The 124328-nt window shown below is 36.9% G+C and overlaps 1 protein-coding gene across 1 annotated transcript; it reads right to left on the reverse strand.

Annotated features, from left to right (window-relative positions):
* Positions 1-22159: 22159 nt before the first annotated feature.
* Positions 22160-121637, reverse strand: LOC119798557 (importin-11-like). Its single transcript, XM_038308075.1, has 15 exons — positions 121629-121637; positions 120094-120127; positions 119895-119935; positions 119686-119802; positions 113994-114107; positions 110688-110803; positions 102871-102947; positions 73796-73875; positions 73626-73706; positions 68316-68411; positions 67892-68005; positions 64341-64462; positions 57417-57512; positions 53764-53848; positions 22160-24230 (listed from the first exon to the last, which is right to left on the reverse strand). The coding sequence occupies exons 1-15, from the start codon at positions 121635-121637 to the stop codon at positions 24066-24068; spliced, it is 1347 nt and encodes a 448-aa protein (XP_038164003.1). The 3' UTR covers positions 22160-24065.
* Between the last annotated feature and the right edge of the window lie 2691 nt (positions 121638-124328).

The following is a 124328-nucleotide window of genomic DNA, read 5'->3' on the forward strand; positions in this document are numbered from 1 at the left end:
ATAATGCATAACGTAAAATGAAAATAACTGAGCTGGCATATTATCTGTACGTCATCGTCGTGACAGTTGCTGCTGCTTCAGTTGCCTCACTTGACCCACAGACTCAAACATGCAAATGGAAAACAATTTAAAAACAAAGAGCAACGGAGACACAGGCACAGAAAGACAGGAAGTACAAATGAAAACTTCTATTCAGTGTGGATTTACTAATAAGGAAAAGCCAAAATGTCTGCTCTGTGGAGATCTAGTGACTGCTAAGAGCTTGAAATCTAACAAGTTTAAAAGACAGTTAGAGACAACACATACAGAACATTTTGACAAACCAAGTTCTTTATCAAAAAGAGATTTACTGAGCTGAATAAACAGTGAGTTTACACATAATAACTGTGGCAGTTAGTGTGCAGGCATTGAAACATCCCTGGAAATTAATACTTTTTTTGCTAAAGATGTGAAGCCACATACAGTTGCTATAGATACGTTTCAGAAGTGACCTTATGACAATTCTGCATTAAGGTGGCCGACGTGCCTTTTGCTGAAAGCCGACTCCCTTTTTGTATCTCATTGTTTCACAATGTCTAAATTTTCTTATCTCATTGAAAACTTGTTATTCTTATAATGAAAATAAAATATTAAATGGGGTGTACATGTCCATGTACATGTTATAAACTAGACTCTGTAGAAATATTATTTTATCCTATGTCATATTTAGTGCTTAAATCTATATTTGTGTTATATATTGACTTACAATTTCTGTATGTTGTACTACCCTTATAGAATTGAGGTGGAGTGAACTCGATCAGCTCTTCCTGCTCTGTGTGTGCTCCCGGCGAGGGGGATACAAATTTGGCGAGGATAACTACCTTGGCAAGACACTGCCATATTGAGTACTGAATGCATAGCTTAGCTCTGTAGTGCTTCCAATCTGACTAGAATGGATCATTCTCATTTAACTTAAACGCTACAGAGAAAATCTGCATTATTGGATGCAATCCATATGCAGTGTCTCCAGACTTTTTGTTCAACACCTGTCTTCAACTGACAGGATTCCAGATTTGTATGTGTCAAGCTTGACAGGGTGAGGGACCCATTTCACTGTGATGCTTTCCGCAGCAGTGGATCTGCCTCCCAACCCTGTAAACAGCTGATTAAACTTTCATTTGACTGAACTTATCAAGGAGTTTATTCTCAAATGGCAGTGGAAGAGTTCTGGTTTGGAGCAAGATATAAGTACCCAGAAATCTCACGGTGTGCTCTGAAATATTTGGTTCCTTTCTGATGCACCTACCTGTAGGAAGCTGGATTTAGTGCTCTTGTGTGCATGAAGTCTTGTTCCCGACTGGAAGAGATGTGATCTGTCTGCTTTATCTCTCTAGAAGAGTGGACTGTTTAACCCAGAGTTAAACTAGCATTTTAGAAGAAAAAAAATCTTATATCAGTGTTACAATATGATGGTGGTGGTTGAGTGATAATGTAGGTGCCTCATTGCATGAGGAAATTGATGAATCGCCATCATCAATAGAGCCATACATTCTGTTCTCTACCAGAATATGCAGAGACAATTATGTGAAGAAAACCAAGAAACACATCTGAAAATGGCTCAAAAAAGGAAATACCTTTCTCCAAAAGTCCCAAATAAATAATGTTAAAATTGCTGTAGTTGTAGTTGTTGCAGTTTTAAAAAAGGGTACATAAAATGTTTTTGTGTACTTTACAACTTGCTGCAGAGGATCAAATCAATAATAATACTCCAATCAGCATGTAGTTTGCCGCCACAAACGTTGGAGAATGAATACAAGTTTTTATCAGTCAAACAGAACAGGGCAAAATCAAACTATTAACTTATACCTCTTTTGTTTGTAAGCCTGTAACCACAGAATAAAGAGCTGCAGCTGCCAGACAGTCCGTCGTTATGCATTTCATATCTTGTGACAACTTTCATCAGTGTTCAAGCACTTAATCTATTCACTTTTGAGAATGACTCCCTTGTTATGTCAGTCCTGCTCTTCTTCCTCTGCTTGAAGCTTACCCTACAATCACACAACTGCCAAACTCACCACTTATAACATTTCTGTCCTCATAATTCACTTTTGCAGCATATTACAGAATCCTTTGGGGGGTTTATTTCTACAGTTCCAGCAACAGAAATGGACAAGAGGAGAGTTTAAAATGTGATGATAATTTTTTTCAGCCATTTTATCATAAAAATAAATTTTAGATGCTAATTTTGTACAAGCTCCAATCCCACAGGGCTTTAGTTCCTAAAACTTATCTCTGTTAAAAAGCAAACAAACATCAACATAATCCTCATCCAGTCATATACAATTTGCAGCAGGTGGGTGGCCAGGGTGTGTGATGAATTAAAAAATGCTGCCATTGAAAGACCTGACAAAAGAGTTGCAGGGAGGGATGGGAAGAAAGAAAAAAGGTGGGCGAGGATGAGGGAAAGTATGAAGAAGAAAGGAAAAACCTTATTAGTATGTAACACAGAAAGCATGTGTTTGCACATATGCAAAGATAAAATATATTCATAAGAACGTTTTTTTTTTTAAATCTTCGACATCTGTAGCAGCAAACTGCATGCTATTCAAGCAATTATAACTGCAAGTTTTATCTACTGTATCTTCTTCAATAAATATGCATCTAGCACTCTTAGAAGTGAAGAATTGTTAGGGTTTATAACAAAGGTTGGTCTGCACATATGAAAGCACAGACAATCAAATAGTTCAGTATCACTTCAAAAGCTAATCTTTATTTTGCGTTTTTGTTGTGTACTAACTACTGCATTTCCTCTCTTACATTGGTTATTACTCTTAAATTCCCAGAGTGCATTACTGCAAAACACATTTGATTTTGTTTTGTTTTTGCATTGGATAGAGGAAAAAAGCAACAAAATCAACATGATGCAATATGGTTCAGGGTCCTCAAACAGGAGCTCAGGTACTGCAAAAATCTATTTTGACAAAAGTACTATTAATAGGTATTGCACAGATATAAAATAATGTCCACAATTTTAAATCTAGTTTTTTAAAACTTCATATTTGACGGTCCAAAATAATAGTTAGAGAAAATAAAATTTGCTGAAAAGTTAAAGAAATTGCCCTGCATTTGATGCTAAGTTGCTCAGTTCAAGTAGAGGGAAAAAATAGTTCTTAAATTTAATAATAAGGTTATATTACAAATCAACCCAACAGAGAGCGAAGTAGAAGCTCTTCCTTTTTTTTACCATTTTAAATCTGCAGTTTTTCTAAGTGTACTCAAGTTTTCACTTTAATAAAAGCGTCCAAGGATGTGGTTGATTAAAAAGACATTCAGTTCAATTCTAGGTCAATATAACCCATATTTTTGTGATTTATGTCTTTGGTAAGTTTCTCAGCCTTTCTATGAAAAAGAAACTCTTGAAATATTAACGTAAAATTTTCTTTCAATTATACTTTTTTTAGCATCATATGATCTACAATAGTAATAAACTTGTGCTCTATTGAAAAAACTCTTATTCATCATGTTGAAGATGCTTGGTGTGTTCAGGGACTGACATTAAGTGTCTGTGGTGACTCTAGATAACCTTCTCTGCTCTGATACAGGGTTAGCTAAGTTTGATAAACCTGATGTTATGCTCTAACAGCATGTAATCTGAAACACCTTGCTTTATTGTTTACTGTATGTCTAAAGGTCTGTCTCATTGAGCACATAAAGCTCCACAAAGCCTTTAATAAACATACATCTCTTTATTGTTGAACATCTATTGCTGTGTTGATGTGACTTATTGATAATTTTGCTAATTATCAATGCTTGGATTCTATGAAGCTATAATCAATCCACTGTAGTGAAAACTTGTAGAAAGAGTCATTCTCTTGGTTGATAACTGTGTTACAGTGAGGATGTTGGTACTTAAGATTTGTATCAATAATAAGTGTTTAAGAACCATGCTGTGTTCTCATAATTCCTCTCACACAGCTGTCAGAATGTCCTCAGCTGAATGTGTGCTGAAAGCAATGTATGGACTTCTATAATAAACTACCTTCTCTGCAGAAATTCTCTCTTTCCCATAAAAAAGACAACAGAGAGAGTCCCAAACATTATGCCTAAAATTGTAGTTAAAACCTTAGAAAATCTCATATTAGTTAAATAAAGGTACTGTAGATCACTCTGCTGGACATTGTCATGTCATATCACTGATTTTGAAATGTTATATAAATCCCTTTATTGTCCAAAAATGGGGATATTCTCTCTCTGCATTTAACCCATCTCCTTGGTGAGCAGTGGGCACCATTGTGTGGCGCCCAGCAAGCAATCAGGGGTTAAGGGTTTTGGGCAGGAACCCAGACTGGAGAATGTGGGGATTGAACCAGATACTTGCAACCTTCTCAGAGCACAAGCGCACAGCTCTAACCACTAGGCCAACACCCCCTATTTTCATAATGGATTTGACACAAACTATATCCCAAATAATCACTAATCAAAGGAACTATATGAGTGTCAGAGACTCAGAACATGGGACCCAGAATTCAAGCAGACAGCAAATGCTAATGAGTGTGTGAGTCACTAACCTGCTATAGTTCAGTCTGTGCCCAAAAGTGATGTCAGGAGGGATTGCTTCTCCGCAGCTTGTGGTGGAGGCCACTTCCAGAGTTCCAGGGGAGAAGCGGTGCAGCGACGAGCCGAAGCCAGAGCACGCAGAGGAGTCCGGAGGGATGATCCGAAGGCAGGGTCGAAGCACGAACAGGTTTCCAGGCCAGAACATCAGAAGTCCAAAGAGGCACCAGTGGGATATCCAACCTGGGGAGAGAAGATGGGTCCAAGGTCGTTAGCAGGCAGAACCCAAGTATCAGTCCGAAAACAGATCCGGCAAGAGAGCAGAACAGAGACAACCAAAACTCAGAAGTCCAGGGACGGAAACTAGTCAGGATCAGGGAATCAGAAACACACAGATAGCTAGAAATCTCTCACACTTGGCTCAAATAATCAGGCACCATCTGTCTGGAAACAGGCAGCTTACTGTAAATAGAAAACAGGAACAGGTGAATCTGATGAGTGATAATGAGCACAGAGTGGAGCTAAGTAGAAAGGAGAAAAGAGCCAAATCGAGACATCAGTGCCAAGATCATCACACTGATGACCTAAACAGAAAGAAAAAAATTATTTCCTGAAAATTGGTGTAGAACCAAAGTTTAGATAAATAACCTGCTGTTGGTCAACTTAAACACACCAGCTTGTACTTAAATGATCTAATTCAACTCTAAATACTGGTTTAAAAACCTCAGGGCTGTAAAAACTGAAACATAGCTTCATCCTTAGAAGATCAAGGCAGGTGTTGCTGCATATGTGCAATAGGTGACTGCAAGAATGTTAAAGAGGAATAAAAATATATCCAACCATTGGGGAAATTGGCTTTGGACTCAGAAAAACCTACAGCTGAAATGCAGAAGCAAATGTATACACCATAAACATGATAAGGTAAACATGAGCATCACCACCTAATGCTTAAAAATGAACTGCACTTACAAGATAGAGAAATAATAAACCTGGGGCTTACAGTACTCTGCACATGAGTAAACAAGGGCAAACAATGATGCTCAGGTATATTTGATCTCAACAGCAAAGGAATCATTACACCTAGGATCAGTATTAATTTAAGTATGTGAAATGGGGGGGGGGGGGGGGGGCAACTGGATATCTGTAATGAGTGTATTATTTTTCATTATTTTTATCAGCATTTCTAAATTCAGTTTAACCTTATCCCCATTCTTTAATATATATATATATATATATATATATATATATATATATATATATATATATAGCTCTCTAGTTAAAAATCAATATATGTTTTGCTTTATAAGAAAATAAACATTGAAGCTGTTTTTAGCGAGAATGTTGACTTTTTACATTGAAATATCTGCCCACTTGGTGACAATTTCACTCAACTTTAAGAAAGAGCACCAACTTTTCCTACCGGTAATACCTAAGAACTGACATCTGTTTTTCCTGAACTGTTCTAAAATATACATCGTACGAAGGGTTCTTCTAATCCTTAGCATTACATTACAGTGTATACTTTGTATATGACAAACTTGCATATGACAAACCATGTATTCTTCATCTTGGTCAAACATTTTAGTTTGTTAGTGTAAAGTGACTAACTTTTAACAAGTTAAACAGCTGTAAATACTAATGTTTGGTACGGCTGCTGCATGATGAGGTGAGCTAAGGAGAGTAGAAACTGTCACAAAAACAACCAGAGAGCTGAGCAAGATAAAGACCTACACCTTCATAAAATCTTTTCAGGTCTCTTATGGATGAGCTCCTACAGTGGAGCCCGGATTAAGACATTGAACAGATCTATTATAGTTATAAATGCTCCAACAAGGGTGTTTTCATTTTCCATATCGTCAAAGACTGAAATGTTTCAACCCCATACAGACGGATGGAATAATCCAATGTTCATGCCAATGTGCCAGTTTTCAACAATTTATCATCAAGCTTTTAAATGTGATTACATTTTTGCTGCATGACATTTTTTTCAAAGAAGCTATACCATCATGGGGAAATGCTATTACAGATTAAATTTCATGTAATTAGAAAAATAAACTGGAGGCAACCAGGTAATTCAAAAAGGCCCACAGCCTCCAAGGAACGCACCAAACTCTTGTTTTAGGACACATGCGAGTTAGATGGAACCAAGAAGTCTTTTTTTTTTTGGTTTGTCTATAGAGGAGATTATAGAGGTAACTCTAATCAGTGAGAAACAGGAATTGTGACCCACTCTACCATGCTAAATATGAACCTTTACAGGGAAATGCATGCATAAAATTCAGATATGCAGCCTAATGATACCCTTTGCAGGAAGGAAGAATATTGTCACCAATATTAATCAGCCACCAGCAGGGAGAGACAGAGAATGAGGTAGAATAGGGGAGTCAAAGGACTGAGCTGGGAAACAGAAGAACAACATAAGCACATATGTGCAAGCGAGACAATAATTTCACACTCTAATTTCTATTCTCTCTGATCAAACACCGCAGACTCAGGTACTCTGTCAAACATCTGCTAGGCAGCTGACAGCCTGATTATCACCATGAATCTGCATCAAACAGAAACCCTGTCATTATGTGCGCAACGCCGCACTTAAACCTGCAGCTTATTAGGTGTTTTGAAATTAACCAGTGAGAACAATTACCAGAAGCATCCAGGGATGGTGATTGCTGCTAAAAACAGTCATTCAGCTGAGAGAGTGTTTGTCAGCTACATTCATCCACTACCACATCTAGCACATATTAAATTATTGAAAGGATTATTCAGAATCCAATGAGGGAGTCTGCTGTAGCCCAACTCATATAAGGTTTAATGATGGCTGGGCTTCGGATTTTCAAAACGTTGCTCATTTTCCAGAATGCGATGAGCTCAAACCCATGTTGAAACAAAGGAGCTGAAAAGCAAACAAATGATAGTGTCTGCAGTTTATCTGGAACCCTAAGGGTTATTGAAGTCCCTAAATGTCTTATGTTTTGGAACCTTTGAAAAAAAATGAAAATCGAATTCAATATGAGTTTTACAAAGCTAGCATATTAAGACAAATGAGCCTATATCAAACTAGCACTGCAAAGTTAGCACTCTGTTAAATTGATTTCAGATTTTAGATTAATAATTTCTTGCCCATATATTCTATCTTTCCTCTCCTTAACTTTATGAATCACTGTATATCTCACAATATATACTCAACAGGGAAAGACAGAAAAAGAGGGAAGGTGAGGCAAGTTTATTTATATAGCACATTTCAATGGAATAGAGAATCAATAATGAAAGTGATAATATAATAATCCAATGACTGATAATATCTTTAATCTGGATTTAAAGTCACTTAGGGGCTCAGCCTGTCTACAATAGTATTGAATGTGTTCTTATGCTCAATGCAAATTGAGCATAAGAACTAAAAGCTGCTTCTTCATGTTTGGTTCTGGTTCAGGAGATGCAGAGTGGAATTAAGCCAGAAGACCTTTCAGGTCTGAGTTGTGGATACACCCACAAGGAGTGAAGGGCAATTGAAGCTCCTGTTAATCACTAAACCACTTGAGTTGGTTTGAAAATGGGTTAATTACTCAAAACTTCAATTGTAATGACCTGTCCTGGTAAAATGCAAACCTGCACAGCAATTAGGCAGTTAGTTGACAAGAAGGTTTTACATGCATATTATGACCTCCTTTTTGGTTGGATTGAAAGTGTATGATGTGAAATTTCGATACACAATAGGCAGAATATCATATTCCATCTACTAATAATGATTGACAGCTATGTTTATCATGTTGTTGAGGAGCAAATCCTGTCAAAACCTGGTATTGGATGGGTGCGTTTGTTCAACTATGGAAGGGCTGATTATTCAGGATAAGGGCAGATTTTCATTAAGAAACATTATTTATTCAAGAGTATTTGGATTTACTGTAGATGTTTTTTTTCTGATAACAATTTCTCTGCATTTCTCTGAGAATAGTCATTCACAAGGAACAGATGTGTCCATAAAATCGTTTTACCAGTTTAAAAAGGTTGGGATAAACATTCTGTTGTTTCAGCCAGTAATTCAGTGGTTCTTGTGACGTGGTCAGTGGGGGTTCGGTCATGAAGCACTCCACTGATGCATCCGTCGTGGCATTCCTAGCTCTCCTCGCATCCGACACATCTCTGTCCAGACCAAGAAGAATCATCAGTATTTTAAATAATTGAAAAAATAATGCACCTATTTATAACATTACTGGATGTTGGAGTTTCAGCAGGCGCTTTGTGAGCCGATGTGGAGGGCTGCTCTTCCATGACTGCGGGAGGAGGGGCTTGTTGTTTGTTTAATTAATTCGAAGCATTTTCCTGTCAGTTGTCTCACGGCTGCCAGCACCTATCCTTGATTGTAAGATCCAATTGATTTGGATCTTGGATCCAGCAGTGTAGACATTGTCAGTGCCATTTGTTTCTCCTTGTTGTCAAATTTGTTGTGCATCATAGAGAGCAAGTTCTATCCCAGTTGTTTTGCTCTTTCATTGCTGTCCTTTAGCCTTCTGGTTAACAGCTGAGTCCTGTCCTGAGGAGATGGCCCTCAGGTGTTGAGCCAAACGCCTGTGTAGTGGTTGCTTGGTCTCTCCAATGTCGCTCCAACATTGGAGAGACCAAGCAACAGGACACTTGTTTGAGGACAACAATGTCCATATTCTTGCAAAAGAAAGAAAGGTGGTTTGAGAAAGGGGTTAAGGAAGCCATCTTTGTTAACCTGGAAAAAATCTCTCAACAGAGGAGGTAGTCCCTCTGGCGAAGGAGTTAACAACCCATCAGAACCCCCTAACGACCATTAAGACCCCCCATTGTGACCTCTCTGGCCATTCCATTAGGAAGGATCAAAGCCACCTTTTGTTCACCCTAACTCATTGTTAGACTAGCAGTATATTAATCTCAGTTCTCCCCACCACTAGTTAGAAATGAAGAAGCCTCTTGGAGGAGAGGTGGAAAGATTTCTAGAAAACTTCATGTCCAGTTTCCTGGACTGAATGTTTTCAAGCACAATGGAAAAGGGCTGTGAATCTTTCACCATCAGATTCTCTACAGCCTCATCCAGCTCTTGCTTCCATTCCACTGTGACAAATGAAGACAAAGAACACAGGCAGCAGCATTCTAGATCTACTACAGCTGTCTGATCGATATTTTAGGCAGAACTGTAAAGATGCTGTTGCACTATTCGAATATATATTCTGCTGTCACATTAGTCATTTAATCATGGAGATGTTCTTTAGGTGATAGAGTGCTGACCTTGTTTCTGTCTTTATGTGCCTCTGGAGGTTTAGGTCTGAGTCCATCACTACACCCAGATTTTGAGCCTCATTGGTGGTTTCTAGCTGTAATAACTGAAGCTATCTGCTCACTTTAAAATATTCTTCGTTTGGTCCAAACATTATTAGGTTTAGTATTGATTCAGCTGAAAAAAGTGAAATTAAAAATAAAAATAAAATTGTCCTAAAAAATAAAATTTAGATTTTTAATAAAATCTTGATTGATCAATATTTGAATAAGGTCTTAATTTTTTCTAAGTAACCTTTTTCTGGAAGCAAGAGAAACAGATACTTAAATAAGTTAAAATTATTTATTTCTCAAGGATAAAAAAAAAAAAACATTTTTGTTTATTTAATGCAAGCATCTCGGGTAACATTTAAATATTTATATTTACAAATAGAGATCTTTCAAGGCTTTATTTTATGAAATATGCTGCATATTTGGCTTTCCATACCAGTCGCATTTGATCCCATTTATATATTTTTACTTTTGTGATTTCTACTTGTGTTACATTTTTTTAATTTTTCCAGAAAATGTTCTGGTCAAAATCTTTCTAAAGCAGTCAAGGCTGTACAGATGGATTGCCTACTTATTCACGCCCACCCCAGCATTGTTGCAGCAATGGACACGCCATGTAGTCACACCAGTCAAATTCAAAACTTCTCAATCTCTTAACAATACCCACAATACCCGGAGTTAATCATAACTTCATCTAGCAAAGATAGGGAATAAAACCTTGACAGAAACTGCTGAGCTTTTTGCTCCATCAGAGCGCTTGAAGCTATGACCGCCTTCTTAGGTTTTTGTAGGTGAGGTCGATCTAAAGTTCTGTTCGATCTAAAGTTGTTCCTGCAGCTTGAGGAGGACTCTTCAGGTGAGAACTGCTGTACCATCCATGTTAAGGTGATGGAGCTGCTACCTGACCGTGTACAGAGGGGAAGATTCAGGCCCCGTCCACACGAAGTCAAAACGAACACAAAACGCTAATATTTTCCAGAACGCTTGTCGTAAAGACGGAGACGTAAAATAAGTGTGATTGTCCACACCAATGCATGAAAACGCTGCAAAATGTATGCCAGGCCTGTAAGTGGAGCTGTGGTGCCAAAGCAAAAATAGCTGACGAAATGTTGGGCATGCGCACTAATATTTATACATGGTTGCCCTGCGGGTCCATTTTCGTGGTTCAGTCAAATGCAGGTGCTGAACTATGTCGTCGATATTGCTCTGTTCTTCCTGGAGATATTCCAGAAGAAGAAGATTCTGTTGTAAGCCCGACAGCAGGGTGAGTAGCATGAGCAGCAACCATTCAACACAGTACGGCGCCATTGTTGTTGTGATACTGTGTCGCGCATGCGTGTTTAGAGGCGACGCTATGACGCATGCGTGTAAGAAAAAAAATGCAGTTAGAGCTTAAAGATGGAAACGCGAAAACGGCGTTTCAAAATCTTCCCACTCTGAAGGCTGAATAAAAAAAAGATCGTTTACAGACCCCCGAAACGCCGGCTTCGTATGGATGAGAGGCTGGTTTGGTGAAAAATTTGTGCGTTTAGGCCAGGGTTTGGCTTCGTGTGGACGGGGCCTCAGGTTCTGTATTTTCCTGTCTCAACCTGCAGCACAAAATGTCTTATGTATAGCAGCTTGATAAACTTCAGAGAACCTGCGTCAGCAGCATAACCAGCTGGAAGGAATGGCTGGTGAGGGTACTTTACTGCAGTAGATAATCGAAAGAAAATATTTATATGGAAATATTTCATGAAAGGTCCAATTTCGTTGCAAATATCTTTAAAAAAAATTATATTTGCAGCAAAAGACATAGGGGGTTTATTCAGGGCCCCTGAAACTTGTGAAAGTTTTTAACAGCTCTGAGATAATTATTGTTTTTAGGACCTGGAAGAAAACAACTGTCGAAAGTAAGAGATCATTAAAAGCCTGTGGAAACACAATGGACATGGCAAACCAAGCTCCACACTCTGACAACATTGGTACTTGAGAAGAGAAGGTTCTAATGCTCAGATATTGGACTCCTGCCTTGATACAGAACCTCTCACTTACAGCAGCACAGCAGCTCATAATGCACGTAATCCCCATGCTGGCCTACTTGCTGCTGTACACAAAAACAGTGAGAACACCCTGGAGGATTTGTTCAATGCAGCATTTAAAAAAAGCTCTGGAAAAAAGCATATGAAGATAAGCACTTTACAGCTCTTGTCTGAGATATTAACTCCCATCTCTAACAGTTTGAGGATTTTACAGACTTCATTACAGAACATAAGATCTTCCATTGACTCTGTTTCATATCGTAGCTTTGTTTAATATTATAGGGCCGACTGTAAAAAACATTGATTACATTATTTTTTATATATATATATATATATATATATATATATATATATATATATATATATATATATATATATATATATATATATATATATATATATAAAAAATCTAAATTGATTCAGGTTAAAGAAGTAAACTTAGCAAATTGGTTTAAGAACTTTTTTGGAGAAATTCTCACAACAGCTATTCTCTTTGCTCTCTTTTTTTATTATTTCTTAGTGAGAAAAAAAAGATGCATTTGATGTGAAATATTGCAAAAGTGTTCAGTTGAAGTTAAAAGTGAGTAGTTTGGAGAGGCCTTGGAGAATTTTAGGGCAGGTTCCAGAAAGGGCTGTGTGGCCAACCAATAAATAGCACACCAGAATCCAGTCATCTCATCAAGTTAGTCCAATCTGAACATGATGACATGATGAGATGACTGGAGTCAGGTGTGCTATTTCTTGGTTGGAAAGAAAACCTGCAGCCACACGGCCCTTTCTGGAACCACTTTGACACCCCTAGTTTAGGGTGTGCCCAATCAGCTGCAAAAATAAATACTTTCAAGAGAATTTAAAAGATAAATACTGAGTAGTAATTGTGCTGAGATTAAGTGACCCATGCACAATGCCTCAAGACAAGCTCTCTTGCATGAAATTATATCCGGGTTACATATTGCTGCTGAGGTTTTGCATCAATATCTCCATTCAAACACAGACTCTTATCTGCTGTGCATTTAGAAGCTGTAAATGTATGGAATATTTAGCTTGCAGACACTATGATGCCCAACTTGTGTTTCTACCTGTTGCCAATCTAAGGCATGTGAAAATTATTGTTGCATTAAATGTTTTTGTTTCTGGTTGTCACTCTGCAGCTCATCAAATATTAAAGTGCCTACTGTATACCATTTTAACTGTTATGTTATATTATGACAATGAATGAATAACAGAATGTTTGTATTTCAAGCAATTCAGTATGACACAAAGACATTTTATAATTAAATATTTCTTAAATATTTAATATTTTCTACAATTACATAAAAGATATAGTGCGTATGTCTTAAAAGGGGTACGAAGAAGTAAAATCTAGTTGATTAAACTCATTAACAATAACAATTTCCCCAATTCCTACTTTACTTCTCAGTCCACACTACTCCAAAAGTCCATTAGTTGAGCAAACACATTAATCAATGTTCTTATAGACATAAATATACACATTAACACATGCCTTCAAACATTTTCACTCATATAATTATTAAACATAGCCCAGACAACCATTGCAAAGATATATATAAACCCACCTATGGTGACTAAGAGTTCCTATGGATTTTCACTGCCCCTCTTCCATTTTATATATTTTTAAGAAAACAAATAAGCCCACTCCTAAACAGTCCCATGCTTGTATCTAGCTTTCATTTCCATACTTTCAAGCTATTTATTGGAACAAACACACTTTTAATTTTTGTTCAAGCAGGTAAGATTTTACATATAAATTATCTGTGTAATTCTACCCTTCTCTCTTTCTCTCAAAAGAAAAAAAAAAAACTTTAATAAATGTTGTATACAGTTAGAAAGGACCGTGACATTGATAGATGTAGCTACCACTAAAACGTTGATGCAGCCCCGTTCTACATTCCTACCCTCACCTATAGTCTTAAAATCTGGGCCATGGCCAAAAGAATCTTGAATTCAAGCAATTGAAACAAGCTTTCTCCACAGGGTGGCCACAGACAGCCTTGACTCCTTAAAAAGCATTAGCTGAAGTGACTCAGACATCTTTTTTGGATGCCTCCGTTTTGGGCATGTCTCACAGGTTTGGAGACCCGGGGGAGAGCCAAAGATGCTGGAGGGACTTTGTCTCTCGGCTGGCCTGGGAACTCAGCAGGCATCCCCAAGCAGAGCTGGAAAATGTGTCTGAGGATCACTGCCCCTGCAACCCTATCCTGGATAAACAGAAGAATATGAGTATGAGTGGAGTGCTTTTATATTAATTCCTCCTCCATTAATACTTCTTAAAGCAACCGTTTATTCCAATTACAGCTGCAAGACTTTGAGGGTATAACTTTATCAGCTTTGACCATCTTGAGATTTAAATTTTGTCTTTGCAAAAAAGTTAAAATTCCTTCATCTTTGATGGAGAGCATCTGTAAAAAATATATATTACATTATTTTAAGCCTTGCCAGAGATTCTCCATGGATGTAAATATAAATTAGTCCATAATTATCCATTAATATCCTTTAATCTAAGCCATTCCTATGTAGCTATGGGTTAGATTTTTTTTTGTTTCACTGAAAGTTGAACTCTCTTTAGTCCAAGATCTTTTTCATCTTATAGCTGGTTTCCTTGCAAGATTTCTCAGCTTTAGCTCCATCAACTCTAACAATCCATATCTCTACTAAATAATTAGTAGCGTGTTTTCACAAAGCTGAATTCAGACATTTCAGGATAAGAGACAAATCCATGTTTGACCTAGTATGAGGAGTGCATCCTGCATTCATAAAGGCCAAGCATGGCTCCACAGGTGCAGCTAGATCAAGCCATGAGTAAATAATCAAGCTAAATGCAGGTCTGCAGTTTCTTCCTGTTCATCTGTGCTCGACCTCATGGTTGATCCAAAAATTGACTTTTTGCATCCCACGTTACAGTTTTGCACTACTTTGTCATAGGCTATGATATAAAGGTTCAGTAAAATAACCAGAGGTGTGGGGTAATAAACTGATGTGAAAAATTTTAAATAAGAAGACCTCTGTTTGAAGCATACAGCTGGAGTCAGAACATAAACTTTTCTGAAATGGGTCATTAAAAACTGGTGACAACATCCCTTGTTTAACATTTGCAGCAGTATTTTTTTTGTTTCTGTTTTTTTATGGTCTCTTAAATAAAATGCCTTTTTTTTCCTTTATGTAGCCTTTTCACTTTCAGCCCAGCAGTCCTAAAATATGAGGTCACTTTCTTTTTAAAAGAGATTTAACACACTCAATATCTCTATATTACCGGGGTCAGGCCAGCACAATTTTCTGTGCCTTTTCATTCTTTATTGGAAATGCTCTGAGTGCTATTAAACATTGTAAAAAACGATAAGAGGGTATTTTGCTTTTTATAACACTGGTGATAAGGGGCTTTTTATTTCTTTTTAGAGCCTTATCTACTCTTCTATATGGCTACCTCTTATCAGGGATTATTTTCGAGACATTTGAGAGATTAGCTCAGATTCAGTTAACATTTTTTTCTCTCTCTCCTGGAATTCGATCTGTTTATACTATTATGTCCAGTACAATATTACAACATTGACAGGCCTTCAACAACAAGAATAGATTTCAGGCACTCAGCCAAACACTCTCTGGTTTCAAATCACAGGTTTAACTAAAAGTAGGTGATGGTCATGTTCTCTTCCAGCTGCTGCATCAATAGGCACAGTTAATCTTTACACCGGAGAGCCTTTACCCTGATTCTGGAAACTATTTTTAACCTCCAATTATGTCTATTTTTCTCAGGTATGACTGCAGAAGACCTTCAAAAAAGTTTTATGCAAATCTGCAGACTAAAAGCTTCATTCTTGCTTAACTTCAATGCTGCAGTACAGATTCGCAAAACTTAGTAATGGGTAGATAAAGACGCGCATAAGCTAGAGCAAACAATACATTTATCAAGCATGTCTATAGGGTATGTTTGTAGGAATGGCAACAACTCATAGCTGTTCTGCACTGAGACACATTTCCCCGCTGGCAGGCAAGTCACTGAAGTCTGAAATGACAAAAGGGCAACTAATCATGCTTGAACAAGCTGGAATCAAAGTCATGACTTCATGTTTATCAGAGAACTAATCTCTGATTTACAGCCGCTTACAAAATAAGATTTTAAAAACAAAAAAAAGTGACATTTTATAAATTTGATGTAAGCCTTTCATGGAACAAAGTAAATAATACACCTGGAAACAGAATTATCCTTCTCATTTTTTTTATTTGACACATACTCAATTTGCTCCTCTTTCCCAAGCAGTGTAGAAAAGTTGCAAAACTGGTCCTGTGACCGAATTTGTTTAAGCAAGAAAAGCATTTCTTTATTGACAATTTGGATTCCATAGCAACAACCTCCCTTGCAGAAAAAGAAAACAAAGTTTGCAAACATTTCTTGAAGCATTTAAGAATTTGTTCAGTCTGGAGAGTACATCAAGGATCATTACCTTCTCGGATAAATAACAGAGTAAAACTTTTTATAGTTGGCTTCTTCTTGCAGTTTTGCTACCAGCACTCAATTTAAATAAATCCTTCATTTTGTGTAGTTGGAAAATCTATTTGAGTTCTTTGAAAGATGCTCCCTGCATCAAATAAGTTAGATTTTATTATTTCTCTTCGGAGCTCATCTCAAACCTGAATCAGACTTCATATGTTCATTTGCAGGTTTGCAATGGCAAATTTACAGCTGAGGAAGTTGAAGAAAACTACATAAAAAAAAAACACCCAAAAAGTCGATAGATTATTACATTGTGAAGGTAGCACTAACACTCCACACTACAGCTGCTGTCTGTTGGATGATTCTGCAGGTCTTTTACAGTTCATGTAACAGTATGTTGAAAGATCTAATGGAAAAGCTTTTTCCATTAGATCTTAACTAGCTTTGAACTTTTACTTATAAAAGCTAAAACTGGCTAAACAAATAAAATCCTTACAAATGTTGCATTTTGTTTAATAGTTATAGAAACAAATGTTTAAATGCAAGATATCAAAACATTTCTTACAGTATTCAAAGAAGATTCCATTTCATCACTCCTTTTCTTCAATCCTTTTAAAATCATATTTTCTTAAGTAATCCAATGGAAACTTCCAGTTATCTGTTGCTCATCTCTTTTGGCACTTTGAACCCTTTGATTTCCTCAGTCTGCTTTTGGTGTCAAGATCAATTTAACAGAGCTTAGATTGGTGTTGAATGCAACTTAATGATAATTTCAAATTAAAAGCTTGAAGTTTATACAAAGGAATCCTCATTGTTCAGAATTCGTCACTTGAACATTACTTTAAAAGCTTTACTCTTAAGCTAATTTTTTTTTGATAAATTGGATTTCTAACTTCAAGTGAAATAAAAACACCAGTGTTTCTTGCATTTTTTTTTTTTTGCATTAATTGGTTTATGATCATCTGCTTTTTATCATTTCATGAGGTCAGTGTCTAAGGTTTGATATTATGACAGTGCTTTATACCTCTATCTCCAAATAGATTAATAATTCATCCTCCTCTGCACTGTATATCTGTTGGGTTTAAAAAAAAAAAAAAAAGTATTTATATAGCGTGCTTCAATCACACTCTTAAATTCAATTTGTCCCTAATTTTTTAACAAAATGTATTTTACCAGAGTCATACAGAATTAACAGAAACAACGGACGAGTCCACTGGGGCTGTAGGACTGCTTATGGTGTTGACATTGCTGCAGTTTTTTGTATGTTGTAGAATTTTACTGTCTCTGAAAATACCATGCATGTAAAATAAAGGTTGCAATAACATAAATAATGTAACAGTGAAACATTTCTTGCAACACATTGCCCAGGTAATCATTTAATAGCTATTGTGTCATCTGCATTATTTGTGTAATGACCTAATACCTTATGTTTTAGGATTATATATGAGTCATCAAACAATCACTTCAAGGTAAAGGTATTTTATCTTGCATGTCCAGGGTACTTTTAGAGGTTTTCATAGGATTGTTGCAAGCTATACTTGAAAACAGACTTTTTGTAAGGAGCTGTGTAGAATGGCAATTTGTGTCCTGAGAAGAGTATTTTAAGAGTGAGTGAGTTAATTAAGATAAAAGCCTTATATAACTCACAGCAGTATATAAAACTTCTCAATTAGCAGACCAGTTACAATACAATCAGGGACACTTCATCTACTCTCAAGTTACAAACATGAAGTCTTTGCTCATAAACAGAAAGATATATTAGCCTATGAGGAATAATCAGTATCAACGGTGTCCAAGACAGTATGGGGACAGACCAACTGCTGCTGTCTAGGACCTCAGGCTTTAATTACAGGCTTCCAAAAGCAGACAGGATCCGCCACTTCTAATCTGAATCAATGCGCAGACAACAAGCCACTCTCCCACACACTGTCATAGATACCTCCTCGTCTTCAGAGGCCGCAAACAATCAAAATGACACAATCAGGTAACTGCTTTAGCACAGCCCAGAAGAGTTCCTAATAAAGAATAAATTTCACATAAAGGGTGAATAACATATTAAAGCCCTGGGATTTGGAAAGTAATTAACTTATACATATCTTTACATCTACAATAGTAAATAACACGTGAAATTATGACATATTTCAAGTAAAAATAACTCCTTTTCCTCCACGTTTGCAGCTATTAATCTAAAACATTTGGAAGGTCTTCATTTCTCACCGCTCTGCAATGGTGGTCAAATTTGTGCCTCCCACAAATATCCAATAATCAACCTGTCAATGGATTCCCTCACTGAACTTGGTTCTTTTTTACTTTGCAGTAAGAAGTTCAAAGGTTTGAATAACAGGCTGAGGTCCTTCTGGGATGAGTTTGAGTTTTGTCCCTCTGCATATATATTGATTCTCACCAACTGGCCCAGCTTTTTCTAACGTTCCATAAACATTACAGCTAGCTCAACTGGTCTCTCTAAATCACTTTTAAGTTGCATGAATAGGCAATCAGACAATGGATAGATGATGAAAACCATGTGTAACTCTCCTTTGTGTTCATAATTATTAGCTCCTTTGTTTGGTTCTATTACATAAAACACAATTTCACATGTGGCAAAATTCAGGGAAATTTTAAACTTTTGGAAAGCACCATAAACTTAAATAAACAAACTATATATATATATATATATATATATGTATATATATATATATATATATATATATATATATATATATATATAGTAAAGATAATGCACAATTCAATTACTGAATAAGGACTTGATTGTTTCTTACAAACAAATAATCAAATATAAGTAAAAGTGAGGGAAAAAAACTCCTTATCTGGGATTGGAGAGAAAAATGTATTAAGTGAAAGGAGCATAGAGTGGATCTAAATGTTATTAAACCCGGGGTGTACTTATTCTTTCAGTCCCAACGTCAAGGCTTTTTTTTTTCTTCTTTTGTCCTCCACTTGTCCTACATAACATGCTGTCACGAGATGTGAGGAGTGAGCCAAAAATGAGTGAAAAAGCAAATAAGTTTTCAAAGAAATCCTTAAAAGACTGTCAGCACGCCCGAGGATCTATTGATGGAGAGCAATTTAAAAGATTGTAAGAAAGCCTGGTTCCTTTAAAAGCTAAGTATGAAGAAATAGGGAGTGGAAGAAACTTTTCAGCACTAAAAAATTAAAGTTTTTTTCTTTCTGAATAACCTTGAGAGGTATATATAAACAAACAGTAATTAAGAAGGATAAATGAATTAACATATCTCCAAGTTTGGGACAGAGCAACATGACGCTACTTAATTATGTAATCTTAGCAGAAGGTAATGAAATAAAGAATGCAAATCATTGATTAGAACTCATTTTATTGCTCGTCTTTGTTATGCACTACAGGGAACAATTAGTGCTAAGCTGTGCTGATAGTGCACCTGTGGAAAGATGAATGAGAATCCAGTGGATTAATAGCACTGGTGAGGAAGAAACAGCAGGTTGAGAAGCGGAGAGGAGAATCCTTACTAGTCTCTTCACGCTCTATAAGCTGCTAAAGTGACCGCTAGTCTGAAGTACATTGATTCTAAACCAATTAAGAAAAATGGGTCGATGGTGGCCACTGGTACCTTTGAGTTCTGGTTCCTTGGAAAGAAAAAAACTGTTTGTAGGTAATCTTATAAGGGCAGATGTGTGGGAAGTAAAGTGTTTTTTTATTAACTTTGCAGACCTAAAGTTACAGAACTGAGCGGCAGAACCACACAGGAAACCATTTAAAGGAAAGTCAAATAGCTGCAACCTCAGCAAATATTACGGTGTGGTACAGCATTTAGAGATTTTCCACAGAGAAAGAGTTTCAAGAGAGCAATATGGCTTTTCTATTTTGCCTTAGAAGAACATTGAAGGGAATGGGAGAGAAACATGAAAGGGAAAGTTAGAAATATTCTGTTTTTTTAACATTTTAAATATCAAATACATGCTTCAATAAAGATACATCAATGTATAAAACATTGTTTAATCCATACATGTTGTTGCCCTTCCAGTCTTAACTCTATACCTCTAAACCAAGGATGTCCACATGTTTTAGATGTTCCCCTGCTTGAAATAATTGCAGCTTATCAAAAGTCTGTTAATGAGCCATCAAACAGAAGCAAGGACAAATCTTAAACATGCAGAATACTGGCATTCTTGGACTGGAATTATATACCGCTGTTCTAAACGATAACTTTTAGAGCAGTTGATGCGTGACTGATTTATAGCTCCTTTCTAAGTACTAGTTAGACTTTGATGCAAATTACAATCAAACTCTCTTTAGATAAATGACAGCATGGCCATGAAAACTCTAGGATATTTGCTGTAGAAGCAGGAAGCACGGGAGGAAGAGATTAGCATTAATTTCAGACAAACCTTTTGGGCACCTTTGAATAAAAAAAACTATATTAGAGTCTTGGGGGAAAATTAGAGTGTAGCTCTGACTAGTCTTAAGAACTTTAGATTATAAGGTAGAGGAAAAAGAAGCCAGGCCTGATCATTTGAAAACTGAAATAACATATTGTCAGGCGTCATTTGCATGCAAACTATGAGTTGTCACTAGTGTAAAGAATTGATGCCAGACTCATTGGAGTAACCCTGTCTGAACGCGCTGTAAAGTCAATGCCAATGCATCAATCCATTCACCACCAGTGAGGAAAAAGCAAGAAGAGAAAGATCATTATTTTCAACAAGGAGAAGTTATTTAAGGTGATTTATTTGTGCCACTACATAGTATAACTTCTACCAGTGACAAGCATGGCTAGAAATAAATGAGAGGGAAAAAAATCAAGGCAACAAAATACATTAGATTAGACAACTATGTTTGAAAGAACATAATTCTCAACATCTTCTAAAGCTTTGCCACCATCCACAGTAGCATCAAACATGACTAAAGGATCATCATAGATCATTGACATAAGGTGGCACCTCTACACTGCAAGATGACAAAGTTTGTCTAAATCCAAGTCTAACTTTGCAAATAGACAAAGACATTTTACATTTAAAATAAGAAACACTTGCATTGTTTTATTTCAAATGTATATTATCTAATTATCTCATTCTAAGAGTGAAATATTGATTCCATTGGCATATCATCTTATTTACCTACTCAAATCAAGGGTAAAACACTTAACTAGAAATTCTTACTTATCTCTAGATCGTTTTTGCACAGCTCTCACTCTCTGATCTTATCCATCCTTATATTAGTTGGAGAGGCGACCTGTCCAGGGTGTGTCCACTTCTCACCCAGTCCCCCCCACCCATTAACAACAAGCAAGCAAAGACAATGGTTGGAAGGATGATTGGATGTTAGAGGCAATTCTTAGAAGGGATTTTATCAGACTTTAACAAAATGCTTCACAATCTTCAGTGGAACCTGTCAAGTTACTCAGCCATCAAAGAGATCCTAAAGCCAAATGATTCTCTTTAACCTCCCCTACTACACATTGATCCAGGCAGTTATGTCTTACCGCCTAAAGAGATAACCAATCCAAATGCATATGATGCAGAAATAGGAAATGAGGGCTTTCCTTTAAAACTGCGTTTTGGTGAAAGTATGCATACTCCTATTATCTAGCCGTTTTTCACTACATTTGCTGAACAGCTGTTATTAAAAAATATACCACTTGCTATCTCATATAAAGTTACTTTAAGAACCCCACTCTGCTACTTCTGTTTTTGTGGCAGAGCATTTCTTACTACAGTAGTTGTAATACCTACCTTTTCATAAACAGATTCAATAATGCTCCCTGGGAGATGCAGTTTGAGATTACTTCTGAGAACTGCACTATAATCAGTACTTTTTGTCTAGCTTTCCAACCCTTAAGAATTCAACATCCAGACAGTAAACAACACAATATTCCATAATGTTGTTTCCTTGTTTTTCGAGTTCTTTCAGCCGAGAGCACCGTGATAATAATGAGCCAGCAGCACGGATGTAGTTGAGCTTTGCTCCGTTTTCCTAGAATTTCTGATGCTATTTTCCTAATTATTCCAGTTTGTTGTTTTGGTATGCTACAACTATCCTTTTCTAGCAAAGTCTCACCCAAATAAATTTTAATATATAAAAAAATATATATATTCAGATGAACTTTCACAAACATATTTATCTTCGCCTAGATATCATTAAATGGTTTGCCGGAACTCACCAATTCAACGCTGCTCGTCATCAACATCAAATATAAGTTACCAGTTCTTCCTTAAATTGTTTGATTGACAAGTGAATAGACTTATCTTTCAATGTTTACCAAATGCATAAAAAAGCCCAAAGTCATACAGCATTGCTATGTTATGCATACAACTATTGTTTGACAATTCCAGTCCTGACCCAAAGTACTTTAAATAATTTGTATAATTTGTTGTAACTCTTTTAGGACCTGGGATTACTCTGCTATTTGAAACTTAAAATCAAACAGATTGTAAAACAATAGCAGTTTGAATGACCACCAGCAGGGTTGGTGTTTTCCAGCTACACAGATGGGTACAAGAAGGCGACAGCTGCTCTGGCTGATTACTTACATTTTATTAAAGGCTAGAGAAGAAAAACAGGTATTATTTCCCACAAAAAAAACAAAACAAAAAACAGTATCATAGTCTACTTTGTGTGTGGTGTTCAAAGCTAAACCCACTAAAAAATGTAAAAAGTAACAACATTCTCTACTACTAAACTGGCTGAAACTACAGATAACTAAAAAATGGGCTTCCAGGTTTCAATGGAAGGCAGGTCTGAAAGCACAAGGCTGCAAATCTGACACAGTATCAAAGGAGCTACTGTCTCACATCTTACTGTACCTATGAGGCCTATCAAACTAAAGTAATGAAGGAACTTTTTTGCACAATAAATTTTAAATCAAATTTATAACATGAACAGAGGTTCTTTCTTTATCAGATCTGAGTTTCCCTTCCATAACTTCTAATTTACAATAAAACAACATTTCAAGCTGTAATTTATAATTAAGCTCTCTCAATTGAAACTGAGTAAATCTTTGATCTGCCAAAATGAAATAAAATGCTCCATAATTGATGAAATCAAGAATCGAAATGGTGAACATGAAAAAAAGAACTGTAAAGAAGTTTTTGGTGACCGAAGTGTTCTGAAACACCATCTATTAGCAGCAGTTAGTATATACATAAAATATGGTTCAGCGCACTTATGAACAAAAAAAAAAAGAAAATAAAAACAATCACTCAGTAGTAACTTCAAGCTGACCTCTTATGACAAAATTAGAAATCATCATTCATACACATAGAAAATTACATTTCTTTTTTGTCCTTTAAGAATAAATTCTGTAAACACTGTTTAAGATCCTTCGGGTTATTATTCCTTTTTTTCAATACACATTTGTTTTACAATCTGAATATTTTTTATCCTCCTTTGGAAAACAGTCCAAGGCTTCTAGTTTGGCTCCTGTAGCTGATTTTTATATATTTCTCCATTATCAATCAATCATACCTTTTAACCTGTCTCAAGTCAAACCTTTCTGAAGTTAAGAAACTAGAAGAATTGAATGGAAGCTCTGGTATGATATCTACATGTGGGTGTTTTGAAAGTCTTGAAACATTTGTAGGCACCCACACATCACATCGAAGGGGACAAAGAGTGCTGGACAAGGCTAGGATTGAATATAGATAAGGCATAGTCTGGGTAGACGTTGGGAAGGTCTGAGTTGGAAGTTCAAACACAACAGATAGATCGTTAGCCATTTTTGTTTCTTTCAAATGGTGGTAGAGAATAATTTGTATAAGGAAGTGCAGGACTGCTATGTTCAGAGGGCTTGCAGGAATTCTTGGAGCTGCCTGACCAGCTCTGTGTCCACAGTCTCCATTAGGACCCCGAAGTTCTGGTCCCCCATCATAGCTTGTTGTGCCTTCAGTTTTTCATAGACAAACTGCTGAAGAGACACGCTGTGGACAGGGTCCTCCAGGGCCAACTGCAGGACAGAAAAACAAACAGAAATTAGTTTAAAAGTGGTATTATGTGAGGTCGCAGGTCTCTCTGGGAACTAATAATGTGTGATAAATTCAGAGGCTCAAAGTTTCTGAATTCATTATTGAAATAAAACAGCGTTATAGTTAAGTTACTACCTTTACCAGTTTAAGAGATATTCTTTTGTTGTTTGAATTGTGGCTTAAAAGTCGATAGAAAAGACCACATTTAAAAACAAATTCAATATTAAAAAATATATTATCTATGTAAAATTTTCAAATTAATTTGCCAAAATTAACCATGTAGAATTGGACTCACTATTTCCTATCTGTCCATCTTAATCAACACATGGGACTTTTGGCCTAATGTTGAGAAGGCTGCAAGTACCCGGTTCGATCCCCGCAGGCTCCACTCTGGGTTCCTGAGCAAAACGTAACCCAACACTGCTCCCTGGGCGCCACACAATGGCAACCCACTGCTCCCCGAGGGGATGGGTTAAATGCAGAGTGAATTTCCCCATTGTGGGACAATAAAGGGGTTACATTTAAATTACAGAACCTTAAACGAGACATATTATACAAGCTCTTTGTAGAATGCAAAACAAAGAGATTGAAAGTGGACCTGACTCTTTTACTTAACAAACTGATTTGTCTAAATGGAGTTGTAATTAACATTAGTAACAATAAGCAAGTTTTAGGAAGACAAACATGTAGTGTCTGGATCAATATCACTAAGTTCAAGTGGATTTAGAAAAAAAAAGAGAAAAGCAGTTCAGACAAGATGGCCTTTCTCAAGACGGATGTAAACATTAAACAAAGAATCAGAAAGAAAATGACTCAGTATATGTGGTCACAGCCATTCATCTTATACAGAGGAAGCCCTGGAAAAACAGTCCTTGACAATAGAGTGAAAAAGAGGCCGGGAAAGTTAGATGGCTGACTGGAGATGATACATTTCTGTGGCTAAGCATACAGTCATTTATTCTCTGTGAAGTGGAACCAGGGAAGAGGCAAACAACAGCACATTTAAGGTTGAAAGGCTCCACTCTGCAAAGAAACTGTAGTGACAATATCACTACTTTCAACATCGTTTGACAAAAAGGCAAAGTCTATTTGCACTAGCCTGTAAATGAAAGGAATCAAACGCACTATTCTTATTTTGTTTTCAACGATCATATGAGGTGCATTTTCAATCACTATTTACTTCCTGGGTATATTTTGTCTTTCTCACTAGACTTACATATGGTTTCAGACCAAACATTGACATGATAGCAGCACAGGGATGAAAGAACATTGCCAACTCCAATAAGGAGAAAAGGAAAAAACGTCCAGAAGCAGAGTATTGTAATGAAAATATTTATCCACTAATGGGTCGTGGGGGAAAAAACCACTTGCCATGGTAATTACCACTTTGACATGGCAGTGCAATCAATTTATTGAAGTGTCCTAATGGAAAAACTACCACTTAACTTGCATAATTACCTTCAGCATAAACGTCCTGGGTGAAGGATCGCTCTGTCTTTGAACAGAACCTAAACCCCGTTTTTGAGATTGAAACTATAAATTATGCTGGAGTTGTAAATAAAAGCATTAAAGGAAAAATTTAAAGTAAATTTAAAGTATAATTTAAGTAATCTTTAGAGCTGAAATTGTGATTTTAATAGAGATTAATTGTTTTGTGATAAAAATAAATGATTAATTAAGGGAGACCGGTGATTGTTCGATACTTAGATGTGAAACCTTTTATCTTAGACTCGATTGGCTTTATTCAGAATCTGAATAGTCCACACGTTCTCATTTTAATACGTTGGACCTCGTGGTGACATAAGGTGTACGAAGAAGTAATAGTATTTCCTCACAATCCTGTCCTATCTGATCACTTTTTATTTACCTTCAAAATTGCATTAACAAAGTACTCCTCCCCCAAAAGATGGTTTCACTTGAGCAGATCATTATCACATCATGCAGTAAGAAATTTAAGAGAAAGTCTAAATGAGACAATGCTTACAGATGGTTTGAAAGAGGAATGAGGGAACTAATAATGTGTGATAAATTCAGAGGCTCAAAGTTTCTGAATTCATTACTGAAATAAAACAGCGTTATAGTTAAGTTACTACCTTTACCAGTTTAAGAGATATTCTTTTGTTGTTTGAATTGTGGCTTATAAGTTGATAGAAAAGACCAAATTTAAAAACAAATTCAATATTAAAAAATATATGATCTATGTAAAATTTTCAAATTACTTTGCCAAAATCACTTACAGATGGTTTGAAAGAGGGATGAGGGGAGTCATCTTTGTTAAGAGAGAAAAAAACATTACTGAACAGAGGGAGAGGATTGCAGTTACAGCTTCCAAGCATTAACAATTCGGAACTCATTCCAAAGAAATTACAAAAGTACATTCATCCTTGTTCAAAAGGCCAAATGCATAGTACATGCACAACAAAAGACTCCAACAATCCAGAAGATTGCATCTTTTTAGCAAAGCAGTGTAAATCGATAAAAACACTTCAGGGAAATGAAGAAAGAGATAAGGAGACTGTCTTACAGATGAATCGGCAGAATGCTAGCAGGTGAGTGTGAGCTAGAAAGTACAATGCTTCTGCAAGCAGCAGGTGTGTCTGGATGAAGAGCAATGCACTTGAGACATGACGTCCAGGGACTTTGCTTGAAACTGCACTGATACAAAAACAGAAAGAAAAACTGTAGAGTAGCTCCTATTGCAAAAAAACAAAAACAAAAAACACAAGTCTGACCCAGTGTCTCCTCTTGGGAAAAAAACAGAGTCAACAATAAGGACACAAGAGAGTTACTAGGCAAGGAGAGGTAGAGGATATGCTAGGCTGAGAAAAAATATATAAGAGAGTTGGTTTAAAAAAAACATTGAAAAGACACAAGGCATGAAAGAAGATTGTTGTGATATAGAATACGAAAGACAAAGGTGGAACAGATCCGGTACATAATGACAGACCTGCCAACTTTCATTATACGGCTTTGTTAAGGCTGGGATTAGTGGTTTGATAATTACCTTTCAAGTAGTCATCAAACTCCTGGGGACATTTTCTAAAGAAAAGTACTTCAAGGATATCTAATCTAAGAATTTAAACACACGCTATAAAGAGACCAACTTCGTTCTTACCGCCTGACGATAATAAAAAAAAAAGTATGCTTTTATTTATCTTTTTTATTATTATTTCTTCAAAGCCAGAACTTTAAAAACAATCCTTAGTATTTGGTAGTATGAGCATTGACACATCTTCAGTCATAGACAGGTTGTGCTTACAAATCTAAATTTTTTTGTTTTTGATAACCTTTTTCAAACAGTAAACCAAAATATCTGAGAATTTAATTTTCATGCACCTATAAATAAGAAATAACATGTATGTAAAAGGATTGTACTTTGAAAAACAATTACACAAATGAAGCTAATCACATTAAATGCATTTATGTTAAGGTCTGTTTGAGGACACACAATAGATATCAACACGTAAGACTCTGCTTTTAAGTTCTCTTGCATGCAAGTTTTTCCCCTCCAAGTACAAATCTTGACCATTTAATTCCCTCTAAGCGGATTAGTTAATGTCACATCAATCACTAATTTAACAATTGAGTCAGAAAAAAGGTGGATTTAGCTGTCAGGGTTGTGCAATCAGGAATAAGTCAAAACTTGTCAAGGTATAGTTTAACACCTTAAAGGGATAGTTCGGTATTTTTGACATGAATCTGTATAGCATCCCCATCACCAGTGTCATGCAATCACACTGACTTACCCCTGGCAGCATCCTGTGACCCAGCGAAATAAAACGTTTCTCTTCCCAAAACATTATGTGTTCAAAAGAGTGATATTTTTGCATCCCAAAAACGTTGTAGTGGAAAAAGTCACACGTCGTTATCACTTGGTCCTGTTTTCTCTCTGTTCGTATCAGTGCGCGCTGTCATTCAGGCAGCGAGCTCAACAACAGCCAGATGCATGCATGCATCTGGCTGTTGTCAGGTTAGTAGGCCCTAGCTGTCTGAATGACGGCGCGCACTGATACGAACAGAGAGAAAATAGGACCAAGTGATAACGACGTGTGACTTTTTCCACTACAACGTTTTTGGGATGCAAAAATATCACTCTTTTGAACACATAATGTTTTGGGAAGAGAAACGTTTTATTTCGCTGGGTCTAGCAAACCTGCCGGACTACTTTTGGCTTGACCAAAACTGGACGAGAACTCTGCTCACAGGACGCTGCCAGGGGTAAGTCAGTGTGATTGCATGACACTGGTGATGGGGATGCCATACAGATTCATGTCAAAAATACCAAACTATCCCTTTAAGACTGAGCATACCAGTACCAGTCTGAGCCACTAAGGGCAGAGCTTTGTCTTTTTATTTTTACAGCTTAAATTTATTTTAACAGAGAAGATACCATTTCACCGTCTATCAGAAACTTCTGCCTCTCATAAAAATGCTTCACTTCACTGGCAGAACTGCTGCGCACACAGAGAGACACAAGAGGGTTGTTGATTTTTTCGTTGCTTTTTGTGCATTGTTTTTTTTTAAACTGTTGAGGGCACAGAATTGAAAATGTTCCATCCAGAAGCCTTTGGAGGAAATCCTTAGGGAGATTTTTTGTGCTCGTGATCAGATTATGAGAATGATAAAGATGAACAGCAGCTCATACTAAAACCCATTAATGACTAAGTCATTCAAAATTTTTATTTCCATTATTAAACTTACATTTCAATTGCAGTTATTCACGAATAATGCGGCTATTTTATGGTATGTTTCTTTTCTTCAAGAATCAGAGTTAGTAATCAATACAGGTCGATTTGTAATTGTTTGTCTGCATTTCACATAATTGAATGATTTCTTAGTGATGAATATATGGAGACATCAATCAATAGTAAGTTTTAGAAACTGGTAAAAATAAAGTTGCAGTAATTTAAGTTCTGATGACATTCATTAAACTTGTCACACAGCTCCCTTCGCAGCGTCGAAGTTAGCATTCACCATGAGTTGTGGGTCATCAGAGTAATGTTATGACTTCAAAATAAAAGGTTGAATGCCTTGTAGCTGCATAGCTCTACCTCTCTGATCTTCGTTTTTTCCTCAGGGTTATAGTCTGTCAGCCTGGATAAAATGTCTTCAGAATCCAATTTGGAATCAGTTAAAAGGTTTCCATTTTAGAACGGCTTTTACTAAGACCAACAATCAGCTTAAAACTTATTTTGTTGAGATTGGGGCCATTGTATTTTTGTTGTTTTGTGTCAGTCCTTCCAACCACTTGTGACATTATAGATCTTAATAATCACACTGCCCAAATAAATTATTTTAGCCATGCTTTTAAGAGATGTATACTTTGTAAAATAGTAATTTATAATATAATATGATGATGTTTATAATTTTACTGTTGTTAAAAATAGGATAAGCTTCTGGCAGTAAGGTTTGATTAAGTTCAAATACAAAAACAATTAATTTCCACCAATATGAAAATCTACAAAATGATTGTTTTTCTGTTAAAGGCTTAATGAGTTTTTGTGTATAGGTCTAAGAACTGAGATTTTATAGTGTCAAAGTATTATAGGAACATTGTATAAATACATAGTCATGCAAAAGCAAAATGGAAAAGTTGACAAGTTTGACTTTCTGGATGCTCCTATGCTAGAATTTGAATGAGAAAACGGCAAACCAGTTCACGAGATAAAAGGTATTTTGTGGTATAAAGGACAGCTTGAATATTGAAAAGAAATATTGGTCACACTTAAAACATATTAAATGAGATTTTAAAACAAAACCTCCGTGCTGTTCAGGACTTACATAATATCAGCAGGTATGTTAACAGTGGAATTAAAAAAAGAAAGCATTTTGTGACTCACAATTGACATTGGTCATGTTAAAGTTTATGTATATGTAAGAAATTGAATCAATGTCACCATTTTATTTGAGATGTTTAAAAACAGACAAGGAGGGCTAAATATTTCCTTTCTGGCAGAGAGAGAGAATTTATTCTGTTTATAACCACTGTACATCATAACCGCTATAAGTATCTATTTCCTGAAAGACGGTAAACTGTGCCATTAGAGTACGGACACAGTGAGGACCAGCACAGTTGCAATGTCATTCAAAACGTGATTACTTGAGGACAAAATATGCAAACAGACCATTTTCCACACCATTACACTGCCATTAATGGCGTGGACTACTCAGGCCAGGGAAGGCTGGGTCCACACTTAAAAGATGCTTAGGCTAAATTCCTGCTTTACCAACTGTGTGACTCAGAAATACACAGTTCAAAGGGGGGCTCAAATATTTTATTTCTTTACCTGGCTAATTTTAAAGATAGGTTTGCTCCATTATTAAAGCAGTCTTTAGATCCCTCTAAACTCCTTAATTCAGAGTCAATTACATATCAAACTGCTGTAATGGAAACGACCAAGATCTATAATCTGATTTTTCTCTTTGCTTTTTGAGAAAACAAGAAAAGAATAATCTGTAGTGTCATCTTGCAAAGATAGATAGAAAAAATCATTTATTCATACAGAATAAAATAAGTTGTGAAACAAAGATTAAAAGAAATGTGTGCTGATGAAGGTTCTCAGTCATCCAGGTCATAGTCATTCCGTAAAAATTCAAAAATATCCACTGGACTTGGTTTCCAAATCTTGGAAACCAAGTCCAGTGGATATCTTTTGAATTTTTACGGAAAAGGAAATGTGTACATCACATGGGCTATTTAAAAAAGTGATTTATTAGAGCTATAGCACATAATAATATCTGTCCTGTACGTGACCACAGCACTCTGTATCAACCCAAGATAAGCAGATCAAACACTGGCTGTCCTGGTTGAATACGGTCCCTCAGAATGCTGTGTGCCCTTCTGAGACTGCAAGTTTAAAAAAGAGAAAGAGGTTCTCTAGTGAAGGAAAATGGTGATGAACTTCAGGGCAGTGTTGGTGATCATCTGTAGTGCCGTCATGTAAGTCATTGTCCAGCTTGTAAACCATACAGATACACAGTAAGATGGCACACTCATCGGAGCAGCTGTAGAAGATAGTCAGCAAACTGTACAGTTTGATGCATTGTCATGTTTTTGTTCCATTCGATAAGCACAGACTTGCTTAAAACATGTCTAAGAACTATGAGTAGGACAGAACTCTTACTATCAAATTAAGAGTTTTTGTCATTGAACAGGCTTTTCAATAGCAAAGATTATCTGCCAAAAGCTAAAGTGTATGGTTCTCAAATTCTCTGCATATTTCTAAGCATCAAGACACCCATTTTAGCTGGAATTAATCACCACAGAGTTTTTACTTAGTTTCTAATCAGAAGCTCAAAACATAAGACACTCCTCAAATTAATAACATCTGGTTGCTTTTGTGGCCACAGCTCTTTAAAAGGCACCAATGTATGTATAATTCTACAAACATAAGGGAAAGATTAAATGAATCTCAGAAGCTTAGATAATTCATCTGTAGTGTCGAGATAAAGCAGGTGTCCTTTCCTGAACTTTTCCTCAGTACCAAACATTCAAATGTCAACCGTTCATGGTATTATAATAAAGTGAAAGCAGTTGGAAAGAGCAGCAACTCAGTCACGAAGTGGTAACTCGCATAAAATCACAGAAAAGGGAGACTGCAGACCTTCAAATATCAAGGGCCTTCAGGTCACTTCAAGAGCATTAGAGAGAGTTTTGTGGAATGGATTTCCTTACATTATGAAGCACTTTGAAAAGCTCTCAATTCAGTGGTATAAACTTACAAAAGACGAGATGTGTTTATTTAACAAAGAATCACACTTCTTGGTCTGAACATCTGAGGAAAAAAAAAAAAGTCTTACATTCTTAACTGTATAGTGACAAAGGCAAAGCTTGCTGGAGGACGGATTATGGTGTGGGGCTGTTTTTCAAGAATTGCCTTTGACTGCTCATCTCCAGTGAAAGCAAAGGGCAACATACAAAACCACTCTGAAAAAAACCCTCCCTCCGAGTGCCAGACCAGTTTTCACATGGTGTCTTAATGTTCAACCATATAAGAGGATCAGTGCATAAAACTTATTTCATAGATATGGATGAGAAAGTTTGTTAGGGAAAAAGATCACTGGCTGCATAAAGTCCTGACCACAATCTAAAAAAAATAATGCTTTTTTAGTGTATCAGAGATGAGACTGTAAGCCAGGTCCTACCAATTAACGTCAATGCCCATTCTCATAAATACACCAACACACAGAAATGTTATTTATTTACATATATATATATTTATAAGCTTTCCCAGAGGAGCTGCAATTGTTGCAGTTAAAACTAGATGTGCCCCCTGTAAAGTAAATCCAGGGCAAATTCTCTCAAAAATGATTGCTTTTTCTTTTCAAAACCTTAATGAATATGTTAAGTATACAATTCAGAACTCAACATTTACACAAAACATTGTCTGAAGATAAGTAAAGTCAGTAAATAGTGTTGCATCTTGGTAGGAAAGAATTAATAAAGAATTTCGACTTAAGTATACTCACTAGAACTCCAAAGGTCCTTATTTTGACTGTTCTAAGATTTTAAAGGGAAAGAATTTTTTTTTTTTTACATTAATCATATGCTGCTCATGTTAACAGACTTTTCCTGTTTCTTTATTACCTTAATTTTCACGTAGTTCTTTTTAAATCAATGTAAAAACAAAAAAAATAAATATGGTTAATTTACCTCAGTCTCCCACAGCCGTCATTTTGACGGGTCTATTATTTGCATTTAACAGTGGGGCCTAAAAGTATTTAGTCAGCCACTGATTGTGTAAGTTCTCCTACTTAGAATGATGAGATGGGTCTGTAATTTTCTTCATAGGTAGACTTCAACTATGAGAGACAAAATAAGAAGAAAAAAATGCATGAAATCACACTGTAGGATTTTAAAATAATTTATTTGTAAATTATGGTGGAAAATAAGTATTTGGTCACCAACAAATCAACAAGATTTCCAGCTCTCACAGATCTGTAACAATTTCTTTAAGAAGCTCTTCTGTCCTCCACTCGTTAACTGTATTATTGGCACATGTTTGAACTCGTTATCTTTATAAAAAACACCTGTCCACAGCCTCAAACAGTCACACTATAAACTCAACCATGGCCAATACCAAAGAGCTGTCGAAGGACACCAGGAACAACATTGTAGACCTGCACCAGGCTGGGAAGACTGACTCTACAATAGGCAAGCAGCTTGGTGTGAAAAAAATCAACTGTGGGAGCAATTGTAAGAAAATGGAACACATATAAGAACACTGATAATCTTCCTCAGTCTGGGGCTCCATGCAAGATCTCACCCTGTGGGGTCAAAATTATTATGAGAATCAGCCAGATTCCTTCCGAGAACTTCATGTTGACGGCACTTAGCCAACTTTTTCCGTGTTTAGTCCTGCTTGTCTCCAAGAAGTTATATTTTTGTGACAGAGCAGTTTTCTCTCTCTCCACCATCTTCACCAGAAAGAGGAATGGGGGGTGAGAGAGGGGGGATGAGGCCAGCAAACCTGAGCTATACTGGTTCCAGCTGCTGTCTCAGAGATTCTGTATGGCTGTTCCTGCCTCTTATATAGGTTGTTATGGAGACTATCAAGAAATCTTCGAACAAAACACTCTTGATAACCAAAAACGAATACCTCTTATGTCTATTCTTGAAATAATTTTATTCTTCAGATTTTTTTTTAAGTGGCTTTTAGGCCATATTAATGACTGGCAGACAACTAATGTCAATTCATTATTGCAGACTGGACAGATGAGGCAGACTGCTCTTAATCCTTATTTTAAAATATTTAACATTTTATTGATTTTTTTAATGGAGAAAATCCTGATTCATTTGTAAATTAATCGTTACTTAAACACAAAAATGCAGACTCCTCAGTAACTAGGAGGCTCTAATAATAATAAATCCTCTAGAGGACGCCATGCCTATAATGGCCTATTCTGTCCACTCCACAGGAACCTTAGTGTTGGATGAGTAACAGTAAACAGCAGCATACCGTGGAATAGAAATAAGTAAGGAATACTGGCTTACCCCTTAAAAAGGAACAGAAACCTATGGATCGCATGAAAAAATAGGTGAGAAACAAGCAATCTGGAAAGCACAAGCCAACCTGATGGTGCACACACTAAATATTCAGACCACAGCAAAGATGCATAGAAGAAAAGATGAAACCTGTGAACTTGTGAGGAAGAAAATAAATTGAGTAATGATGAGAGAAACGGAGTGATGAGAGTGAAGGGTGGAGCGAGAGTGACACGCTCCTGCTGTGGCTCGACTGATAAAAAGGATATGGTCTTTATGCCTCAGAGAGAGTGGAAGATAAATGAGGCAGGATGAAAAGAGGAGAGACAAATGCGATGTGAAGAAAGTGGAGAGGTTTAAAATTGTCCAAGTGAGCAGATGTAGAAAAGGTTAGGAAAAAAGTTTGTAAATTAGTAAAGGAAATACTTCCAATAAACATATTGTCAAAATGAAATGTTTTGCTCCCAAAGCTGTAAAAGTCTGCCCGAATTTATCTTCTGCGGTATACAATAATGTTAACTGAGTGGTTTCACTCCATCTGTTTTTAACTTAGAAAAGTAGCAAAAAATGTTTTATTTGTATTGAGACCAGCTCAGTAATGTTCACAGTAGAAGAGGTAGCACAGTTTCATTTTTCAATTTACTCCTGATGCAAAGGAATCAAATGATTCTTTTTCTTCTTTCACAATTTCATTCCAGCCACATTCAATCCGCTCAATAGTATGCAATCATAAAGTGACTGAAAAAATATTTAACAAATGAATAACCACAAGATTCAAAATGTAATGAATTTCTTTTCCACAGGCTGCTAACATGCACACCCCCTTGCTTGCAGGGCTTTATCAGGATTTTATCAAAAGTTGACAAAGCTTTTTCCTTTTTTCTAAACAATGTCTTTTTTTTCACGTAAATTGCAACAATCTACAATAAACTTGCACTTTGCTAATGTTGAAGTAGTTTAATGCTAAAGAGTTTGCAGGCATTCCTTCTCCTCGTTTATGATGCGACTCCTTGATTGCAACTGTTCATTTATTCCAATATACACAGTTGATTGTGTGCTGACAAAACTTGGGGAAAGGTTACTCTTCAGATGGATAAAATATATATATATATATATATATATATATATATATATATATATATATATATATATATATATATATATATATATATATATATATATATATATATATATATATATATATTTATTTATTTATTTATTTATTTTTTATTTTGAGTCTGCATTGCCTCTTCACAATGGCTGAGCTATTTCTTGTCAATAGAGAGAAGAGCCCAATCCGGGTTAGATACAGATACAGGGATTATGGACCAAATATCCAACCGACTGCTAAGTCTCACCCAAATGACTGAAGTCTACCAGATTCCACATATTGTTCTAGATTCCATTTGATTTGCTAAATTTCTTGATTGAATCCAAGGTTATTGCAACACGGAAATCACAGGACCCGACATTATATAGTTGGTGTCAACACATATTGACACTGGAAGTGACAGCATAAACGTAGCCTTTAATGCTATCTACGGAATGTGCTAACTTTGCTCAAAACATGCATAGACCTACCCATGTTTGTATCAATGCTCTGGGCATATAGTACTGTTAACATACTCTGAACAAGACTTGCTCCCTTGTTTGATTGAGAGCAATGTTCTTAAAAACACAACAATGATATGGTGCTCTACACATAAATAAGAGTCCTAAAAATTATGTAAAAGAAGTGCATTTCTGTATAAAGAACCTTGAAAAAATAGAAGAGTGTAACTTTCTTAATTTGTTGAGAAGTAGTATAATCTTTGATTTGTGTTTTTCATCCAATCAAATGAAAACTGGTTTAGGGCTTATCCACTTCTTGATTTCTTAGATGAAACAATGAAAAGGTGTTATTATTGCCACCAACTTTTACTTAATTAAATATAGAAAGTTTTGCAGCAACATTTCAGTTTCATTGTTTGTGCATGCTCTGTCTTAAAATAAACACACTGAGACATGTTATGATGTATGTTTCTTCCTGTTAAATCGTAGTTTTTCTTTCCACCATCACTAAAGGCTCAATACTATGTTGCTGCAAAGTCAAAACAAAATGCAAGTGACAGTCAGCTGCCACTAAATGCTCATCAAGGAGGACTGAATGTTGTAATGCAATCCGTTGGGTTTCCTTTAACAGAAAATTATCTGCACTTGACTACACTGTGTTTTTTTTTAAATTAGGTTAAAATGTAATGTTCTTAATTCTTTACTGTTAACTGTCTTGAGGCAATCTTTCAATAATATATAATAAATAATTAAATTATTGATTAATAACATTCCACAAATTTTTCTGATAAAATTTTCATTTCAAAATATGTATTGCTCTTGGAGACATTCAAACATACATAAATGAAATAAAAAATATGTGAGGAATACAAAGGTGCATGTTTATAACTGCAGCTTGGTACATTGGATTTAAGCAGGAAAGCTGCATAATGTCAAAGGAGTAGATCAAATATTTAAAATGATTTATTGCAAAAGGAATACTCAGTCTTTGCCTTCAAAATATAAAATATCTAAATGTGAGATTAAATCAGTAAATATGTGGTGCCTTGTTTTTTCACATTTGTGACATTATCTAATGGTATGCTAAAAAAAAAAGCTCAGGTAATGAAATATGTCCCGTTTACTAAGGTAAAATGTTCTGTGTTTTTTCCATTATGCTAATTACATTTTTTTACTTTCAGAAAATATATTGCAGTCTGCAGGTGCAAGTCGAAATCAACTTTGTCAGGTAGTGACATATAGCCAAATTGAAATTATAGACCTAAGGTGTAAAACACAGCACCGTCTTAATTGTGTTTTATATGATCTATGCATTTGGAGATCTAAAAAGCAGCTTCTATCTGCCGGCAGCATAAACCTCCATCTGCTGTAGCTGCTCAGAGAAGAAAGCTGGGAAATCAAATATAAATATGGCTTTAAATGACAGGCCAGGTCAAACGGTAATATTCAGCACCACAGATAAAATGGGGTGTGTGATCAGCAGGCATAAAAGCCCCTCATTTGAAAGTTGGCATTCAAAAGTGCAAAGGTGGTGAGTAAAGCCTTGCAAGTCTAAGCCTAATGAAGAAAAAAAAAACAAAAAAACGTAAAATATCAAACCTAAATGTATATTGAAATAAAGATACATACATACATACACACACACACACACACACACACACGCATATATGGCAGGTCTCAAACAAATGTAATCATTACCAAAGGATACATCTAGAATTTCAAAATAAGTCAAAATAGAAATCAGGAGGAAAAAATATGCATCCCTAACAAATCTGCATTTTTTGTGTGAAAAAAAACAGATATACTAATCGGCTAGTAATATGTCTGTTTAATTTTTTTTAGTGTTCCACTGAGGTCTTACCAATTTAACATGGATAAACTGTATTCTTTAAAGTATACCTTGTACATACTGGTAATTAAGCATGATTTACGACCAATGTAGTTGCATTTTCAGAAGACGCAGGTTAACTACAGTACCCAAAGAATTAGAACTGTTTCTGAAATAGTGCTTTTACATCACTTTTCATTCATTATGCAATTCTGGGGGGATATTCTCCCATCTCATTTCCCAGAGAAACTTATTGCATTTGGTGAGTCATATTTGGTTGAAATAACATTGCTAAACTTTACTCAGCGTTAGTGAATATTTGCACTAATGAGCCCCTATCGCAGCTGAACAAAATTAAATGTTTGATGGAGCATGAGAGCCTGTCTTCTACACGTTTAAACACTGCTAAAATCACAAACCCGAAAAAGACTTGGAAAAACGAATCTAATAAATTTTACTTTTTTTATTAGTTAATGATAAATAATCTAGAAAAAGGAGAATCTAGTTTGCAGTTTATATCATATATTTTACAGCAGTGGTGTAAACTAACAAGTATATACATTTTTGCAACCACTTTATGCCAAATGGACATTGATAATAAAGCAGCAATTAAATGCAGATCACATCACTTGTGTAATGCGAAAGAGGTATTTCCATTGCAATTCTGCAAATTATAGCAATTCAACGTGACAAAAAAAAAGTCACCTTACTTATAATTACTATTCGCGAAATTTGATAGTGAATGAAAATGCAGCTACTGCTGCCACAACTGCAGCAAAAATTTCCCACGTCTAAAATCTGTCAGAATTTTAGAGTTTTAAATTATATAATATTTTTTGTTTTTATAACCAGTCAAAATAGAAGATTTAATTGAAGGCTGACTAGGCTTCCATCAGCGCTCATAATTCCTTCACAGGATACCAATTTGTCCTAATGCTACTTTTCTCAGCCTGAAAAATCTAACTTTGGAGAATTAAATACGCCAATTTAAATAAATTGTTGCCTTTGAAAAAAAAATTCAGCAGGGAATCTTTCAAAAGAGATAATCTGTCAGACATTTAACCTAGAATAAAACAAGAGAAGGTAATTTTAGCATCATAGTTCTTTAACCAACATATCTGAAGATTAACAAACTTTCAAACCACATTAAATTATATGTCCTAATGTTCTAAAAACATTTTGAGTTTGTCAACATTTATCATGCACAGATTTCCTCAGTTCATTTGTCTATTAATAGGAAACTACAGGGCTTTCCAATCATAACAATGCAGCTGACTTATGCCATTGGATCAGTCTGTTTTGAAGAACAGACAAGTCATAATTGCAATAGAAGGAAGGTTTATTTTTATTCACTGGGCTTTCCAATTAAGATTAAGATTCTTTGATCATTTCACTGATTTTCTGTCCCAATTCTTCATCCGAGTAAATTCGGCCAACACAAGACATTTAAGCTGAGAGATTAATCAGTCCTCATATAAACATTTTTTTCCCCCCTCAGTTTCAAAATGCTTTCTTTTCAAACTTTACTCTCTCCCATTTTTGTAACATAGACAACAGAATTGTTGTGTCAAGAAGTTTTTGGTACGGTAGTTGAATGATTCATTGAGCATAGATAGGTCACTTATCTCAGAAAACTACAAAAGAAAATCCCTCCTCTAAAAGAGCCAATTAAGAGATGAAGATTTAAAGCAAGTTTCAAAACCAAAAGATATACAGTGAAATAAAATATGTTTTCGGAGGTAACAGAAAAAAAAAATTAAGATTAAACTTAAAATATCTCCATAACCATTTCAATATCAAATCTTGGATGCAAATACAAATAAGACAAAATGTATAATATAAATAATTTGGGAAATTAAGCCCAAGTCATATATGATGACAAGTTTTCCAACAAACACAAAAAAATGCTTGATCACATACTATTTGTTATATATATATACCGTATATAAAAAAAAAAAGATAAAAAATAAAAGAAATAATAATAATAATAAAAAAAAACACAATAAAACATAATTTTTTGCTCATTAATATCCAGAAGCAGTCTGTTAGGGTAAAGGCTTCCTTATGTTAAGTAAACCCCCTTTTCCTGAAAAAAGACCTATTGGTCACTCTTGTTAGGAAGTCTCAATTTAAATTAACATGGACAAAAGCATAAAGAGCAGATAGCAGAGCAAAATCAGAAATGCTTGTCAGTTCTTATAAACCATCAGGCTCGTGGTTTCCCTGTAATGAGTCACATGCCTAATGAATAAGCTCCTCACTGTTAATTTAGAACTACGCCGATCAATTTAACGACTAATTGTCCAAGCAGGGACCAATTATTGACATTATATTTAGTTAAATCGCACTTGACTCCATATAGACCTAGTGGAAAAGCACACAATGAAGGATACTTCTCTTCCCGAACAGGTTTCGTTCTGAATTAACCTTGTAAAAAACAAAATTTGAACAAAAACTTGAGCTTTTCCGCTCCCAACCTGATTACAAGGAGTCTTTTTCAATCATAACCGTTAAAAAATGTGACAGCTCCCCTCCAGAAGTGCCCGGAGGAGCTGTCAAACAAAGTAATATCCTCACTCATAAAATCAATATCAAAGCACAAGTTAGAGGCATTTGATTTATATGTATAAAAGTTAACATTTTCATTCCATTTAAATTTTTTTCTCTAGGTCGGATATATGAAGAGCAGTCCTACAGAAACTTCTTAAATACATCAAGATTTCTTGCAATTTGTTAGTTGTTAGATTATCATTATGTTCTTAAGGTAAAACCAATAACATCACATGCTTTACAAATGCAAGACAGATAAATTATGAGTCATGACCTTCTTTAACAATGTTGCCCATGAATTATTTTGCATGTATTAAAACTGGGAACAGGACATAATGCCTGTTAAAAAACATTGTTTCCTGCCCCACCTTGTCATGACATTAAATTCAATGACAGGCAAAATGAATGATTCCACCTAGTGCCACTCGTTTTGCCAGTAACATATTTCTCGTGGCATTTCCACTGATACTATAGTTGACACTTTACATTTTTTTTCTAGCAAGTAGCTAGAAGACTGCACAATTTGATTAACTGACGTCATGTGGAGAGGGATATTGTCATGTCTTGACTTGTAGTTTTAAAATCAATGTTGAATGCATATTTTTTGAAAAATAAAACCCAAACAATTAGATAATGTAGCGACAATGTTTTAAAAATACTGAGCAACTCCATTATACAGGTATAAGTAATATTTGCAGCCTTGAGAGGATCATGAAGCAAAACACTTCACAAGGTTTGAATCTGCAGTTAGAATCAAAACCTCAATAACATGGGGTGGCAACCACAAGGTGCTTTTCAATCAAAGTGTAGAGACAGGAAATGGGGTGGAGGGTGAAGAGATTCAGCAAATGTCCACGGGTCAGGACTAAGACCCACTGAGGCCAAGTAGGGGACTGAACCCCAAATTGCTCAGCTACGCAACAGTGCAAACTCTGAAATAACTACCCACTCATTTTAATCAATAAGAGCATTTATACCAAGTGCATAGCCCTTCACCCTAATTTGGCCCATGTCCATTTTTGTCAGACCTTGGAGCCAGTCGAAAGGCAAGCACACATCTGCAACTTCAAATATGTCATAGGATAGAAATCAAATTTTATTGTGTCGTTGGAAAATTTAGATTTCTCTGTTATTATATATTAATTTATCCTATTTACTCACTATAAAAGTTTTCACTCAGTCTGTTTCCCTTTCAAGGCCACACAATTCTCTGCAGGATGGTGTTTGTAGACCAGGCATAGCTTCTTCCCATAACAAACCAGATTCTTCTGAAGGTTTATTCATAACATGCTACTGTTTAACCAAAATGTCTGTAATTTGTTTTGACTCTGACTACTTTCCATTGTTGTAAGTAAGGGGGGAATGAATACTGCCGATGCATAACAGGGCAGAATGTTATGCCGTAAGGACTGTATGATGAACTGTTCTCTCTTTGCAAAGATATGAATAAATGTCTCGACTGAGTGAAAACCATCGATCTCTGTTTATTTAACTAGGGTGAATAGTTGAATACTTTTTTCCCACGACAATTGTCATTAAACTGTCACAAGAACAAAGCACCAAAATTAACTCTCTGCATTTAACCCATCCCCTTTGGGAGCAGTGGGTAGCCATTGCGTGGCGCCCGGGGAGCAGTGTGGGGTTAAGTGTTTTGCTTGTTTTGTGTGTGACGTTCAGGTCGGATTCATCATTAATACCCGACAAAGGTCACTATTATGCATCTTGCTACGCAAAAACGGCAAGAAAAACAACAATCATGGCAGATGATGATGCGGAGAGCAGTATTTGTTTAACCATATTGAAAAGATTGAGTTTTTATGGTTGGGAAAGATCGTTAGATGCTCTACGGCACTACCATCCATGTTTACTAACGGAAAAAAAGAGCACGCTGGCATGTGACGTCATTGCGTCCTCTACTGCGCATACGGGACACTTTCATTGCATGACTGCAGTTCACACAGAAAATCACATACAAGTCGCATATATTTGGAAATATGAACGGAAGAGCAAAAAAATCGGATTTCGCAAAAAAATCGGAATTGACCATCAAGGCCTGCAGTGTGAACGTAGCCTTTTAGTATGCACCATATGCTATTGCTTAAAATCTAGAGAATAAAAAGTTGTATTTGGGAAAGAAACACCCTTTTTTCTGTCTTAACTTTTATTCCAACACCCTAAAGTGAACAGAAGTTCAAGTCATAAATTTGAAAATTTTACGTTCATATTAATATCATATAACAACATTTATTTAACATTAACTGCGAGATAAAAAAAAAAAAACATGATTAAAAAGACTAAATGTGTTGGCAAACATAATGAAACTCACTAGTTGTGCCAGTTAACAGAAGTCACATGTAATGTCACTTTTAGACTGCAGCAAATTGTTACAGTGATGCTTAGTTTAAAATCACAGCAGCAATCATAAATGACACTTGAAGTGTAAGATTGACTACACATTATTTTGGTCAAATAATACAACAGCTTTCTAAAAAGTCCTGGAGCATTCTCCATTATTCCATCGGCCAAGTGACAATAATGATGAGAAGCTATGATGAAGAAATGGTAGCTTATTTTTGTAGCTCTGCCTTGTGCCAAACAAATGAGATTCTCTTTATCCTAATCTACAAAACAGAAGTGTCAAGGGGGGTCTGTTATTCAAGCAAAGTATGGTGAGACTGATGGTGTGCTGAAGAACAATCAAGTAAGAATGGAAAGTCTTCATTATCAATGCTTTGTGTGGCTAAGAGTGAAACGATAACACGCTGAAACTCATTTCCTACAAATATACCACTGCAGGATCGTTGAAGGCTTTGTGATTGCTCATTAAAACAAGATAAAATGAGATGGTCGAATAAAAGGAACAACTTAATGTTTAATCAGCTTCCAAAAATATTTCTGGAGTGACTGAGAGGAGTGAGCCTAACCTGTGCTATAAACTGATAATGACCCTCTAGAGAGATAATTGGATTGGCTGCTGGTTTGTTCCATTTGCAAATATATGAAATCCTTTTTGTCTTCAATAGAGAATAATGATGAATAAAAGTTACTTGAGGAAACGCTTGTTCAATTTCAAAGGATGGAATTCTTAATAAGGAGCTTGGATTTAGATAATATTACAGTTATTTCATTTTAAACAAGCCCATTAAATTAGATCTTCGAGGCGCAATTAACACTCAGGACTGGTATTAAAAGCAAACCTAATGTTGGATTGACTAGTAAAGGGGCATTTTAAACAAAAACTTTCCCATGTGTATATTGACTAATAAATTGAACATGTCATTTTCATATTCTGCTGGCATTTTTAGTCATCCTAACTGAAAAATAGAACTGAATACAGCTTGCAGACAATAGAAAGTTTATATTAACAAATGGTTATCTGATAAAAATAGTCAATTACCAAAGACCTGGGAATTTACTGCATTAGTTTGAAATCGGTTCTGAAGTACTTAAGCCCCAATCAAATAATGACCCGTGTATGGAGGCCTTAGGCCTCGATGCGGCCAACCCAGGTTCGAATCCTACCTGTCATCCTTTGCCGCACGTCTCTCCCCCCTTTCATACCCCTTTCCTGTAAGCCTACTGTTAAAAAAAACGAGCCACTGGTGCCTTAAAAACTCAAAAAAAAGAAGAAAAAAAAAGAAAAATGCCCTTGCTAAAGTATACAGTCAATTATGTGAGACTCTATAGCAACAAAAAAATGTGTTCAGAAACTACCCAAACCATATGCACAATCAATATGGCAGGAACAAATGAAGTGCTAAAAAACTCTCGAGATGTTCAAAACTGAATGTGTCAGCACAAAATACTTAAAGCTGTTTTTCAAGTTTTTTAATGAGTAAAAAAAAAAAAAAAAATAGACAACAGCATATAGCCTTCCCAAAGCCTGCATCGGCGTCTGTCCTTCAGGTTTTAGAGATTTCCCTGCTTCAGCACAGCTGATTTCCATTGATAGCTGATTAACAGGCTTTTGCTGAGCTTCAGTTATTAGAACCTGGTGTGATAAAACAGGGAAATATCTAAAACCTGCAGGACAGCCACCCTCAAGGACCAGCTTTTGGAATGCCTGTATAAATATTTTAGATTGATAATAAATTACAAAGTAGTGATTAAATAACACTAAAGTACAACTTCATTTTGTTTTTTGTAAAAAACTGATATTGTTCATGAATTTGAGCCTTAATGGTTAGAACCCACACACAATGAAACTGACCCACATTTAGCTTCATATAATGACACTGTAACACACCTCAAGCAAAATAGGAACAATCCCAATCAGATATAACATTTAAATTGTTCTCTCCATTCTTATGTACAAACACGCATTAATCTGAGTGCTAGAGAACATAAAGTGAATGTAACATATCAGGGCATTTCAATCTTCCCTGAGAGTAAAATAGCAAAACAAAACGTGTGAAGTTTCTTTAATTTGGACAAGGTGTAGATATAAGCTATGCCTAATTTGGGAACAAAGGTCACTTTGGCACTGCTGGAGAACACAGCCAATAAAAGAGGTGGGAGGAATGTGTTAAATATCTTACTGCATTGCTGGCACATCATGATGGATGCTTTTCAGTCAGCTTAAATTGCCTTGGGAGTATTATTCTGCAGCTGGAACTGGAGAGAGCCAATAAATGAGCTGATGACATCATCAACTTAAATTAACTTAAATTATAGATGATAATGTTGAGCCTGTTTACCAGTGCTTAGTCCTGTTTTTCTCCTCAACATATACACTATATTGCCAAAAGTATTTGCTCACCTGCCTTGACTCACATATGAGCTTAAGTGACATCCCGTTCCTAATCCATAGGGTTCAATATGACGTCGGTCCACCCTTTGCAGCTAGAACAGCTTCAACTCTTCTGGGAAGGCTGTCCACAAGGTTTAGGAGTGTGTTTATGGGAATTTTTGACCATTCTTCCAGAAGCGCATTTGTGAGGTCGCACACTGATGTTGGACGAGAAGGCCTGGCTCTCAGTCTCCGCTCTAATTCATCCCAAAGGTGTTCTATCGGGTTGAGGTCAGGACTCTGTGCAGGCCAGTCAAGTTCATCCACACCAGACTCTGTCATCCATGTCTTTATGGACCTTGCTTTGTGCACTGGTGCACAGTCATGTTGGAAGAGGAAGGGGCCAGCTCCAAACTGTTCCCACAAAGTTGGGAGCATGGAATTGTCCAAAATGTCTTGGGATGCTGAAGCATTCAGAGTTCCTTTCACTGGAACTAAGGGGCCAAGCCCAGCTCCTGAAAAACAACCTCACACCATAATCCCCCCTCCACCAAACTTTACACTTGGCACAATGCAGTCAGACAAGTACCGTTCTCCTGGCAACCGCCAAACCCAGACCCGTCCATCAGATTGCCAGATGGAGAAGCGCGATTCGTCACTCCAGAGAACGCGTCTCCACTGCTCTAGAGTCCAGTGGCGGCGTGCTTTACACCACCGCATCCGACGCTTTGCATTGCACTTGGTGATGTATGGCTTGGATGCAGCTGCTCGACCATGGAAACCCATTCCATGAAGCTCTCTGCGAACTGTTCTTGAGCTAATCTGAAGGCCACATGAAGTTTGGAGGTCTGTAGTGATTGACTCTGCAGAAAGTTGGCGACCTCTTCGCACTATGCGCGTCAGCATCCGCTGACCCCGCTCCGTCAGTTTACGTGGCCTACCTCTTCGTGGCTGAGTTGCTGTCGTTCCCAAACACTTCCATTTTCTTATAATACAGCTGACAGTTGACTGTGGAATATTTAGGAGCGAGGAAATTTCACGACTGGATTTGTTGCACAGGTGGCATCCTATCACAGTTCCACGCTGGAATTCACTGAGCTCCTGAGAGCGACCCATTCTTTCACAAATGTTTGTAAAAACAGTCTGCATGCCTAGGTGCTTGAATTTATACACCTGTGGCCATGGAAGTGATTGGAACACCTGATTCCAATAATTTGGATGGGTGAGCAAATACTTTTGGCAATATAGTGTACTTCCCTCCCCAGTTACCTTTTGATCATCCAACATTTGTCAACTTGAATAAAATTTATGTCTCCAGTCTCTTTAACACTAGAACTCCAAAGGGAGTCATTTTGACAGTTCTGAGATTTTGAAGTGAGAGAACTTTATTTACATTTATGTTATGTTGGTCATGGTAATTGACTTTTCCTGTAACTATATTTCCTTCATTTTCACGTTGCTTTTTAAATAAAATAAAGATCAAAAAATAAAAAAGGTTAATTTTACCTCAGTCTCTCACAGCTGTCATTTTCACGGCTCTATTTGTTGCATAGTAAATTTCCCCCGTGGTTCATTGACATTCGTTACCTTTGCCTATGAACCAAAATTCTACCTAGAAAACTCTGGAACTCTTTGGCTTATATGGAAAAATGTGTTTCAGAAGAAATCTAACAGTGAAACAGGCTTCAGAAATGTGGACAGAGATGGAGAGAACGACAAAGTTTCACATGGATGTGTTGGATCAGATGATTAGAAAGTATTCTTTAAAAGCTCCAGCGAGAAGGTGGCATCTGGCTGTCGTTTACAATCTCCTTGACATAGCAGCTATAAACGCGTTGGTTATGTTCAGGAGCTGTTTAAATGTCCCTGTCTCATGCAGAGATTTTATCCTTGAATTGGTAAATAGTTTGCGTGCCAAACACATGCACTTCAGAAAGCCGCAAGTTACTGATCCCTCTGCCACACAAGAGGCAGCTTTGGCAAGGCAAAGTTACCAGTGCACAAAAAAGTAGCTCATACGATGTTTATCATAAATGTGAAGTGGTGGTATGCAGGAAACGTGTGGTAGGGAATCAATCTCTGTAAATATAATTGTTATTTCAAACTTTGAACCTGAAAGCGTGTACACTCCAGAGCAGAAGGTGGCGGTACTGCGACCAAAGCCAACCACCAGTAGTACACAAGAAGAAGAAGCGAAGCAGCGTAGCCGGGTGTAGCAGAAAAAAAATCAGTTGTTGTGGAGAACTGTGTGGGTATGGTGAGTGGGAAAGAACAGGAGTTGGAAGACGCGCCAGCAGCACTTTATAGGTCTGCTGTATGGGACCGCTTTGCATTTAGAGTGACCTACGATGACGGCGGAAAGGAAGTTGTGGATAAAAACAGTGTGCAAGCATTGTGCAACACATTTTGTTTATGCTAACAGCAACACGACCAACATATCAGGCTAACAATCAACATATACCGAACCGACGAAACTGTGACCACAAAACCGTGGATTTGGGAACCGCTCCACCCCTTATATATATATATATATATATATATATATATATATATATATATATATATATATATATATATATATATATATATATATATATATATATATATATATGACCTGTTTTAAGGTCTACATATTCACAATGGGTTTATATGAAACACTAGAACCATTTCAGTCAGAAGTCTTTCATTCCACTGAGAAAATTCCCACCCATCGAATTGACTACCACTGGGAGTTCTAGTAGGATCACGATCCTGGGAGTCTTAGTATTAATGCTTACATGTCATGAGATATTATATTCCAATTATTTTCCCCCGAACCAGCTAACGATTTATATTTATTTTCTGCTGAGCTAACATTTGCCACCTTCAACCACCAATTTTTTTATTATTATTATAATTTATTAATTTTTTTTAAGATCACTTATGCCGGGGTAATGAGTCCCAATGAGTTTATGTCCTAGCTCTGATGCTAAGAACCATATCTCTCAATCACTTCATCTCCAATTATTTCCCTTACTGAACTGCATTGTTATGGTTACATGGAAAAGTGACGGCAACCATCTTGGCATTTCTACAATTTAGCATATTTATGTCGGGGACAGGGCAGTCAAAGCAGCAGAAGTAGCCGTGCCCAATTTCACATAAATAGACTGTATAAAGGAAAAAGAGTTTGTGTGTATCATGTAGGCATAGTTTTGTACTATTTTTTGTGTGCACAAGTTTCACATTTTCTCTGTACTGCCGACTATTAAAATGACAAAATCTTTTGTGCATGAGGCCTCTAGTCACAATATTTCTGCCATTCCACGAGAGAAAGCTGCTGTATTTGTGTTCCACGCTGCACAGGTTCAAGGCACAATTGTACAAGCACACTTTTGCCTCAACTGAATGATGAGCTTTAGCAACCAACCCCCTCAGCACATGTAGGCCAATTTATCTCGGCACTAATACGTGTTATAGGGCACCTTTATCCTGTTTCTGTACTGGAGTGTAATCAGTCAGCAGCAACTACTTTAACAAATTCAGCTAAATGACCTATGTGCATCACTGTGAAGGGAAAAACCAACCAAGCTCAAGTGAGTATGAGGCATCGCAGCACAACAAACCCAGAGCCCATGTCATTAGTACCCAGTAGACAATGCCTTTGATGTTGCCTATTCCTCTTCTTGTTTGATGGTACTGGCCTTGTAGATGAAGTACCAGAATCAAATGATGCATTATGTACAGAGGCCCTCACACACCATCAGTTAGCAGAGTCTAGTTGTCTGAAATACTCAGATCAAAGCGAGGGACCCTTACAAATCCAATACAGCACTGAGTGGAACAGTCAACAGCTTCCATGACACAAAAACAAACTCCCCTTGAAGCAGAGAAAAACATAGCAAGTCCAATTTAGACAGAAATCAGGAGACAGCAGCAGCCACAAGGCAGCCTCTCCACCTACAGGACTAGAAATTTGAAGAGGTGCACCCACCATGACTTTAGTCTGTGTATGGAATGCCAAGTAGCATATCTTCATACTTAAGTTTAATAGACTGCTGAGATACTCGAGATATGTACTCTATACATCATTCATAGTCATGTTATGAATATCATTACTTGTATGTGCCTATGTATATATATATTTATATACATATCTTGGATTGGATTATTAATCCAAACATTAACACACATTTAAAATGATCAGTTTTTTCCCTTCATCAGTATAACTTCTAATGCAGTGTGAAAAAAATAAATAAATTGTCAGTCTGATAAAAGCCTCCAAAACACAAATTGAGCTGAATATGTTGAACAAATGTCAATGTAACTTACTGTATTTGTAGCATTTATGTAATGTTAAAGGTTTTAGATCAAGAAAAAGAACGCACCCTGCAATAAATAAAAACAGTCTGATTCTTCTATTAAAACTTAGCAAAAGATCAAAACTTTATTTAAAACCCTCAAGGATACAAAGAGCTGAATAATTAGAGGAGAAGATGAAGGCAATGTTTTAATAGTCTGCTTGATAGGTCAGGTCATCACGCAGTAACTGGCAGGAGGTATGGAAATGAGAGAGGGTGGGTAGAGACAGCAGAAGAAGAATTGATAGTGCAGCATATCTCCTTCTCTTTCCTTCCCCCTGGAGCTGCAATGGGACACAGGCCAAAGATTCCTGCAAAACTACGTTGATTTTTACCCATTTTTCTCTCTAATCCACTTTAGCTGGAGCACCAGTGAGTGAACGTGTGAGGGGAAGCAATGAGCAGAGTAGCAGTACCTCGATGCTGCTCTGGTGTTTAAGACATTTATACAGGATGAGTAAATTAATCTCTTTCTTTGATGGGTTTCACCTTAAGCTGGTTTGAACACTGGTTAAAAAATATACTTTTCTTTTAGAATAAAATCATTTCCTTATTATGAGCAGTGCAAGTGTAATCATTGCTAACGATTATGTTTTTGGAGTATGATTTATTATTACACTAACTTAAATGCTTTGTCTTTAGCTAGAGGAAGATTTTCATTAACCCTAACCAAACTGCCAATATGTATAAAAAAATGTAATAGGTGATCTAGGTCAGAAAAGAAGCAACTATTTTTTATTTATTTTTTTTTTATGGAGGTCAACGTTGCAATTCAAACTGATATTAGTTGATCCTTTAAACTTTCACATACATTTGACAGATGTGAACACAGTTTAATTCCTGATAGCTCTAATGACTAAATCAATGACCTTTGTTCCCTAATTTTTATCTTTACAATGTTGGGATCACTCTCAAATCAGCAATGATCACTAAGATTGGCAACAGGGGAGGATATTTAGAATAGTAAAAGCCCATCTAAGTACCAGAAATTAACCTTGTACTATAATCTATTAATTGTAAACGCCAAGGCAGTCAATTGTGGTTCTACACACTGACTTGCCTCAGAGGTTGTTTTTTTTTTTTTTTTTTTTTTGTTAATCTGAGTAAAAAAGAAAAAAAAAACACTCTTATAACTTAACTTTAATTTAAGACCAACAAGACTGATATAAATCAGTCTGATAATATTTTTATAATGTTCAGGTACCTCACCTAGTCGTATTAACAAGTTAGATTTAATTTTGTTAACTTTAAATTGGTTCTGACATTTGATTCAAGTACTTTAAAGCCCTGGATAACATACTTGCATGGCTAAAGTACTGAATGGATAAAGTTATTATAAGCTGATGAGTTTTAGCAAATAATAGAATAGCTCTTAAGTAAAACGTTAACATTTATTTCTAAGCTAGTAAGCCATTGTTAGGAGAACTTTGCTTTTAAAGTTATGTATAAAGGGGTACAAGTCTTGGAAAAAAAATCTCCACTGTAGCTTCCCTTGTCATGGATTCCTCTCAAAGAGAATCCCACAATTCATTAGTTAGAAATAGAATATCATAGAAGAGACAATTGTCAATTATATATATTTAAGACCAAAAATTCAAAATTTGGTTGCATATCAGAGGTATTAAAGAAGAACACACTACACAAAATAAACTGTATCATTAAATACCCTATTTCTCTGAATATGTCTTCTATCATAAACATTTGCTAAAAAATTACAACCCTTTTATTGAACAAATAAATTTTAATCAACTCTTTATTTGCATCTGTGTAGAATAATAATAATATATATATATATATATATATATATATATATATATATATATATATATATATATGTGTGTGTGTGTGTGTGTGTGTGTGTGTGTGTGTGTGTGTGTGTGTGTGTGTGTGTGTGTGTGGGTGTGTGTGTACTTTTTTCACTACATGTACATCACATGTCTGCTATTACAGAAGGTAAGGTAAGGTGCACATAAATCAAATAAAAAAATAATACTAATCTGGTAATAAAAACATTGCAATGAGTCCAGTTTCCTGCAGCAGCCTTGTTATAATAGTTGTGATTCTCATACAGAGATAACAAAATTATCTGCAGAAACCTGCTTTATGAATACTTTCTGCTGTAATCCTATTTTTTCCCACTTATTTACATTACTTCTCTGATATTTCAAAAGAAGGACTCATGAATAGAGTAGAAAATAATGCTGATTGGGTAATAAAATCATTGCAATGACACACCCTCTCCTCACTGTAACTACCGTATGTGTAACTGATTTAGGTTCCTTTTTTTAAGCATTACATTATCAACACTTTACTAATACACAGTGTATTAGCGGAACAATATATACTTTTTTCTGGCTATTTTTGTTGTATAGTTGGCCGAAAGTGTCTTGTAAAGATAAAAAAAAAATACAAAACATTTAATTTTCTGTTAGGTTAATTGATATTATGCTATGTATGTATGTGGTAAATTTTAATAAAACACATTGAAATCTTTAAAAAAAAAACACTTATTTGAATGCAGAAGTAGCAATACCATGGATATCAGCACTTTTACTAGACCAGATTCCTTTTTATTAGGAGAATAAAATCTATGTGGAACGTTTTGGACACTTTTAGCACATCTGTGCCAAATCACAGGTCCGTCTGCCACACTGTCCACTAAAACCTTAGGGGAACAAAATGCTTCAACCCATTTAGTAAAAATTTGCTCCGGTTATTGTCAAGATATGGTTCCATACATTCTGAGGCTTATGCAGAGATTTCAAAGGGGTTTTCATGGTTTTTTGAAGTGTTTATTTTTGAAACGAATATGGCAAGGCTTGAAAATTATGATTTTTGCCATTGCTCACCTATTAATCAGAAATAATGATGCTTTCAATAGTGTTTCTGTAAAATACTATTTAATGACTTCATATCATGAATTTTTTTTACATCTCAACCTTATACCTCTGGAGCTATGCTCGATTTAATCAGATAAGTAATTTCAGGCAGAAATTGCTCCTAAAACCATCTGGGCTTAAGGGGTTAAGAAAGGTGAAACTCTCTGCCTTTCTTCAGAGGTCGAACAGTAGGAGAAGAGCTTTATTTCAAACCAGTTCTGTGTACAGGCATGATCCCAACTAAATTGATTCGGTATTGTTTCAGAACCTTTATCTTCTCAAGGGTACATGTCCTGAGAGTGGCTGCATTGCACACAGCATGTGAAAAGGACCAGGGTTTCTTCTCTTACTGGATACCTGAACAGCACTAAATCCTTACACATGATGTTGTGTTATGCAACAAAGGATTTCATGTCAGTGATTGCAAATACAACAATAACAACAAAGTAATGGATTTCAGTTTGCTGCAATAAGAAATCCTCTGCCCCTTGTAACGGTGCTTTCAGGTCAGCCTGCACGAGTCTAAAAGGACGTGCTCAGCCTCTGATGCTCACAGGAGTGGCCAAGTGAGAAGCTCGGAAAAAGCCAAACTAAAATCAATTTTAACCAAAAAGTCCTATTTAGTTTCTACTCTAACTGAAAACTGTATCATGCAGGCACAGGCACAGCTTTTATATGCATTCATCCACATCTTCAAGCAAAGAATCGCACAAGTATTAAGACGCAGCGGTGCAACTTAAAGTCCACTTTTTTTCATTCCTTGGAGCAAAAAGTCACGTCTGGGCTGAGGTGATAAGTGTGCTCTTTGATATCCAGCAAAATACACATAAGCAAACACAAAGAGACAGAGTCTCATAGAAAGTACTCCCCATTCAGACACCCAAAAATAAAATCAGTAAAAGTAATTTTGCTGAAGCTTTTATGTGGAGAACACCTCTCAGACACAGCCGCCCCCATAATATAATCAAACTTTCCAATATTAAATGAAGGGTGAATATTTCTGAGCTCTGAGAGGGGGCAGATATAGCAAACAGATGCATGCTCATTCAGGGAGGCAACGCTTCCCCTATTTAATAGATGAAATCTCCCAATAACTGGTTCCCCATCAAGATTAAAGCCTTTTTGCTTGAGTACAGAAAAACACATTTAGTGTCTGAATATATAATTATAGGCCGAATGATTCCAACCAAAGTTTTTATTTTATTTTCCTCTGCCATAAAAAAAGGATGTACATGCTTTACTCAGAGGATTCATTGTTTCCATGACCTCCATCACCACTGGATTTTAGGGACTGAGTCAGTGTCTTACTTTTGTTAAATGATGCGTTTCTTCAATTTAAAAAGTGCATATTTTTAAACCACTGTACCATCTGTTGAAAAATTTTTGAATACCGGTACAAGTATTTAATGCCTGCTTAATTCCATATATATATATAAGGCCTTTGCAATGTAATCATGGTGCTTCAGCTTTTTATTTTATTTTTAGTCACATTATAGTGATAAATTTCAACATATCGAATGGACGATTTGTTAGAGCAGTAACAAATAGTGAAGTGGAAGGGACATGGTGATGTTTAGAATAATATATAGTTAAAAAATGACTTGCATACTGTGTCAATGTGTGTTTGTGCAGGTTTCATATGTTTAACTCACAAGTTTCTTCCTCTTATCTTGCTCAGTTGGTGGCTCCTCTTCATCACTTAGCTTGGGCTCTTCAAAATGGATCATCAACATGCAGCTGCCGACACAATAATATTCAACTCAATATTAATAACCACCCATAGACCTGCACAGTGGGAAGGAGTCTCAGAGCAAGCAGCGTGTGCAAACACAGGCACGCAGAAAAAGGCTAAACCCTCTGGCATTTGTTTTACACAGCCACAAACTCTATTCAGATTGGTTCATCTGCATGCAGAGAGGAACTGCAAGTAAAAACCTTTGTGCTTAGTACAAAGTCTGTGTACGGTCTTTTATTTCCTTTGTGTGCATTTCTTAATTCAGCGCTGTGAACATAGATAAGACTGGTGGCATGGATAGGGTGGTTTGTGATTTTGAAACGTGCCAAGTAATAAACTGTGATCAGAAAGTTAATAAATTCTGTTAAATGACATTCAAAGGAGGGGACATAAAAAATCTTTCAACATATAATAGAGTGCTAACAGAACATTTCACACATTTATATAATGAAACAGGCCGAATAACAATTCTAGGATGATTACTCCCTTAAAGCAGCAACCATTGGTACTGAGACATTGGTTGTTGTATTGAAATTGAAGTTGTATCAATAACAATCTCTTATTGGAAGCTTTCTACAAAACCAACTCAAATTTATGACCCTTTACAAGCCTCCAAAACCCACTGCCAAATTTCAAAAAAGCTCCAGGCTGCTTATAACAGTGCAAAGTCACATACTATAAAATTCAGGTTAAGAAATACACATAATACCTTAATAAAATATGTACGTTTCCTCATTTAACAAATGAGAAAATAAGCTAAACAACTGAAAGCAGATCAATAAGGAACCAAAACAAGACCTCAGTATTTAAATTCATCGAATACATCTAAAGATATGTTTTTCTAGCTACTTAAAAGGAGTAGTAACCCTTTAAAAATAAAGAAAAATACTTATTTATATGTAGCTTTGAAAATGGTTCAATAAATAATCCCTTAATGTCTGCATCTAATGTAAGGTGTTCAAACAGCTCAGTCAAATGGAAAATCATGTCAGGGCTCAACCTAATTGTTACAAAATTAGAAAAACCCCGCAACTCCTAATTGAGGTTAGAGAATGTAAAATTGCCTTTGTCTACCGAAGAGAGCTTCATGTAAAGTGCATCTATTTATCCTTACTTCAAAAACAGTCAAGCAGAGGATTTTAATGTGTTAATAGCGAAAAAAATATATATTTTTTTTTGACTTCTCTGACCCTTAATCTCATTAGGGCTCTGCTACAGCAAAGAAACATGGTAAAGGACAGTATTTTGAACCCAAATTAATTCTGCATAGGGTGCTTATGAAATGCAAGGTTATCTTACAGGTCACAACAACAAACTTACACAATTAATAATCGGATAGCAGCATGTAGTGGTGACAATATTGTTAGTATGCATGAAATATTTGGGGATTAAAGCATACAGAAGGGTTGTGGCTTTTTCACTATTTGTGGTTTGGACAGCTCTCCTTTCTGTGTTTTAAAGGATAAATTCTACGGTTAACAGTATCTTTAGGTTGCCTTTTTTCACCATTACTGAAGACTTTCTTTACATTTATAACCTGGTCAGTCACTTATTCCACAATTCATAGAGAGTTGATCGGAAACTCATACAAGAATACAAAATAATTCAGTATCTTTTTTAAGTAATAACCTAATCTGCACTAGGGCTGCAACTAACGATTATTTTAAAAATCGATGAATCGGCCGATTATTTTTTCGATTAATCGATGAATCGGACAAAAAAATGTTTCTATATTTACCTCTTTATTCCAAAATAAACATTTTAGACAGAACAAACAAGCACACAAGTACAGGTTGCTCATTAACTGTACTGGTGCAATATGAAAAATAAATGTTTGTGTTAAAACTACGCAAACTTACATGAGAAATGTAGCTGTACATCCACAAAATATAGGCTACTTTGTTTCATAAAGCGCAAAAAAAGACTTTTTTTTTAAAGCCCCTAAGGGGTTCAACAAATTAGTTTTTTTTATACTAGAAGAGTTCTGCCTTTTAAGACAGGAAAGTATAGCAGTTAACGTTGCTACTTGAGAAAATACTGAACCATAGAGATAAAAATAGCCCTGTGATTCAAATTATAAATTGTATTTGGAATAAAAATGAGAGAACTAGGGGTGTTAAAAAACATATCCTCCAAAGACAGATATTTACATGGGAATGTGGCATATAATTAATTGACATATTACTGATCTTGCTTGATTTTATTCTGCTTTACTTCCATAAATTGCAGCATCTTCTTTTCTTTATCTTTGCCAGAAGATTTAAACTTTAAAAGCCTTGCCCTCATAATTTGCAAGTTAATTTATTTATAAAGAAAATATAAACGCTGCTTAAGCTAATTCAAATGAAATTAAAAGTAAAATAAGTAGCCAACCTTATCACTGTCTGTAACCTACTAACAAGGTAAGCAAAGCATCAGATGAGCTACCTGAGAAACTAACGTTATGTTTCCCCACTTTAAAACGAAACAAACATGGTGGTTCCGTGCCATGTTAATTTGTTTTGACAAAAGTTGCATGTTACGACTTTTTTCGCTTTACAAAGCGCAGGCTATTTTAATTATTGTGATCAATTTGCGCCGTCAATCCCGGCGCATGCGCGCTTCATTTGCAGTCTGGACGCTGAGGGTAAACATCCTGGCTCTGACTGCAGCGCTGAGAGGGACTCCTGCGGGAGCGGGGGGAGGCGCCCCACGGCAGAGTAGGAACGGTACATGCTTTCACGTAAGAGTCTCCAAAAGCCGCCAGTGACACCGTAAAAAGTCGCCAGTTTTGTCGCTAGTCGCTTTTTTTGAAAAATAGTCGCTGGAGGAGTCTGAAAGTCGCTGAGTTGGCAACACTGCACCTCCGGCGCTGGCTCGCTCTGCCGTATTTTTTTTTTCTTCCCCCGTTTCAGTCAAGTTAATCGCGCGACACAACTAATCGATGATAAAATTCGTTGCCAACGCTTTTAAAAATCGATTTTTATCGATTCGTTGTTGCAGCCCTAATCTGCACTACATAATTTTCTGTCTATTTTGATTTACCGTATTTTCGAAAATACGGTATAACTATTTTATTTTGATATAAAATAATTGATTTGCTGCATTTTCGATGCAGCTTTTAAGAAGGTGCAGCTTGTCTGTGGATTTTTCCTAACTGCCAGACTCTAACTGCCAGAGGGGAAATTCAACATTGTAAATGAAAGAGTAAGGGGAGAATATGCTAGCAGCAGGCAAAACGGAGAACAAATATTCCGAATTCACACATTTTGACATTTATTTGCAGCATTAAAGCTGCTGAACCAATGAAGAGACTGTGCTCAACTCTTGCAGAGCTTAAATAAAGAGCTGACAAAGCCCCATCTTCCAGTAGAAGCTCTTACTGATGCGAGACAAGGAGCTAACGGGAGCTAGCATTCATCCTCCTCCCTACATATCAGTGGCTAATAGCCTGATGCGGCTTATGTATGTATGTTTCCATTTTTCTTTGTTGTTTTTTTTTCAAAAAATTGTGAGCACCGCTTATAGTGAAGTGTGCTTTATAATCTGGTAAATAAATATATATAAGTAAAGGAAACAATTTTTACTTACTCTTTAAATGTCGCTGTTTCTGGATCCTCCGTCATCACATCATGCAATGCTTCCACAGAAATGTTAATGATGCCGCAAAATTTGTCCTGGATCACACTGAAAACACACAGTATACACAGTTTCATTAGTGGTTACATCATTAATGTAACAGCTGTCTGGCAAGTAGGTGTGCTGGTTCAACAAAGCACATAGTCAATTTAGAAAAACATCTGAACACAGTGAAACCCTCTCTCTGGGCACAATACAAGCAAAAGAAATAAAAAGCCCAGGAAATAAAATATGCATTACTTCCTCAGAAATTCCCATCACAGCAATTTCGTTGATATTTACGAAATGTATTCATTCCAGAGAGGGCATATCAAGGCAGGGGATAATTGAAAGTCTAAATCAAAATGTGAAAAACAGCTTATGCATTTGTTCTCTGACATTCATAAACAAGAAAAACATATTAAAAGCATAAAATTTCAAACTGTAAAAGTAGTCCAAGTCCAAATATAACATGGTGTTGCCATTTGGCAATATTTTTTACTACAGTGATATTTTTCTGCAATGCAGAAGCCCACGCTCTAAAATGTGTTGGCTAGAAACATCCACAACCCAAGCCTGGAGTCAAGCAACAATCATTGATAAATTATTTGAGTCATTCTTAAAAGGCAAAGAAAAAGCAGTGGGCTTCCTGTGTCAAAAAAAATAAAAGGATTGATGGAAAACAATATGAAAACAGAATAAGTGTGGGTATGGGTATTCAAACATCAAGGGCTGTCAGTTCATATATCAGGAAAGGTGAAACCCATGCAAGGCCAAATAAAGTTCGATGTTTGGCGAGCATGGAGACTCAGCATGAAAGACTATCTTACTGAGAGTAAACACCGATCTGCCCCAGATTATCTACGGGTGGGAATGTTTTCCTTGAAATATAATAAAGAACAGACAAGAAGCTAAATCTAAGTAAAAGTGTATTTTCTTTTTGGGTCCTTGTGAAATGGCTCCAATATAAAGTCTCCCAAAAAATTGTCAAAATTAGACAAAAGTTGATTCAGAATATTTTCAAAGTAGTAGTGTTTTTTTTTCTTTTTTCTAACTAAACCTCAAATCAAGTTTTGCAGTTGAACTACAGATTGGGCATTCATTAATGTTTTCATTATGCTGCTGTGCAAATCTTAAAAGTATAGAGGGCTATCTTTTATTTCCGGGTGGATTATTTAAATAATTGGTCTTCCTAACTGTCAATCATTCTGGTGATATGTTTATGTAAGGCTGTCCTACATGCTTGTCCCGCTAGCTATACATTTGTGCATGTGCCCTTTTGGCCTATATCTGTGGTGAGCTAGTTTCAGACAGTCATTGAAGCTCACCTTTCTCACCGTTGTTCTTTGAAAATGGCCGAGGGTCGTAAGAGAAAAAGTGTCTAAGAAGTGTACAAGAAGGAAAAAAAGGCCTCAAAAGAGGCAGATATATCCTGGAACGCTTTGCGCAGAGAGCTCTCCTCACAAAGCATTATGGGATTTGGGCCCGCTGTCAGGTGACTAATAAAGACAGTGCAGGAGTTACGTGACCAATGGAGGAAAAAGCAGTGATCATTGGTCCAAACAGTCAGTTAACCAAGTTCACTACTAAGTCCACTACATAGTCCCCGCTCTATATAGTGATTGAGGGCTTTAGGGGTTAGGGTGGACGTTCAGGCACTTTAAGCTTGTATGAGCTATAACAACAGCAACTTTTAAACACAGCGTGCACGAGGAGAAATTAGCTTGTGTATGTACGCGCATTTTTTTTTTTTAAGTGGAGAGGGCAGTTCTTTTAAAATAATTCACTAAAATCCTCGACAATACCCTTAACATTTTCTTCTAACCTTTTTTAATTCTACAATACTCAGCTCAAACCCATCAGAATGCTGTGCTCTACTTGAAACATGACTTTTTCATTTTTTATGGACTGAATTGTATATATCTAAGTATGTAGCTTAGTACATGTCTGCATCACAGCCTCAGTTTTGCCATGAAACTTGGAAATGGGAAGTCAGAGTACCATGATCTCAGAATTGATCGCGTTCCAGTTTCCTGCCAGTGGAGGCTCGTATTAACTATTGTGTGTATATTATAACTACAGTAACTTTTACAAACATAAAAATGGTTAAAAAAGCCACACTTTTCTTCGTGGTATTCTGATTTTCCGAGTACAAAATAAACACATCATGAACCCATTTCACCAGCAGACACCATTGTGGAGAATCGGGGGTTGGAATTTGAATTTGGTTTATGTACTTGGATCATTTAATTAATAATATCAAATTAACTATCTCTACCATCCATATTCACTTCAATCCAAACTGTTAGCCAAATTAGTGTCATCAAGACAGTAACAGAGAATTTTTAGGTGCCAATTCAAAATGTATTCACAGTTAATCTCCTGTAGACATGAAACAATAAGCTAATATGGATGTTTTTTCCCCTCACATTGCCTCGTGAAGTAAAGCCAAAACAAACAAAACTGGGATCAGGGCCAAAAACAATTGTCTGCTTGACTCCACATGGTGTGTAGTGTGTCCCTGCATTTAAAAAAAAAAAGATTTCTGTATGCTTTGCCAGTGTGAATACAAATATCCCACATTTTGCTACTGGTTGATGGTCTTTTCTCATTTTTAGGTCCCTTCTCCAGAAAAAAACACACCTGTCTAAACTCAAAATGAGCAACAAGTGGAACAATTTATTATAAATAAATCTTTAGATATAAATGTTGATTTTTCATGAGTATGATAAACTTTAATCAGTTGCTGAGGCCACAAGTGTGACTTTGAGGTTGATATAGTTTGCCTTTCAAACTTGTTATCACAGTTGTGACAGCTTTAATATTAAAATGACTAAACACAACCATATCTTGCTGGTTGATACATTTCTGAAAACTAACTGGGCTACAGGTGCTTTTATAATGAGTAGTTTGTGGACCTTTGTCTGTATCTAGTGATACAAAAAGTTATGCCATTTTAAATACTTGTATTGCCAATTTTATCATCGGGGCTCAACCGATAGCATGTCAAAAAGACATATCTGCAGTAACTTACTGCTTTGAAAGCACATTCCATCATCTTTAAGGGTGAGATCAACAAGTCATATCAATGCAGAGGAAGCCTAGTACCTTAGTAAACACCTGCCTGTGCAAAGATCCACAGCAGAGTGAGACAAAGGTTTAAAGGGGTCATTGAATGATTATATTGGGTATTTGGTGCTGGTCCTTAAGGTCTCTGAATAGGGTGTGTAACATTGGAACACTGAAAATGGCATATTTGCAGTTGTATGAGCCCTAATGCAAACCTGGTTAAAAGCCCTAGAATGAAACTACAGGTTTTCTTCCTTTTATGGTATGCTCATGAATATTTAGATGAGCTGTGTGCTGATTGGTTGACTTACAACGAGTGAAGCTGCTGAGTAAAGACGCATCATAGCAACAAGCACTCACTCACTGAAACCTCAAATTTTTGATATGGTAGGGTGACCAGACGTCCTCTTTTTCCCGGAAATGTCCTATTTTTCATACCTAAAAAAATGTCTGGGGGGCAATTTCAAAATCATCCGGGATTTTGGTCGACTACAGTGTAGCAGATCCAAGCCGTGAGCACCGGGAACTCCGGTGGATGGGTTGGCGGGGGAGGGAGTGACCGAACCCGACCAGGTGACCGTAGCCTCTGTGTCGTCCTTTTCAGAAACCCAAATCTGGTCACCATAGATACGCTAGCATTGCTTTCAACAGCTAAGGGAAAAAATAGTACTCACAGCTTGCAGTTGTAATGGCCTTATTGTCAGAACAGCCCTTCATTTCAGTAGAGAAGTCTATCAAATCCTGCTTTGAACTGTCCAAGATTTTGATAGCTGTCTTCGGTAAAATGCTTAGAGCCAATGAACAGCTGAGCATCAAACTTTGCAGAGTACTTCTGATACTCTAAAACATAATCCATACCTGTCGAGTCTTCAGATCCTTGGGAAGACTGAAAATGTTTCCCTTTCTCCATGCAGCCTGGAACACTGCATTTACACCCGTGGTTCTGCCTCATTTTCAATAGAGAAACTGCCTGCTTTGTAATTCTTGTAGAAGTAAACCTAACTGTAGGCTAAACAGCTAAACTGGTGTCTTACATCTACCTCTATTCGTGTTCTTGGGCCATGAACCACTGGGCTGGTGTGTAAGTAAATTTTGGGGCGAGACAAAAGTATACCCAAATAAGGAACCATCCCTGAATTCAGTGCTTTGTTTGAATTCACCCGTTTTATGGTGGAAGTTTAAAATTGTGAGATTTGCAGAGAAAGGAGATGGCTATGGGTTCTGAACTTCTCTGTACGTCCATTTCACCCACTGAACTATTGATTTTCATGAATGACAATGTAAACTGTTTTGCATTCTATGACCCCTTTAGTGAAGGGTAATAAAACTTTGTATATGTGAAGCGAAGTTTAAGGATTATAACAACTTTACACAGCTCAGTTATGTTGTATGAAGTTATGTCGGGGTAGATAGAACTCTCCAGAAAAAAAAAGTCTTGCCGGCAACAGTTCCTTTAAATACTCTTTCTAGCCTGCATCAGAAAACCCCACATAGAAGTCTTTGATAAAGCTGATGTTCTCTAAAAATGAAAAGATTAATTTGAGGACTGGTAGTTTTGTGAATTTTCATCTTCATTTCTTTCAAAATCATTTTGTACGTCTTGACTGCCTGTAACGCTGTGCATTATCTATGCCAATTTCTGTTTGAACATAGAACATGTTCAGTTGATATCTTTACCTCAACCAACAGGAAGTTATTTCAAAATTATTACGTTTCTAAAAAAACATAGGGAGAGCTTGAAGCGGAGCCGGAAATTGAAATACTAAGTTCAAGTAATAAGTCAGTAAGTTTTACAGAGAAACATTTAGGTTGCTCCCAATGATGGAAAGCTGCTTCAAGCAAAAATAATGTGCTTTTTACTTCAAGCTATTTTATGAGCTTGAAGGTCACATTAGGAAAGGCAATGAATGGACATTAAAATAGAGCCTTAAAATAATTGAATGAAAGGTTAGGTACTCATACTGGAGGTCAAAAGTAAACAGATAATTTACAAAAGATAAATATATTACAGAGCCAAAAGAGGCATCAAAAGGCAGAAAAGCATGATAAGGGCAACTGTGGACAAGATATGGACCTCTTTAATTTTTTGCTTGAACTATAGATTAAATAGTTGATTTGTCAAGCAGCACTTAACCCATCTGAGCTGTCATAATCTATTGCTGCTGCAGCCCAGGCACGGGGGTGTAACAAAGGATTTCATGCCTGCCTTTGCCTATAATTACCCCATATCTGGTTTGCAGAACTCTGAGCCTCCCTAAACCTCAATGAAAACAAACTGCTAGTTGGGATATCAAACAAGAAGATGAACCTCAAACACCATAAATAATCTCCAATGTTTTTTTAAAGTTATTAAAACCATGAGTGAGGTGGTATTTTGATAGAAAATAAAAATAAAAAATACATAAAAAAACTTTCCTGTTTTTAATTCTCCAGAAGCAGAAGTATGTGAATAAATTGATGCTTGACTGAAGCTCATATTGAGACACTACACCTGAAATTTCATGAGAAACAGCTCGTATTTCTTTTTCTTTGCTTGTCACTGCATTACAGCAATCAGCACAACACAAACACTTATCTGCTACTAAATATACATTTAATCTGCTGAATGCATAGGTTTGACTTTACGACAGATTTTTTTTTTTTTTTTACAGGACATGTTCTTAAACTGTAGTTTGATCCTCCGTCAAAAGATTAAGGAAACAGAAGACTAGACTTTTAAGTGTGCATGAGTATTTATATGTTTGCTTTTAACTGGTGAGTGACAGATGTTGGCCAGATGGTGTTGACTCATCACAATAATCCAGCACACTTGAGACTTCTTTTGGCTCACTACAAATTTGCATTTTTCATACTGCTTACCAGCTTGTGGCATTACATTTAAAGAGAGACTTGGTAAATCACAGCTATGGTGGTCGGGAATGGATTGAATTCTCTCCAAAAACCCACTGGCACTCCTACATTCATGAGATTCATGGAAAACGCATATAAAGTGTGTCGGTAAATTTCACATTTAAGATAGAATTCATTAAAAGAACACAGCAGACACTGTGACCTAAAGAGTTGATGCATATGAGTTATTTTAAATGATTCCTCCCGCCACTATCAGTACTGCAAGTGTGGCTCCCCTCTTGAAATACAGACTATGTAAGTTGGGAGATGACGGACCATCATTAACCTGGCCAATGTCGGCCATTAAATAATGGATTTAAAACCGATTCTCTTTTCTCAACATTATTATCAGGCTGGTGAGTTAACACTTTGCTCCTAGTATACAGTCATATATCTTTGCCTAACCATCTACCAACCAGCCTCCTCCCACTTGGCAGCCACCTTCCCGACAGCAAGCTCCAGCATTTTGCACCTAAGGACCTCTGCAGCCCCACTCACTCCCAAGCGGATTGTTCCCATTTCACACAGTAAGCCTTTTAGTACTGCATCTCTCTCATCGTGCACATACTTCGATTAACTCTCAGTGTCTGTTGCAGTGTGCCTCATGATCAGTTTGTTTCCAGACTCCCTGAAGAAACTCTCCGTGTCGTCCTTGTTTTTTTTTCTTAAATAAAACTTAAATCTGCCCTACCTGTCTCCTCAGTGTGTTCTGCATGTGGGTCATAAAATTAGGGACCATGGCAGATGTTTAGTAGAAGCAAAATATGGGCAGTTACAAGTGTAGTGCCCATGGTGGCCAAAAGTTACAGTGTGTCTTTAAGTTCCCAGTGGTTCTATTGGAATAACTTGATGTGTGCTTCGTTATTCAATAGTTGACACTAATTGGGACACTACAATTCAAATCTGCATGGACACAGGAGAGGAAACAGTGATTCTTACCTGTTGTCAGAAGGTAGAAGAGAAAGGAGAGCCAACGATGATAATTTCCTCCTCTCAGGCTGGGTTATGTTGTCCATGCGGTCCACCCACATCTCAATCATACTTCCGAACAAATGGTCTATCTATAAGTTAAATAGAAAAAAAATTATTAAGGCTTGAAAAAGTATCCACTCCACAGGTAACCCTTGAGCATGAAGAAGATCTGTCATTAACATGAACTAACTGAAATGATCAGATAGATAAAATTTAAACCAGTCTAGTGCTGCTCCTTTAATTCCTATACAATATTCAAGTCTTTCTAAAAGATTATTATGATCAACTGTATCAAATGCAGCACTGAGAACCAACAGGACATGCAGATACAAGTCCATTATCTGAGGCCATGAGAATATCATCAGTTACTTTCAGCAGAGCTGTTTCAGTTCTATGATGAGCTCTAAAGCCAGACTAAAACTCTTCAAAATGTTCATTATGGTTTAAGTGATCGCATACTTGTTTGGCAACTACTTTCTCAAGAATTTTAGATAAGAAAGAAAGATTGGATATAGGTCTATAATTGACCAAGCCATCTGGGTCAAGAGACGGTTTGTTAAGTAAAGGTTTAATTACAGCAAACTTAAAAGCCTTTGATACATATCCCTGTACAGAAATAGATTAATCACATCTAAAATGGTGAACAAGATCAAAGGGAATACTTCCTTAAATAACCTGGTTGGAACTGGATCTAACATACAAGTTGAAAGCTTAGATGAAGACAATAGTTTTGCCAACTCTGAAAGTTCAACTGGATCAAAGCAGTTTAAACCCGCCTCAGATTCTATGGCTACCTCAGATGCAGCCTCACCTTCCAGAGAAACCAATCGTAGTTAGAGGAGTGCTAATGATCTTATTTTTAATAAGATCAATCTTATTTATAAAGAATCCTGTGAAATCATTACTGCTAAGAGCAGGTGGGATGGACGGTTCAGTTATTTTGAGAGCAGGCTACACAGGAATATTCCGTCAGCCTTGAGTCTTTTCTTGCTAGCCCTATGTGGGGAATCCAATATTCCAGATTTGTTGGGTTTTTCCACCTTGAAGCAAGCATGCACATCCAAGATATTATCCCATCTCACCACAACCACCGCAGTCAGCCTGCATTCAATCGCACCCAGCATACAGCTCAGCTCCCGATTTTGCTCGTTCACAGCCTTTCTGAGCATGTCAACCGCTGCCGGTAGCCTGATCAATGTCCAAATTGCTGCAGACATCCTCTGTAATTGTAGAAAAATCAGGTATCCTCCAAATCCAAACAGGAGAAATCCAAGTATCATAAATCTGAAAATCCATACATCTTTGATATCTTTCACTGACAGCATTGTTAAACACACCATCCTCCAATCCTTCCAGGAGTCCTTGGTGTATCCCACGCAGTATGTCCCAGCAGGACAGGAGGGGTCCCCTTTTCCCTGTCTTCCAGTTGAGAAACTTTATCAATTGCATTGACAGACCAGCTTACCTAGATCCATTGTTTAAGTTCAGTTGATATGAAGAGAGGGCTTAGGAAAGACAAGACACAGCAAAGCACAAGCCACATGTGGACGGTTAGGTAAACTCCCATGAGCCCTCAAGCATCCTGCAGAGGGTTGTACAGCTAGTCCAGTATTCCAAAGCTGGAACAAAGCCGACCCTGCTGACTTAAGCCCTCTCCAGTACCCTGGCATATGCCTTCCAGTGGACACTGAGAAGTGTAATTCATGTAGTTTTAAGTCCCCAAACAACATGCATTTTGGGGATGTCTGTCAGCCACAACAACCAAACAACATCATGAGACCTAAGGTACGCAGGGGGGATCTCATTAAAACCCTAAATCCTTCAGAGTTTTTCTTTTCTTACTTCAACTTGGGTGATGAACAAGTCTGGCTCTCAACCCCCACTCTCCGCTTCCGCCAGGGGCATTTGAGGAGATCCTCAAACTATTCCTTCTACTGTCTGACAAAGTCCTCAGTTACATTCAGCATCTTCTCGTTCTAACTTAAAACAGTTTTAGCATAGCGCTGCTTATCCATCTGGAAGTGCAGAGTAGTTTGCCAGAATCGCTTTGAGGCCGACTTACAGTCTTTCTCCATGGTCTCTCAAAACTCCTCCTAGGCACAAGGTTTTGCTCCTTGAACCACCCAGCAGTGACAAGCTTGTCATCAAGGAACCTGCTTGCTGCCTCAGAAGTCCTACAAGCCAAACAGACTCAATAGGACTACCTTCAGCTTGACAACATCCCCTACTGCCAGTCCACCACCAGGTTCGGGGGTTGCTGCTAAGACAGGCACAGAGCTTACTGCCAGAGTTATAGGAAGCAACTTTGACAACAGAGACAGAGAATATGGTCCACTCTGACTCCCTGTTCCTGACCACCCAGAGAACCGGAGAGAAGCTCTCTCCGAGTTGGGGAAAATTATATATGCTATGAAAAATCAATGTAAAGCATAATAATTGACAATTATTTTACTGTGGGGATGGTTCTCTTTAGCAGAACCATAGAAGTTAGTCAGAGTTGATGGAAAGATGAAAATACAGGGTCATCCTGCAAGAATACTTGGTTAAACCAGCAACATAATTAAGGCTAATGGAGATGCCCATCTTCAACTAGGACTGTGACTTTAAACATATAAGGTAGATTTGCAGTTTCTTTAGATCAAAGCTTATTCATCTATTAGAAAGCTCAAGTCAAAGATAAGACAAAAAAAAACTGAGAATCTGCAGCAAGGCAAGTAAGCTGAGTTTACAAATGCTGGATGTGATTAATTCCGCAAGGTGATGTTATTACGGTATACTTTATGCAAATTTTTATGGTTATTCCTATGTCTATTCTGCAAAGTTCTGTTCTAATTATATATTTTTTTACGTGCTTTGTATGACTATGCTTTGGTCTCTCAGGTTTTATTTTGTTTATATTACCATTTCCGTTCACTTATCCACATTTCTACCAGCATGCCTTTATCTCTCTCTTTCATAGTGCATCATATATTCATAATTTAAATTTCCTTCTGATAAAAAGATAAAAAATAGATCACAGAGAAAATGGAGTAATTGAAGAAGAAAGCTGATAGAAAAGCATTAATAAAGAATAAAAAAGACAGAAATGGATAACAGTGTTTGTGGGGGCTCTTTGTAACCTTTAGATCTTTTTCTACTTCAAAATAATTTCCTCATATGACACGTGTCACCAAAAATATCATTTTATTTTTCATGCTACAGTCTGGCTCTCTTGTCAAGTATAAAAGGTCCGCTAGAACAGAAAACATCTTTGTTTTATTTTATGTTGCAAACTTCAAACCACACTATATATAAGGATAACTTTAATTTTAGAAGAAGAAAAAAAAACAAGAACAATGTTTTACAATTGAGGAAGCAAAGTCAAGGTATAAAAACTTTAAAAGGTCCCCATTCGTAATTCTCTGGGTCATTACTTTCAATCTGAAAGATTTATTTTTAACAGCCACTCTGTCTCGCTGATGATGATCAGATAAAATGGTGCTGAGATGACAGAAATGAAGGGCAGACATCAGCCTCACCTCCTGGTTGCATTCAGAAGCCATTTGTGAGAGCAGCGAGGAAAAGAAGCTGAAGTTCTGGAGTAGAACACGACCCATGATGCCAAGGTATGTGGACATCACCACTGGATAACGCTGTAAAAACATATGGACATGATCAGATAGAGCATTTAGTAATGCTTTAAATACACCTGCAAGATAAAGCAGGTTATTAACTCTGAAAGATGAGAGAATTACTACAACAAAATGCTGAAATGGCAGCCTTTAATTTGTCAGATTAATAAGACTCAACATTTTTCTGATATAAGAGGTAAGAAATAGCCCAGCTTTTCAGTAAACCAGAATCAAACTATAACATATTGCTGATAAATTAGATCATTATAGATCAATTAATATACACAACTTATACAAGAGATAAAAATAACAACAAAAAACAACTTCTTACCTCCCCGTCAACGATACCTCTAAAGACAGCTGGCAGCAGGGGCTGAAACATGTGGGCTCCCAGTATGGGACTAACCTTTAAAGCTATTTCAACCACCTGCAGAGACACGTGGAGAGGACAGGTAGGGGAGAAACATGAGATTAAGCAGAGAGAAATAGGAACATACAACTCAGAACAGGGAAAGACAAAGGTCATGAATAGATACAAAGACAAAACCTTATACAAGAATATCGAGAAGAAAATGATGTTGCAGCATTATCCCTAAATAACTTACAAACAACAATGGCTGTTTCTGTTTTAATAAGAGCAAACATTTGGATATGTTCTGTGCCCATAAATGGATCTTAAACAGTAATCCATGTTCTGTAACATGTTTTTGATGCATTATGTAAAAAACAAAAAAAAACAAAAAACACACACAAATAAAAAAAAAACCTTGATCTTTTATCCTATGCTCAAGGATAAGAGGTCAGGCAATAGCAGCTGTTACAGCTTGTTTATCTGTGACTGATATTTTCAGACAAGAGCCTGAAACCAGTCATTCTTAACGCTTTATATTCTCCTTTGGAAATCTAAAATGTTTCTCTTTTTTCTAAGATATTTTTCTTACTCTACATTAAGACTGCTGCAACTCTTTGGGGGCTAAATTATGGTATCATCAGGGATCTCAGGCTGAGACACTGATAGTTGTTACTGGGCACACCACCCTACTTCTCACTCACATGAAGGATGTGCTTTAGGAGAACACCATGCAGAGTCCATCCTCTGCTATATGCTAGGCCACCTTGCACCTTAGCTTAAAGGAATAGTACACCCAAAACATGATTAGCCTTCATTTTCTACTCACCCCCATGCTGAACAACACCCTGGAGTACTTTTTTGATATCTCAAATGCATCTGGAGATCTGGGAGGCTTCTTGCTGTCTGCTGACATTCAAATAATGGAGGTCTATGGTGACCGAGACAGAAAGGTCCATAAAAGTCCACAAAAAACGTGTCAATATTCCTCCATACTGCTCGTCCAATGTATTCCAAGTGTCCTGAGTGGGTAGCATCCAGAATTTACTCGAAACGAAGTCATTTAGAATGTTTTTAGAGCATAAACAGTAGTGTATAGGATTTCCTGAAAGCGCGCACATGCGCGATCACGAGGCTACGGAAGCCGGCAGACCAAACCAGATGAAAGTGCGCATTCAGCTTCTGCTCTTCCAATAATGCAAGCGTAGAAGAAGAAATGTGCCGTTTACCTGTGCAAAGAAAGAAACAACGAAAGAAAAATGTCTGAGGACTTCAGTGTTGAGGAAGAGCATGAGTTCTTTGCTGAGCTGAATGCGCTGGTTTGGTCTGCCGGCTTCCGTAGCGTCGGGATCGCGCAGGTGCGCGCTTTCAGGAAATCCTATACACTACTGTTTATGCTCTAAAAACATTCTAAATGACTTTGTTTCGAGTAAATTCTGGATGCTACCCACTCAGGACCCTAGGAATACATTGGACGAGCAGTATGGAGGAATATTGAAACGTTTTTTGTGGACTTTTATGGACCTTTTTGCCTCGGGCACCATAGACCTCCATTATTTGAATGTCAGCAGACAGCAAGAAGCCTCCCAGATCTCCAGATGCATTTGAGATATCAAAAAAGTACTCCAGGGTGTTGTTCAGCATGGGGGTGAGTAGAAAATGAAGGCTTATCATGTTTTGGGTGTACTATTCCTTTAAACCAAAATTAAGATACTACAGACTCTCTAATCAAATATGTAGGCATTCGAGCCATTTTGTGATGGAGAAATTTCTCTAACAAAGTGACTGTAAAAAGCATTTTTTTTCTAAAGCGGACACCCAAGTCAGTTTTCTTTCCTTCCTTATGTTTTTAAACTTAAACCTCGCACAAGTTACCTGTTATATATCTAGATTCACCATAATTTCGAAGTTTAAGGTTTGATTTGTAAAAGATTTGGGCAGACGCCCATCTTTTTTTAAGAGTTGGTTTCTTGCATCTCAGCGGTCGTTGTACATTCATTCAGCCTTATTCACATAAAGTTGGTCAAACAAAGAGTGTTTCTCTGCAGCTTTAGGTAATCCTAAACCCACAGCACACATTACTTGCTCTCTTGCTAAAGCCTCTTTGATTATATTGGTACTCTGGCATCTTTATCTGAGCAGCTCTGATGCTTTGACTATTTAAACTGAGCTAAAATTAAATTAGCAACTCTCCTGACATCCTTTCTATTCTATAATAAATAATTAACATGAAAACAATTAAAATTTCACAACATTTTAAAAGTTATTCTGCCAATAAACCAGTTTCATAATAAAATTGATGCACCTGCTATAAGGTTGTGGGAAAAAACACAATCTATTACATCTTTAATCTAGACAAAGATTAGATTTAGTGTTAATCATGACTAAAGAAGCAGAAACTCTGTGCCAGAAAATCTCTGCTAATTGGCTTTTTCCTATCTTTTAATACAAACAGGAAAATGTTATAATTCTGCTTTAAGGTTCAGCAACATAAATGAGGAAACAGGATCAATCGAGCTTTTAAATCTTTATAAAAAGTAAACCAAGGCTATTTCTGATTAGCCAGATCCCTCCATCGTCAGGATTTGTTTTGTAAACATGCATGTTTGCTGTCTGCTGGCTCTCTTCTCTCTAGTCAACATTAGTTGGATTCAGATGCGCAGTAAGCCAACAGGCTTAAACAAGCTAAAGCTTTGTGGATTAACATCAATTCAGCTGATTTATAGTTTGGTTATAAAATAAGCAAACAGGATTTGAGCTACAAAAAGGAAGAACTTTTAGGCTGACATATTTCTAAAGAGAATAGATATACCGTATTTTCACGACTATAAGGCGCACTTAAACGTCTTTTTTTCCCCTCAAAATGTGCGGTGCGCCCTATGGTGCGGTGCGCCCTATGTGTGTTGTAAATGCGACTTTTGAGACCACCTCATTGAGGAGATGATGAAAGAGTGGCTGAATGTAAGGAGATCAGGTGTTTTTTTTCCACTCATCACCATTAATCTGTGACTCCATGCGTGCCCATCTCACAGCTGATGTGAAAAACATGGGGAAACAAATTAACCCTGTGCTCGCTGTTCAACCGCTCAACATCGGTGTGAACCGGACCCAGCAGGTGCAGCAGAAGCAGCGAGTTTACATGCAAAGTCAATGGTTGACGCGCGTATAGGCGCAGCAAAAGGTCCTGCAGCACGTTTTGAGCCGCAGGTGCAGCACGTCGGGATCGTTTAAGCATCTGACGCACCGCCAACGCGCTGCTGCTGCTCGAGATGGAAAAATTTAAGTTTTGCTGCTGGACGCGCCACATCAACCAATCAGAGAAGCTGATCTGGGAGCTGACAGCGAGACAGACACAGCGCTCTGATGACATATGATATTAAATGAAAAAGGCTGGATAGATGAGGAGATGATGAAAGCGTGGCTGAGGGAGGTGTAGCCTATGTGAGGAGACCAGGTGTTTTTTTCCACGCATCACCATTGCTGCGTGCCCATCTCACAGCCGATGTGAAAAAAAAGGTGAATCAATGAACGCTGTGCTCGCCGTTATCCCGGGGGGTCTGACAAAGGAACTTCAACCGCCCAACATCGGTGTGAAGCGCCCGTTCAAAGTAAGGCTGCGAGCGGCGTGGGAGCGATGGATGGCCGACAGAGACCACAGTTTCAGGATAATAGGAAGGCAGCGCCGGGCAAGTTACGCCACCGTTAGCGGATGGATTGTAGATGGACTAACGTGTCTGCTGGCTCTGTTCTTCAAGCTTTTGCAAAAGCCGGCATTATTTCTGAGGAGCTGCGCTGCACGGAAAGTGACTGACAGCGAAGAAGAAGGGGAAATTGGCATGTCTGATTTAGCGCAGCTGTTTAATTCAGAAACAGAGGATGATGACTTTGATGGGTTTGATTAATACTCTGTAATAAATACATGAATAAAGCACAATCATACTCAGTTTTGCTCCCGCTCTATTTTTCTACCTGAAAACTTAATTCAACAGCAGCCTCTGGCCGGGTCTCCTCCTCTTCACCGCGGTGGCTGGCAGGTGTTTTTTCATCTAAATAATCTAAATCTTGCAGCTATATTTGCTGTGATCAGTGGGAATAAAGTAGTTTTAATATGTTTTTAAGTGAGAAAGTCCACCTGAAAACTTCATAATTGCAGTCAGTTCATCCAGATTATCTATTTCTGTCGGAGGCGCTCAGACCCCCACATACCAGCGGTGCGCCGACAGGAGAAATCCTTTCGTTCACCGCTGCTGCTGGCAGGTGTTTTTCATCTAAATAATTTAAACTGCAGGCACCAGGATGCCGGTAATAAAAGCGAACATATTCTGTCGGCAGGTTTCAGGATTTTAAGTTAATTTAGGAGTGATCACAGCGCTGTGTCATCTGCGATGTGTCTGTCTCACGGCCAGCTGCCAGGTTTGATTAATACTTTGTTATAAATACATGAATAAAGCACAGTCATACTCAGTTTTGCCCCCGCTGTATTTTTAAATACGCAGTAGAGGTATTTAAAGGTAGTAGAGGACATGTACCTGTATATAAAAAACGCGCCCTATAGTCCGGTGCGCCTTATGTGTGTGTTAAATACAGAAATGGGACACATAACTGAGAGTGCGCCTTTTAGTCCGGTGCGCCTTATGGTCGTGAAAATACGGTATCCTTTATTGTGCTTGAATAGGAGTATTTAGCTCAATTTAATAAAAAAAAAAAAAAAAAAGTGAGAAACGAAACCCATTTGCCTTCACAAGAATGTACCTCTTAAATGGTACGCATGTTTAAATTGATTTATTTTTTACCCATTTGACCTTTATCAGTGCAAGAAGAAAACAAAGGAAACTTTTCAATTATATTTCAAAGAGCAAAACAAAATGCCCATCACTGTTACTGGTATTGGTTTTGTGTGCTTTCTGTAAGTTGACTCCTTACTTATATAATCTACTCAAAGCTCTGCAGGAAAGGCCTCATGATGAATACTTCTTAATTCTAATAAAAAGGATAACTTTTCAAACAATGTACACACAGGAAACCATTATAGAGCTGAAATACGCTTGTGATTTGGCCAATCTAAGGGAAACCATGTCAGTAAAATATTAGTTATTCTGAAAGACAAACATTTATAGAAATTTAGATTATTATATTTCAGAGGTGTCTTTTTATCCCTGTCCAGAGCGATCTTCAAAAGGCCACACAATTTACTAGCATATATTTAAGAAAGAGAGTTGAGTCCCAAAAAAGAAAAGATAAACTTTAAATGAGAAGGTAGACACAGGTATAGGTCATAGAAAAAATTATTACCTTTAGTACTTGGACTTGTCCCTCATTTGTAATGTCCTTTAGAAGATCACAAAATGATCTGCACAACGATTCGCCGTAATTCTGTTGATGAATAAGGTAAATATAAGGAAATCTGATAAACCACATAAAAGGGCTTTTTTCGAGTTGATGTCAGCATGTTTTTCTCCTACCTGTAGGAACTCTGTGGCAGACAAGTATAGGTAGGCATTGATAATCTGAAAACAGGTACGGAGATTCTCGGAGCTCAGCTCTGAAACACAAACATCATCAATGAGATGCTGAGTTTATAAACACACAAAAAAAAAATTTCTTCCTCTGCAGAAATTGGGGGAAAGTAATAGGCTTTTGACCGGACTTTCTATCTGCAGTTAAATATTTGAATGATTTACTAGAACTTCCTAAAAGGTATTCCAGCCCAGGATGATATGATTGTAATTCTTTGGTGTGGCCCAAAAGCACAATGTTTGTTGTAAACTCTAGTTTTTTTCCCCAAGGATTAAGGTCGTTTATTTGGCCTTTCAGAAATATTAACTTTGTTACCCTAAAATAAAAGTGCACTCGGCGACCACTCATTTAATGGAGTCTCCCCTTTTACAAAAAAAAAAAAAGGATCAATTATAAAGCCATGGCATGACACCATAGGAAGATAAACATTCTCATAGCATCAACTCCACTCCATTTTCTGTACTTTATGTTATACCCCATCTCATATTGACCTAAGTATACTGTTCTTGTAAATGGTGGGTGAAAGGACCGATTTTACTGGGGTAAAAAAAAAAAAGAATTTCCTCACTTTATAAACCTAATGCTTCTAATAATTTAAACAAACTCTCAATAAAGATCAGCCTAAATAAAATCCCAGAAGACTGTTTGGTCAGTTTGGTTTTAATTGCTCCACCATACCTAATGATAAATGCACAACTTCAAACAGCTACTAAAACAGCACAGAATCACTGGATGGAACCATGATGCAACAAATTAATAATGTAGCATTAGCTTCACAGGCCTGGAGGGAAGTTAAAGTAGCTCCCTAGCTGTCAAAATAATAAGAGGGTTTAAAATTATCCTTTTGGAGCTGTAAATAAACTAGCAAATGTGTTCTGCTCTCCTTTTGCTGTTCTTTTATCAGAGAACAGCAAAGATAGCTTAAGAAATGTCCCTTTATGAAGCAAAACAAACATGCAACAAGGAATTAATGATCGATTATTAGTCTGAACGTATAAGGCATCAAACTCAGAGGTGCTCAAAGGAGCATGTGAAGAAGTCAGTTAGAAGCCAGTAATAAATGCAGAAGTCAAAACAAAAGAAGTCTTTGAATTTCAAAGGGTTTAAAACTGTAATTTATTTTCTTGCAACCTGATATTTTCATTAGTTACATTGTACATATATTGTTATATTTTGGGTGCATTTAATATTTAGCTTTTATATTTTGATACCCTAAGTTAATGCATATAGCTCTGTCATTGATCAAATGTTAGAAATTTGGTAACACACAGGAATATTTGGCACAAAGTGAGAAATATAACAGGGTCACAAAGATGCCTTCCTTTCAAAATAGAGTTTCAAAATTTGTTTATTTGTTTTTGGTGGTGCCATGCAATTTGTGCAAATTACCTGCAGTTTGGCTTTGGTGTCTGATAAAATAAAAAAAATAGAATTAAGTCAAATTTTGCAGGGCGAGCCATTTCCTCGCTACTGCTCTAGGGCTATTTGCAGCAGAGATTATTGCTGAGTGCAGCTAGATGCAATATGAATTAGGGGTTAAAACAAGGCATGATTTAAAAAAAAAAGGCAGGTGATCATAATTTGATTATTTTCATCTTTTTTAACCCAGACCTGTTACTAGCCAGTCAAAAAATAAACAATTTTAACTTATATTAGCGAACTATATGTACCAAGTACAGTAACACCGTTCCCTTGTCTGAAGGTTGTTACTAAGGAAAAAAACACTGAAAGCTAAACTTTCCCCTTTCAGTCTCAGTTATGTGATTACAAACCTAGAAAATAAACATTTTTATTTGTTTTTAAATAGAAAAACTAATATATTGAGGCTCATGGTTTATTCAGGTTGAAAGAGTGTGAGAGAGAGCAAAGACAAGCAGATAACAAGAATGCTCAACAAAGTATAGGAAAGTAGCTTCTCTTTATAGTTTTAAGCTTTTAACCCACCTATCAGTCAGGAGACAAACTGGACTTAGCAGCATTTTCTGCCTATTGAAAACCTTCCAGCTGTGGTACGGGTCTGGATTCTTTAGGGATTTTAAACTACGACCCTTATTTATCAATAGAAAACATACAATTCTAGTGAAAGCTGACTATGTAAACAGTATAGTGTCTTTGGTTTTTACAGAAGGGCTAAAATATATTATAAATAATTATCTTCTGTCTTGTAGTTCCAAAACGGAAATTTGAATTAGACAAAACTGGTTATTCAGACTTTATCACAAAACAGGGCTGGTGCCTTGCTAAATGAAAAAAACAAAATATTATTTAAAAAAACATCTTTATAGCAATCTGGAAATAAATTAAGATTTACCCTCAAGGGACATCATCACAGAATTACAGAGTATAGTAAATGATGAAGTGCACAGATTTAGCTTTTGGTTGGTTTAGAGTATTTCGTTCTATTGCCTTAGGCTAGTGTGGTACAATGGCTCTACAATAAAAGTTAATTGACTCTTGAACAACCAGTTGTGTAACATCAAAAAGTAGATCATCAGCGTTGTGGGATTTTGCTGTTTACAATTATGTACTGAAAAGGAATCTCTAGTGCCCTTGTATACATTTAAAATGTGTTGGTGTAGAAGGGTAAACAGCTACAGACAATGTTTTAAAACCTGCCATGTTTGTCATGCAAAGGCAGATTTACACCAACCTCATTCTGTCTGGGTGATCAGCAGCTTAAATGATGAGTCAAGTACAGACACTTTGAGGTCCTTGCAAAGGTAATACGAAAAACACAAACAAATCTAAAAGCAATTAATCTAAGCCTCAGATTTAATAGGGTTGAAACCATCATCAAACCTACAGAAAGGCCTGTCACAATAACACACTTTTTTTTTCTGGAAAATTAACTGTCCCGTAAATTATTGCAGTGAAAAAACATATTGTTGTTAGGAAATCTTTAAAAAGTGATATATTAATGGCATTATGATGCGATTACACCTTCAAGGGCAAAAAACTTTAATTTCTAAGGAACCTTCAACATTGGGACTAGAAGAGATCTTGAATATCAACAAAACAACCAAAAACATAGATCAAAATTGATTGTCTTTTGAAAAAATTGCATCTGGAAAAAAAACCAAAACAAAACATAACTAATCCAAAAACCCAAAACACAACCAAAAAAAACCCCCAAAAAAACATTGATAATCAGGCTCAGTGAAGGAAAACAGAATAACTGCCTGTTTTATAAACATAAAAGTGCAAAATAACAACGAATTTTGATTTATAAAAGCTTATCTTTGCTGCCAAACATGCCAAGAAAGGAATGAGCGGCTATTACCCTGAATTTATACTGCATCAAGCTCAGAGGTGCTCAAAGGAGCATGTGAAGATTGTGCAACAGAAGCCAGAAATAAATGCAGGAGTCAAAACAAAAGAAGTCATTCTTTGAATTTCAAAGGGGTTAGAAATGCTTCATTTGTCATTTTTCAGATATTTTCATTAGTTATATTCCAGAATGGGTGAGTAAACAGAGTGAACAGAAGCTATATTTGTTGCTTTTTTGGGTGCATTTAATATTTAGTAGTTCAGTTTTCATAGCCAAAGTTAACACCTTGGCACTTTGGAGCACTAGCTCTGCAAAAAAGGTTTCAAACACCCCGACTCTCCATTTTGCTGCAAGCCTCAATAGGGCCATAAGCCATGATATTACTTTTGGACATCAGGACCATGAATAATAAAACTATTTTGAATGGAAGTTGTTTTGAATTTATTCTGTATGTGTGGACAGTTAACAGTTTGACCATGATTTGAGCTAGAATCACATTTTCTTATAATGTCCAAAAACAAAGCTGGGTTAGTGCATGTTCACAAACAAAATATTATATAACATGAATTACTACTGCATTTAATTGCATGACACCTCAATTTGGCTGAAACTATCCGACATACCAGAGACACAAGCCTCGACACATTCAAGACATTATATGCCCATGCAAGATGTATTAAGGATGTACTGTATATTATTGTTTCATACAATTTTAGGTAAAAGAAACACGTCCAGAATTATCTAAAGATTATTTTCTCTTTATCTAGTTTTTGTCTTAAACAGATCTATTTTGCATTCACAAATCCTCAAACTGATTAATAGTTTAGGATGTAAATATTATGGCTAACTAAACTAGGTTTCTTTTTTTTAAGAAACTTTCTACACTGATTTCTCGTTCGATTTATGGAAGTAAAATAAAAAGCTTACTACTTTCTTGGTAATGGTAGGACATTGTCAATATTTATAGTGTTAAATGCCAGCCTAAGATAAATTAAGTATCAGTAAAAAGCTAAATCAATGCACCATCTCAAAGCGAGGTGTGTCAACATCATTTTTTATAATGAGACATGGATCTGCAATGAAGATTTGATATAGAATTTTTTTTTTTTTTTTTTTTTTTTTAACGGCACTAGTGGCTCGTTTTTTATGAACAGTAGGCTGACAGGAAAGGGGGTATGAGAGAGGGGGAGAGACATGCGGGAAAGGACCACAGGTTGGATTCGAACCCGGGTCGTCCGGGTCTAAAACTAAGGCCTCCACACATGGGTCGATGCCCTTGATACAGAATTTAATTCCTTTACATAAAAACACACTGTAGAAAATTCTTTTTTTTTTTTTTGCATAATGCAATGTTTTCATAAAGCAAACAGTTTATTAAAATGGCCTGTATTTATATAAACTTTATTAGATACAAGGACCCCAAATGGCCTAACACTACATTAAGTCATTCACCCACACATGGATTGACTGAAGTTAGTCATTGCCAAACATATGCAGCTAAGAATATAAAAATTAAGTACAGCAGCTATCATCACGCATTGGGACTTCATTCATCATGTTGAGGACCTGGGTAAATGTTAGGGAGAGAAACAAACATATCCTACATGCTTCCAACTTTAAAGGTGATGAGCTGGACAGGTAGTCTCACCTATGAGTGATTGGTAGCAGGCTTTGCAGAGGACAGACTTTTTGTTCTATGGGTCCGATGATAACTGCTCAGTATAACTTTTTTACTCAAACCAAGCATCCTAAAAATTAGCATTTTCTCCTCGCTGGATTACTTGATGACTCTGACACAGCTGTCAGCCCATCAATTCAGCGGTGAGAAGATTCATGCACTGACTAGGGATTTTCCTCTGGAGAACTTATTGTAATATTGATCATAACTATAACATTTTGTCTACTTTGTAGGTCTCTTTGGATAAAAGTGTCTACTAAATGCATAAAGATATACAAACAAAAAAAATAAACTAATACATCAGTTGTTTCGTACATGTAAACTATGCTGTGTACATAGAGGAAACAAGAATGCAGCATCCAACAAACAAAAATAAGGACAAAATGATAGTCGTCACCACCCGTGTGAAACTCAAAAACCCAAAACTTTAAAGGACTTTTAAAGTAGATGTCTCTGTCCAAGGCCTGGTTAAAATCAAAGCTTTTAGGAATTTTTGGGGACATAAGTGAGAACAATATTTCTTATACCTATTAAATGTTTTTTAAATTTTCCGGCACTACATGATGAAATTTTTATGAATTTTTGACTACATTTTATTGGATTTTTCTTTTATTACTCCAACATCCCTAAATAAAATGGTATATTGTAATTAGTCAATAAAGGTTACTGCGTATTTTGAACCTCAATATAAATACAGATTTTCTTTGGAAATTAAAACTAAATTAGATAAGATCCGAGCTGATGACTATAGAATACCAAAACAGAATAGCTAAATATAGATCAATACCAAAAGACCAGCTGTGGTAGGGGCAGGACAAGCCTGAGGTTTAGGCTCCAGTGGGATAAAGTCCCAAACCAATTTTACTATAGAAATAGGGTGTTGGAAGAAGAAATTGAGGAACACAGCTACTGAATAAATGTAGAAATCCTAGGCTTTGTTGTGCTGGTCTTTCCCTTAGAACTCCCTCAATAATTGGCAATGCAAAATAAAGAATAGATAGAAATTGCAGGGTCTTGTGAGTCCAAAGAGGTGCAAAGAAGCTATAAGAGGCCAATGCCACCTAAAAACCACCAATAAAACAGAATTTCTGGTATTACAAACTTCATCTCCTAAAACAGTCCACTTAGTTACAGTAAAAATTGTCTCTGAAGAGGTGAGAGAGCTAATGGAGAATAAAACAGAACAGCCAAAGAGGAACTGAACCCAAGAATGTTTGACAAATGGGAACAAACATTCTTACCTACATGGCTGCACAAACAAATCCAACGGTCTGACAGGTACACCGACACCAAATTCTTCATAAATAGCTCTCAGGTAAAGTGAGCTGACAGGAAGCATGTAGAAAACTTGGATGAAAACTTTACAAAAGCCCAGTGTGAAGCTAACACTTCACATTGACATAAATAACACTTTTACTCTTTTCACAGAAACAAAATGGCATGTTTTATTATTTGGCTGGTAACTGGATGTTAAAGATTACAGAGTAGATTATTGAAACAAGATATATTTTAACTGTGTTAAAAGGTTAATTAAAAAAATCTCTAAAACTTTTCTTAAAATAGTTACACCTTACAAGAATAGAGTATACAGCTATATTCAACCATGTTTTCCCCTCAAATAGAGCAAAACTGTTGGAACAAAGGCATCATAAAACAACCTTTCCTGACCAAAAAGCACACTTACTTTAAGGTTTGTGTGTAAGATTAAGATCCCACTTGGATCCACTGGTACTCAGGTGATTTTAATGCTGATGTATGCCCTGGTTTTGTCAGCCTGCTGTCAGCCGTAATAAGGTAATGAGAGCAGTATATGCAACCATCTGTTATCTGGTCAAGTATGCAAAGCATTCCAGTGCATATTTAGTTAGCATATCAGTCTATATGAATATTCAACATTACATTTACAGAATGAAGCCAAATCAGGGTAAACGCATTTCGTCTGCCAGCGCACAAAATGAGCACAATAATGGATTAAAAATCCAATAAGCAAGAACCAAAGCGAGTAAGCAGAAAGGTCTGGGACTTTCAATGAGCAGTAGGGCTATTGTTGTATAGTATCACTACTTGTGATGCTCTGTAAAAGGGAAAGTGTATACATTGATTTTTGTTTTTGTAAAGAAAGAGAGGGATGAAAGCTACACCACAACAAATTGCTTTCTTTGGTCAGGGAGTTTTCAACATAGAGGAAGAAAATGCATTAGATTGCTTAACAGTTGCTGAACAAGGGCAGAGAATAGCATCGGTAAACAACAAATCTAATGTGTGCAGCTGTTCTTACACAGTCCAAATAAGAATCACTCACATTCCTGACTTCTAAACATGTAGAAAATGAATTTACATGATAAGCTAAAACTGCAATACAGTCGGGTCTATAAGTAATTTGGCCATAGCCAACTTTTTTAACCTTTTTTTTTTTTTACATTATGACATTGGATTGTAAATTACACAAAATACATGCAACTAAAGTGAAAACTTAAATAAAAGTCTCCACTTCAACTGCAGCAACTTTCAGTTTCTGTTTGTGGGCTTTTCTGTCCAAATATAATCTTTGAAAAGTGAATTTTTGCTGCATTTGGCTAAGACTTTGCCCTTCAAAATAATGTTACTGCTTTCCAAAAATGTACTCTGTTTTGCTTTGGCTGTATCTTTTGCATCATCCTCAATCTGTTTTAGGAAACAACGTTCAACCTTTTTGACTGCATTTAGCTTGACCTGAGTAGACAGCAAGTCTATAAACACAGGCCGCAGTCCTTAAACTACTTCCTCCTTATTTTACAGAGTATGTGGATCATGAGCTCGTCCAAGCCTTCTCTGTTTTTCTTCTATTATTCAGAGCAGGTTCATCTTATTTCCCCCGCAAATAACGTATTTGTTTACTTTATATGGACATCTCCCATTTTTAGCCTTGCTTTAAGATGTCTGTTTCAAAGCAGATGCATCTTCCTGGTGGTAGCCTGTCAGTTGATGTTGCTGTTAGACATGTTTGGCTTTGGTATTTGACGCTTGTGTGTCAGCCTCACCATCCTCCCACAGGCTTCAGTCTTACTGAATACTGTGCTGCACTTTTTTTTTTTTTTTTAGCATTTTCCTTAAACAACAAACAAGGGTTGAGGGGTGCAAACTAAATCTTGCAACCACCTGGCATAAACATGGCACCCCCACTTTGAAGTTCTCTAGAAAAAACTTTAAAACAATTGCCTGACAGAATTGGTTTTCATGTTGGAATAAAAATAGCCAAACTTTTTACTTGTAAATTATACCTTAATCTTTCTGCCATTTTCTAGACTATGTTGAAAAAGTAGATAACATGTCAAGAAACTAATTCATTAGAAAGATCCTTTTCAAGTACAGAGGTACAGCATTTAGCCAGAATTACATCATATTTTTTAAAGTGTATTTACATATTTAATTCCACAATAAAATTAAACTTTTGTATCCAAGTCTTAAGATTTATGGAAAAAAAAGAGAGAGAGATTTGAATGCTATTTTTTAGTTACACGAAGCCTAAAGTAAAATATGAAAAACGAGTATTGGTGAAGCTGTAGATGCATTTTACAATGGAATCTGTTCAGTCAACACTTATCAAATTAGATCAACTGAAAGTCCCGGTCAACAAGAGAATATGAAACCTCTGGTGGCATCCGACTAGTAAAACATAACTAAACCGCTATCACATCGACCCTCAAGCGACTGCGTATCAACTGCTCTAATATTGCTTTCAGATGAGATGCCACAAGTTTGTCCCTAAAGGCTCAGATTGGCACAAACATAGAGGGGCAATTATAAATGAGCCGAGAGCCAATATGCCAGTCCCTGTTACAAGGCTACTCCAGTTAACATTGTAGGGAAACTTAAGAGTGGTCAGAGGAGAAATTGCAATTTATGCAACTTAGCATAAATATTCCACATCACCTAATTTCCTCTGTAATGAACATACATGAGGGTTAACCAGGACTACTAACGCACAAAATGTTGTAGTCAGGTATTACTAAGTGGAACATACAACACTAAAGAATGGCTCTTAAATAAGATACAGTCAGTCTTTATTAATCTGAACTTTGGGAAGATAAGCAAAATAATTTATGCAACAAATTATACAGGACAGTCAGTGCACCGTAAAAACAAGCATAAAAAAATAAAACATTTTCTCAGTGAAGATCTTGCAGCTTATATAAAATCTTGATGTGACTATGTGGTTAAAATCACATTTTTATCCAAAAGTAACATCTGAAATGTTGGACCTTTTTTTTTTCTCCAAAGCAGAGGAGAACATGAGTAAACACTTCTGACAGCTGTCAGATATTTGCCCTTATATAACAGAAGATTGAAACTCTTCTTATATTTCTGGCTGATAAGCACTTAACAGACTGAAGCAATATTCTCTGAGGGGAAGCATGTTTATGAATATCATTGCAAGAAGAGTGAGAGGTTTACGTTTTTGCAATTACAAAAGTGAACAGAATTCTGATTTTGGGCTTGAGGAAGGTCATGTAAGTCAGACAACTGAGGCCTGTACTTTGGAGATGGAAGATTTTTTTTTTTCAGCCAAAGACCAAGAGTATACATTTTCATTTTGAGAACAAGATTTCATCTACTTGTGATCAAAATGTAATGCTCTCATTCAAAAAGTCTGGTTTCTCTCAAATATATTCTCCTCTCCATCAAATCTTTGTTTCTGCTCTCTTATCTGATGCTTCTTGAACAGATATGTTTTTCCTCTTGCCTGCTTGCTTCTCGAGGGCAAACCAGCATCTGCTTGAAGCAGAGATACACTTGCAAAAACCTGTTGGTTCTGCTTTTGGATTTTTTTATTTATTTTGTCACTCTTAGACTTTTGTCGGCTAGCAACCGTTCCAGCAAATAGAACAGCCTGAAAAAAAGGGTACGCCTGTTTTCTTCTACCGAGTTTGCCTGTTTTACGGCTTTACTAAAAATGCTTTTCAGTATAAAAGCTAATAAAATAAGCGGACAAACAGAACCAATTTGGATCAAAATAAAAAATACAAACCTAAAAAATGATAACGGGTGATTCAAAAATCACAAATGAAAACTCACATAATTTTCTGTTGGAGGCAGAATTAGCATCTGCCCTGAAGTGGGAGTTTTGTGTTCACCTCAGACCTGAACATGGATCGACCACAAGACTTAGGTGAGTAGCTTTCTTTTCTCAAGGTTAAAATTGTTCTCTTTGCTAAAATTGATCTCTTCAAGTTTTTTCTATTAGTTCATATATTTGCTATATCAAAGACTATAGCACACGAATGGGTTATAGAAAAAAAACAGGGCCCCCTATCTGAGGCTGCTAGTTGACAATATGCAGTAGTAAATAAGAGGTGAAAATATCTGTGAAAGAAGCATTAGATCTGTGAGCAGAAATAAAGATTTGATGGAGAAGAATAAATTTGAAAGAAAGCAGACATTTGGAATGAAAGAATACGTTTTAATTGGAAGTAGATATAATCCTGCTCTCAAATTGAAAATGTGTTCTCTTGGTTTTCGGCAGGAAAAATCCTCCATGTTGGGAAGACATTCAAGATTTTCTACAGTTACTACTGAATAATCAAGTTGATTAACTCATTTAAATAACATATTTTACTTTTATTCCGAAACATTCCTCTTGCATAGGACTGTGCATGTTCTGATTTTTTTTTTTTTTTTGGTCATGTCACCAGCCCGAGGAATATACACAGGAAGGTTTATAAATGAAATGGAGGTTTTCCCCTTTTATATCGAACTGAACCTAATGTTCTGGCAAACTCTAGGAGGGAAGCGTGCAGTACCACAGATCGCAAGCTTATAACAACTATATGTAGAAGTAGAAAATAGTTATTTCCAACATTTTCAATGTCTTATGTCATCTAGGAATGGCAGTAAGATATTTAATTGATTGTGGTGATATTTGTCATGTCAGGCTCAATAGGAACACAGCTGCAAAAAACATTTCAACTGTTTAAAGTGAGACTGAGCCAATATAATGAGTCGTTCCTCGAAACCTATTTTAATTTGTGTCTTCTCAAAAGTTCTTCTTTGCAACTGTCTCTATTCCAGCCAGATTCATGTCAATCCAAGCTGCATAGGTCTGACCCGAGCAGTAGAGTTAGGGGTCTGACAAATCTATAAGCAACAATAGGCAACATTTCCAAGAGCAATGGCAAAGTATAAAGCTGAAACAGCTCAAGGGAAGTTAGCCGCTCACCCCAGCACTGCTGCAGACGTTAGCAGAGTTTGGCAGTAGATAACTGTATTTAGGTTGCTCTACTTGTCTTTTATAATGTAAACAAAAGCTTAACATCTATAAATGTTATATATATGAGATAACTGAATATGATTAAAAAAGGCTCTAGATTAAAAAACAACAACACATTTCACATGGCTAACAACATAACATAAATGGCTGTTTATTTTGTCATAAAATTACCAAAAGTATCGGGTTTGTCACGTATCTGCCTGTGTTTGGAATAAGCCGCATGGCACTTACACACAACTGAACTACTGGAAACCATAGCAACCCATCTTTCTCTGGTCTTCCAATGGCCCAGCTCTCCTATCTCTACGGCTCTGGGTCCGACCAAGACAGGCCCAAGGGTTACCTTGGTTGGAGCTCAGTAAACACAGTATGAGACAAACAGTCTGTTTGGTCCTTTTCCATTAATTTCAACTAGATTTACTTTACACAACTTCATGCAATCTGTTTTTCCCTGGACTCTAGACTAAATCAGGTTCAGAGTCTCTCAGTCTTTAGCGATCCATATACATTTTGAAAATCGCATTGTTAGAAGAACCTAGGAAGTAGTGTTTTCTCACTACTCTGGAAATACCTTGGTATCACCCCAGAAAGAAAGTGCTGCTGGACCGCTCTTCTCACAGTTACTCAAGTGGCCTGACCTTGGATAAGCAGAGGGAGTAAGGGATGGTTCTATAGCAGCAAAAAAAGCTGATGAACACTAAACTCAACGTCTTGTACTTGTAACCCACGTCACATAAGGCCCTACTTCCTGTTGCACTCTCATAGTTATAAGTTGAACAATGGTTGAAATACCTTTTTTTAGCCTATGATTTTCATCTTTAAATAATAAGTGCACTTTATTTTTGACATTTGAAAATATTTAAAGCGTCATATGTAGGGCGGCAACTAACGATTATTTTAAAAATCGATGAATCGGCCGATTATTTTCTCGATTAATCGATGAATCGGACAAAAATATTCTTTATATTAACCTTTATTCCAAAATAAACATTTTAGACAGAACAAACAAGCACACGAGTACAGGTTGCTGATTAACTGTACTGGTGCAATATGAAAAATAAATATTTGTGTTAAAACTAAGCAGACTTACATGAGAAATGTAGCTGTACATCCACAAAATATAGGGTACTTTGTTTCATAAAGCGCAAAAAAAAGACAGGCATTTTTGTTTTTAAAATCCCCTAAGGGGCTCAAACAATAGGTCCCCCCATTTCAACAAATTATAATTTTTTTTTTTTAGACTAGAAGAGTTCTGCCTTTTAAGACAGTAAAGTATAGCAGTTAAAGTTGATACTTGAGAAAATACTTAACCATAGAGATAAAAATAGCCCTGTGGTTCAAATTATAAATTGTATTTGGAATAAAAATGAGAGAACTAGGGGTGCTAAAAAACACATCCTCCAAAGACAGATATTTACATGGGAATGTGGCATATAATTAATTGACATATTACTGATCTTGCTTGATTTTATTCTGCTTCACTTCCATAAATTGTAGGATCTTCTTTACTTTATCTTTGCCAGGAGATTTAAACTTTAAAAGCCTTGCCCTCATAATTTGCAAGTGAATTTATTTATAAAGAAAATATAAACGCTGCTTAAGCTAATTCAAATAAAATTAAAAGTAAAATAAGGAGCCAACCTTATCACTGTCTGTAACCTACTAATACGTTAAGGAAAGCATCAGATGAGCTACCTGAGAAACTAACGTTACGTTTCCCCACTTTAAAATGAAACAAACATGGTCGCTCACCCTGCTGATCAGCTCTCTTCACTGCCATCGAAGGCCCCAACGTGTTTCGTTTTCAGGTGCTGCATCATAACAGTGGTGCTTCCGTGCCATGTTAATTTGTTTTTACAAAAGTTGCATGTTACGACCTTTTTCACTTTACAAAGCGCAGGCTGTCTGCGAATTGAGACGCAGCTTGCGTTTAAGGTATCGGTCATTAGAAGAGTTGACGTTACTGCAGCTGCGACGCTGACTCGCACTGCCGTATTTTTTCTTCTTCCCGCGTTTCAATCAAGTGGCAGTGACGACGGCGGTTGACGCATTAATGGCGCGACACAACTAATCGATGATGAAATTCGTTTCCAACACTTTTAAAAGTCGATTTTTATTGATTTTATCGATTCGTTGTTGCAGCCCTAGTCATATGAAAATCTTTTTTTTATCATTTAAGCTATTTTGTGGTTACAATGTAATTTAATGGTGTGATTTATGGCGTGACTGTTTGTGGCTTATGGTTTGTTAATTAGGATTTGTTTATTGCTTAGGTTAAGTTTATTATTATTATTTGACTGATTTAAAGTTGTAGGGAAGCGGCTGTTCCAACCGTTGCAGTTCTGAATTCTCCCGCGTGGTGCCCGACTTTATACGAGTGAATAAAGTAAATGTGATTGGTCAATTATCAAGGCGGCGGGATTGTTGTGGCGGAAGGTTCGCAAGCACGTTTGGTTGTGGCCGGTGTCTCGGAAGCATCTTGCTAACCACTTAGCAACTTAGTGTTAGTAGGTTCCGAATGGGAAATTACATTGGGACCAAGTAGCACTTAGCAACGACACCGTCAAGGAACGCTATGGACAGCGGAAACATGAAAGATGAGGAAAGTTTTGTGTCAGAGGTCGTGGATGAGTCTCCTCCAACATACATTTTTCATTTAGAAAAGGAAAGCGGGGACGACGCTATTGTGCAAGAGGACGTCGTCTGGTGTAGAAGGCTTACAGCCGTACATGTTTGAGCCCTTGCCTCGCAACGCTGCCAGTTCTGTTAGGTCTACGCCTGCCGAAGACACAGACGTCCATCCACATGAACACTGGGATGGAACTCAATGGTAAAGTAAATTGATTCTCATTTCAACTGTTGCGTATATTAGCTGTGACATATGAATCAAGATGCTATGACCGAAAAAATTTGATTGACAGATGACCGTTGATATATGATTGGCCGAATGTATGTGTACAAGCTGACGTATAACTAACTGGCCTGCATAAAATAATGAAAGAAAAAAAAAACACAGATTTTAAGACAGAATTTTTTGGAAAAAATAGATATTTTCGAACTTTTGGGACAATGTGGTATGATAGAGGATACATTTATATACATGTTTAAGCAAGAATGATTTGATTTAAACATGACTTCCCTATGATTTTAAGGCTCTGGCCTGGTGCAGGTCAGTTTTTTGTTTGTGTGTTGTTTCTTCATTTGTCCATTGGATGGAGAGCTTCCATAAATCCACAACTACATTGCGGTAGGACAATGTTTTGTTCAAGCATCGATCACCTGAATTAGATTTTCCAGTGGACACTATGGACTGAAAACCGGAACATAATAAACCGAACTCAAGTGAGCTGCTGTTTGTTTTGGATTTTTTTTTTTTTTTTTCCTTGAATTTTTCTGTCGGGATACATATTTTTTTTCTCCCCCCCTTAAAACTATATTGGTTGTTCATATATATATATGTGTGTGTGTGTGTATGTGTGTGTGTATATACATAAATAACATTGATTATCATATAAGCTCAGCAATATGTATATGCAATTATAATTTTTCTATAAGAGCAGTAAATATATGACTATTAAGTATAATTCCTTTTTGTCTTTTATTCTTTTATTTACACCCCTCAACTCCATGGCCAAACCTAGTTCTAAGTTTATGATCATTTCACAGTCAGTCCCGTAGTAGCTGTATCAAAAGTGTTACATACAAGAAATTCTTCAAGGCTGCATGATTATACATTGTAAAATTAAAGCAGTAACCATTACATTTCTAAACATTTCATACTGTTTGATAATTAATAAAGAGCAGCACACCTGGTACTACTAAAATGTTTTAAAGTTGTTAAATAAGCAGTTCTTCATGTTAATATTTACAATAATTATTTCCAAACTCCCTTAACCTTCCATTTGTTTTATTTTCTTGCCAATATTTTTTCTGGGTATAAACAAAATATTCAAAAGGCCAAAAATGAGTCCAAATGGCCTTTTTTTTGCCAGTTGACAGATTCTGCAGAGTAGGCAGACCACATTAACCTTCCCAACACAAAGTCTCATAACAGAACCAGTCACAACAGCAGCTGTTGAGGCCCTGATTAGGCTTGAGTCAGAACATATTTCATAGCCATGGGCATATGTTGCAAAAATTTGCTTTGGTTATAAACATTAACTAGAAAATGAGCCAGGCATAGAGCTCTGATAACAGCCCTGGAGGTAGCTCCACTGTTTTATAGAGAAAGATTCTAATATTATGGTCATTTAATTAGCCAGTGTTTGCCTAAAGTGGGATTTTGAGAGAACAGAACAAAAAAAAAACTTGACTGAAACAAAATATCATTCATGGATTTAATCCATTGTAATTTTGTCATTCAACTTTGGAAGCACATAATAATACAAAAATGTGCAGAATGACAATTTTTACAAGTTTTTATGAATACTCATACAGGTGTTTTTTTTCTATTCTACTCTATGAATCTGTTTTATAACTTCTAAAATCAGATACAACTCTGAACAAAAACTGGATTAATAGTAGACATGCCAGCAGAAATTCACATAGATGCTAAGCATTATTTGATATTTTGCACAAAAGTATTCAGTTCAATTCTTGCAGCAGTTGAGCATGTTAGTGAGCATAATAGAGGCCATGCAATTGCAATAATGTCCCCTACCATGGTGCTCATAAAGGTTTCTCAGTGCTTTATAAAAAGGAATATGAGTCCTAATATTAATTTGCACTGAATGTTGCTGGTACCAACAGGAATCCTTATGACCTAATAAAAGAAAAAGCAAATCTGTGAACATTTGACCTCTAGCCAAAAATCTAAATTTCATGTACCTTACTTATCAAACACTGCAGTAGATTTGCAAACAGTAATAACTACTTGGATAGCATCCATGTCTGAATCATAAAGCATAAATAAATTGGCCAAACATAGGATGAACAACTGGGTGTAAAAAAAAACAACAACAAAAAAACGGGTGTCTGGATATACACTCACCGGCCACTTTATTAGGTACCCCATGCTAGTAATGGGTTGGACCCCCTTTTGCCTTCAGAACTGCCTCAATTCTTGGTGGCATAGATTCAACAAGGTGCTGGAAGCATTCCTCAGGGAGTTTGGTCCATATTGACATGATGGCATCACAAAGTTGCCGCAGATTTGTCGGCTGCACATCCATGATGCGAATCTCCCGTTCCACCACATCCCAAAGATGCTCTATTGGATTGAGATCTGGTGACTGTGGAGGCCATTTGAGTACAGTGAACTCATTGTCATGTTCAAGAAACCAGTCTGAGATGATTCCAGCTTTATGACATGGCGTATTATCCTGCTGAAAGTAACCATCAGAAGTTGGGTACATTGTGGTCATAAAGGGATGGACATGGTCAGCAACAATACTCAGGTAGGCTGTGGCGTTGCAACGATGCTCAATTGGTACCAAGGGGCCCAAAGAGTGCCAAGAAAATATTCCCCACACCATGACACCACCAACACCAGCCTGAACCGTTGATATAAGGCAGGATGGATCCATGCTTTCATGTTGTAGACGCCAAATTCTGACCCTACCATCCGAATGTCGCAGCAGAAATCGAGACTCATCAGACCAGGCAACGTTTTTCCAATCTTCTATTGTCCAATTTCGATGAGCTTGTGCAAATTGTAGCCTCAGCTTCCTGTTCTTAGCTGAAAGGAGTGGCACCCGGTGTGGTCTTCTGCTGCTATAGCCCACCTGCCTCAAAGTTTGATGTACTGTGCGTTCAGAGATGCTCTTCTCCCCACCTTGGTTGTAACGGGTGGTTATTTGAGTCACTGTTGCCCTTCTATCAGCTCGAACCAGTCTGGCCATTCTCCTCTGACCTCTGGCATCAACAAGGCATTTCCGCCCACAGAACTGCCGCTCACTGAATGTTTTTTCTTTTTCTGACCATTCTCTGTAAACCCTAGAGATGTTTGTGCGTGAAAATCCCAGTAGATCAGCAGTTTCTGAAATACTCAGACCAGCCCTTCTGGCACCAACTATCATGCCACGTTCAAAGTCACTCAAATCACCTTTCTTCCCCATACTGATGCTCGGTTTGAACTGCAGGAGATTTTCTTGACCATGTCTACATGCCTAAATGCAATGAGTTGCCGCCATGTGATTGGCTGCTTAAAATGAAGTGTTAACGAGCAGTTGGACAGGTGTACCTAATAAAGTGGCCGGTGAGTGTATATCTCAATATAAGCAGTTCAATGCAAAAAATAACTGTTCTGACAAATGAAAAGAAAAAAAAATGCTAAAAGTCAAACTTAGGTATCAAAAGTGTTAGAGAAAGTTAAGAAGTTTATACTAGTTTAGAATAAAAAACTATAATTAAATTTAACAGATAACTTGGTCTATCTGCATTAAATACGACTGAACACATCCAATCTCTGTGGCAGCAATAATTGAAGTCATTACTTTGAGCAGAGAGACCTGAAATAAAAAGGTTGTCTTCTAATGAGTGTGTCTAAATTGATCCATGAAGCACATTAGCTGGGCAGTTAAGTGGGAGAGCTTTCATGTGTCTTTAGTTCAGATCCTTGGCTGAAAACATTATCGATCACAGAGGGTGAGTACGCTACGCTCTATTCAATTCAGTACTGTAATTAATTTAAAGAAAACAGTCGGAAAAATAATGCGTGTTTGTGCTTTCAGCCATTGTCATCATTAACTGCAGCACAATAGAGAAATACAACATATTTGTGTCAATGAAAACATTTTTCTAGAATCTTACACATTAGAATACAAAATTCTTTAAAGGGAAAAAACAAAGAAAGATTATTTTAATAAGTTTAATAGTTATAATTTTATCACAGTGTGCTTTTTAAACTAATGTTTTAATTTCTTCCGTTTCCAAAAGTCCAGCAGGTATTTCTCTTTCCTATGCCTCTAAGGTAGAGGTCTCAAATTCCAGTCCTTGAGATACAACTACTTTTAGACGTGTTATTCCTGACTATAATTTTTGCCCAAACTCTATAGAGTTTGTATGCTAGACAGGAAGTTTGGCTACTTGATTCATTTGTGTAGGACAAGTTGCAGGACCCTGGCTCCGAGGGAATGTGTTCTTAACCACTGCTGTAAAGCATTAACAATGAAACATAAGTGGAAATAAAATAGCACTTTAACTCACTCTTCATCACTATCATTCGTACACATAATTCTTCGTTTCTTCTGGTGCAGGACAAGCTGTTGCATCGCATAAACAGCCCCATACCAGAGCCAAGTGGTACAGGATACAGAACTGGTCAAACATTTTTACTGCAGCAAGGATCTTGACAGTCTAATCAGGGGATTTTCTGTGCAGGTTTCGCAATGATGGAACAGGGCTCGTTATCAGGGAGGCCAGGCCACGTACCTGGCATGTGGAAACCACCTCCAGAGCCAAACTCTCTCAATAGCCCACATCCCTCCACTGCTCTCCATGGAGCAAAAGAATGAACAACCGAATGTTCAAATGAGAGGTAGCCAAAGATAAAGAGAGACTGATTCTAAAAAAGAAAACTTGATTTCTTTAATAACTTTTTCTAAATTTATGCAAATATATGCACACGTATGACACAGAAATTGGTCTTTTCACTCCCAAAGTGCAGAGTATTCCTTTTAAGATGGTGTGCTGCTTTGCTTTGACCTGCGACCGTAGCTTCAAGCCATTGTCTTTTATCCCTGCAGCTAAGAAATTTTTCTTGAACCCCTGTGACAAGCTAATTATACTCAAGATATCTAATGTGCTTTAAATCACAAAACCGACCTTAAGAACATAATGTTTTACAAAGTAACCCGAGACAGAGACATAAAAAAAAAAAAAAAAAAAAAAAAAAAAAGTGTCAGAGAAAGTGGAGAAGGGATGACAATCAGGTATAATTTTAAAAGGAAGCATATCATAAAGAAGAGGAATCTTTGGTACCCTATATAAAATATATCTAGTCTTAAAGCTGAAGTCTGTAAGTTTTTAAAAATCACTTTTTTGTCATATTGGCTAAAACTGTCCCTATGCCCAGACAGCAGTACATGTGATATGTAACCTGTGAAAAAAACTGCTTCAATAGACCTTTTTCACGACAACCGGAAGCTGCGTCTGAAAGGGCTGGAGCACTTCCTGTTTTACTCTGAAAAATGTCTCTCCTCCGGTGCTTTTCGTCATCCTTACTTAGTTTGCCAACACTTTCTTTCGCGGATGCGGAGGAAATCGCTGCGGCGAATTCCCCCACCAACAAATCTGTGAAAGGATACAAGTTCTTCCACGAAGAATATATCCACAGCTATCAAGGTAAGAAAAGAACCGCTAGCTGCAAGATATGAGCTACACAAACATCGTAATGAAGCCTAACTTAGTATCTAAATTATGTGGAATATTGGAGACGGACATAGTTTAAACTTTTCAGTTATATTTTGACATTCTGAAATTTGTTTGCCACTACAGTTTGTGAAAAACAGCATGCTAGAATGTTATGTTAGTTCTGAGATTCTAGATGATGCTTGATGTTGAAACTATGCTTTACTTCTGCATGCCTGTAGTGTCAAATATTGTCGAGGGGCAGGTAGTTGTCAGAGCTAGATGCTTCAGATCCATGAAGAAAAATGAGGAACCGCACAAGCTGCAGGTTTGAAACAGTCAGAAAGCCGGTTGGCTCTTGTTCGTTGGTTCGGGTTCCTGTTCATGTTTGACGGCTGAAGAACTTTCACGTACGACTTCTGGACTACTTAGAGCTTATTCTAACATTTTCCTGTTCAGTTGTTACTATTTGTTTTATGTTTCTGTTGCGGTTGCAACATAATCTGTGGGAATGCATGATAGGACAGATATGGCTGTTTTCTTGCCCCACATGAACAACCAGGTACAGAACAAAAACAACTGCGCCGAGACTGAGCCATTTTCTTAGACTTTTATGCTAACGCTATAGCCACCGGAAGTTGTCAAACCCCACATCCGCTTTAAAACCCGGAAGTGTGAAAAAGGTCTATTGGTACCGCATACTGCCTGTATTTCAATCTGGAAAGAATAATTCGGGACGAGTCAAAACAACCAATCACAGCCAGAGGAGCGTCTGATGGAGTGTCAATCACAGCTCACACACGCTGAATCCCGGTCCCCCCCCCCCCCCCCCCCCCCCCCCCCCCCCTTCTGGTCGCATGCAGTAGCCGCGCAGATGCTGTGAGAGGGGTGGAGCTTGGAGGTGGGGCATGAGTGAAGCAGAGAGGGTGGGGGAGTGGCGTGAAACCTGTTTTTCTTCAAATTTTCAGTCGAAGTCTCTCTCCTCAATGTTACAGACTGCTGCTTTAATTTAGCAGGCTTGATACAAATTAATTCAGATTTGGAGAAAAACTGTACATCTGTAGCTCAAGAGTATCATTTAACCTTATTCAAACACTTTCACATAAAAGTTGAACAATTATGAAAGTAACATATTTATAAAGCCCAGAGTCAAGACACGTTTGCATTTCTATATTTTATTTAACTTTAAATTGAATCTGGAATTTGAAGGGTTTATTTCACCTGGCTAAAAATTATGAATAGAAGTTTTAAAAAACGCATCTAACATTTGACTAAAAAGACTATAAAATGAGCACAGATGGTTACACTATTAGAGCACAGAATATTCAGATTTTTAGAAGTTGGTTTCAAACAGGGCTGTTGCTAACAATTCCAGTTTCCAAAACCTATGCCCCATTTACACTATCCCTCTCAAACCGATCCTTGCAGTGTTTGGACTGAGCTTGGATCAGCTAACCATGCCAAGCTCGGTTCTTACAACCGTTTACACGTCACATTAGTACATTTCCTCTCCTCCTATTGGCGGTCCACCATACTACAGCTCTCAAGGCAAACAAAAATGTAGGTGCCTGTAAGATTCAGAAACTTCCAGAATTGTATCTTTCCTCTTCCCAAATTTCAATGAGAGCCTCAGTCTTTGCATCATGCCTGCTGGCACCATTAATTGATGCCATTAATTGTTAATACGCTGAGAAGAAGTTTGTCTGAAACAGGTGAATAGATCGGTGAAATGCTAAGCTGGACATGCAGAAAAATCGGTGAAATGAGTCAGCTGACTGTAAATAGGAGATGATGATATCTGCTCTCTTTGTTATCAGAGAACAGAGCCTCAATTGAACCGTGTCGAGCCCTAATGTTAAACTAGTACTTGATGTAGACAGTTTTGGTTTTGTCTGGCACAGTCCAGTTCAGCTGCGTTTCATTTACACTCAACATTTATCTCTGTTATCGTGCTCGGACCGTTCTTGGAACGGTTTCAAAATCATGGGGCTATGGTCTGAGTCCTGATTTACTGGCTGTTTAGTTTAGATTTGGACCAATATTCATTAAAAACCCAGAGCAGATGCACATGGCATGATAGTTTCTAGTAGGGATATGAGTCAAGTAACAGAAGACTAACTTCCATGTTACTAGATTGAACCATAGAACACAAATACATCAACTGAGGATTTTTTTTTTATATTTATTCTTTTCCTAACCCAGAAAGTAGTCTATACATTGAAAAAGTACTGATAAAGTATCGATAAGATAAGGCTAAATCCTCACCCTGAACAACAACTGGTATATGTGCCAAACAGAAGACTTTCCTTATTTATTAACATGTTTTAAATGTCCTTTAAAAGAGATGTAGCAATGGGACAAGTAATTGCATTTAAATATCAGTTAATACTCATTGAAGGAATGTGTTAGAACACTTGTTTGTTTGCAAGATTGCAAAAATTACATCATTACTGGACATTTCAACCCATGCTATTCAGGAAGCTACTGCAGAGCTAGAGCTAGATAGCTGTTGCAGTGACATCTTGTATCAAAGATGCAAAAAGGAGTGTTATCAGAGTTCCTTCCTCCCAGCAACTGTTACTCTGGTTTTACACTGCTTGCTACTCCAAGGTGGTCCTCTCTGCACCTTGTTATTGGGTTTAGTCCGTATTTACACTAAGCGCTTTGATCCACTCCGCTGTGAGCTCACGGTTGCTCCAAGAAGTGTGCTAAGATTGAGCAATCAAGTTTGTGATAAATGTGGAAGTCAGACATAGGGAAGAGTTCCAACATAAGAAGAGGGAAATCCATTTTTTAAACTGCTTCACTGATTTGGTTTACAGTATCTACAGAGAAGTCTGTACACATAAATACCATGGTGTGGTGTAATCTGTAGATTGACCCTGAACTGGCTTTGGTATCCAATAACAAATGGAAAACATTTTTGGCAAATAGCAGACACCCATCACCAGTGATGGGACTAACGGCGTTGAAAGTAACGGCGTTACTAACGCCGTTACCTTGTTTTAGTAACGAGTAATCTAACTAATTACTTTGACTGTAACTATAACGCAGTTACCATTGCAGGCACCCCGTTACTGCGCGTTACTCAGGTTGCACAATGAACCTTTTTTCATGATAGGACTCGTGCGCAGCTGCGTGAAGCTGACACCCCACCCACGTCAAAAAACTCTGCAAATAGACTGAATGGTTAGTGCAACGTTAGTGCAGATTTGTGCAGAAAAAAATATTGTTTGTGCTACTTTTGTTTAAGAGATATTAAGTATTTATTTTAGGTCATCCAGAGGTGCGCGCCTTGTCATGAGCATGGGCGTAGGTTTGCATAGGGACCATAGGGACATGTCCCTACCAAAATTTTGAACCGACCTAATTGTCCCTACCAATAATTGGATGTGAGCAATATGTTTATAATTTCCAGCAGTAGTTGTTGCAGCAGTGGCTTCTTTTCCTCTCGCAGCTCCTCTGCCTGCTCTCTCCTGTCCCTTTCACGTAGCAGCGCATGGAGCTGTGCTGCGCTGTTTAACTCAACTCTCATTGGTTGTTCTGCCTTAAGTTCCGCCTTCCCTCTCTCTGATTGGCTGTTTTCTAGTCTGCGTGTGCTTGGAGCACAACATTGAAAATTTATTCACACTAGAATGCTGCGGTTACTACAATTAATATTAGGCTACAAAACTAGTCCCAATAAAAAAAAAATGAATATCATGTACACTAAAAAACAAAAACCTTTTTTTTTCCTGTTATAAAACGAAATATTCTGAGTCAGCCAGGAGTAAAGACAAGAACAAACAGAAGAAGAATACTAATATTGATTTCATCTTACATAGATTTCCACACATTCTATAAGTAAATTAGTACAAACAATAATGTCTGGTAAAAATGCTTGAATCTGGCTGTTTATTTTGTATATTATTAAATTACAGATAAGATAGTGTTATATTGTCTTTTATAATTGTTAAACGTGATTTTATATTTGAATACACTTATTCTACGGCTTTAAATCATATACATACACATATATATACATATATATACATATATATGTATATATATGTGTGTATATATATATACATACATATATATATATATATTGTATTTTTACAATTTTGGTATAATTACTGATCTAAGTGGGTTACTCTGTCGGGGAAAGGCACATTTTACATTTATATTACTGTATGTTTTAAAGTCTCTATACTCCAGTTAATGAAATAAATTACATACTAAATTAGTTGACGATTATTGAAATAATTAATTAATATATTTAATTTTTTTCAGCCCAGGATAAAATACATGAAATGGGCTACGCAGAGTAACTACAGCCCAGATGTTCAACTTTTATAGTGAAGTTAATATTTTAATGAATGTATTATTTTTGCTTGATACAGAGAGAGCATAGTAGGTAAAATATAAGAGTGGGGTTTACCTCTGCACAATTCTATATCTTCAAAGGAAAATCCTGTATTTACCTTCTCTCTAAGTCGTTCAAATGAAAAGATTTTCAAAGTGGAAAACAGCATCTAATGAGTGTAGTGCTTTTAAAAATGTTATTAATGTAGCAAAATGATGCTTTTCTCTTTTAACAATGAATTCCTCTTATCAGTACGGATTCTCACATCGAGCATAAAAAAGGGCATGAATATTGCATAGCACCAATGACACCCGACCAATAATGTCCCTACCAAAGTTCAAATCAAACCTACGCCCTTGGTCATGAGAGAGGGGAGGATGAGATTCTGTCTGTCAGTTGAATAGGTGGGTGTTTCTGCTGGTGGGTGTTAACGTACAGCACACACAGAGAGATGGAGAGTGAGGATGACTCCAGCAGCAAAACAGCGTTTTCCACATGGAAATACCGGTGTTACGTAGAGCTGCGTTTCCCCATCACATAACGGTTTCCTCTGCATCTCCACACAGCGCAGGCGGCAAGAGTCACTGCGCAAGCGACAGGAAACGCGCATGCTCGCTAAAGGCGCGCAACAGTCGCCCTGTGCTTGCGCCACAGGAGAACTATGGAGAGCGTGAACGATCAAATGAACCTGACAACAGCCAGAAATGATAGCCTATATGGAGAATGGGAGAAATCTGGATGGATGGATGGATGGTTGGATGGATGGATGGATGGATGGATGGATGGATGGATGGATGGATGGATGGATGGATGGATGGATGGATGGATGGATGGATGGATGGATGGATGGATGGATGGATGGATGGATGGATGGATAGATACTCTGCCTTCTCAACCTACTGTTTTTTTTATTTTAAACATTATTTGATGGCCTTTGTGGCAGGGATGGAGATCCATATTTTATGTCACACACAGAGTATACATCTAGATAGATAGATGGATAAATAGATGTTGCAGTATCTATAACAACCCAAACACACAGGATTTCAGAATTAGACATCCCCAGTTATTAATTTCATATACTCACCAGATCTGAATGTCCTGTTATAAAACTTCACATCGCGTTCCCCCCTGATGTCATTTACGTTGAGTTGCAATAAATGCTAAACTGTCTGCAGGTTCTTGTCTTTGTCATCCACTCTATTCAGCTGGCTTTGGAAACACACGGCGAGAAGGTGGGGGCCGGGTGGGGAGGTTTACGGGGGCGAGAAACGCAAAAGTAACGCAATAGTTACTTTTACTAGTAACTAGTTACTTTTATTGTGGAGTAACTCAGTTAGTAACTCAGTTACTTTTTGGGAGAAGTAACTAGTAACTATAACTAATTACTTTTTCAAAGTAACGTGCCCAACACTGCCCTGTGTAGAAATTCTCATTGATCATAATGGGTGTGTCTTTACTGCAAAATTCTCCTCAAACAGTGCTGGGCACCATATAAATGGGAAGCTAGACTTTATAACCACCACTGCTCCCAACAAACTCAACTATATGCTTATATATCTTCTGTTTTTATGTATTTGCACATTTCTTGAAGAAACCCACCTGAGCTACACACTTCTTTGATCTTTTTCTATTTTTAACAGCTAATATCTGCACAGTTAGTTTGGAAATTTGCCCTTACTCTTAAGTCCCGAGTTCTCAATTTTTTCTTTTAACTTTTGGTTTTTCCTTATTTAGATCTGTATGCTTTCATTTATGTATCACTTATAGTTGGCAAATGAGAAATTCCCTACCAGGGAACAATAAAAAACCTTTGTTATATAATTATCTATAGTTGGGGCAATCAAAAAGAATAAGAACACAGATTATTCTTAAAACTTAATTGGTATAGAAGGGTAATTACATTTTATCATGATTTGCTTTATTTGTTTGCAGACAAGCATTACATGAGATTGCACCTAATAAATCGACTAGATCTGTTAGTAACACCTTTAGCATGTTAAACCATTCTGCAACAATGTTTGGATTGCATCGTCAGTGACAAAAAATATGTCTGCTATATTACTGTTCGAAAACATGAAAGCAGACAGAAGGATGCTGTTAACTTCATGCTGCTGCAGTTCAAATCACACTGCAATTACATAAGCCTGAAATGTTACTGCAGCATTTAAAACTGTAACAAGGAAGAGGCAAAGGAGACAGTTAAATTACATGGCTACTCTATCATGTTCTCATAATTATGTGTTAAAATCTGGTAAAAGAAAAAAGCAGAGCAAAGGCATCTTTTGTTAAGTCTTTTTCTGGCAGTAGAATCTAAGCAGACAAACTGCTTAGCTTAAAACTTGGACACAAAGTGGGAAATATATAGCCACCCCTTCTGCTAAAGCACAAAATTGAAAAGTTGGAGATTTTTGTGTTTGTTTTTTGTTGTTTATTCCTTTCTGTCTGCTTGTGACTTCATCTACAAACCAATGCACAACAATAACAAAAAAGCTCATATGCACTTAACAATGGTCTGTGGCACAGGCTCAATCAGTTATAGCAGAAAGTCTTCCTTTTTAAATATATATACTTTAATGCTGGGGTCTATTTATACCCCTTTTAGATAACTTACTCAATTCCTATCGCTATACAATATCAGACTATCTTATTGACATTGTATGAGACTATCATCAACACAAACAGCACCAAAGCTGTGTAACGGAAGCACGATGCATGCAATTCAAAATGATTTACAGCAAACTGTTACATGCATCTTCAGGGGCTAAAAGAGTAAAAATAAACATTTAAATCTGGATGGTATATACAGCTGTCTAAACAGTTTGTCCTAACAACACTACACACATTTGGTTTGTGCTGTTATAACAGCGGTATGGTGATTTCTTTAGCATATAATGATTATCAAATTAGAATTGTGTGACCAAAGCAAAAGTCTTACGACCTCTCCATCTTTTATGGTCTATCATTTAACCTCCATTTTAAGTTTAACAATCTCTTCCTAAAAATACATTCTCGACCTTCTCTCACTTCATCACCAGAAACACTTCATATGGCAGCTGATTAGTGTTCACTGAATCTTTTAAACATCTTCATTACTCATCTAGATACAGCCAATTAGCTCCCAGTTTCTCAGTGTAAAATATTAGTGCCAACTGTGTCTGTTTTAAATTCATCTTACAAAGTCTGCCTTCCTTTCAAGTATAAATAAATGATCTTTTTATGCCCTTTCTGATAAAGCCTATGCTAAATTGAATATAATTCATGCAAAGCACCCTCAGATATAGGTGTCTGTCTCCTTACAGCATACAGCGTATAATTCTTTTAGACTTTATTTATACATTTTAAACTGACTTAAAGTGATGCTTTAAAAATATATATATAAATAAAATGGTTTCTGTGAGGAAGATGATAAGAGCCTCCCTTATCTTTCTATTCATCCATGTCCAAGCCTTGCATGCAACCTCTTCTTCATCTTCGGGGATTTTCCGAACATTGCCACTTGAATCCGTTTTCATCCACCTCCTTCTTGTTATGTTCCATCAACCTCTTCTTTTCCTTGATCCTCTTTAATTCCCTCCTCGACTATTACTGTGATCCATAGTCTTTCGGCTCTCCGTGCCCTATGTAGTCTATACAGTCCAGACAGACAGAACAGATGCTGCAGCAAAGCCAATAAGATCACAAAAGCTGTTGTATTAGTCTGACTTATTGCAATCTAAAATTAAATGAACACACATGGACAACTTGCAAGGTGTCCTGGTGACCTAAACTCGTAATAAATCATCCAACCAGCTCAATTCAATCTCCAACCACTCATAGCCTCCTACAGAAGTAGTAGCCAAGATGCATTGTGTCCGTGCATTGGTCTTCAAGGCAATCGATAGCCAAAAAAATTAAATGTATGTAGTTCTGTTGATGACAACACCTTTCTTCAGCAACTTAACTGTTGTAGTGTACACATTAGGTTGTTTTTTTTCTTTGTGTACAGCATTCTTTATTAAGGATTTGTTTGCTATAAAAAAAGGAGTCCAGGATTTCTGTTTTCCAGTACAAAGAAAAATAACTAAATTTATAAACACACTAATAACTATATGCAGCAGCATCAGACACTGTATGTGTGTGATTGAGTTTTAATGATGTTTTAAAAAAGAAAGCTTCATGTAAAAATGAAATGATATGAAATTGAAATTCATAAGATTTATGTTAGACTTCATAGGTTTCATATTTATATCAGGGTAAAATATGTTAGCATTTATTGGAATGTTTACAGAAATATAAAAGTTTAAGAAATAAAAAAAAAAATTATAAAGAACTGCACACTATTTCATCCTGATGATTAGCCAGCTCATTTAACACATGTAAACTTTTTTTTTTTTTACCTCTCTTAAAATAATTAGAAAAAATCCGTAGCGTTGTGAACGCGCAGGTGCGCGCTTTCAGGAAATCCTATACACTACTGTTTATGCTCTAAAAACATTCTAAATGACTTCGTTTCGAGTAAATTATGGACGCTACCCACTCAGGACACTTGGAATACATTGGACGACCAGTATGGAGGAATATTGACACGTTTTTTGTGGACTTTTATGGACCTTTCTGCCTCGGGCGCCATAGACCTCCATTATTTGAATGTCAGCAGACAGCAAGAAGCCTCCCAGATCTCCAGATGCATTTGAGATATCAAAAAAGTACTCCAGAGTGTTGTTCAGCATGGGGGTGAGTAGAAAATGAAGGCTAATCATGTTTTGGGTGTACTATTTCTTTAATGCAATGTCCTTTAAACAGATCAAAATGAGGTTTAGTATTGTGTGTTGCCTGTATGGCCTCCCTACAATGCCTGGGCATACTCCTGATGAGGTTGCAGATGGTCTCCTCAGGGATCTCCTCTCTGACCTGAACTAAAGCATCCACCAACTCCTGGCAGTCTGTGGTGCAACCACTGACGAGCACATGGAGGGTTGTGCTCACCAGAAAATGATTGTCATGTGAAAATGATTGTCGATCAGTGTCACTTCCTAAGTGGACAGTTTGATTTCACAAAAGTTGAATTTAATTGAGTGATTGTGTTGTTTAGGTGTTCCCTATCATTTTTTTGAGCAATATATATGTTGATGCATAATATTCTTAAGACGAAACATTTGCACACACCCAGTCAGATAATGAGAAGACAAAAGAAATGTTTTGTAGGCTCACCCAGCAGAGCTGACATGTTCTGGAAGATTCTGAGCAGCTCTGGAGTGATAGCTGGGCTGTTCTCCAAAGTCATCAACCTACACAATGACAGGGAGGAAAGGGGGAGAACACACATTAAGGAGGAGTAAAGACATGAAGAACAAAGCAGATAAGAAATGTTGAAGCAGAAAATGAGCTGATGATATAAGACAAAAGTGCAAAGGACACGGATTACAGGCGGCAGAAAGAGAACAGGTCAGAAAAACGCAACAATACAAATTACAGACAAAGACTAAAGGGAGACCACAGACATCATGAAGATGGAGAAAAACAAGAGAGTGAAGGAGGTGAAAAGGCACAAAAGGATATAAAAGGAGAGGAATCATAATTCCAACAGAGCCGATGCTTTTATTTGGTCTTTTATCTTTGGGATTTTATGCTCTCACTACATCTTATTCTAATAATTCTGCTGTAAATCTATTGTTTTGCTTAATTTCTGATAGATATTGAATTGTACAAAGGTTGGTAGTTTAAATGGCTCTGTAAATTAAGTCTGATTGATTTGATTGATTATAGTAAAAAAAAAATATATTGGGAGAAAGCTACAAGGCATTTTAAGAAAAAAACGAAGAAATAAAGAGAAATGTCATTAATATTTGGGCTGTTTAATGCTCTAAACAAATTTCCTGAATTCTGAAAGATGCATAAATTATTTGAAACATCATCAGTGTCCAAATAATCTGTTAAGTTAAAAACATTGCAGGAAGATCGAGGGATTTTTTTGGCTGATACTGATGCAGTTTTCAGAGGTCTGACTTGCTCAACTTTCTTTTTTTTTTTTTTTTTCAAAGACCAAACCAAGTAGAGAAAAATGTGCTGAATGTACTTTTAAAAAGGTAGTAATTTTAATTTTATTTTATGTGGACTAATGTAGGAAAAGAATCTGTTAATATATTGTGAACATTACACACTATTCAGAACAGAAACATCTAATTTGTTATTGCTTTACAGAATGCAAATAAAACAATGGGTTTTAACTTTCAAGGTTAACCATTTGCAGCAACAACAGAAAATTGCTTCCAGAATGAAGTAGTTTTTCTGTATTGTTTTGTTCATAAATCCCTGGACTGAAATGTAGTTTTGAAGCCACATTCCCCGTGAAGTGCTTCACATCTGTGTTGCGGTGAGTCAACCATCTTCTGCAACCCAAGAGCTGGTTTTCTAGTCCAGGCTGATCAGATTAGATTCTCAACTTCTCTTACTTCAGAAACAGCATGTTTGTTATAATCCCAGAGCTCTCCTATTAAGATTAAGTTCTAGGGTTGGGTAGATCACCAATGTTAATCCTGTAGGACTGATGTGGTTTGGTTGGTTTGGCTTTTCCTTTACATGATACAGTGATTTGACTCCTCAAAAATGTTATTTAATTTGACCTATAACTCCTGGTATGGGAGTGTTATGAATCCCTATATGTGGCAATGTAACAGAAGCATCCAATATCAGCTTCGTGATGGAAGTTTCAATGCTGTAACCCAAAAATAATTCACAAAGCAGGGCTCTGTCTAGTATTTATTTTTTATTACTGTTGCGGCCTATGGGGGCGGTCTGGGGAGCATAAAAAAGTAAACCATACTTTCTTAAATAATGTATGAATTTTTAAACATTTCCTGAAGCCACAATGCATACATCTAAATTTACTTAAAAAATGGTAAACAGAGGCATAAGCATTACGAAGTGAGTAAGTGATGCAAGCTGGGATAAAATCAGGTAATTATTGTAGTTTAACAGTTTCAGAAAAAGAAGAGATTCTATTAAAAACTTTATTCACATTGTAATTATTTCCAGCCTTGTAATTCTGGGAAGAAACATGGGCAGCTTTGCGTATTCATTGTTTATTACCTATGAGAAAATCAAACGTGTCTCCTCTCTGCTTTTCTTTGCTCTGTGCTGCAGGTAGATGCAGCTGATTGTGACACAATTTTTACGTAAGTAGTAAGTGACTCTTGGGGGAGCTTGTTGTGCAGAGGCAGTAACAGTAATGATTGATAGTTTTACCTGAAGTTACTAAACTCGCCCAAAACACAGAAAGGTCAGTAGAGACTGCAGGTTTTGGAGGTGGTTTGTGGGTTGTCCTTGACCATTCTGAAAATTTTTCTTCCCTGCCTCTCTGATATTTTTCTTGGCCTTCCACTTCTGGGCTTAAAGGGGTCATAGAATGCAAAACAGAGTTTACATTGTCAGATGAATACCGATAGTTCAGTGGGTGAAATGGACATACAGAGAAGTTCAAACCCCATTGAGACCTCCTTTCTCTGCAAATCTCACAATTCTAAACTTCCACCATAAGATGGACAAATTCAAACAAAGCCCAGAGTTGACTTCAATTAGGGGATGTTGCCTTATTTGCTGGGCCGCTGACTGGATCAGACCGGACCGGGCATTCGAACCGACCCATCAGCTCCGGGGCTGGTCCGAACCTGAACCGATGACGGTATGCTTCCCCCGCCTGCCCGGTAAGGCACGTGGCCGCCGTTGTCCAGGCTACCGTCACCGGGAGTTCCGGACTAGCCCCAGAGCTGTTGGCTCGGTTCTGCTGCACAGCAGTCAACAAAAATCCCGGATGATTTTGAAATTCAACCCGGACATTTTTTTAGGTCTGAAAAGTAGAACATGTCTGGGAAAAAGAGGACGTCTGGTCAACCTAACATAACAATTCGATGATTCAGTGAGTGAGTGCTTGTTGCTATGATGCGTCTTTGCTCAGCAGCTTCGCTTGTTGTAAACAAACCAATCAGCGCACAGCTCATCTAAATATTCATGAACATTCCATAAAAGGAAGAAAACCTGTCGGTTCATTCTAGGGCTTTTAACCAGGTTTGCATTAGAGCTCATAGAACAGCAAATATGCCATTTTCAGCCCAACCAATGTTACACACCCTATTCAGAGACCTTAAGGACCAGCACCAAATACCCTATACAGGTGCTGGTCATAAAATTAGAATATCATGAAAAAGTAGATTGATTTCAGTAATTCCATTAAAAAAGTGAAACTTGTATATTATATTCATACATTACATACAAACTCATATACACTATATTGCCAAAAGTATTTGCTCACCCATCCAAATTATTGGAATCAGGTGTTCCAATCACTTCCATGGCCACAGGTGTATAAATTCAAGCACCTAGGCATGCAGACTGTTTTTACAAACATTTGTGAAAGAATGGGTCGCTCTCAGGAGCTCAGTGAATTCCAGCGTGGAACTGTGATAGGATGCCACCTGTGCAACAAATCCAGTCGTGAAATTTCCTCGCTCCTAAATATTCCACAGTCAACTGTCAGCTGTATTATAAGAAAATGGAAGTGTTTGGGAACGACAGCAACTCAGCCACGAAGTGGTAGGCCACGTAAACTGACGGAGCGGGGTCAGCGGATGCTGACGCGCATAGTGCGAAGAGGTCGCCAACTTTCTGCAGAGTCAATCACTACAGACCTCCAAACTTCATGTGGCCTTCAGATTAGCTCAAGAACAGTGCGCAGAGAGCTTCATGGAATGGGTTTCCATGGTCGAGCAGCTGCATCCAAGCCATACATCACCAAGTGCAATGCAAAGCGTCGGATGCGGTGGTGTAAAGCACGCCGCCACTGGACTCTAGAGCAGTGGAGACGCGTTCTCTGGAGTGACGAATCGCGCTTCTCCATCTGGCAATCTGATGGACGGGTCTGGGTTTGGCGGTTGCCAGGAGAACGGTACTTGTCTGACTGCATTGTGCCAAGTGTAAAGTTTGGTGGAGGGGGGATTATGGTGTGAGGTTGTTTTTCAGGAGCTGGGCTTGGCCCCTTAGTTCCAGTGAAAGGAACTCTGAATGCTTCAGCATACCAAGACATTTTGGACAATTCCATGCTCCCAACTTTGTGGGAACAGTTTGGAGCTGGCCCCTTCCTCTTCCAACATGACTGTGCACCAGTGCACAAAGCAAGGTCCATAAAGACATGGATGACAGAGTCTGGTGTGGATGAACTTGACTGGCCTGCACAGAGTCCTGACCTCAACCCGATAGAACACCTTTGGGATGAATTAGAGCGGAGACTGAGAGCCAGGCCTTCTCGTCCAACATCAGTGTGCGACCTCACAAATGCGCTTCTGGAAGAATGGTCAAAAATTCCCATAAACACACTCCTAAACCTTGTGGACAGCCTTCCCAGAAGAGTTGAAGCTGTTCTAGCTGCAAAGGGTGGACCGACGTCATATTGAACCCTATGGATTAGGAACGGGATGTCACTTAAGCTCATATGTGAGTCAAGGCAGGTGAGCAAATACTTTTGGCAATATAGTGTATTTCAGATGTTTATTTTGTTTAATTTTGATGATTACAAATGACAACAAATGAAAATCTCAAATTCATCATATCAGAAAATTAGAATATTGTGAAAAGGTTCAAAATTGATGGCCCCTGGTGCCACACTCTAATCAGCTAATTAACTCAAACCACCTGCAAAAGCCTTTAAATGGTCTTTCAGTCTAGTTCTATAGGCTACACAATCATGGGGAAGACTGCTGACTTGACAGTTGTCCAAAAGACGACCATCGACACCTTGCACAAGGAGGGCAAGACACAAAAGGTCATCGCTAAAGAGGCTGGCTGTTCACAGAGCTCAGTGTCCAAGCACATTAATAGAGAGGCGAAGGGAAGGAAAAGATGTGGTCGAAAAAAGTGTACAAGCAAGAGAGATAACCGCACCCTGGAGAGGATTGTGAAACAAAACCCATTCAAAAATGTGGGGGAGATTCACAAAGAGTGGACTGCAGCTGGAGTGAGTGCTTCAAGAACCACCACACACAGACGTATGAAAGACATGGGTTTCTGCTGTCGCATTCCTTGTGTCAAGCCACTCTTGAACCACAGACAGCGTCAGAAGCGTCTTGCCTGGGCTAAAGAGAAACAGGACTGGACTGCTGGTGAGTGGTCCAAAGTCATGTTCTCTGATGAAAGTAAATTTTGCATTTCCTTTGGAAATCAAGGTCCCAGAGTCTGGAGGAAAAGAAGAGAGGCACTTCATCCACGTTGCTTGAAGTCCAGTGTAAAGTTTCCACAGTCAGTGATGGTTTGGGGTGCCATGTCATCTGCTGGTGTTGGTCCATTGTGTTTTCTGAGGTCCAGGGTCAACGCAGCCACATACCAGGAAGTTTTAGAGCACTTCATGCTTCCTGCAGCTGACCAACTTTTTGGAGATGCAGATTTCATTTTCCAACAGGACTTGGCACCTGCACACAGTGCCAAAGCTACCAGTACCTGGTTGAAGGACCATGGTATCCCTGTTCTTAATTGGCCAGCAAACTCTCCTGACCTTAACCCCATAGAAAATCTATGGGGTATTGTGAAGAAGAAGATGCAATACACCAGACCCAACAATTCAGAAGAGCTAAAAGCCACTATTAGAGCAACCTGGGCTATCATAACACCTGAGCAGTGCCACAGACTGATCGACTCCATGCCACGCCGCATTGCTGCAGTAATACAGGCCAAAGGAGGCCCAACTAAATACTGAGTGCTGTACATGCTCATACTTTTCATGTTCATACTTTTCAGTTGGCCAACATTTCTATAAATCCTTTGTTTTTATTGGTCTTCAGTAATATTCTAATTTTCTGATATGATGAATTTGGGATTTTCATTTGTTGTCATTTGTAATCATCAAAATTAAACAAAATAAACATCTGAAATATATGAGTTTGTATGTAATGTATGAATATAATATACAAGTTTCACTTTTTAAATGGAATTACTGAAATCAATCTACTTTTTCATGATATTCTAATTTTATGACCAGCACCTGTAGAATCATTCTATGACCCCTTTAACCCCTTTAAGAACTGTCCCTGTGGTCTTCCATTTCCTTACTATGTTCCTCACAGTGGAAACTGACAGTTTAAAACTTTGGAACAACTTTTTGTATCCTTCCTTTGATGGACTGTTTAAATATTTGTTTTCAGATCATTTAAGAGTTGTCTTGAGGTGCCCATGATGAATCATAAGACGAGATTCAAACAGGAGAACAACTAGCAACTGGCCACCTTTAATACATTTACTCATGATTGCATACACCTGGCTATGAAGTTCAAATCTTAATGAAGTTACCAAACCAATTTTCTGTTTCAGTAAGTCAGTGAAAAATAGTTAAGGGTATTTAAAATCAATAAAATGATTACCAGTAGGTTACCCAATTTTTGTTCCCCTGTCAGGTTTTGTTTCAATGCATATTGCACATTTTCTGTTAGTCCAATAAACATCAATTCAATACTGAAATATTACTATGTCCATCAGTTATTAGATATATCAAACTGAAATAGCTGTTGCAAAACCCACATATTTAGAAATAAAATAATTCAGATTAATAGGGGTGCCAAAACTTTTTCATGCCTTTTTCAAGACTATATTTATCTATATCTCTCTATCTATATCTATATAGATATATGGATAGATATATAGATATATGGATAGATAGACAGACAGACACTAATACTAACCATGTTAAGACTGAAATTTATTTTTTAAAATCTTAAAACTTTATGTTTTCTATGTTGTGGAAGAACCCAACACACACAACATAAACATTAAAGCCGCAACACATGAAAGCTCTGATCTCTGCTCTGATCCAGTTCTGCTGCGGGCCGTTTCTACCTCCAAAACACTGGCAGGCCATCAGCCTCAGCTGAAAACCGTGTCTTCAGTCAGAGCACAGATTAAACGGGCTCCTCTGTTTTCCTGTAAAACAACAGTCACACATGTGCAGTGCTTCCACTGCACCATTAGAAGGCTGCTGTGGAGATGTAATTTCATTGTATGTGCTGGATAAATGTTTTTCAAAAAACATTCAGTTTGAAATTTGTCATAATTAAACCCAAGCCGTAGCTCTACAGTCGTTAATCATGACTAAGGGGTCTGCTTAACCTAGCAGTAAACTAATTGTCATGAAAAAGAATATCTCCTAAAAACGTCGGCTGATCCGGTTAGTTCTGCTGCTTTGCTGCTTTGAAAACTGGGAACACTGAGTGAAACTATTAACCCTACATGCACAGATTTAGATTTATCCTCCAATTTCCAAAAGGCAACAATAGGTTTCAGGAAAACATGAAATCTAATTTGACAATAAATCTCAGAGGACGACAGGAAAGGAACAGGAGAGACACTAAAAAAGACAGAGAAAAAAAACTCTTGAAAGATAAAAGCAAGAGAAAATGACAGAGGCTTGTTTAAAGTAAACCCACACAGGACAGTGCTGCTCCATAGATGGGATGAAAGACAGGATAGAATTATAGGGCTGCACAAGGCAAAATGAGAGGCAAACTGTGTACATTCTTGAAAAACCTTTTGTATTGCTTTGCAGGACACTGCACCCCTCTGTAAAATGTTCTTTAAGTGGCTTTAAAATGACTTGATCTCAAAACAATTGCATAAAGTTAGGGGGCGACAAGAATATCCAAGAAATTCAGTGACCATCAGGCGTCTCTGTCTGTGAAAAGGCCAATTTAAACAAGATGTAACGGTGAGCTCATTAAGCAACACTTATCTGTGAACTGTTTGCATCTGCCCTCTAAACGGGATAGCAAACATTAGTGGGTAAATGAGGCTGACGAATGATAAGCCTAAAAAGACTCATCATTGAAAGGCGCACCAGAGAAAAGAGGCAGAAATAAAGAACGCGTGTGTAGGTGTGTGTGTAAGGGATGAAATGAGATCACTAAGTGCTTCATAAACGTCTGCCCCTGGGAATCTTTTTTTTATTTATTTTTCCAGTACTCAGAAATGTATGAGTGCTGCATGTTTATCCATACCAAAGCTCCAGCCCATCCTCAAGCAAGTAGACGTGTGGTGGTTGAGAAACGTCGGTACTCAGCTGGATAACAGGAAGAAGGAAAGGGTAAAGGTTCTTACTCTCTGCCCCAAGGCCCTGGAAGAACAAAAGGATGCAAGAGTCAATGCCAAACAGTGACAGCATGACATGGATGCAGACAGGATGCTTCAAAGGGTTCCTCTGCTGTGCATGCTCCAGTTTAATTTAAGTTATTTGCTGCGCATACGAGCCTAGCATAGCAGAGAAGCAGATTTATACATTTTCTCCCACCACATACTGACACACTCAGTTTTTGTCTTTCAAAAACATAAGAACATGCTGCAAGGCATGTACAGCTACTCCAAGTTCTATCAACATTAACCTTTCAAAAGAAAACCTTTTTTCATATATTTAAAGTTTTTGATTTTGCAGCAAAATACTTCCTTCAAGCTTCAAGGGTAGTTTGGACATTATATGTTAATTTGATGACCCTATAAAAGAGTGCGGGCCCATTACCTTTGACAATTTAGGGGAAAGAAAACAGTGAAGCACAACTCTAGGAACCGAGTCACAGCTCATTTCCTGGTCATTTGGATTCTAATGACGTTTGGGATGATGTGTGTGTAAGTAGGAAACTACTAATCTTTTTGGGGGAGATAATTCCCTGTTGAGGTCCAAGTCAAACTGTTTTGTCATGGAGAAACCATGCCTTCAGTATAACATGCAGATATAGCTAAAAAAAATAAAATTATTATATGTGTGTATATATATATATTTATCATAAAAAGCACTAATGAGATGAAAATATTAAAACTTTAGATGTGGATGGTAATAAAAACATTCTCGATACCTTGGCAGCCTTATTGCAGGCACGAGGTTAAACTGAATGTAGATAAGCTAGTAATTGTAACCAATTAAAGAATGAAAATATCATCAGTACATCAATTAGACCTACACCATTAAGTAGAATACAATTTAGCACTTAAGAAGCAAAAGAAAATTAAAGTGTCACTTCCCTGTAGAAAACAGGTTAATATTTAGACGTTTAAACCAACCTTGCAGGGTCTAAACACCTTGGATTTAGTTATTGCTACAGCTTAGCCTAAATAAAACTCTGGTTGGTCTATTTAGTAATGTAATGAAGTGTAAAGAGCCATTTAATGTTGTTTTAACCCCTTTTAGCCATGTGCTAAACATCTATAAATATCCAACATTTAAATGCCAAACATAAGAGTGAGCTTAAGAGTTATGATATCACCATCTGATGACTACTAATTCATTGTTTAATAAGAGGAATTCTCCAATTCTGTTTTCTTATCTTGGTAAAAAAAAAAAAAATATTTGACCTAATCCTAACTAAACGCCAGGAGTCTGATCTGCTTCGATCTCAGACAGTTTAAGTTTAAGAATATTTTTATACAGTAGGTGTGCTAATACACAGTTTTAGCTGTATATATGCAGAAAAATTATCTTTTAGAGCAAAGATGTGGTTATCAGCTATAAAAACTGCTATAGTATTCTCCCAGAAACTGCTCCAATATTTTCCATGTGTCCTGGGAATCAAAGTGAACCCTTTACTGATGGTGTCCTTAAAACGCATCCAATTCCTTCCCACATTTGGCTTCATATAAGTTATTCAAACAAAACACTAAAAGTCATGCTGAAGCACTGGAAAGAGTGTTTGTAGACTTATGAAGGGGGTTAAGGGGCATGAAAAAAGGGAAACGTAATTGTGTGAATGCACAAAGGATCCAGAGTAGAGTTTCAGAACTCTCAATAGTGTTTCTATGAGAAGCACGACACTAAATTTGTTCCCTCTTGCATTTATGTGGTTTTCAAAAGAAACGAGAGCGTCATTTAAACCCCAGCTGGCACAACCTTGTCTTACGGGCAAAATTCATCCATTAAAAAACAAGCGAGTCAATACTGCAGCTTTTATGAGCTTAAGAGTTGACTTAATGCTATGCGGTCATTGGAAGACAAGATTGAATGCTCCAGTGCCAGATGGACTTAAGTTTAATAGTCAAAATAAACAGGCTTAACAGACTCATTTCCATTCTGCTTCAGGACTGTTGTTCCTTTAAGTCGGGGTGCTGCAGTTGTAAGAAACACTGACCTTTTCTATTCCATCCAAATTAGTTCTGTTTATTTCTGTTTTCTACACAAAAATCAGACAATTGCCAACAACCAAGAAGATAAGCATTTCCTTCATGGTTAATAGCATGCAAAATAGGGTTTTTTTTTAATCATAAAACTTGTTCAAAGCATTGCAAAATAACCAAAATCTCTTTAACCTTTTCATATTCTGTTCCACTGGACCCCATATAAGTATGCATGTGTAACACCAATATAAAGTAGGGTCTTAATACAAGATTAGAAAGCAGTTTTCAAAGTGTGTTGCAAATAATGTGTTGTATTTAGCCTTTACTTATGTAGGCCTACACAAATTTGATGTTTTAATAAGGACCTTTGGAATTTGTTGGATTAATCAACAAACCACGAATAGATCAATGAACAAACCAAGACAAATCAGAGACAAAACAACAGTTTACCATTAACCACAGGTTCCAAATGAGCCAATATTGAGGCAGAGATTCATCATGCAATAGACAATAACCATTAGCACTTAGAGGCTAATAATGCTAGTATTTTAGCATTTGCTCTGTCAAGGCCTGTTAAAGCTTGGCAGGCAAGAACAGTTCTGCAAGGACCTGCATAAGCCAAAGCAGTCAAGCAACTCAAAGCTCATTTGTTCAACCCCATGAGTTTCACTTAGTTTGCCAGATGCGTTCTCCTGTTGCTCTCAATGGGAGCTTGGCATAATCAACTGCCACTATGAAGTAATGCAGCTGAGCTAGACAGGGGTCCAAGGCATATTGAAGAGTAAGGCGGAAGCTTCATTCCTGTGGGTGACAAAGCTCATGGACTGAGCTATTTTTTCTCATTACCTCTGTGGCAAACTCAAGTGATGCTGCAGCAAATGATCAGAAATGACAACTCATAAAAAATGTCTTGCAAGATGAGGCTCTGCACTGCCAGAAGCAGGCCTAATACACTTTCTACTAGAGTGTTATGAACCTTCTGAGTTTTTGCAAGACTATTAAAGTTGGAAAAAGACACACATAAATATTATAAGAATAACCAATTTGTGAGATAAGCATATTTTAGGCCAGCGGTAAGAAATGGAAAAGTCATGAAAGTGCCAGAGGTACTAAACGCATCCATATATCACAACAGAAGATCTGGTATTTGTGCTTGACACAACATAAGCATTGCAGAGTATACATAAGGATGCAATGAATGGTACCTGCACAAGGTGGATGAGTGTAGTGAGTATGGCACATCGGAGCATGTTGTGTTCTTCAGACTGTTTCCAGAGCAGGGGCAGGTACTGAACCAAACAGCCTACGTATGGTCGGATCTGAAGCAGAAAAACGGTAGAGGGGAATCAAAATATACACTTCACTGTGGAATATATTTCATAGTTTAACATATTTTACAAGAAATGTATTTAAAAAAAATGTTTATTTCAGATTAAAAATAAGCCAAGCAGCAACACTAATAGGGGTGAATGCAGACATCATTAATAGGCCTGAGCAGAAGAGAGTCGACAGGCTCATCTTTTAGAATAAAACTGCCTTCATTTTCACTATTTGCTAAAGGTCAGCATGGTTACAGAGAAATTACTTTATCACTGCTAAACTTTTTTCATAAAAAGAAATCAGAGAGTCGCTTTTGAACATCATAAAATTCTCAGCATCATTGCTGAATGGCAGTAAAAACGACATAATTTTATACTGGAAAACACTGTTGAGGAACAATGCTAGAAGGAAAGTTCTTTGAGCAAAACAGCAGATGGACCAATCAGTCCTTTTCAGTTACTTAATTGAAAAGAAAAGGGGGGTTGCATATTGTGAATTGCAATATATCTGTGAAAGAACAAATGGGGTTAAATGTTTTGTACATGAATAAATACAACATATGCAGAGACACAATTCAGACATCACAACAACATAAGAAATACCCAAAACTTCCTCTTGAAAAATGACGAAAGCTTGACAGACGGAGCTCTGATGACCTACCAGCAGCAACATCTAAGGTCAATTAACAACATATGATGTATAAACGAAGCACAAATGGATTTAAAGCTACAGCGGTTAATTGAAATGCCTTCTTTTTTGTTTTGCAATTTAAATGTGGAAAATGTATTTTTCTTAAACTCTCACAAAAACATCCTAAAACTCTGCCAGAGTGTGGGCAGAATCTGCAGATCAAAACTGTAGCTTATCTTTTTTTACCTGAAAAGATCATGTCTCCATATCCTCCTGTCCTAAATATCTAGCCAGGCATGTCAACCCTCACTATAACCATTCATCTTTTCCTTTTACCACCTCTTCTTTTTCCTTTTACATCCTCCTATTTGCTTGGCAGCTCCCTCTTTCCCACACAGACTGTATCTCTCCTCAACACATTTTCAAACCAACTCAATTGTGACTTTTACTTTTCAGCAGAACAGAAAACTGATGCAGTTATTCACGGTTATCCCGGTTTAACCCTGCTGGTTTGAAGGCAAAATTAACTAAATTCAAAAATGTTAAGAGTACTTCTGAAAATTCAGAACTATATACCCACATAATCATTCATTCATATAACATTTTAATCACAAAACCAAACAAAAAATTAGCTCACTTAAACAACTGGATAAACAAAAGTAGAAAAAAACACAAGCAAAGAAAATACTAATTAGAACAACTTTTAATATTTTGTGGAGAAACAGTTCTGCTGCTTAATTTTAAAACAAATTAAAGCAAAAACAGATAAACATCCTCTGAATGCAGCAAATGTTATAAACATGCTTTCTGAGCAGAAAAACTAAATAAATGTCTGGAACTGCTTCAGTTTTCACACCAGAAATACTTTAAAAACAACTTAAAAACTACTTAATGCTACAATAAATGTTTTAATCTCATTTGTCTTGAGCAAATAACAAATATAAGCTGAAGGACCACATCTTTTTTTATAGTAAATCCAAAATCTACATTGCTAATGTGCTTTGTCACAAAGTTATCCAGCAAACTGGATGTAAGGCAGAGGAGGGAAAAAAAAAAACGTTTATTTTACCACTTTGATCTTTCAAACATTTAGCATTAGGGCTGAAACAATTAGTCGGATTAATCGTAATAGTAATCGATTCATTGTTTACTGGAGCATAGGGACTCTAAAACATGTCTTAAGCTAACAGAGGGACATACTTAGAGTAGTAATTATTATCAAAATTGCAATATATATATATATATATATATATATATATATATATATATATATATATATACACACACACCAAAATTTAGCATTTTAGAAAAAGAAAAAAAAAAATTTCTGTCAATTATCTCTATCCAGAACTCCTCAAGTAGAAAAGTTTCATTTTCACCTGGTTTAATTCTGTATAATATTTTTAAGGAAACTTTTGCTATCGAATTATTAATCAATTAATCGAAAACATATTGAACAAATAAATCGATTTGAAAAATATTTGTTCGTTGCCCTATTTACCATTATAATAATCTTAATAATTAGGGAGGCAGGATATTATCAGAATGTTATCAATATCAGCATCAGCAGATATTAGAGTTAAAGTTAAAATCTGACATTCCACCGATCTAACTAATTGATTTTATGATAAACAAGTGAGTGTCATGCCTGCATCACCATTGGGTCACATTCTGATACAAGAGAGATGTCAGTAAAATATAAAAATATTTTGAAAAGTGAGAAAACTATAGAGTCTGTAAGTAAGTCTAAGGAATAAAATATCTGTTATCAGTTAGTTGAGTTGTAAAGTATTGGCATATCGACCAAATTTCCAATATCATGCTTCCCCAACAACAATATTTCTGGATGGCATTATGAAGGTTCTTATAGTCACACAAAACGTGTATGTTAACATTCTATTTTTGTGCAACATATTGCAATAAAACCAAATGAAACCTCAGAAATCTCCACTTTGACTAACTGTAACCTTCTACATGGTGTTAAACAGGCAGCGGCGCCGTGCTGCAAACCCCACACTGGGATTTTTTATTTCTTTTTAGCTCAATTACACCTTAGTAGAGAGCGAGTTGGAAGCCAAGGGAACAGTAAATAATAAAATAAAAAAAACGTGACATAGAGCCCCGAGGACAGAGATAAAAAGTGAGGAAAAGCAGACCCACTAACCAGCCTAGGGTGACATTTGCGAGATTGACAGTGAAAAAAGAGCTAAATCACACATCTGTCATCGTGTTCATTTCAATTCAAGCTACACTCATGGTTTCATTGCTGAGGGTTTTTCTCTTCAACTTCTGCCACTCAGTGTGGGTTCAAAATCCTCTGTGAGGGGATCTAGAATATTAATGTGACTTCAACCGACTCACAAAGTTTAGCCAGTGCCAACAACTGGTGAAGACGTCAACAAAATGACAGTCCACTAGGATCAAAGTAACACATTTGACAGATTTAAGTCAAGGAATCATGTAGGCAAAGGTACTAAGAATATATCATTAAAAAATAAATCAAAGGGAAAACAGCAGGGGGTCGAGAGACGGTCATTATTTTTAGGGCTGACAGTTAAATGGATTAGATTGATACTCAGAAAAAATGGAATCCTTATGACCATAAAAGCAGTGCAGAAAGATGACTGTACCCGCATGGAAAATTAGAGCAGACGTAAGAACAAGAGCTGCCTGGGGCCTTGTGATTTAAAAAGAATTGGGCTAAGACGCACTGAAAATATTACTGGGAAATCACTCATTTCTGTCTTACTGTGAAGTTTTGTTGCTGTTTGGCTTTTCTGGTCCAATTGTTGCATGAAGTGACAAATGTTTTGTATCTGTGTGTAACTTTTTCCCCTCAGAGTACAGGTCAATACCTCCAATTTGTGCAGTTATTCATCACAGCGTAACAGAATGTCTCCCTTTCACAAGGGCACCTTCATATTTAGGTTCACCACAACTTCATTTTTCCTGCTTGAGACATCTACAGATGCAACTCAATGAATCAAAAAATGATCGAAAACTTTGATGATTTCCGAGATCCATTTTAAAAGTAAACTATATATGGATTTGTTAGTGTTAGATTTCCACTATTACATATCATTTTGAAGATTATTGCTTTCAGCTTTTTTTTTTATGAAACCTTTCCCTGTATTATACAGTATTTTTACTTACCACTTAGTCTGAGATCTACTTTGCTTGACTTGCTGCATTAAAGCAACATAGCGTAGAGGTGATCAGCCTGTGGACCTTTGGTTTCAAGGCTGCTTTAATAGTGACTTCATGCTGGCCTGCATCTTTGTTTCTAGTATCTCTAAAGCCCGTCGTACACTGTGCGATTTTCCAGTTGTGCGAGAATCTTTCAATCGGGCCTACTTTCAGCCTGATCGTGCGCAGTGAGTCGTTTAGTGTACAGGGGGTTACGAGCGGTAAGCAGCCTCTCACGACCACCTCCCGATCAGGAATCGTGGGCAAATCGCTCAGGGCGCATGCGCAAACAAGGTTTTTTCTTTTTCTTTTTCCTCTCAGATGTAAACACAGCAGCATGGCAGGGATGCAATGAGTGAAATGCAGTTCTGTCTGTAAAATTGACAGACTGTAGTAGCCACGTTTGCTCAGCCATGTCTTTTATTCCAAATACGCCGTTGGCTTTTCATTTTAGGACTTTCAGCACAAAATTGCACAAATTGCGAAGGCAGCACAGTTTGCTATAGTGACCTTAATATTCCCTTTCTAATTGTTTGGCTTCAGGATAGAGAGCTACAGAGCAGCTCCATCTCACTGTGGAGCCCAACGTGGTTTTTAGTCGTACAGTGTGAGCAGGTAGATAGCATCAGAGCGTCTGGCTGAACATAAATTGTGAGCTGTGAGCTCACAATGTACGACTAAACCCTGCGATTAGTCGTATAGTATGAGCAGCAGCTGCGTGCAACGATTGAAAAAAATCGCACAGTGTACACCCAGCTTAAGCTACTCCTTGACCAAACGTCATTGTTTATCTATGGGATTTACATTGGAACAGTTTGGTCACAAATAGTCAACCTCCTCGTCTGTGCTGCGTAATTTATGAGTGGAATTTATCTGGTTTTGTTTTTATCTAATTCAGGTTTAAGTATCCTTTTAAACTTACAATGTCAGATTGTGCATGCCTTGTTTTTTATTTTTCTTTGTAATAAAGAAACAATAATACATAAGAATAAAGAACAAAAACAGAAAAAAACTGGTTAATCACTCAGAAAATTTTAAATCAATGTTGCTCGTCTTCCTGTTTTACTACATTTCTTCCTTTCAATCGTCGTTCTGTATACATATATTTGTACATAGAGTGGTAAACAGGCAGCATAATGTATCTTTGCGGTCAATTGTCAGATGCAATGTAGTGGAAAGCCAGCAATGTTCACATTGTTATTTTATGCTGTATTTTCATATTATTTTAAATAGATTTTACTGTTTGTTTTTTTTAAACAGAACATAAAAATAAAAGTGCTCCCTATATTACAATGGATAACAAAGAAGGAAGACCAAGAACCCACAACAAACCGACAGCAACCCCACATGCTCCCACCAATCATCCTGCACAATGCTGTTCCTTCTCTTGTCCTTATAGTGAAAAAATAATAATAATAATAATAATAATAGTGATGATAATAAAAAGGGAAATTCCAAAAGATGGGATTGGTAACATTAAAAGTGGATACAAAAATTCTATAGAAATGATTAGTTAGATTCAAATTTAAAAGACAACTGCAATAAATTCAAAACAACAAATATTATTGTAATATTTTAAGAAACACAATTTTATTTTGTTTTTTATAGCTGTAGTTTTCAAGATAAAAACAAAATAAAAGAAACAAGTTATTATACAGTAACTCATCAATTTCGATATATTCAAATGATTTATATATTATTATAAACTATGTTGTCATATTCTAAACTATGCTGTAAAAGTTTAGAATATGACAAACTCACCTGGGTGTTCACTCTCTCGATGACGCAGGAGATAACATGGAGCACCTGCATCTTAGTGTCACACTCTGTCACCTGCTGCAGCAGCTGGAAGAGCAGCCCAAAGATGGACTCCAGGTACTAAAAACAGACACACAACATTCAAGATTAATTAAGAGGATGAACCACAAATAAAGCTTCATTCCAAAAGAAGTTGATTCAGAGCTACTTACTGGAAGGAATTGTTCTGTCCGGAACTCAAAGTCATCAACAGGTGATTCTGAGTTATGGATAAACATTTACTGCATTGGATGGACTAAAAACAAAGCAACGTTTGTACACTCTGAACACATACTGTAAAGTCTGCAACAATAAAATCTATAAGTTTATAACAGATGGAACATTTGATCATTTTCTGAATAGCGAGGATATTCAGCTTTAGTGTTGTAGCCGTTTCAATCCGCACCTGTGAGGAGAGAAAAAAAAAAGCAAATTTAAAAAAATAATAATAAATTACATAGTCCTTGTGTTGTAGTACAGAAACATTGTAATAAAGAAAGCTGGTTTAAAAAAAAAAAAAAAAAAAAAAAAAAGGAATAAGCAAAACCTATATTCTAGATTTCGGGTGAATATACCCAAGTATATTCGTTTTTCAAAATGAACAAATACAAAAAGCAGTTTAATAAAAGAAAGCAACCAGTATATAAAGAACCAAGCGATAAAGAAACCCTATTTCAATGCCTTTTTGATTTCTAAAACACATCCTTGTTTGAAAACAGCTTCCTCTAACCTAAAAAAAAAAACAAAAAAAACAACACACCTTTTATTTCTCCAACCTCACCACAAAAAACAAAAAATAAAAAAAATGTAATTCAATTTATTTTTACTCAGACTACTGAGGTTTTAATTGAATAAAACTGTAACAGGATTCAAACTTAAAGAATTATTATATATTTCAATAAACCTTTTGGGGTTATCATTTTTTTATGCAATATTGTAGGAGTTTTCTTTAAATAGATTTATGGCTTATTATTATTATTTTTTTTTTCCTCAAAACAGAACATAAAAGTTCTCCCTATATTCATATGGACAGCAAAGCAGGAAGACCAAAAACCACCATCCAAACCCACAGCCACCCTCCATGGTCCCACTAATCCCATGCTGTGCCTTCTCTTTTCCTTATAGTGAAAAAAAAATTTAAATAATAATAATAAATTGATGATGAAAAGGGAAATTACACAAGATGGGATGGGTTACATTAATAAAAGTGGAAAAAAAAAACAGTATAACTTTTATAATAATAATAATAATAATAAGTATAGAGGTTTTAATTGAATAAAACTGTAACAGGATTCAAACTTAAAGAGCCTAACATCCAACCACATACCAAATCAGTCTAAACTGTTACACATAAAATCTACTTGCTTAATAGATGTTTATTTTTCTATATACCATCAGTATAATCAAGCAGAGTCCCAATAGGGGCCGTAAACATCCACGAGGGTGAGAAACCGTGTGGCAGGTGATTAAAGAAGGCAAATGAGGACAGAGAAAGAAATAGGTGAGAACTCAATTACTGCGAATCATTTCATGCAGCTAACTTGAGTCTCTGTTGCTATAATCACAAAGCAAGCAGTCCTGTTGGATAATATTCTATAAATAAAATATTTAAAAGTGTTATCTTTGTTTTGCTCCAGAGGTAATTACTGTGTGACTGACCCCAAACTAAACAATGGCACAGAGTATATCTAAATCATTCATTACCCCAGTTCAAACAGACTTTCCTCATCAAAGGTGAGGTAAAGCGGAAAAGCAATTTCAGATATGTAGCACTAGTTACATCCACGAGGGGAAAAAAAGGTGATCCTTGTTTTTTCTTGCATCAAACACTGAAGCCTCTCAGCACATCAACATCAGTGATATCTGCACGGGTCATCATTTGTTTCTGTTTTCCCAGCTACACATACCATCGCCATTTGTGCAATTGCCAGCAGGTCAGAACAGTGGGTCCTGGCAGCTGATGTTAGCTTTTCCCCATAAGAGATGAAAGTGATAAGTCTTCTTCATAAGGCTGAGTCACTTGCTAATCCCACTGCAGATGGTATCTGCAATGACTTCTAGAACCTGATCTAATAGTCGACACCTGAATCTTTTGATAAAATGTAGAAAACATAAGGGCAGCGATCAGGCACCGAGAAGTCTCTAAAGAATGCAAGCATCCACGTTGGGTTTAAATGTTTATTTAAGACAGAGTAATGAAACAGAGTACAACATTCAAGTGTAACCCAAGTGACAACTTCAAACAACTTCTATAGCTTTAAAGCTGTGTGCAGTGAAACTTCTCCTCCCATCAACTTAGATCTTACAGATCAATCAATTAAAGAAGTTAGTTCAGTTATAAATAAAAAAGAAGCTACTCAAACCAAGCTAAACCATATTTGGGTATTGCTGCGATGCTCGTGTCCTGAAATACTGTTTCTTTTATACCCAATATAACAGGGCTCACGCAGTATATGTAAAACAATCTTCGTGTTACTGGGATGTCAATGTAAAAACACAAAACAAAAAAAACAACTGAAAATGTTAGAACTGTAAATTTACAGTCATAGGTTTTATATATTTTTTACTATATTTCAAGGCTGCACTTTTAAAAAAATGAAATTGTTCATAGAGCTGTTCTAAGCGGAAATTTATTTTTGTTTTACACTTGTGTAAACAAAATGACAAGTAAATCTGTCTAATTCTAATGTTGGGTTTTACAAATGTCAAAGAGATCTTCGTGTTCTTTTCTATTAGCAGTAGCTTTGCCTGGTGAGTCTTTCATGGATGGCATCTTGCCAGCCTCTTTCTCATTGCTAAATTATGAACATTGACCTCAACCAAGGAAAAAGTGAGGTCCACAGTGCCTTAAGTGTCATTTCCAGTTCTTTTGCAACTTCTCCAATGACTTAGCTAAGACGTCTTGCAGTAGCCAGTTGGACAGTCCCTCACTTTCACAATTGTTCCAGTTTTTCCCTGATTTCGCAGTCCCAACGCTTAACATAATACTGGGGGAAAGGCTGGGGTTTGGGATAGGATGGTTTGGATAGAATTTATTTTAAATAAAATTATCTTTTAAAAACAGCTTTTAGTACCAAATTGTGTTATCAGTTATTATCTTAAAGGTGTAGTGGAGGTTTCTCGCAAATTTTTGAAAGACCCGCCTTCTCCACTTTAAAAAGAAAATGCAAAACCCTGTACCTGCTGCCGAGAGGGAACGCCTATTAAACGGTTGCAAGAGCATGCACAAGCCCAATTTCTCCTCGTGGATGCTCTGTTTAAAAGTTTACTTTCCAAAAGAAGATTAGCAATTTTTCCACTCTGTCAGACTCACCACCGATAAGCAGGACTGGGTATTTTCGCCAAAGTCCTGAATCGATTCGATTTTGATTCATATAGTTCTAAATCGATTAATTTCGATTCGATCTGTTTTCACAATAATGAAAGTGGTTCAACTGTGTTTCCAAATACTCATGTATTTTATTTTCTTCTTTTATTAAACACAAAGTTCAAACCTGTAAATCTGACAGTTTAAACTTGAGATGTGAACAAAATTGTCTCAAAAGTGCAAACTTGTTTGTGAAAAGTGAAAAAGTGAAGCCTCACTCGAGCAAGCAGACGTGACACAGCAGACATGCATGAGCTGCATTGTCTCCACTGTACAAACCATATTTGTAGCGTTGCGTGTATCAACTACAGGGTGTATGTTGGTCAGTCCCCATTTGTTAATGTTTTCAGTCCAGCTATTTGCTATATTTGCACCTGTCTGGCTCGAAGTCATCTTGAGAGCATCTTTCCTGCTCATTTGAATGTGAACGTCACGCACGTCACTATAAAACGAATCGATCTCATTTCCTAGTCATCGATTTTGCAAAAATGTAAAGGAATCCTTTCAAAATCGATTAAATCGATTTTTTTTACCCAGCCCCACCGATAAGTGAAAATGGGGACAAGCACGTAGGACAGCCTTACATAAACATATCACCACTTATTGGACCATAGGACCACTTATTTTGAGGATCCACTGCGGAATAAAACATCCTCCACTATAGCTCAATAAAATGGGCTAATAATGAAGACCGACTGTGTTCTAAAAACTTTAATGGAAAGCTTTAGAAATTACTTTACAAAAGAAGATTTCTTTATAAAAAGTAAAAATATCAGAGACGACCCTTAGTCTGATGAAGATGATGCTGTCATATATATTAACAGACTCGCTCAGTCAGAGGCTGCTGTAAACACAGATCACTACAGGACATCCTTCCAGACTACAGCCATCAGCATCAATTACTCATTGAAGAAAGCCCTATAATATGAATTAGAACTCTTTAATTGTCCTTGGAGTTTGTATGGTATTTTTGAGCCGAATTGAACAGACACTTTTAGTTATGACAAAACAGCAGAAATGCATGAGTGGTAAACACTTTTAGCAGCACTGCATACATATTTACTGCTTTTAGCAGTAGTCTGTTAAACAACACAGAGAAGCTGGGAAGCTTATCTGGCAGAAGCACTCACAGAAACACTTAATAAAATACAAACAGCTTGAAGTTCTGCTAATTCCTGAACAATTTGAAGCTATAAAAGGCTGTGAGGAAAGTGACTCAGTAAATTTATGTTATTTTGAT

This window comes from Cyprinodon tularosa, unplaced genomic scaffold (assembly GCF_016077235.1).
Source record: "Cyprinodon tularosa strain WSP-4 unplaced genomic scaffold, ASM1607723v1 ctg63, whole genome shotgun sequence".
Lineage (NCBI taxonomy): Eukaryota > Metazoa > Chordata > Actinopteri > Cyprinodontiformes > Cyprinodontidae > Cyprinodon > Cyprinodon tularosa.

Coding starts and splice junctions, on each gene's coding strand:
- LOC119798557 (XM_038308075.1), bottom strand. Junction 114,108..119,685: donor TCGAGAGAGTGAACACCCAG/GTGAGTTTGTCA, acceptor TTTCTGCTTCAG/ATCCGACCATACGTAGGCTG. Junction 102,948..110,687: donor GAGGATGGGCTGGAGCTTTG/GTATGGATAAAC, acceptor GTCATTGTGTAG/GTTGATGACTTTGGAGAACA.